Source organism: Tamandua tetradactyla, chromosome 5 (assembly GCF_023851605.1).
Source record: "Tamandua tetradactyla isolate mTamTet1 chromosome 5, mTamTet1.pri, whole genome shotgun sequence".
NCBI classification, from domain to species: domain Eukaryota; kingdom Metazoa; phylum Chordata; class Mammalia; order Pilosa; family Myrmecophagidae; genus Tamandua; species Tamandua tetradactyla.
The window spans coordinates 1,116,970-1,257,445 of record NC_135331.1 but is presented as its reverse complement, the minus strand read 5'-3'; the positions used below and the strand labels follow the sequence as shown (position 1 = coordinate 1,257,445).

The 140,476-nt window shown below is 52.0% G+C and overlaps 5 protein-coding genes across 8 annotated transcripts in view; 3 read left to right on the top strand and 2 right to left on the bottom strand.

The window, feature by feature from the left end:
* Positions 1-17,470, top strand: part of FBRSL1 (fibrosin like 1) — a 74,789-nt gene extending 57,319 nt beyond the window's left edge. The window contains 14 exon segments of the mRNA XM_077159518.1: positions 2,162-2,492; positions 2,690-2,862; positions 3,365-3,433; positions 3,603-3,829; positions 4,457-4,507; positions 6,155-6,223; positions 6,419-6,448; positions 6,616-6,687; positions 8,212-8,341; positions 11,951-12,028; positions 12,212-12,295; positions 12,673-12,877; positions 15,245-15,299; positions 15,301-17,470. Of these exon segments, the coding sequence (XP_077015633.1) occupies positions 2,162-2,492; positions 2,690-2,862; positions 3,365-3,433; positions 3,603-3,829; positions 4,457-4,507; positions 6,155-6,223; positions 6,419-6,448; positions 6,616-6,687; positions 8,212-8,341; positions 11,951-12,028; positions 12,212-12,295; positions 12,673-12,877; positions 15,245-15,299; positions 15,301-16,173 (2,447 nt within the window). The 3' untranslated portion in view covers positions 16,174-17,470.
* Positions 17,471-28,085: 10,615 nt separating this feature from the next.
* On the bottom strand, positions 28,086-41,920 carry PXMP2 (peroxisomal membrane protein 2). Its single transcript, XM_077159517.1, has 5 exons — positions 41,581-41,920; positions 39,720-39,836; positions 38,064-38,226; positions 36,355-36,474; positions 28,086-28,829 (listed from the first exon to the last, which is right to left on the bottom strand). Exons 1-5 carry the CDS (start codon positions 41,700-41,702, stop codon positions 28,761-28,763), a joined length of 591 nt encoding a protein of 196 aa, XP_077015632.1. The 5' UTR covers positions 41,703-41,920; the 3' UTR covers positions 28,086-28,760.
* Positions 41,921-42,135: 215 nt separating this feature from the next.
* Positions 42,136-112,856, top strand: POLE (DNA polymerase epsilon, catalytic subunit). The gene is made up of 49 exons (XM_077159512.1): positions 42,136-42,177; positions 53,016-53,157; positions 53,535-53,615; positions 54,963-55,007; positions 55,172-55,264; positions 55,586-55,740; positions 56,544-56,685; positions 56,813-56,893; positions 57,930-58,037; positions 58,387-58,497; positions 58,778-58,863; positions 59,059-59,178; positions 60,045-60,177; positions 60,814-60,927; positions 61,253-61,465; positions 61,747-61,854; positions 64,981-65,109; positions 65,190-65,292; positions 65,405-65,551; positions 65,944-66,089; positions 71,859-72,007; positions 73,277-73,369; positions 73,576-73,720; positions 76,085-76,242; positions 77,335-77,530; positions 78,543-78,757; positions 81,512-81,614; positions 82,056-82,136; positions 82,258-82,380; positions 87,909-88,121; positions 88,376-88,585; positions 88,799-88,942; positions 93,029-93,169; positions 93,354-93,507; positions 93,584-93,690; positions 94,000-94,176; positions 94,263-94,486; positions 94,671-94,891; positions 95,284-95,488; positions 96,984-97,157; positions 97,952-98,077; positions 102,060-102,192; positions 103,535-103,718; positions 104,663-104,785; positions 104,897-105,090; positions 109,977-110,177; positions 110,555-110,680; positions 112,236-112,325; positions 112,427-112,856. The coding sequence occupies exons 2-49, from the start codon at positions 53,083-53,085 to the stop codon at positions 112,538-112,540; spliced, it is 6,714 nt and encodes a 2,237-aa protein (XP_077015627.1). The 5' UTR covers positions 42,136-42,177; positions 53,016-53,082; the 3' UTR covers positions 112,541-112,856.
* A 2,994-nt stretch (positions 112,857-115,850) lies between these two features.
* Positions 115,851-118,333, bottom strand: P2RX2 (purinergic receptor P2X 2). 4 transcript variants are annotated; one of them, XM_077159513.1, is made up of 11 exons: positions 118,164-118,333; positions 117,850-117,985; positions 117,679-117,750; positions 117,507-117,582; positions 117,336-117,432; positions 117,125-117,205; positions 116,900-117,038; positions 116,599-116,729; positions 116,412-116,521; positions 116,260-116,321; positions 115,851-116,184 (listed from the first exon to the last, which is right to left on the bottom strand). In XM_077159513.1, exons 1-11 carry the CDS (start codon positions 118,331-118,333, stop codon positions 115,957-115,959), a joined length of 1,302 nt encoding a protein of 433 aa, XP_077015628.1. In that variant the 3' UTR covers positions 115,851-115,956. The 4 variants fall into 4 exon arrangements, with proteins under 4 accessions (XP_077015628.1, XP_077015629.1, XP_077015630.1 ...); XM_077159514.1 differs by having other exon boundaries at positions 116,260-116,325; positions 116,412-116,502; XM_077159515.1 differs by having other exon boundaries at positions 116,065-116,184; positions 116,260-116,325.
* A 13,979-nt stretch (positions 118,334-132,312) lies between these two features.
* Positions 132,313-132,762, top strand: LRCOL1 (leucine rich colipase like 1; the record flags this gene model as incomplete). The annotated part of the gene is made up of 2 exons (XM_077159233.1): positions 132,313-132,438; positions 132,585-132,762. Coding segments are annotated over 2 exons (288 nt in total), but the record flags the coding sequence as incomplete, so codon positions are not given.
* Between the last annotated feature and the right edge of the window lie 7,714 nt (positions 132,763-140,476).

Here is a 140,476-nt window from a genome sequence, read left to right as displayed (position 1 = left end):
TCTTGGTGACAGAGACCCGCTGCTGGTCCCCAAGGGGAGGGGGAGGCAGGGCGAGTGGGCAGGGGTGAGGGTGGGTGGGCATGCATGGGGAACGTGTGCCCAGGCAAGCATGGCTGGGTGTGGGTGGGCGTGGGCAGCCGTGCATGGCTGGGTGAGCCTCCCGCTGCACACGGTGTCGGGCAGTGGCAACGATCCATGTCCCCGGCCCCTCCTGGCTCAGAGCACCCAGGGTCTTGCCATGCTGGGCTGAGCGCAGAGCTCATGTGGCCCCTGCATTCAGATGGAGCTGGTTGGAGGGGGCTCCAGAGGGGCAGGTATGGCCTTGATTCTCCCAAGGAACAAGTAAGTCAGTGTTGCACTGCAGGCCTCTGTGTGTCCGGCTCTCGGGGCTCCTGCCCCGAGGTCCAGCGAGGAGAGCCCAGCTCCATAGGGAAGCCTTGGGCTTCCTACTTTCTGACCTTCGGCTGAAACGGGCCTCCATGGGGCAGGTTCAGGCCTGAATGGGACAGTGTGTCAGGCATGCACTGAGAGCTGGGGCCACAGCTGCCTTTGTGTGCCTTTGAGGCAGGAAGCCCGAGTTCCATGTGAGAGCATCAGAGTAGCCCTAATCCCCACAGCTGAGCTGGGCTGGTCACTGCGGGCAGGTGGGAGCTGCTGGCAGCCCTGGGGCAGGGTCCAGGGAAAGGGAGTTGAGTTGCCCTGATGCCAGCAGGGTTGGGGTGAACCCCACTGGGGAGATATCCCTCCTCTCCCTCCTTCCATTCTGCCAGAGCCCTGGGGTGTCCTCACGCCTCCAGTCCGCCTTGGTTCTCTCAGGAGGGGTCAGGGGCGGGGGGCAGATGAGCCGTGTCCTCAGATGTTCCCCTCTGCAGGCAGCGGAGGCATGAGGCCCTTTTCCTCCTCTGTGGTCCTACACTGCCCTTCACTTTGGAAGCCCCTGGCGTTGCTGGCCCACCACCCCCTGGACCCCTGGCTTCTCACGGGCCTGCCTACCATGGCCCTCAGATGCTGGAGACTCACCTCTTGCTAGAGAGCATGAAGCTGGGGCTTGTGCCCAGCCGGGAGACTGTCAGCTGCTGCTTGGGGAGGAGGGCGGTGGGTGATTCCTTGGGGCAGGGGCAGACCTGCCATTGCAAGTGGGGCTCAGCCCAGCTCCCAGCCTCCTCTATTAGGGTCATTCATTGCTTTTTTGGACGAGGGCTGGTGGGTGCACGCAGGAGGGGCACCTGGTCAGAGAAGCTGACGCAGAAAGAGGAGACAGATCCATTCTCTAAGTGGGGAGGAGTGGTGACTACAGAGGAGGGGGTGGAGAGCACAGAGGAGGAGTGAGGAACACAGAGGAGGGGTGGGGAGCACAGGAGGGCGTGGAGGAGCACAGAAGAGGAAAGGAGGGCAGGGGAGGGGTTGGGGAACGGCAGGGGGTCAGCATTCCTGAACCATGGAGATGGGGGTGGTCAGCCAGCCAAGGCGGGTGGAGCCTGCCCCAGGATAAGAGTTGGAGCTGGAATAGATGTTGGTGGGGACAGGGCACAACTCCCTGGACAAAGAGGACAGATGGGGCCTGGGGTGCACCCAGGGGTGCGGTCACCATTGCCCAGCCCCCGTTGTTAGCCTTCTGTTACTTTGTTCTGGCCTGCAGATAGATGGGACGTCCGGGCTGCATGGGTGCTCCTTCGCGCCCACTGGGGCAGACAGGCACCTGGGGGCATGAGGAGGGGATGGGGCAGGGCAGGGCCAGGGGCAGCTGGACAGCCAGGCTGGGATGAGAAGATGTGTCAGCTGGACAGTTTACAAGGTTCCCAGCACGCGCGCAGGCTGGAGCATTTTTACAGTAAATGCAGGTGGGGGGTGGTTGTCAGCTGCCCTTGCCACCTGTCCAGGACCGCGTGAGGCGTTAGTGGGCCAGAAGGACGTGGGCAGGCTGGGCGGCACGGGGGCACTGTGGAAGCTTTCCGTCAGGAGGGCCGCGGGTGCTGGTGAGGCCCTTGGGGGGCTCACACCTCTGAGCCCCAGCTGAGCCGCCGTGCCCCAGCAAACATGGGTGGGAGTGGGTGACGTGGGCTGAGAGGACAGGGGCAGGGGCCCAGGATGGGGGACGCCTAAGGGTGCAGCGTGGGGTGCACCGTCCCCATGCCCGCCCTGCCACGCCCTCTCTCCACAGGCCCCACGCAGGGCGACGGGTGGGAGGCCGCGGCCCCGGCTGTGCCCAGGGTCTCGGGGCTGGAGCGGAGCAGCGAGCTGAGCACTGAGCCGCCCTTCCTGCTGGCCACCCCCGCCGCTGCTGGTGCGCCCTCCTCGGGGCCCCTGCCAGGTGCCCGGGCCAGCACCCTGGTGAAGAAGGAAGTCCCTGCCCTGCCCCGCCTCACCCCGCAGCCTCTGCTGCTGCCCACGCCCCCCCAGCCCCGCGCCCCGCTCCCGACCCACGGGCCGCTCTCCCTGGGCGCCTTTCCGGGCCACAGCCAGGCCACCCCCAACGGCCTGCACAGCCTCAGGTAGGACACGGGGGGCCGGGGGGGGCAGTGGGGGTCCTCAGGAGCCAGGGGCCCCTGCGGGGGACCACGGGAGCTGGGGAGGGGGGTCACGGGAGCCTGGGGCACCCGCGGGGCAGGCTGCGTGCACCCGGCCCCCCGCATGTGTAGCAGTGGCGCCGGCCAGGCCCCTTGAAGCACGTGTCCTTGTCGCCCCACAGGTCGTGCCCCACCCTGGCCCTGCCCGGCCCCAGCCTCTCTACCTCGCACCTGGCGCTCCGGTCACAGGCGCAGCACCAGCACCACGCGGCGGCCATGTTCGCCACGCCCCCGGCACTGCCCCCACCCCCCGCGCTCTCTGCTAACGGCCTGGTCCTCCCAGGACACCCAGCGGGTAGGTCCCCGGGCTCCACGGTCACCCCGAGCCACACCCATGCGGGCCCTGCCCCGGGCATCGCTCCCGGTGCCCAGGTCCTGCCGTCAGCCGCTCTTCTCCAGAACAGGCGGGCAGTGAGGGGGGACCCGGGCAGCTCCCCGGAGACTGGCCGGCAGGCCCAGCCACCCGCTAGCTGCTCGGGAGCCTGGCCTTGGGCTCCCCACGCATGTTCATGCAGTGGGCCCGGCCTGCCGAAGGGTGTGGGGCGCATCCGTCCCGGCCCCCGGGTTCTCTGCACCTTCCCGTGCCCCCATTTCACAACCCCAGGGTCGTGCCCCAGCTCTGTGGCTGGGGGTGCAGGGCCCCTCTTTCCCCTCGGCTCCGCTGGCACAGCCTTAGGCTCGGCGGGCCCCCAGTCTGGGTGACAGGGCGGGCCCCCTGCTGCAGCCACCCCTTCCCCAGACCCCCGGTGGTCAGGCGGGGCGGGCAGGGCGGCTCACCATGTTCTCTCTTCCTTTAGATGCCAGCCTGTTGGTCTCATTCCACCAACCAATCATGTATTGCCAGCCTCATGCGGGGATTCTGATTGGTACTTGGCCACAGGCCCCCCTCTTACCTGCACCCCCGAGTCCTCCCGTGGCCAGCGGCCCCCACGGCTTGGCCTGCCGAAACCGGGAGTGCCAGGTGACTATCCGCCTCGCCCCGCCAGGAGCCCGCGGCCGACGTGCCTCTCCGTCTCTCTCTCTTTTCTCTCGTAGATCACCAGCTGCTCAGGCAAGAGCTGAACACGCGTTTTCTGGTCCAGAGCGCAGAGCGGCCCGCGGCCTCCCCGGGCCCAGGGGCTCGGCTGCGGGCGGAGTTCCATCAGCACCAACACACACACCAGCACACACACCAGCACACGCACCAGCACACACACACATTCGCCCCCTTCCCCGCGGGGCTGCCCCCAACGCCGCTCGTGCCGCCCGCCGCACCCCCGCCGGTGCGTAGGCCCCGGGCCTCGCGGGGGGCAGGGGCGGGGGGCGCAGGCTGCAGCGGGCCCAGGCGGGCAGGCAGGCACACGCACACGCTCGCACGCACGCATCAGGCCGGCCGCAGGGTGCAGTGGGCGGGGCTTCCCTGTAGCATGGGCAGGCGCCTCAGTGTCTCTCTGCAGGGGGACGCCAGGGCCGAGGCCAGGCCCAGGTGGGTCCGAGGGGTCCAGAGGGACCCTGGACCGCCCCCCAGGTCCCCGGGCCTCCGAGGCCACGTCCTACAAGCCCAGTGGCCTTGTTGGGTGGAGTCGCCTCCACTCCTGCCTGGACTTGGCTGCCCGCTGGCAGCCCCTGGGCTCTGCGCCCACCTCTTACCGTGTCCACGGCCTCCGCCCTCCCTCAGCCACTGCCGAGCTCCCTCTTGGCAAGACAGGCCCCTTCCCCGCTCCACAGTGGCACTGTGCGGGAACCTGTGTGTCAGGGTCAGGGCTCAGGGCCGTGGGGACGGCGGGCTGCGGCCACGGCGGCGTCCCGAGCTCGGCTTGGCCTGGCTGGCAGGGGCAGCCCAGCCTGGGCCCAGCGGAGCGCAGCGGCTGAGCTTGGGGAGGCCTCACTCGCCGTCTCTTCTCTTCCAGTTTGACAAGTATGCCCCCAAGCTGGACAGCCCCTACTTCCGCCATTCCAGCGTGAGTGTGAGCCGTGGCCACGTGCTCGGCCTGCAGCAAGGGCCTGGCCGCCCTGAGCACAGGGTGTGGATGGGAGGAACCGGGCCTCCCCAGCCCTGCCCATGGCTGCGTGCAGCCCTCTGGCAGGGAGTGCCGTGGAGGGGAGAGTGATGCAGCCCCCTACCCGGCAGGGGTGCCTGGGCCTGGGACCCCATGGGCAGGGACAGCCAGTCCTCTCGGAAGGGGCGCAGCCTCCTCATCCCACACTCCTGAGACGCACATCTCCCCTTCTCTTGCAGTTCTTCCCATCCTACCCTCCTGCCGTGCCCGGCATGCCCACCCTGCTCCCACACCCAGGCCCCTTCGGGTCCCTGCAGGGTGCATTCCAGCCCAAGGTACCAGCTGCCCCCAGCAGGGGCGGGCTCGGCTCTGGGGGGCCTGCGCAGACCTGGGGTTAGCGTGTCCTGGGGTGGGGGACAGGTGGGCTGGAAGCACCCCACCGAGAGCAGCAGCAAAGTGGTCCCAATGGAGTGCCCCTGGCTGGGACCCCTGCCTCGGCGCCGGCCTCCCAGCAGCAGGTGGGCCCGGGTCCGTCCCTCCATGTCCATGGGCCGTGGAGCAGCCTGAGGACCGTCCTCTGAGCGACTTTAAACCTCGTGTCGTCTCGTCCCTCCTTGGTCAGGGACACTGCTGGGGATGGGGACGGGGCCCAGGCGGGAGCCTCCATCCATCCTGCAGGACACCCAGGGCGTGCCCCTCGGTGAGCCGCCACTCAACCCTGGGCCTGTGCTCTGACCCACTCAAGGGTGGCTGCGTGGAGTGGCCAGCAATGACCTGGCCCTGGATACAGGACTCTGGCCGCCACAGTGGCCCAGGGTCTCTGGAGCTTCAGCTCAGGCTGGGAAGCCGGCGAGAGCCGGGAAGACGCCCCATCCCGCAGGCAGGCAGTCAGGTCCCTGAGGCACCAGGCACTGTGCCCTGGGCTCACTGGACCAGCGACACTGGGCGCCGAGGGCACAGAGCTCCCTGGCAGTGGGTGGGCTTAAACGTGTGGCTCCCACGCTCCCGGGTAGGGCCTCAGCGCCCACTGTCCTCACGTACCCTGGCTCTCCCGGCGGTCTCAGGATGGAGGCCCCTCCTGAGGCATTTCACCATAAAGAACTTCTCGCAGGGTCCTGTTTTCATTGGGCTCACGGCACAGGAAAGGACCGAGGCCCTCAGAAGAAGCAAGACATGCAGCTGGGGCAACAGGGGTGGGCCCCGGGGGCCTGATCTCCAGGTGTGGCCCCCATGGCTTTTCCCTGGAGAGAAGGAGCCCGAAGAGCTGGGTTGCCGTGGTGGGGAAGCCCAGTGTGTCCACCTTTGCTGCCGCCAGAATCCTCTTTTCCACTGGGCCCCTTTGTGTGCTCAGCCTCAGGCCCTGGCTCTCCCTGTTCCCCTCGGCTGCTCGCCACCATGGCACAGAGGCCTCCTGGCGAGGGCAGGCCCTGCTTGGCACCCGCACCTGCTGGGGAGTCGGCACTGAGTCCCTTCCCCTGCAGTGGGGCGTGGTGGTCCCGGTGAGAGGGGCCGGGCTGCCCCTGGCGGCACGTGGGCCCTGCGGGAGGGTGGAGCTGGGCTCTCTGTGTTGTGGGTTCTGCACACTCACCCCCCTTGCCCACCCCCTAGACGTCAAACCCAATCGAGGTGACGGGCCGGACCAGCGCCGTGCACACCTTTCTCCAGAAAGCTGCCAGGGTAGGTGTGCATGGCCCACCTGTGCCTCCAGCAGCCTGTCCTGTCCTTTCCCGGGAGGTGGAGACATTGGCCTTGTGGGCCTGTGGGGGCAGCAGAAGGGGCCTTGGCAGTGTCCACCTCCCACCCTCATCCCCTCCCCTGCGCTCGGCCACCTGCAGGTAGCCGTGACACCTCCTCTCCCATGTGTGCCCACAGGTGTCAGACCCGTTCCGAACAGCAGCCAGGGTAAGTGTGTCTGTTGTCTGAGCATGTCTCGTTGGGAAGGAGAAAATGCACAGGTGGGGCGGGGCTGGGGTCCCTGGGTGTGTCCCCTCTCCCCTGGGGCACCTGACAGTGGGGTCGGGAAGGGCAGAGGCTGAGGGCACTCCCTGAGCACGGTTTCCTCGTGGCAGAAACCAGGGAGGTGGTGTGCGGTGCACGTGCAGATAGCGTGGCAGATCCACCGCCACCAGCAGAAGACCCAGGTGAGGCGGCCACCCTCACGCGCAGGGGCTGGGGGCTCCGCAGGCTAAGGGGCAGCTGGGCGTGCAGGGTGCGGTGGGCAGAGGCAGCGGGGGCCGGGCAAGGGGCTTGCGCACTGGGCTTCTTCAGCCCACTGGAAGCCATGGGGGCTGAAGTGGGGAGAGCACGAAGCAGGGGCCGGGGAGAGGACCCCTGTTGGGTGTGTGCGTGTGCAGGTGGGCCCTGGAGGGCACAGGGGTGGGTCGGGCCCCTCGGCTCAGAGCAGCGCGGGGCTGCGCACACAGGGCAAGGGCGGGGTGACCAGGCTGCAGTGACACAGGGACGTGTCCACAGTGGGACTCCCGCCCAGTGCGGCCGCCAGGGCTGCCCGTGGAGTCCCTGCCCACTCCAGGGCAGCCCTGGGTTCTAGTTTGCTAGCTGTCAATGCAGTATACCAGAAATGGAAGGTTTTGAAATAGGGGAATGTAGTAAGTTGCAAGTTTGCAGTTCTAAGGCCGAGAAAATGTTCCAGTTACAACAAGTCTATAGAAATGTCTAATCTAAGGCATCCAGGGAAAGATACCTCGGTTCAGGAAGGCCAGTGAAGTTCAGGGTTTCTCTCTCAAGTGAGAAGGCACATGGTGAACACAGTCAGGGCTTCTCTCTTATCTGGAAGGGCACATGGCGAACACGGCGTCATCTGCTAGCTTTCTCTCCTGGCTTCCTGTTTCATGAAGCTCCCCGAGAGGTGTTTTCCTTCTTCATCTCCAAAGGTCACTGGCTGGTGGACTCTGCTTCTTGTGGCTGTTGTTCCGCTCTGCTCTCTCAGAATCTTCTGCTTTCTCCAAAATGTTTCCTCTCTTATAGGATTCCAGTAAAGTAATCAAGACCCACCTGGAACGGGTGGAGACATATTGTCACCTAATCTAATGTAACAACCACCCTTGATTAAATCACATCTCCAGGGAGATGATCTAATTAGTTTCAAGCATTCAATACTAAATAGGGATTAGAAGAAATGGCCCCCTTTACAAAGTGGAATTAGGATTAAAACATGGCTTTTCTAGGGACCATACATTCTTTCAAACAGTACACCCTGGGTCCCAGGAGTGAGACGCTGGGGCTGGCTGTACATGTACTCCTCAGCATATACCCCTCCCCTGGGCACACCCGCTCCCCCGGGCACACCCACTGTCCACGCAGACACCTGCTCCCCCGGGCACACCCACTGTCCACGCAGACACCTGCTCCCCATGGCACACACACTGTCCACGCACACACCCGCTCCCCAAGGCACACCTCCCCAAGGCACACTTGCTCTCCAGGGCACACCCACTGTCCACGCACACACCCGCTCCCCAGGGCACACCTCCCCAAGGCACACTTGCTCCCCAGGGCACACCTGCTCCCCCATGCGCATCTATCCCCAGGGCACAGGTGCTTTTGGCTCTCACCCTCCTGGCACTGTGGCATGGCACCCCACCATGCCTGTACCTCCCCTGTAGGGGGTGTCCCAGGGTTGTGACCCGCCTTGTCCCTTTCAGCAGATGCAGCTGGACCCCCACAAGCTCGAGGTGGGCACCAAGTTGGACCTGTTTGGCCGGCCCCCTGCACCGGGCGTGTTGGCCGGATTCCACTGCCCACAGGAGCTCGCCCGGCCCCTCTTCTCTAGCACTGGTAAGCTGGGTCAGCCCCAGTGGTCCCTGCTGGGGGCTCTGGAGCATGGGTGTTCTAGTTTGCTAGCTGCCGGAATGCAGTATACCAGAAACAGGATAGCTTTTAAAGAAGGGAATTCATTAAGTTGCTAGTTACAGTTCTAAGGCCATGAAAGTGTCCCAATTACAAGTCTATAGAAATGTCCAACCTCAGGCATCCATGGAAAGATACCTTGGTTCAAGAAGACCAGCGACGTTCAGGGTTCCTCTCTCCACTATAAGGGCACATGGCGAACATGGCGTCATCTGCTGGCTTCTCTCCAGGCCTCTTATTTCATGAAGCTCCCCCACCGGGGCTGCTGGACACTTAGGAAGCCACATTCGGTGTCCTCGCCTGAGCCTCAGGCCTTGGAGCTTTGAAGAATGCTGGTTGCTGCCCCTGGCCCCATCCTGGAGATTCTCTCTGGGGAAGTGTGCTGAGCCAAGGCCGGCTTCTTCTCCCTTTCTCGCTCCCCTCCTCCAGGAGAGGTGGAGATTTTCTCTGAGCGGCAAGAAACTGCCTGAGAGCCCCAGCCACACGCCATCAGCCCCCCAACCCCCCCAGGCTCAGGGATTTACTCAGAGAACACCCCGGATACACAGCTATGACGCCCTCAAGCCAAAGGACCCAAAGTGAAAATCACAGAGTGGGTGGACATGAGGGCCAGTGCAGGGCAGGGGAGGCCCGTGTAGGCAGCGCCCCCAGCACGCGCTTGGACCCCGGCACCCAGGGCTGTAGCGGGCGTTCAGGCAGGTGCGTCCAGTGCAACCCACAGCTCCTGGCCCCAGGATGGCAAGGGGGCAGCACAGACCCAGCGATTTGCTTGGGCAGTCGAGGGGTGGGGGTGGGGACCTAGCCTGGGGCCAGGGACCTAGCCTGGGGTCAGGTAAGTGCCTGTCCACCCCCTGCACCCTGTCCTGTCCCCCTGCCCCAATCTGCTCCCCACACCTGTCCACTTCTTGCTCCCTGCAGTTGGCATCCACTGCCCACTGTGCTCTGGCTGGAGCCCTGTACCCCCGCAGCCTGGTCTCCAATGGCTGCCCTCCATGGCCACCATGTCTTGATGTCCATGCTGAGTGCTGGATGCTGGGGACTGGCCTCACAGGCATCGTGGCTTTTCCAGCCCCAGCCCATTGCCCTGACCACCGGCCCGCCCCCAGCCTGCGCAGCAGGTCATTGGCCAGCTGAGCCCCTTAGAAATCAGGGGTCCTGCCCCTGGCCAGAACGCCACCATGGCACCTGGCATGAGGTCACCTGACGCCTGCCCGGTTGGACCCTTTGGGGACCGAGCTGAGCCTGAGCCACCCCCACCCCCACTCTAGAGTCCTGCCTCCTCCCCCAACCCCTGCAGCCCCTCCCAGCCAGGCAGGGCCCTGGAGCTCAGCCCACCCTCTCCTGCTCGGACCTCTTCTGCTTGGTCCTGTCCTGCTCAGTCGGGCTGCCTTGCATGCTCTGGCCCCTGCCCAGCTTCACAGTCCCAACAGCTGCTGCGCTTTTTGCTCTTCCCCGTGAATTTTAAATGTACGTGTCGGTCCCACCCAGCACACTGCCGGGGCTTACTGGGATTGGCGGCATCCACGCCTTTGGGTGTCTCCCTGGGAACATGGTGCTTCCCTTCTTTTCTTTGGGTCCCTGTGTTATAAGTGTCCCCGCAAGCGGGCTGTTTTGTGTTGGTTCTGGGTTTGGCGCTTTCAGTTTTCACTTCCTGATGGGCTGTTGCTAGGAAACAGACATGCACACCGGTTTTGAGTGTTCATTTCTCTGTTCCATGTCGACTCTCTGCCTTCGTGATCTGGCTGCATCATTACTTATTAGCACAAGTGATTTGCCTGTAAATTGGTGTGTGTTTCTGTGGCTTTTGCACAGCATTGTCTGCATGCAGGTGCAGAGGACTCCGCTTCTTTATTTCCAGCCACGGCACTGTCCTTCCTTCTCCGCTTCGCCGGCCGGGGCCTGCGTCGGTGGCGGGATCTGAGAGCCCCTTCCGGCTCCTTCTGCTCCTGCTGTGATCCCGAGTTCAGCCCTCGGTGCTGCACTCTAAATGCTTCTTCTGCATCTCTTGAGTTGACCGTACTGCTCTTCTCCGTTAACCTCTTAATGTATTTGTCTTCACAAACTGACATTCTAATGTTAAAAACCAATCTGGAAAAAAAAATCATGCATTCCTGGGAGAAAAGCGACTTGGTCTTGATGCGTAGGCTGTACTTCTGGAGTCCCTTTGCCAGTGTTTTGTCCCCGACCCCCTCCCCGAGGGAGCCAGGCCTGTCGCTGCGCAGTCTGTGTGCAGCTGGGTCAGGAGGGGTATGTTTGCCTCCGTAAACTGGTTGGGGAATTTTCTAAGGATTTTCCTAACACTGAAATCATAAAGTCAGAACCCACATTTTAATTTTCCTGGCCCATGTTAAACAATGCTCTTTTTTCTTTTTTGGTATGAGGCTGTTTGCATTTTCTGTTTCTTCCTAGGCCCACTTGATTACTTGAATGTTTTTATTTGGAGGTGGGAGCCACAGGGCCCCTGCCCATACTGGAATGTTTTTGGTAATTACTTGATTTCATGCAGCGCTCCAATTTTATTAACACCAGTCCGGGCATGTCTCCGCTCACAGGCGACACGTCTAGGCCCCCAGGAACTCCGAGTCATGTCAGCAGCGTCTTCTCTCTTTTTCTCCCCCTCCACTCTTGTCAGAGATTTGTCTGATTCTATTACCATTCCAGAAGAAACAGCTTCTGACCTGGTGGTCCCCTCGCGCCTTCTCCTTTGTCTCTGCTCTGCTGTCCATGCGGGCTGAGCTCTTTAACCCCCACCTGCTGGCTTGCCCCTTGTCTGGCCGGAGCACTGTTCTCCTCAGCCCACAGCTCAAACTGTTTTCTAATTTCCATTTTGATTTCTCTGCCATGTGAGTTGTTTAAAAGTATGGTTTTAAATTTCCAGTTGGGAGCTTCAAGAAGATTGGAAGTTGAGAGTGTCTGCCCAGCCAGCTGCAGCAGGGCACTTGTGCACAGCGGATGTGGCACCGTGGGGAGGGGCTCCCCTGCGGGGAGTAACTGACAGGAGCCCCTGCTGGCCCATACAGACCCTGCCATCGGGAGGGAAGGGGGGTGTGCCCCGAGGGACACAGCTCCCTGCATTCCGCCTGTGCCCACGGTCGGGGGTGGGAGGTAATCTGCGTCAGCACACGTGGTCAGCAGTGCAGAGCTACCAGCCCATTTACAGCTTCAGGAACAGCTTGACCCAGGCCTTGTGCCGTGGCCTCTGCTGCAGCTCTCCCTGCGGCTTGGCTCTCTGCTCCCGGCGGCTCTGTTGTGACCAGCACCTCCCTCCCTGTTCCCACCTGAGTTTCTGAGACAGCACCATACCTGGGGAAAGGGGCTCCCTTCCCAGCACTCTTAAGTTCTGCTTCTTACTTGGATGAATAAGCCTAGCCACATGCTTCCCCCAGCATCAGGGCAAAGACCCAGGAGGAAAGTGGATACCCTCTCCCCTCCCCAAAGAAGGCACTGCAGGCTGCCCAGATCCAAGGCTGCAGTCATGGGGGAGCACAAGAAACCTCCCCTCTTGGGCCCCCTGTCATCTGTACCCCACCCCACCAGGTGCCGCCCATCCTGCCACCCACCCATTCGGACCCTCAGCCCATCACAGCAGCTTCCTGCCCACCAGTCACCTGGCAGGTAGGTGCCTGCCCCCAAGGTCACTGCAGTCCTGCCACCTTCCTGGGCAGACCTCGTGCTGGGAGGAAAGCAGTGGGTGGGGAGAAGACCCCTGTGTCAGCAGCTGGCAGGGGGTTGGGGCATGGTGAGGGATAAGAGGGGGCCGGCCACCCTTGGGCCCTGAGACCCCAGATGCCCTTGCAGACTCTTTCAGCAGATCGAGCACCTTTGGGGCCCTTGGGAACCTGGGGAGCAACGCCTTCGGGGGCCTGGGCAGCCATGCGCTGAGTAAGTGATTTTTTTACCCCCCCCACCGTGTGCACAGCTCCTCTCCCCTCCACACATGTGCACAGCCCCCCCGTGTGCACAGCTCCTCTCCCCTCCACACATGTGCACAGCCCCCCCATGTGCACAGCTCCTCTCCCCTCCACACACATGTGCACAACCCTCCCCAAACTGCCTGTGCATGTCACCCACCCCCCTCACCCCCCCGCCAAAGACCACCCCAGCCTGTTGTGCTGCAGTTCTGGGAGCTCCAGGCCTGTGTCCCAGGTGCCCAGACCTTCACAGTGTGTGCCTGAGTTCCGGCCAGTGAACCAGGGGACCCTGGGGGGCCAACCAAAGAGCGCGGGCTGGCCTCATGCCCCCCACCTCTGCCTCTGCAGCTCCAGCTGGCAGCATCTTCACCCCCAAGGAGGCTGCCGCGCTGCACGGCCTGCCCAGCCCCCACGAGACCTGGGCGCGGCTCCACAGGGCTCCGCCCTCGTTCCCTACGCCACCACCATGGCCCAAGCCTGTGGACGTGGAGCGCATCTCTGCCCTCACCAACCACGACCTGGAGCCGGACAAGGGCAAGGAGGAGCAAGAGTGGTGAGTGGGGCCGGCCTAGGATCTGGACCTGTGCCCCAGGGCTGTGCTGAGCCCTGGGGCAGGAGGAAGGGGGCCCGACTGCACCAGCAGGGCTGGGGAAGGCCGGGAGAAAAAGTAGGACCCCCATTCCCCAGCACCTCCCCCCACCCCCACCCCAGCACAGGAGCCACAGGCCGAGCAGCACGCGCCAAAGCACCGTGGCAGGGGCCAGCAGGGGTGGGTGGGTTAGACCCACGGGCAGGGCCGGCCATGCGGAGGGTCTGGATGGGTTCCCACACGCCGTGGCTCAGGGCTGTCTGAGCAGGGGAGGGAGGCTGTCTGATGCACAGTGCCTTCCCTGGCTGCTGGGGGGAGGCTGGACCCCAGGGGGGCAAAAGAGGCATCTGAGCCCAGGGGAAACGGTGAGGCCTTGAGGCAGTGCAGCCCCTGAATCAGGCAGTGCTCCCTTAATAAGCTTGTTGGGGGCACCTCCTTGGACCTGGCCATGCACTGAGCCCCACACACCTCTGGGCTGGACGCTCGGGCCTGCATCTGCCAGTCCCCGGGGCCTGCAGGTCCTCCAGGGAGTCCTGGCGCGTTGTGTGGGTAGGAGGGCGGGCAGCCAAGAGCAGGGGTCCCCCCACCCGCTACCTCCCAGGGGGCTGTTCTGCTTAGGGATGGGTGCAGGGGCCCCACTTGTCTATTTTGGGGGAGTGCTGGCATTTGCATGTCTGTATGAAACTGGACACATTTAAAACGACAAAAACAGGGCCCCAAAATAAATGAAGCAGACAATGACAATTGAAGGGCGAAACAGTTGTGCCTTGACAGTTGGTGATGTAGTGCCCCCGCTGCGGTGATGGATGGAGCATCTACACAAGAGCAGTGAGGAAGCGGGGGGCCCTCTCTGGCCACCAGACCTCACAGCCACCTCCACACCCTGTGTCAGGAGCAGGGCTCACCCCACTCAGGCGTGCGGGACTGCACCACAGGACACACCTGTGAGAGCACAGGAGAAGCTTGGCACACTTACAAATACTGAATTCACGCAAAGTCACTCCGACTTCAGTGAAATCAATACTAGAAACAAAACTTGAACATTTACAAATCTGTGGAAAATAAACAGTGTATTTTAACCAGTGGATTAAAGAAAAAAGTACAAGGGAAATCAGAAAGTACTTAAAGACGAATAAAAATGAACACAGCATTCCAAAACTTAGAGGATGCAGTGAACACAGCCCTCAGAGGGAAATTTACAGCTGTGAATGCCTGTACTCAAAAGCAGAAAATATCAAATTAACAACCTAGCGTCACATCTTGAACTAGGAAAAGAAGAGCAAAAGAATTCCACAGTTCTCAGAAGGAAGGAAATGAGATTAGAGCAGAGATAAATAAAATAAAGAATAGAAACACAGTTGAGAATAAAACAGAAAGTTGGTCTTTGAAAAAAATCAATAAAAATAATAAACCAGGGCAGGCCACGGTGGCTCAGCAGGCAGAGTTGTCACCTGCCATACCGGAGACCTGGGTTCGATTCCTGGTGCCTGCCCATGCAAACAAACAAACAAAAAACTAGCTGAACTGGCAAAGGAAAAACGACAGATAACTAAAATCAGATAAAAATTGTGATGCCACTTCTGCTGTTTCCAAAGCGGGCTGTAAGAGAGCACTGCACGCAGCTGTGTCGGCAGATTAGATGAGCCGGATGAAGTGGGGAAGATTCTAATGAAGCACGTGGATTACCTGAACTGTTCCAAGGAGAAGTAAGAATACTGAGCACGTTCATAGCAGTACAGAGACTGACTCGATACTCAGAAACTTCCCACCAAAGAGAGGTCCCGGCGAGGGCCCTGCCGAACGTAGGCAGGGCGAAAGGAGCGAGCACCCGCCATGTCCTGCGGGCGCAGAGAATGCAAGAGGAGGGACGCCTCCTCAACCCGCGAGTCCCCCCTGCACCCAGGGGGGCCTTCTGGGTCACATGTCCTGAGACCATCCTGTCTGGGAGGGAAAAGGCCAGAGCAGAGCCTGTGAGGCTGGACACCCAGGACAGCCCAGGGGGAGCACAGCTGTGTCTGTGAGATCTCCCCCCCCACACCAGCAGAGTGGGGTCCAGGAGGAGACACCCCCCACCCCACAAAGTTCCTGCAGGTGGGGTCTCCAGGGACCCCTGCGCGCCCACCATGGCACTGCTCCGAAGTTTGTTTCTCAGTTTTTAAGGGGGCAGGCGGGGGCGGGCCTTCACCCGTGTTGACCGCAACTCTGCTAGCAACTCCGCAGGACAGGGGGGTGCTAAAGGGACCCCTGCCCGCAGCACATGCCAGCAGCTTCTTGGGGACCTCCGGAGGGACCTGGCACCCGGTGACGTGTCCGTGTCTTGTCCACCCCCAGGGACGTCCTGGAGAAGACGCGCCTGCTGAGCCGGGCCTCGCCGGCGTCCGACCCCCCCGGGGCCCCCCCCCAGCAGCAGCCTCCTGCCCCGCGGTGGCCACAGCGAGCCGCCCCCTGCCGAGCCCAGGGTCAAGGAGAGCCCCTCGCCGGCCAGGGACCCTGGCGGGGAGCGGCGGCCGCAGGAGAACGGCGCCAAGGCAGCCCTGGGAGACAGCCTGCGCCTGGCCGGTCTGCTGGGCCGCGAACCCGCGCGGCCGCCGCTCCAGGGCGACTTGAAGGTCAAGGAGGAGCGCGGGGAGGACGGCGAGCCCCCGCTGCCCGCGGCCGTCGAGCCCCCGGGGTGCGGCCCGGATCGGCCCCGCGCACTCCCGCTCGGCCTGGGGCCCTCTGCGGGTCGCGAGCACCTGGGCGCGCCGCCGGGCTTCGTGTGGGACCCCGTGCATGACACCTACTGCGGCCTGGAGCTGCCCCGGCGCGCCAGCCCCGCAGCCCCGCCGCCCGCTGCGCCCCCCGCCGCCCGCCGCCAGCCCCCCGAGCGCGTCTACCGCGACCGCGAGCCGCACGACCACAGCCCCGAGCGCCTGCGGGGGCCGCGCCGCGACGAACTGGAGCGCGCCCGCGCCCCGCACCTGGGCGCCGCGTCGCACCTGCCCCCCGCGGGGCCCGCGCCCGATGGCCCCGCGCTCCTTCCCGCGCTCGGCGCCCCGCACTGCCCGCGCCTCGGGCCTGCGGCCGCCGCGCCACACCCGGGACTGCTGGTCAGGACCCCACCCGGCCCCGCCGCAATGGGCGCGCCACCCCCCCTGGTGGCCGCGGGCGGGTCCCCCACGCCCCCCCGGCCGCCGCCGCACAGGACTCCGCCTCTCGGGCCCAGCGACGCGCGCGACTTCTCCCCCTCGCGCAAGCCCCCTGAGGTGGAGGCGCGGTAGCGGGCAAGCCCACTGCCCCTGCCAGGTGCACGGCTGGAGACGGCGGTGCGCGCAGCTTACAGAGCTCACATGCGGCCCGTAAATCCTGGGGCCCCGGGAAGGTAACAGTCACTTCTCTGGAGGCCATCTCTTGTTTTCTGAGCCTGAGAAGAGGTTATTGGAGAAAAATTTCAAGTTTGTACATTGTTTTCCCAAAGGCGATAGGCATTTTTAATGGATTTGTATTTTTTTTATTTTATTTTGTGCTCTTTATATCTTTCAAAGAAACAACCAAAAAAAAAAAAAAAAAGCTTTTGCTTTTTGGTCTTTAGTTGAATTCGGAGTTGAAGGCCTCTGCTCCCACAGCCCCAGGGTTTCTCTGTCTTATTTATGGACGAAAAAAAAACGGTCATTTTGTCCAACTGCACTGTGAGGCCCCTCAGGCCCTCCCCCGGCCGCCCTCGGTACTTGGAACCCAAGTTATAGAAATCTATTGAAATGGCTAATAATAATGTACATAGCTTTGTGTTTTTGCCTTATTCTATTATGCAGACGTGTAAGAGGATTTTTTTTCAGTCCATTTTAAAAACAAGAAGAACTACAGAGGAGACAAGTGTAAATAACCTATTAATATAAACACAGTGTTAAATTCCTAACATAGTAGACTTTATAAAAACGGTTTCTAGAAACCTCTCTGGTTATTTGTTTAACATGGTCACAGAAAACCCACTCGCTGCCAGTTGGAAAAACTCAAAAGTTTAACTGCAGCAGCTATACTTCAACTATGCAAGCCCCAAGGCCTCAGGTCCCGGGCCTGCGGGCACAGCCCCCTTCGCCGGGGACAGAGCGCCTGGACAGGCTCGTGGCCACCCCCGCCCAGTGCAGCAAGAGCGGCTTCGTTGCCCCTTGTGCTTGCTGTGCAGTGTTCTCCTTGGGCTCTGTGCACCGGGCAGGTAGGATTTTACAAGTACAGGAGTCCAACGGGTGACGACAGAAAGTCGCCTTTTGTATATTTTCTCCCCCACGTGAAGCCACCGGCAGATGTTTGCTCAGTGTCCACCCACCCTTGAGCTCCTCAGCCCGTTTCCTTTCGGTATCCGGTTGTGCGTGCACGGCCCGGGCCCCCCCCGCCTGCGCCGTTCTCTGGCGTCCATGGGCCTGTCTCTGCGGGGCATGGAGCCGGGTTCGCCACTGGCAGCTGCTTGCCCTGTTCCTCTGTCTCTTAACCCCGTTCTGCACTGTGGACTTGGGTTTCTTTAAACCTCCTGTTCCCATGTCAATCAGTGAAGACAAATACAGCCTTGATGTTGGTGGAAAAGGTGGTTGAGTGTTCTGTGTGGCGGGGAGGGTGGGCGAGGTGCCACCCCTGCAGGGCCTGCCCCGCCCCATCCCACCCCACCCCTCCCGCTGTACCCCATCCCGCCCTGGCCCCCCTGCCCCCCTGGCCACCCTACCCTTGCCCCTCACGGCCCAGCCTCTGGGCAGTGCTCCCTGCGGAACATGCTCCTCCAGCCTTTGTGCAGTGGCCTTTCTGGTCCTAGGTCCTAGGCTCACGTCACCCAGGACCCTTTCCTCGGTCTCGACGCTTAAGCAGTGGCCGCCTGGGCCGTGTCCCCCTCCCTGCTTGGTTTTCTTGTGGCGCTGTCACCACCTGCACACTCGAGGGCAGTAGCCAGAGAGCCAAGCTGCCTGCCCATTAGGGCCAAGCCCAAGGGGCCCACTGCCCTCGCTGCGCCCAACCCCATCCACCACGCTGAGGCTGGACTGCCCTGGGAGTCCTGGGAGAGGGCAGCCATGGGAGCGAGGCCAGTAGGCGTTTAGGCCTGACCACGGCCCTAGAGTTCCTGTGACGGGGTGTGTCGGGGGACGCACCGCCCCATGCCCACAGGTCACGGTCCAGGCACCTGTAGCCACCGGCTTCTCCGCAAGAGTTTCTTGTGACTCACCTCAGCCAGGTCTCTGCCCGAGCTGCAGGGCAGGTGTCGGAATGCCTCCGTGCCTTCCCGTCGCACTGTCGCGGCCACAGTCCCAGTGGAACTTCAGGAGCGGCCCTGTCGCCACCGTGTTCCTGTGGAGTGGGTGCCGCAGCGCCTGTGACGGGGAGGGTGCCTGATCCTGCTGTGGTGGAGAGCCTGCCCAGCCCCCTGCCCCTGGCCTCCTTGCCCTGGGAGACCCCTACCCCAGGCCACCCCCCCCCCCGCCCCAGCTCCCACCTTCCCTGAGGCCCCTCTGCCCCCTGCCCTGCCTCTCTGCCCTGGACCTCCCTCTGTCCCAGACACTCCTAAAAGCCCCCAACATAGCCGGGACCTTTGCAGAGCAGTGTGGGGCGATGAAGAGAAGCAGAGGGCAGCACAGGCCCCACCAGCCATCCAGGGCTCTGGGAACCACCTAGGAGATAAATCTGGGGAGGGTGGCGGGCAATTTGGGGTCCACCATTGACCAAGACCACTCAGGAGCCCAGGGTACTGTGTGGAGTCAGAAACCAGAGGGCGTGGTTGGCTGCACCTCAGGGGAGGGCCCATGTCCTGTCGGGCAGTGCCCCCAGAGGGACTCCCAGCACCCATGCTGTGGAGTCATCCCCAAGGCCAGCAAGTGCCCTGAGCAGCCTCCCGAAGGCACCATTCCTGTAGTGGGGGCTCTGCCTGCCATCCACGTGGGCACAGCCCGTGGGGAGCACCGTGCAGTGGAGCACAGCATGTCCACGTGGGCACAGCCCGCAGAAGCACTGTGCAGTGGAGCATGGCACGTCCACATGGACACAGCCTGCAGGGAGCACCATGCAGTGGAGCACGGCTCGTCCACGTGGACACAGCCTTCAGGGAGCACCATGCAGTGGAGCACGGCTCATCCACGTGGACATTGCCTACGGGGAACACCGTGCAGTGGAGCATGGCTCATCCACATGAACACAGCCCGCGGGGAGCACAGCTCTGTGGGCACCGCAGAGTCAGTGGTAGGAGGCCGTCCTGCCCCTGGTACCAGGCACCAGTTGGAAAGGGGCAGAGAGCAGTCAGGTGTGTGTACCTGGACAGCCTGGAGGCAGTGCCGAGCCTTGCAGGGCCACTCTCTGACCCAGGGAGGCAGAAGCCAGGTCCCACCACACCTGTTTCCCTCCCCACAGGCAGCAGGTCCCAGTGCCCACCTAGTTTCAACAAGTTCAAAGCAGAAAATGGAAGGAACAACTAGACTGTTGTTTTTTTCCCCATTTTACATTTTTATTAGATTAAAAAGTAAAATAAATCACCAGAGTGAGACATGCTGTTTGTAGCAAGCAAACAGCACAGGGGTGAATAAGGAGAAAGTCCACTCCGCACCCCCTCCGGACCCAGCCCCGGGGAGAGCGGCCGGGAAGCTTCCCTCCCTCCTGGGCGCTGCTTGACTGGCAGGGTGGGGGTGCGCCCTGTGCCCGTGGGGCCGCCCCCCGCCCTCCCCTGTGCACTGGCAGCTCCTTCCCAGCAGAGCAGCAAAGGCTGCGGGTCCCTGGTCTGCGGTCGCCCCGGGATGTCCGTGCTCCACTGCCAAATAGGCTGTGCTGTAAAGAAACCTTTTTAGGGCATAGATTTCTTGCAGTAGGCCTTCCATGTTGGATTGTTGCCTCAAAGAGGGGGCTCATCTTTATTTTTTTTAAGACGTTTCAACTTAAAGAGAAGTTGTAGTTATAGTTCAAACAACTTTTTTCCTGAACCATCTGAGTAACTTGCTGACCGGAGGTCCCTCCACTCTCAGAGACTCTGCTGCCTTCCTTGGGGAGGGGGGGCCTTTCCCAGGACCACAGGCTCCACGCAGCCAGGGCCGGCATAGGCAGGGTGCGCTGCTGCCCTCAGGCGCCTGTGCTGGCACAGCCCCATGGGGTGCAGGGCCCGGGCCTCATGCGGCTGCCGTGCGCATAGCCTCCTCCCACCGGGAAGGGCTCCAGCCTCCCTTTGGGCTTCTCTGGAGGTTCCTGTCGGGCTCGGTACCCCTCCTGACATGGCCACAGTGGCCACCGGCCAGCCCTGCCGATGCCCTGGGCGCCCCAGGCATCGCTCCTGTCAGACGTTCACTTGTCTTCCTCTTCGGAAGTGATGAGTGTATCGGGAGCAGGGAGATGCTTTGAAACTATGTAAAAATCTCACCGTGCATCAGAGTCTCAATTCATGCATTTATTTATTTAGCATGCACTCAAGCTGTCCCCTTTTATGGCGAAATGGTCTCAGATTTCATCAGTGGTTTGTGAATACTTGTGACATGTCCCCGCCCTTTGCACACTTCCTGGCTTCCTGGCACAGGGGCTCCAGGCTCATCTGGACTCTCCCTGCCCTGCACAGAAAGCAGTCGTTTTCCCAGGAGCCTGGTCCTCTTCTTGAGGAGCAGGACTAGAGACCAGGACCTGGGGCTGGACGTGCCTGCTGCTTTTGGAAATTCACACCTGTATTTATTTACACTGTATCTTTTTTATTTCTAAACTATGTGTATTGAAAACTGTAAGTTCACTCTGGTCCCTCCAGTTCTGATTCCATCCCAGGGTCACTTTGAGTACCCCCATTCCACTCCCCCCACCCCCCAGCAGCTCCCTTCTCAACCATGGAAAGCCTGGCCCCGTCACCCTCATCCGGAGGTAGGAATCCTTTCCCCACCTTCCTTACCCAGGGTTGGGAAGCTGGCGCTCCTGGCTGTCTGCATGCAGCACGCTGCCTCCGTCCCATGCAGGGGCCCGCTTCAGCTCGCCGGGCTCATGCTCCCACCCCACAGGGCTGCCCTCCTCCCTGCTCAGGCACTGGCTCCGCAGTGCCTCTCCCCTGCTCAGGCTCTGACAACCTGCTGAGCCGCTGCGGCTCCTGCAGCCCCTCCCTGGTGACGATGTCAGCCTTGCTTTGCTCCACCTAAACATTCTGGGACTAAATTGTTCAGGAGGGGAATTTAAGGGAGAGAGAGACAGATGGTGAGCCAGTTGTTTAATTTCTGCTTGGGAGCTGCCAGCCAGGGTGTGCTGTCTACACATTGTCACAGTGGCCTCCGGGGGTGGGGGCCCAACCAGAAACAGCCAGACTCCCGCCTGCTCCCAGCGCTGCTGTGAGTGGGAAGAACTTGTCGGCACTGTGTGTGTCAGCTCCACACCAAGTATTCACCCTCTCCTTGCCACGAGTCCAAGATACTCGAGAAATGAAAGAAGAAATTAAATGAATGGGCTCACCATCTGTGCAGCTATAGTCTTTTCTCTTTCCCCCACCTCTGGGGAAGATTTGTACCCAAGTAGACAGGGTTTCAATAGGTGCCAGCTAGCATATCAATGGGCCCTGTGCTGACAGGAGACAGATGTGGGCTTGCCAGGGACACATGTCCTGCCCCATTCCAAGCAGCAGTGCCCTGAGGGAAGCTGGGGGACACCAAGGGGCTCCCTGTTGGCCTGCCCTCTGCTGCAGCAGCCACCTGAGGGGACGCATCACGTGCTCTCAAGACAGAGCTGCACTGAGATGGGCCAATGCGGGCAGAAGCAGCCTGCAGGGTCAGATCAGGACTGGGTTTCTGATGCATTAAACCTATCCCGTGGGGAGGCTGGGTCGAAGCTGGATATCTGAGTCTGAGAAGGCTCAGCCTAGAGGTGTGGAGGGCCTTGGAGATGGATTCTAGAGACAGACTTGACCTGAGGCCTCAGCCCTGAGATATTGGGTGTTTATAGGTTGGCAGCAAGAAGAGGAGCCAACAAAGGAGACAGAGAAAGGCCAGTCAGGGAGAATAACAAGGAGGTGGGATCAACTGAGTCAGAAGTTGCTGAGAGATTAGGGAGGATCATGTGCATGAGGTGCAGGCAAAATAGTTGTGTTCGGGCATACAAAAGCTGAAATAATTAATCACCAGCAGACCCACACTACAAGAAATGTTTGAGGAAATCCTTCAAGCGAAAGGAATCTCACACCAGATGGAAGCATGGATGTACCCGGAGTGAAAAGCGTGGGAAATGGAGGCTGGGTGAGTAAATATGTGCATCTTTCCTTAAAAGATAACTGACTGTTTAAACCAAAATAATGTCAATATAGTATGATGTCTGTAGCAATTGTACCACTAAAATAAATCACACAATAGCATAGGGGCCAGGAAAAGAGGATGGGAAGGCCCTCATAATGCTCTTACTAGGAGGTAGACTGCAGACTAGCATGAGTGAAATTTAATGACAATAAACCCTAAGGCAGCACTAAGATAAAACAGAATTATAGTTAAGAGGACATAGCATGGGACTTAAAAAAAAAAATGAAGGCAGAAGAAGAGGAAAAGAGGAAGAAAATGCAAATGGGATAAATAGAGACAAACAAAGATGGTAGACTTAATCATATCAGTAATCACATTAAATGTAAATGGTCTAAACACTCCAATTAAGAAGCAGAGATTGTCATATTGGATAAAATAGCAAAACCATCTATAAGCTTTATAAAAAAATGCACTTTAAGTATAAAGACAGAAATAGATTAAAAGAGGACAGAAAAAGATAAACCGTGCAAACAATTTTTTAAAAGCTGAAGTGGCATGTTAATCTCAGATGAAGGAGACTTCAGAACAAGCAACATTACCTACGATAAAGAGAGACATTACCTAATGAGGCCACTCACCAAGAAAACAATTATTCTAAATGTATATGCACCTAACAAGAGGGCTTAAAAATACATGAGGCAAAGACTGATAGAGAGGGCGACAGAGTAGGAGACATCAGCAATCCTTCCTCAGCAACCAAAAGTTCAAGAATTCAGAAAATCAGGAAGGATACAGAAGCCCCACACAGTTATACCAGGCAGTCTGACCTAACTGACATTTACAGGAGTGTCCACTTGGCAGTAGTGGGCAGCAGTCTTCACAAAGACACAGGAAGCAGTCACCAATACAGATCCTGCTGTAGCCCATGAAACAATCCTCAACAAGATTAAATATTGGGGATCATATGAAACATGTTCTCTGATGCCCATGAAATTAAACTAGAAATTAATAAGAAAGATCTCTGGAAAATCCCTAAATATTTGGAAATTAACAAAATTCTGAACACCCACGGATCAAAGAGGGTCAGATGGTAAATAAGAAAATATGTTGAACTTAATGTAAATGGAATCCCAATATACCAAGATGTGTAGGAAGCAACTTAAGCAGTGCCTAGAGGGAAATTTATAGCAATATATATATATATATATATTTTTTTTTTTTAAATATATATATATTTAAAAAGAAGAGAAGTTCCTAATCAATGATTGAAACTTCTATCTTAAAAACCTAGAAAATAATAGGAAAGTAAACCCAAAGCAAGCAGAAGGAAAGAAATAATATAGAAAGAGTAGAAGTGAATTATTTTGGTAACAGAAAAACAACAGGAAAAAATTAATAAAACCCAAAGCTGGTTCTTTGTAAAGATCAAAGAACTTGGTAAACCTCTAGCCAGAATGACCAAGAAAAAGAGAGAATATATAAATATCCAATACCAGAAGGGAATAGGGCCCATCACTACAGATCTTTCAGACATTAGAAAGTTAATAAGATAATATTATTAACAACTTTTGCCCATAGATTAAACAACTTAGAGGAAATGAATGAATTCCATGAAAGAAACAAGGTATCAAAGCTCACTCAAGAACAAATAAGCTTAATAGTCCCATATCTGTTGAAGAAACTAAATTTGTAGTTAAATCTTCTCACAAGGCCTCGGGAGGAGTAGTTTTGGAGGAATCGGGAAGTGACGCTCAGGTTTGGGTGGCATGTACGGAAAGGCACAGCCGTGAGAAGAGCCCCTGCAGGCACAGCTGCAGGTGTGGTTGCATCATTGTTATTGGGGTGCATGGTTGTCCTTTCAGCTTTCAGCTACTAGGCTCTGTAGCATGGTTTCCATCCAGGAGGTCAAGTCCCACCTGGTGAATTCTCTTGGATGTTCTTGCATCTTGTTTTTTTCTTCATATGAACTTGAGAATAGCTTGCCAAATTCTGTCAACCTTTTTGCTGTGACCTTTATATTGGGATGGCACTGGATTTATAAATTAATCTGGGGAGAACTGATGTCTTTACAATATTGAATCTTCCCAACCCACCATATAACTCTCACTAATTTCTCGTTTCCTTTTCTGTCATTTAGTAAAGGTTTTCATTTTCTTCCTCTAAGTCTTGCAGCTTCTTGCTAGGTTACTCCTGTGCATCGTGTGGCTTTACTCGTGCACAGAGCGGCTGCCAACGTTTGTGCATTTGCCTTATATCTCACTCCCTCACTCTGGCTGTCCTTGTGCTGTTGGCCAAGGAATTCCAGCTCTCCAACTGTCCAGGCACCTGGAGGCTGGTCCTTCCCAGTCCTTTATGGTGGGGTGGGTTGTGCGAGTCTGGCACATGTTATTTCCTGGCTGAGCATCTAATGGCTGCTGGGACATCCTCCAGAGCCTCCAGTTTTCTCTGCCAAAGCAACCAGGGATAGTTCCCAGAGCGGCTGCTGTGCCAGGCTGGTTTTGGCGAGGGGCGCCCCGAGCAGAGCTGGGCATGCAGTGTGCCTGAGAGATGAGCCTTGGCTGTGCGAGCCGCTGAGACAGCTGTGGACGGAGGCAGGACAACCTCATCTGTCCCGCTGACCACTGACGGAGCCCCTCGCTGCTTCCCATGTGTGGCTCACTCACTTTCTTCAAGCAGGAGCAGGGCAACTGTTGAGTGTGTTTATCTCGGTGTGTTTCCCTGGAGTGTTGCTGACCCACCCTGACTGTGGGACGATTCTGAGCATTTTCAGGCCAGTGTGACCTTGGCTGCAGGTTATCTGGGGAACAGCTTGAGACTTATATTATTAGGTTGAAGGCATTTTCTTCTCTTTTCTTTACTTTAAAATGAGACGTGGGTGTTCAGTGTTAGGGCGCTTACACTATCAGTTGACTGGATCATATTTTTTCTCCTAGTCTGCTGGTATTACAAATTGCATAGGTGAATCTCCTGAAGCTGACACATCGTGCATTTGAGTTTCTTCTTAGCAGTCACAGCTGCCCGCAGTGGAGCTGAGCCACTTGGACGTGACGAGGCAGAGCCTCGGGTGGGCACGTTACTGGTTTGAAGCGCCGTTTCCTCCCCGTGCACCACCACCTTCCCCACAGAGGTCTTCAGGCACCGAATCTCAGGCCCCACCTTCACACCCCGGACAAGAGGAGTGTGCCGAGCCCCCCGGTGGCACCTTTCCAAGGACTGCGTGTGCATGTTAGGTCTGCACGCTGGGCTCTCCCTGCTGGCCCCCGCCGGGCGCCTGCAGGGACGGGACCTCAGAGGCGCGGTGGAGGCCCCCGCACTTCCCATCCCGGCACAGGAGGGTGTCAGGGCTGATCTTGGACCGTTTTTTAATTTCAAAAGGTTTCCTGTGTCTTCCGCTTTACTCTCCAGTTTTAGAGACCATTTGAGCAATCTGCACTTTCCTGCAAACCCCTGCTTTCTGCAGGTCTAGAGAGTGCTAACCTAGCTGTGTGCAGCATCCACAGGCCCGGGACCGCCAGCCCGCAGGCGTCTGTGGCTGTCCCTGCCACGCTTCTCCTGCTCCCCGGTATTTCCTCTCCTTTGTCAGTCGGACTTTCAGAGGCTTGTCTGCTTTTTCACAGGGCAAACAGTTGGGACTTTGTCCATTCTCTGTGCTAATGCCCACCGAGGCCCACAGTGCCTCTCCTGCCCCAGTTGGGGGCCCTGCTGCCATCTCAGTGTCACCTTGGCAGCAAGGTAGCTTTGCTGTCCTCCTGTCAGGAACCAGAGCTCAGCGGCTACCTCGCTGCCTGGGCCCAGGCCCTATAGAGACCCTGCAGGGACAGCTAGGGCCAGCACGACTGAAGTGGTTATTTTGTGTTCTAGTTGTGCTCATCTCTCCATGCATGAATGAGGCCTGCCCACAGCTCCCCATGGCTCCCCACAACTCCCCGCAGCTCCCCGCAGTTCTCTGAGCTCCCCGCGTCTGCCCACAGCTCCCCACGGCTCCCCATAGCTCCCTCAGCTCCCGCTGCTCCTCATTAAAGCAGAAGGCCCCCTCAGGGGACCATCCTCCAGGGGACCAGCACTGCTCAATCTTTAAAACAAAGACAAAAACCCAGGAGTCCCGCCCCTCTTGTGCTCTCTTTTTTCCTTCTGGACATTTGGACTGAAGTTTCTCCTGTGATGCTCCACTAACCGCCATGTCCTCATGTTCCGAGAGGAAGTGGGGTTGCTATTCTGAACCCCGAAGTCCGGGAGCGGCCCCTCGCCCCAGCGTAGGGGCCTCGGGCCCAGCCTTCCCCTCCTCCACAGGCTCCCTCTGCTCGCTTCACACCCTGCAGGATCACGCTGGGCCGGCCATCCACTCAGCCTCCAACAGAGCCCTCTAGCCCAGAGAAAACCACAACCCAGCGTCATCACAGGCCTTCGGTTAAGATGCGCACAGAGGGTATCTGGCTTTCGGCTTCGTCTCCGGTTTGGTTTTGTTCTGGATACAGCTGCCTAGTTGTGGGGGGAACCCCTCTGGCAGCACAGCAGGAGGTGCCCCTGGCTGGCGCTGGGGTATTGGTTCTTAGTCCCTCTGGACCCTGAATCCTTCACACCATCAGGAACCACCACTGACCCCAAAGAGGAACACAGACACGTACGACATTCTGCCCGTGATTTTAGAGGCTTCCTAGGCACTCAGGGGCTCTCAGACCCCACTTCAGGCCTAGGAAGCGTCGTCAGCCATCTCTGGGAAGAGCCACCATTGTAGATTGCTGTCCTCAATGAATGACGCTGCCTGGGACATTACGAATAGTTAAGTGAATTGCTTTGACAAAAAAAAAAAACATGGGCAGAATCAATGTATGCCTCTTTGGTAGAAGGCACCAAACTTTAGAAGCAGAAGATTTAAAAGTCAGTTTGATGCACCATCTTTTCTTTTCCCCCAAGTGTCAGTGTACACTGGAGCTGCCCCTTCAGCCTGGCCCGTGTAAAGAGAACATGGGCCGAGCTAGAGCCGGTCCGCAAAGGACTGCGCCACATGAGAAAGCACCGGGGCCATTTGTCACTGCAGCCCAGCTTAACCGATGCTGAGTGCTAAACCTCCCGTGCATGTGTGTAAAGGAGCGGGAAGGAACACGGAGCCACACCACAAGCTCTTCAGTCATCCACATATACATTCCACCCTCCAGCAGCTACTTCCTCACCACCTGGGCCGGGTCCTGGAGGCATGAGCTGGGTCAGTTGTGGTGGGGCCTCCTCAGGCGCTCTCAGTCTGCAAACAAACTGGTGAGAGGCTGGCGTGGGGCCCGTAGGGGCCCAGGGCAGGCTTCCTCTGGGAAGTGGGCTCCGAGGTGCCCTGAACAGGCACTGCCTCCCAGCCAGGCCCGTACCCCACTGTCCCACATGCTTCTAGAACGACTTGGGAGATGGATGATCCCCACCGCCCCTGTGCACAGGGGCCGATATGTCCACCCAGTTTCACTCTGTCCCGGTCCCTGGTCCAGGGAGGAATGGCCGCCCGAGCCCCCGGGACCCCGCAGTGGAGGACAAGAATGGGACATGGACAGGGCTCTTTGGTGGGGGCCCTCCCCTGGCTGCCTGCATCGCCTCGAGCAGCTGTCAAAGCCGCCAATGCTGGGACACCCCTGAGGCTCCAGCGACATTGGTATGGGGCGCAGCCCGGGCAGCAGAGACCCTTGCAGTGGCCGGGGTGGTTTTACGCATCACCAGAGCTGAGAACCAGTTTGGAGCTGCCACTGCCTGCTGTGGCCACCATGTACCACACCTGCTCTGAGGCCAAAGAAGCCAAAGGTTTTATTTTATTTGCTTCTATTTAATTTTAATTTTAACAGTGGCAGTTCAGTTACTGGAAATATTTATGTATGTTTGGAACAGCTTGGATGTGTGAATCTGCTTTTGCAACTGTCCACGTCATGAAATCTAAATATAGATAAAATATTTCTGATAAAATTAATCTACCCTAGGGCTTGGCAATCCCAGTCCTAGGTATATACCCAAAGGGGCTGAGAGCAGGGACTCAGGTACTCACTTGTACACTGAGTCCATGTTCACAGCAGTGTCACTCACTCCCAGTGAGTCCACCAAGAGACAAACAGATCAACAAAACGTGGTCTGTCCATACAGTGGGATGTTCTTCAGCCAGGAAAAGGAATGAGGTTCTGATACAAGAACAGTCCCAGCATCTGTCCGTCCACAGCAACCGCAGGAGGCACTTGCTCTTTTCCGTCTGCCCTAAACCTCTTCCTCTGGGAACTACCTCACCCCGTCCCCAGAGCTTCTGAAATTTAAAAGTAGTTTTCTCAAAGTCTGAGGTCAGCCCTCTGACCACACATTTCTTCCAGGGCAACAAGAGTCATTCTGAGAAATTAAAATCACCAGAGAAGCTACATTATAGTTTATTGTGACCCTGATTCAGCCCAACATGATTATTGAAATTGTCTCCACTGTAAGTTTTAGGGGCAGCACCCTGTGGAGTCAGCTACTGCCTTTTAAAGCGTGGGATCCCAACATTAGGAGATTTCTCTTTCTCGAGCCATCATTTAGGGCATCTTGAATCACATGATTTAAAGCCAAAATGAACTCCTGACTTGCCGAATCTGTTCTCAAACACCAGGCGCCTAAGGATTCTTCCCAGCCCTGTGTCTGGTGCATCCGATGTTCTCCCTAGCACACTGTCACCTCCTCAGAGAGGCAAGGTAGGCGTACCAGAACAGAGACACCAGGTTGGCAAAGAGCACCCGGAACTGCAAAGAGAACATGCCAGAGAGTCAGGCCGCTGGGAAGGAGGAGACTGTACCACGCTGTTTAAGCATCATTCACCCAGGACAGAAGTTCATTCATTTGCTCCTCCATTCATTTATTCACCCATCTTCCCATCACCCATCCACGCATCCATTCTTCTGTTTATCCATCCATCTACCCATCTCCCCACCTCCCCATCCATTCTCTTACCCATGCATTCTCCTGTCCGTCCATCCTCCCACCAACTCATCTGCCCTCCCACTCACTCATCCTACCATCCATTCTCTCATCCATCCACCCATTCATCCATCCATCTACCCACCCACTCCCTAATCCACCTATCCATCCACCCACACATCTACCCATCCATCCACCCACACATCTACCCATCCATCCACCCACACATTTACCCATCCGTCCATCCACCCATCCAACCACACATCTACCCATCCGTCCACCCACACATCTACCCATCCATCCACCCACACATCTACCCATCCGTCCATCCACCCATCCAACCACACATCTACCCATCCGTCCACCCACCCATCCACCCACACATCTACCCATCCATCCACCCACACATCTACCCATCCATCCACCCGCACATCTACCCATCCATCCACCCACACATCTACCCATCCATCCACCCACACATCTACCCATCCATCCATCCACCCACTCCCTAATCCACCTATCCATCCATCCATCCATCCACACATCTACCCATCCGTCCATCCCCCCATCCAACCACACATCTACCCATCCGTCCACCCACCCATCCACCCACACATCTACCCATCCATCCACCCACACATCTACCCATCCATCCACCCGCACATCTACCCATCCATCCACCCACACATCTACCCATCCATCCACCCACACATCTACCCATCCATCCACCCACACATCTACCCATCCATCCACCCACACATCTACCCATCCATCCACCCACACATCTACCCATCCATCCACCCACACATCTACCCATCCGTCCATCCACCCATCCAACCACACATCTACCCATCCGTCCACCCACACATCTACCCATCCATCCACCCACACATCTACCCATCCGTCCATCCACCCATCCAACCACACATCTACCCATCCATCCACCCACCCATCCACCCACACATCTACCCATCCGTCCATCCACCCATCCAACCACACATCTACCCATCCGTCCACCCACACATCTACCCATCCATCCACCCACACATCTACCCATCCGTCCATCCACCCATCCAACCACACATCTACCCATCCGTCCACCCACACATCTACCCATCCATCCACCCACACATCTACCCATCCATCCACCCACACATCTACCCATCCGTCCACCCACCCATCCACCCACACATCTACCCATCCATCCACCCACACATCTACCCATCCATCCATCCACCCACTCCCTAATCCACCTATCCATCCATCCATCCATCCATCCACACATCTACCCATCCGTCCATCCACCCATCCAACCACACATCTACCCATCCGTCCACCCACCCATCCAACCACACATCTACCCATCCATCCACCCACACATCTACCCATCCATCCATCCACCCACTCCCTAATCCACCTATCCATCCATCCATCCATCCATCCACACATCTACCCATCCGTCCATCCACCCATCCAACCACACATCTACCCATCCGTCCATCCACCCATCCAACCACACATCTACCCATCCGTCCATCCACCCATCCAACCACACATCTACCCATCCATCCACCCACCCATCCACCCACACATCTACCCATCCGTCCATCCACCCATCCAACCACACATCTACCCATCCATCCACCCACCCATCCACCCACACATCTACCCATCCATCCACCCACACATCTACCCACACATCTACCCATCCATCCACCCACACATCCACCCACACATCTACCCATCCATCCACCCACCCATCCACCCACACATCTACCCATCCATCCACCCACACATCTACCCATCCATCCACCCACACATCTACCCATCCATCCACGCACACATCTACCCATCCATCCATCCACCCACTCCCTAATCCACCTATCCATCCATCCATCCATCCACACATCTACCCATCCGTCCATCCACCCATCCAACCACACATCTACCCATCCGTCCACCCATCCGTCCACCCACACATCTACCCATCCATCCACCCACACATCTACCCATCCGTCCATCCACCCATCCAACCACACATCTACCCATCCATCCACCCACCCATCCACCCACACATCTACCCATCCATCCATCCACCCACTCCCTAATCCACCTATCCATCCATCCATCCATCCACACATCTACCCATCCGTCCATCCACCCATCCAACCACACATCTACCCATCCGTCCACCCATCCGTCCACCCACACATCTACCCATCCATCCACCCACACATCTACCCATCCGTCCATCCACCCATCCAACCACACATCTACCCATCCATCCACCCACCCATCCACCCACACATCTACCCATCCATCCACCCACACATCTACCCATCCATCCACCCACACATCTACCCATCCATCCACCCACACATCTACCCATCCATCCACGCACACATCTACCCATCCATCCATCCACCCACTCCCTAATCCACCTATCCATCCATCCATCCATCCACACATCTACCCATCCGTCCATCCACCCATCCAACCACACATCTACCCATCCGTCCACCCATCCGTCCACCCACACATCTACCCATCCATCCACCCACACATCTACCCATCCGTCCATCCACCCATCCAACCACACATCTACCCATCCATCCACCCACCCATCCAACCACACATCTACCCATCCATCCACCCACACATCTACCCATCCATCCACCCACACATCTACCCATCCATCCATCCACCCACTCCCTAATCCACCTATCCATCCATCCATCCATCCACACATCTACCCATCCGTCCATCCACCCATCCAACCACACATCTACCCATCCGTCCACCCACCCATCCACCCACACATCTACCCATCCATCCACCCACACATCTACCCATCCATCCACCCACTCCCTAATCCACCTATCCATCCATCCATCCATCCACACATCTACCCATCCGTCCACCCACCCATCCAACCACACATCTACCCATCCGTCCACCCACCCATCCACCCATCCACCCACACATCTACCCATCCATCCACCCACACATCTACCCATCCATCCACCCACACATCTACCCATCCATCCACCCACACATCTACCCATCCATCCACCCACACATCCACCCACACATCTACCCATCCATCCACCCACACATCTACCCATCCATCCACCCACACATCCACCCACACATCTACCCATCCATCCACCCACACATCTACCCATCCATCCACCCACACATCTACCCATCCGTCCATCCACCCATCCAACCACACATCTACCCATCCGTCCACCCACCCATCCACCCACACATCTACCCATCCATCCACCCACACATCTACCCATCCATCCATCCACCCACTCCCTAATCCACCTATCCATCCATCCATCCATCCATCCACACATCTACCCATCCGTCCATCCACCCATCCAACCACACATCTACCCATCCGTCCATCCACCCATCCAACCACACATCTACCCATCCGTCCATCCACCCATCCAACCACACATCTACCCATCCGTCCATCCACCCATCCAACCACAAATCTACCCATCCATCCACCCACCCATCCACCCACACATCTACCCATCCATCCACCCACACATCTACCCATCCATCCACCCACACATCTACCCACACATCTACCCATCCATCCACCCACACATCCACCCACACATCTACCCATCCATCCACCCACCCATCCACCCACACATCTACCCATCCATCCACCCACACATCTACCCTTCCATCCACCCACACATCTACCCATCCATCCACCCACACATCTACCCATCCATCCACCCACACATCTACCCATCCATCCACGCACACATCTACCCATCCATCCATCCACCCACTCCCTAATCCACCTATCCATCCATCCATCCATCCACACATCTACCCATCCGTCCATCCACCCATCCAACCACACATCTACCCATCCGTCCACCCACCCATCCACCCACACATCTACCCATCCATCCACCCACACATCTACCCATCCATCCACCCACACATCTACCCATCCATCCACCCACACATCCACCCACACATCTACCCATCCATCCATCCACCCACTCCCTAATCCACCTATCCATCCATCCATCCATCCATCCATCCACACATCTACCCATCCGTCCATCCACCCATCCAACCACACATCTACCCATCCGTCCATCCACCCATCCAACCACACATCTACCCATCCATCCACCCACACATCTACCCATCCATCCACCCACACATCTACCCATCCGTCCACCCACCCATCCAACCACACATCTACCCATCCATCCACCCACACATCTACCCATCCATCCACCCACACATCTACCCATCCATCCACCCACACATCTACCCATCCATCCACCCACACATCTACCCATCCGTCCATCCACCCATCCAACCACACATCTACCCATCCGTCCACCCACCCATCCACCCACACATCTACCCATCCATCCACCCACACATCTACCCATCCATCCACCCACACATCTACCCATCCATCCACCCACACATCTACCCATCCATCCATCCACCCACTCCCTAATCCACCTATCCATCCATCCATCCATCCACACATCTACCCATCCGTCCATCCACCCATCCAACCACACATCTACCCATCCGTCCACCCACCCATCCACCCACACATCTACCCATCCATCCACCCACACATCTACCCATCCATCCATCCACCCACTCCCTAATCCACCTATCCATCCATCCATCCATCCACACATCTACCCATCCGTCCATCCCCCCATCCAACCACACATCTACCCATCCGTCCACCCACCCATCCACCCACACATCTACCCATCCATCCACCCACACATCTACCCATCCATCCACCCGCACATCTACCCATCCATCCACCCACACATCTACCCATCCATCCACCCACACATCCACCCACACATCTACCCATCCATCCACCCACCCATCCACCCACACATCTACCCATCCATCCACCCACACATCTACCCATCCATCCACCCACACATCTACCCATCCATCCACCCACACATCTACCTATCCATCCATCCACCCACTCCCTAATCCACCTATCCATCCATCCATCCATCCACACATCTACCCATCCGTCCACCCACCCATCCACCCACACATCTACCCATCCATCCACCCACACATCTACCCATCCATCCATCCACCCACTCCCTAATCCACCTATCCATCCATCCATCCATCCACACATCTACCCATCCGTCCATCCACCCATCCAACCACACATCTACCCATCTGTCCATCCACTCATCCAACCACACATCTACCCATCCGTCCATCCACCCATCCAACCACACATCTACCCATCCATCCACCCACCCATCCACCCACACATCTACCCATCCATCCACCCACACATCTACCCATCCATCCACCCACACATCTACCCATCCGTCCATCCACCCATCCAACCACACATCTACCCATCCACCCACCCACCCATCCACCCACACATCTACCCATCCATCCACCCACACATCTACCCATCTATCCACCCACACATCTACCCATCCATCCATCCACCCACTCCCTAATCCACCTATCCATCCATCCATCCATCCACACATCTACCCATCCGTCCATCCACCCATCCAACCAAACATCTATCCATCCGTCCATCCACACATCCAACCACACATCTACCCATCCATCCACCCACCCATCCAACCACACATCTACCCATCCATCCACCCACACATCCAACCACACATCTACCCATCCATCCACCCACACATCTACCCATCCATCCATCCACACATCTACCCATCCATCCATCCACCCACTCCCTAATCCACCTATCCATCCATCCATTCATCCATCCTTCCATCCCCACATCTATCCATCTATCCATCCACCCACACATCTACCCATCCATCCTTCCCCACATCTACCCACCCACTCACTAATCCACCTGTTCATCTATCCACACATCTACCCATCCATCCGTCCATCCACACATCTACCCATCCGTCCATCCACCCACACATCTAGCCATTCATCCATCCATCCCCATATCTACCCATCCATCCACCTACCCACTCACTAATCCATCCATCCATTCATCCATTATCGTATTTACTGAGTCTTCATTTTGCAACAAGTGGTACTTCTGGGCAGAGAAAGGTGAGGAGCACAAACAGTTCCTGCCTAGTAGTGCTTACAGGCCATCAGGGAAAACAGACAGTAACACAAAGGAACTGCATAGGCAGAAAACTGTCACTTACCCTCCTTCACTGAACACTTATGCTCACCTGAGACTGGCCATCATGCTAGAGGCTTCACCATCCAGGAGAGTATTGCATGCACTCCTCAGCCTTTCCCTGCCCTCCTACCCTCTTCTGTCCACTTGCCTTTGCTCTGACCTGCTGCTGCCCTGTCACCCTGACAGCTGGGCCATGCTCACCTGTCGCCCTGACATGTGCTCTTCTCTGGAGCAGGGTTGGAAACCAGCCTTTATAAGCAAGTAGGTTACTTAGAGGGTCCATGAAAGTAGGCTAACAAGCAGGCCCGAGGCTGTTCCCTTAGAAGGGCCTGCTGGCGGGGCTGGCAGCTGCGAGAGTGGCTGGCAAACAGTTCCCAACACCAGTGTAAAACTCACCCTGCAGAAAAGGGTAGTTCGCTGAGCCTCAACAGTCTGTGCAAACTATGTGGCTTGCACAAAACATCTGCTGTCCTCCTGGGAGCCTGGAATTTACTTTTCCAAAGAGCCTACATGGCCACCTGGGCAGAGCACGTGGAGGGTTGCATTTCTGCTGCCCAGGCAGCCTGCATGCTATGTGCCCCTGCGGGGAGGGAGCACGGGAGCAGGGGGCCAGGGCCCTCCAGACTCTGCAGGTGCCTCTCCCAAAGGACCCAGCCGTGCAGCCTTCCTCACTCACAATAATAAGTCTTAGCCTCGAGCACATGTGCTGAGGCCCCCGAGGCTCTCCGCCCAAACTTGACTGCCGTCTTGGGGCCTCTGGCACCGGGGGCCTTCACTCTGCATGTAAAGAGCCGGAGGCGGTGGGGCAGTGTCCGCCTAGCCCACCGGCCCCCACCCACGAGGGCTGCTCGCGCCGCGGCACTTCCTCCATCCCGCAGCCCGAGGCCACCCGCTGTCCCCGGCTCAGCATCCAGCCCCTCACCCGCCGCACCCAGCCCTCGCGGAGGGCTCCCTGCTGGAGGCTGGGGCTGGGGAGTGGCTTCACCCCGGAGACCTGGCCCCGCCAGCACCCAGGCTCTGCCCCGCCGCGAGCACGCTCAGCTCCTCAGGGTCCATCTGCCAGAGTCTGGAACCAAGGCCCGGGCAACACCACGCCGTGCCCACAGCAGGCAGACAGCAGAGCTGCGAGGGCTGCCGCCACTGGGGCCGCTTACCTGCAGTGGGACGTAGGTGAGGTTCAGGAACTGCGCAGGGGTCCACACCTGCCAGTTAACGCGCAGCGCCGGCCAGAAGCCCTCCCGCACCCGGGCAGCCGCCACGGCCGCGCTTCTTCCCTGCGGCGGGGGAGGCGGTGGTGAGCAGCACCCAGGCCGGCGCCCCCACGGCCGCCCCCGCATGCACAGCCCCGTCCCCGCGGCCCCCGGCCCTGAGGCTGTCCCCAGAGCTGACACCCGGCTAAGGCGATTCTCAAGTCAACAGAAGAAACTTACAGGAATAGCCTTTCTGAGAAAGAACAATGAAGGAAGGCCTACCCACCTGAGATGTTTTCAGTAGCCTGTGAAAGCGTGGTGATTATATCTTGTACCAACAGCAGACAAGCAAACAAAACACATTAGTGGAAATGAGTAGGACTGAGCAAAGGAGCAACTAATCCGGATACTGGCTTGTGCTTATGGAAATAAAATATGGACAGCTCCACGAAGCCTGACTCCACAACCAGCCAGCTCTGTGGTCTCAAGGCAGCTGCTGGCTAGCTCAGGGTGCAGGTGAGGAGAGGGAAGAGTGACCAGCTCATGCAGGTGAGGAGAGGACAGGTGATGGCTCGTGCAGGTGAGCAGAGGGCGGGTGATGGCTCGTGCAGGCAAGCAGGGGCGGGTGATGGCTCGTGCAGGCGAGCAGGGGCGGGTGATGGCTCGTGCAGGCGAGCAGGTGTGGGTGATGGCTCGTGCAGGCCTCTGTGGGGTTGACCCCACAGGACTCCTTGCACAGGTGGCTCAGGCCCTGGATGGAACTTCCTGCGGCCGGGGGTGGAACGTCCACAGTCAACACCTGCATGTGTATGTCCAGGTGACATGTGCTGGCAGAGGATGAGCCCACACACAGTGTACTCTTTACAGGTGGAGTTGCTTTGGTAACACTCAGCAGAAGTATTTCTTTATTGGAAGTATTTTGTCTTCATACCTGAAACTCCCCATGCTTTCCCTAAGGTGTGTCCCCCTTGACTTCCTCTTGCCTCGGTCCCCTAAGGACCTGGAAACATGACGGCTCCCTAGCAGGCACTCGACTGCCACCGCCATTCAAATGCCCCCGATTCCCCCAGGGCTGCTTTAGACAGCTGCAGGACCTTGGGTGCCCTCACAATGCTGGTGCTGTGAGGGACACATTCCTTTGAGGGCAGAACATGGCCCGTCTCAGATCAGTGCCGCCCCCAGCACCTCTGCCCTGGGGCATGCGCTCGCAGGCCCTGGTGGAGCAAGACATGGGGTTCAGACTGGACGCGGGAAGGGGGCCAGCGCGCAGGTCGGCATGGGGATGTCAGGGGCTCTGCAGCCTCCTCCCTCGCCAAGCCAGAGAGCCCTTCTCAGAGTGGTATGTGTAGTATATGAAATAAGGTATACCGGACCCATGGAGGAAACGGATTAGACTGAACCAGTTATTGAAATAGTGAGAAAATGGCTCTGTGATTCTCTGTTCACACATAACACAAGGTCCAGGCTAGGCCCAGTGCCTTGGCCACCGCGGCGTGGGGAGCGGCTGGGACCTGGGGTGCAGTGTGGCCTGGGGATGTCCGTGCCTGCGGGAACTGGTGGCCCTGTGCCCCCTGCTGTGCCCTGCTCTCTGCATGCAGCTCCTGGACAGGAGCCCCTGGGGCGACAGGCAGGACACCCAGCGGAGGGGCTGGGCAGTGCGGGGCGACACCCACCTCCAGGAGGCTCATGCTCAGGAAGAACAGCAGCAAGTAGGCCGGGGCAAAGAGGATGCGCTCCAGGAGCAGCCGCCGGACACCTGCCCAGGGGGTCTCAGGAGGGATCCAGCGCTCCAGAAAGAGGTAGAAGAAGTGGCTCAGCGGCCCTGTGCAGAAGAACCTGGAGCCCCCAGTGGGGTGAACTGGTGACCCGCGCCCCCAAACCCTAGGTCCTGCCCCTGCCCCCCTGGGCACCTCAGCACTGACCACTGGGCCTGCATGGGCCTTCTGGACGATGCTTTCCAATACTGCTCCAGGCGTTCTTCCCTGTCCTGAGGAGGCCACACTTGTCCCTGCTTGGCAGCCTTCTCCCTTGCCCTCTCCTTTGCTGGTTCCGTACCCTCCAACTGGCAAGGCCTGGCTGCTCCCCACCCTTATCAGCTCCTCTCCCCTCTAAGGGAGCCCTTCCCTGAGGGTCCCAGGCTTCCCGGGTCCTGGGCTGTGGCCACCTTTGACCGTCACATCTGTCAGGAACAGAGGCGTCTCCTCTGTAGAAGGAAAACTCCGCATAGGCAGGACCGCGTCTTGTCTAGCACACTGCTCCTGGCCGCCGTAGCCATGGCGCCTAGACGGGCCCTGGCTCACAGAAGGCGCTCACACTAAAGCCCTAAGCGGAGCTCTTAGACTCTTCAGGTAACTAGCAAGGGCAACACCTGGAGCTGCACAGGCACCACTGCTACCTTTCATTCCACAGGACGAAGGGCACTGGGAAGGGAATGAGTCCAGTGCCTGGCCTTGTGGGGTGAGGGGCCTGCAACTCCAAAACATTCAGCAATAAAAAGGGGAGCAGGGATCCAGGACTCTTTCAACTTCTGACACTGAAATGATCTTTAAACAAGTGATTCACAGTTGTTTTTTCCCCACTATAAGACATTAAATGCCCAATAGCAGTGATTCTCAGCAGGGAAGAGAAATAAAATGTTGGGGATGAGAAGACTATGTAATTGGATAATTCCTTTGGGGTGCTTCTGATACATTTGCCCTCCCTGGAGAGTTTCTGCATTAAATACATGAGGGGAGAGACACGAGGACTGACATTAGTGTGCTGACAGGCACACAATGGTACTATGAACTTTGAATTTTAAAGAATCCCTCCAGATGCAGAAGACTTCGTAACAACCACTGAGCACACTCTTCTCAGACAGAAGCTCACGGTGGGTGTGGCTGGGTAAGACTCCCGAATCTCTGCTTTTGCAATTCAGAAAGTGGCTCACAAACTGCAGAATTTCAGAGGGATACCCAATTCTTTTCTGGTGTTTACACCATGAAAATATCGGCCCTATCTGAGTTGGTTTCACTCTCCCACGAGCCTAGGATGTTTTCAGGGTCTCTCAGTCTTGGAGTCTGATTTTAGGTTCTGGAGAGCTATGTTGTCCGTCTCTCAGTCCATTTTAAAATGCCCCCCACCCCTAGCCACCCATACAATTCAAAATAAAAAAGCATACTAAATTACAAAGTAAGTGAAGATAACTCCAACACCATTCTGATTTTTCCCATCATGATTACTTCAATGCTTTTTAAAAAAAGATTGCTTTTTCAAATTAGATGATTCAAAAAAACTGCTTTGTTGATTCTTAGTCTGCTTTGGTATAAACCAGCTTTATTGACACTCACCCATAAATGGCATATCTGAGAGGCCCAATGACATCTACATTTTGGGAACGTTTTTCTTTTTTCTGGTTCTTCTCAATTAGCTGAGCCAGGAAGTTCCCAAGTGCTGACAAAATGCCGCTGCAGACAGAGCAATCAGAAACCAGGGCAGTCAGTCTGAGCGCCCCTTCTCTGCGGGCATATTCACAGGTGCTCGGGGACCCTGCACGGGTGGACCGAGACAAGTCTTTAAACAGGCTGTCAGGTGGGCCACGGGGGCTCAGCAGGCAGGAATGCTTGCCTGCTAGGCCAGAGGACCCGGGTTCGATTCCCGGTGCCTGCCCATGTAAAAAATAATAAACAGGCTGCCGTCAAAGTTCCCTAAATGGAGCACAGGACTTAGCAAACGCACATGCACACACACACATACATGCATGCAATGTTCACGCACACACATGCCTACGGGGAAAACTGGAGAAATCTGAGTAAGGCTGGTGCCTGTACCCATGTGTGTTTCCTGGTTGTGACTACACTATATGACAGTACACTACAGCTCAGCAAGAGTATCCTGTGGTGGCGGGAGGGGAGGAAGGCGAATGTGGCTCCCCAAGGACAGCAGGAGAGTCCTTGAGATGATGGAGCACTTTCACCCTGCCTGTGGCACAGGCCGGAGCTGCTGGGCCCGCCTCCTCCATGCAGTAACGGGGCGCTCTGTGGGCAGCACTGTGCCAGGATGCAGCGGTGACCCTTACCTCTGACCTGGGCCTTGCCCCCCAGGCCCCTTCCCCGTGCCCCATCCCCTCCCCAGGCCTCACCCCTCAGTCCCCTGCCCTATGCCCCCCAGCCCCTCCCTGGACCTCAGCTCCCAGGCCCCCTGCCCGGCGCCCCCCAGGCCCCCTGCCCTGTGCCCCCCAGCCCCTCCCTGGGCCTGGCCCCCCCAGGCCCCTGCCCTGCACCCCCAGCCCCTCCCCGGGCCTCAGCTCCCAGGCCCCTGCCCTAGCCCCCCAGCCCCTCCCCAGGACCTCAGCTCCCAGGCCCCTGCCCTATACCCCCCAGCCAGGCCCCTGCCCTATACCCCCCAGCCCCTCCCCGGGCCTCAGCTCCCAGGCCCCCTGCCCTGCACCCCCAACCCCTCCCCAGGCCACAGCTCCCAGGCCCCTGCCCTATGCCCCCCAGCCCCTCCCCAGGACCTCAGCTCCCAGGCCCCTGCCCTATACCCCCCAGCCCCTCCCCGGGCCTCAGCTCCCAGGCCCCCTGCCCTGCACCCCCAACCCCTCCCCAGGACCTCAGCTCCCAGGCCCCATACCCCCCAGCCCCTCCCCAGGACCTCAGCTCCCAGGCCCCTGCCCTATACCCCCCAGCCCCAACCCGGGCCTCAGCTCCCAGGCCCCCTGCCCTGCACCCCCAACCCCTCCCCAGGCCACAGCTCCCAGGCCCCATACCCCCAGCCCCTCTCCGGACCTCAGCTCCCAGGCCCCTGCCCTATGCCCCCCAGCCCCTCTCTAGACCTCAGCTCCCAGGCCCACTGCCTTGCGCCCCCCAGCCCCTTCCCGGACCTCAGCTCCCAGGCCCCTGCCCTATGCCCCCCAGTCCCTCCCTGGACCTCAGCTCCAAGGCCCCCTGCCCTGTGCCCCCCAGCCCCTTCCGGGACCTCAGCTCCCAGGCCCCTGCCCTATGCCCCCCAGTCCCTCCCTGGACTTCAGCTCCCAGGCCCCCTGCCCTGCACCCCCAAGCCCCTTCCCAGGCCTGGCCCCCCAGGCGCCTGCCCTGCGACCCCCAGCCTCTCCCGGGACCTTAGCTCCAAGGCCCCCTGCCCCGGGTCCCCCAGCCCTTCCCCAGGTCTGGCCCCCCCGAGACACCCGCCCCCGGCACTCGGCCCGCGCACCTCGTGGTCGCCTTGGTAAGCACGGGGTAGAGCCGCAGGAGACGAAGGTACCCGGCCAGTGCCCGCCGCGGGAGCGTCCCGAACCCGGCCTCGCCCCGCAGCCTTGAGGCTACCGGCGCCATCGCCTTCCCCGAGTTCCCTGCCACAGACCCGTGGGGTCAGGGTCCGGGATCCGGGTGACAGACGGAGGACGGAGGGGGGGAGGTCAGGGTCCGAGGGGAGGAGCGGGGGTCATGGTCCTGGGGTCAGGGCCGGGGGTGGTCAATGCCGGGGGCGGCGGGGAGGGGCCAGGGCCGGGGACCGGGCGGTAAAAGGGCCTGGAAGGGGCCCGAGGCGGGCGCGCGCCTGCGCACACGCCACTCCGAGACCCGCGCGACCCCGCCCCCGGGCGCGGGGGGCAATGGGAGCGCCAGGGGGCAGGGCGCGCCGCGGCTCCTTGACTGGATGGTTCCGGCGTTGCCGGGCTCTCGCGAGAGCTGACGGGAGCGCGCCAACTTTTCCCCGGGAAAGTCTGAGGCGCGGGCGGAGCGGCGCGATGGTTCTGCCGCACGGCGGGCGTCGGCGCGTGGAGCCGGGCGCGGACGGCGAGGCCAGCCGGTGAGGGTCGACCCCTACCGGGGCGCGGCGCGAGGAGCGGCGGGGCGGCGGGGCCGGGGCTGCGCGGAGAGACGGGGCTCGGCCCTGGTCTTGGACCCGTCCTCGCCCGAGGCAGCCGCCCCGCCGGGGAAGTGGACAGAGTGCGGGGCCCGGGCGGCGCGGGGCGGGAGGCCTCCACGCTTCCGGGGCGACCCCGGGGCTGCCCCCGACGAGCCCGGGTTTCTGCCCTGCGGTCGCTGCTGGAGCGTCGGGGCCGCACCCGGTTCCCGCGCCTCGTCTCCGCGCCCCGGTCCCGGCAGCCCGCACTCCTTGCCGCCCCGGGATCTTCTCGGCATCGTCTCGCCTTGTCCCGTTGTTTTCTTCTTTAGATACTTGTCCTTGGGACCCCCTTTTTCCACAGCTGTGTCGGGATCTTCCCCAGAACCTGTAAAACGAGAATGAAGTCGGGTGGGAGGGCGGAGGTGGACGAGAATGGCGGGACAAGGCCGGGGGCCGGAGGGCGCCCCGAAGCCCAGCCCTGCGCGGACAGATGGGCCAGCAGCTGGGCTCCGTGCTTTATTCTCGTTGGTCGAGTCCTCGTGAAGCCCCAGGAGACAGATGCCGTGATTGTCAGCGTTTTGTACTTGAACCTGGGGTTTGGAGATGTGAGGTTCATACCTGCAGGCTGTGGAGAAACCTGTGCCCTTAGCGCGGCCACCCGGCTCGCGGCTGCTGTCCTTTCAGCAGATGCAAGGCTCTCCTAGGAATGAAACTGCTCTTGGGTGCTGCAGCTGGGGTCTAGACGCTCACTTAACCCTGACACAGCCGAGGAGCTACGAGAGCCCCGTGGGCAGTGGGCAGTGGGCAGTACCCTGGGCTCAGGCTGGTCAGGGGAGAAGAACGCAGCACAGACCACGCTGTCACGGGAAGAGTAGTCAGTAAACGGGAGACATTATTTTGTTACTATTATCCTGATTTCTTAGCTTTTGTAGGAGTCAGAGTTAGCAGTTTTTGAATCCACTTAATTCGACTCACTTGATGTGAGGAGAAGACATGGGTGATTCGGAGGAATGTAGTGTGGGAGGCTTATTTCAATCATGACCTAGGCCTCAGAATGAGCCTGAGTGCTCAGCAACGTTTGGAATACACTTTTTCTGGGTTTACAGGTGAATCTCGATATTTTAGAGATTGAACAGTCATATAGTATGCTGAAGGTTTTGTTCCCCATTGCTGCTGTGACAGATTACCACAGGGTTAGCTGCCGACGTAATACTGCCTCTCCTTGTAAGGCTGTGAGGTCACAGGTCCTGCTGCCAGGGTGCAGTGGGCGCATGCCCTCTGGGGCCGCCCCTCACCTCCTCCAGCTTCCACAGGCCACTGCGTTGTCGCCTTGTGGCAGACTCCATCCTCAGAGCCAGCGGCGTAGCACCTTCCAGTCTTGTCCTCTGGCTCTGGCCCTTCTGCGGACCACTGTGGTCACATTTAGGACCCACCCAGATAATCCGGGTTATTGCCCCATCTCAGGATCCTTAACTTGATCCCATCTCCAAAGCGCCCTAGCCGTGCAGGGGCACGTATTCACAGGTGCCAGGGATTGGGAGGGGGCACCGTTTTATTTCCCACAGGCGGTTGTACTCTCGTGATGTAAGGGCCCTAATCTTGGAATATGGTCATTCTGCTCTTCAGTGGAGGGGACCCAGGTTTTCTTAAGCAGTTCTGTGTCTGTTTCTGTTTATAAATCAATAACAGGTGAGATATGTTATGGTAACTAAGGGCCTGAATTCTGATCAGATTTGGTTTTTATATATGTCCATAAATTTTCCTTTCCTGGCCCCTGTTTTGGATATTTAGCTTGTTTAGATTGCTTCGTCTCTCCCCGTTATAAATAAAGCTATGATGAACATCTGTATATTAAAAACAAAGCTTTTCTGTACATCAGTTTCCCTGGCTTTGGAAGTAGCATTGCTGGGTTAAGTGGCATCAATATCTTAGAAACACTCTCACCTTGCAGAGAAATCTAATAGTGCTCAGATGGACTGGTCACATAGCTTCATCAAAAGAATTGTGGTATCCTAGGAGCGTTGAAACACACAGCAAGAGGCTAGAGTCTGATCCTGGGAGATGTGGGGTGGCAGAAGGGAAGGAATAAATATCCATGGAGAGTTGGGGAAGAACTGTTCTTTGGAACAATGTACTGCCCTTTGGAAGAGCTCTTAGGGAAACCGTCAGGAAAGCAGGCTGGCACAAGTGGGAGCGGGTGTATCTACTTGTGCCTGTGAGGCCGAGGCCACGAGCAAGTAGAGTGCACGCACCACCTCTCACCCCCCGGCCGGCACTAATTCAAGACCCGTACATGTTCCCTCTGCCGACTGCTTTATAGAGTAGCTCATGTATTTGTATTCAGACAGAAAAGCCTGGGGTATGGATTCTTAGCCATACGTTTTTGAGGAGTGGAGAATGTAAGTAGGAAATAAATAGGGCTTCTGCCCAAAATGTATACGCTTTAGAATCTGTAATCTTGTCCATTAGATGGGATCACACTGTAGAGTTAGAGTATGAGCAGTTTGGTGAGATTCTAAGGTCTGAAATCAGAGCAGATTTGAATAGTTCTGGGATCAAAAGTCTTCATCCAGGTACTTTATTTAAAGTTTGTGCTAAAAACTGTAAGAAGAGCTATTAGAAGAGCCTAACCAGAGAGAAGCTTGAGAAGTTTGAGACGGGTATATTGATATTATAGAACTGAGAAAGGTAAATTTCCTTGAGAAATAGTTCTTCTCTCAGAACAATTCTGTATCTCTATTTTTTAATCCATGTTCAGTTTGATATCTAGACCCTAGCATCCCAGAAGGACATACTGCATTTTTCATGTTTAGTTCTGCTGCAACCAATGTTTCTGTAACTCCAGTTAGCATGCAGTTGTAAATAGGAGAATGATGTCAGTAAAACCTGGAGACTGTACTGGTTCATTTGTGATTTTTCCTAGGCAAGGGGAGGCAGGGAGGGACCAAAAGAGAGGGAATAGATTATAATCTTCAGTAGAAAAGGAGAAGTCCAACAGTATATATAGTTGTGCATATATACTCCTTCACTCTTATTTTTTTTTTCAAGAAATTCTTACCTTTATTAGCTTTTTACTAAGAAACACTACATAAAGCACTATAATGGTTTAGACATTAATGTTTTGTTTCATACACATAATTCCTATAGCTGTTTTTTTTTAATTAATTGAAAAAAGAATTAACAAAACAATTAGAAATCATTCCACTCTACATGTACAATCAGTAATTCTTAATAACATCACATAGTTGCATATTCATCATTTCTTAGTACATTTGCACCGATTTAGAAAAAGAAATAAAAAGACAACAGAATAAGAATTAAAACAATAATAGAAAGAAAAACAAAAACAAAAACAAAAAACCTATACCTCACATGCAGCTTCATTCAGTGTTTTAACATAATTGCATTACAATTGGGTAGTATTGTGCTGTCCATTTCTGAGTTTTTATATCCAGTCCCGTTGTACAGTCTGTATCCCTTCAGCTCCAATTATCCCTTCTCTTTTTTTTTTTTTTAATTAACGGAAAAAAAGAAATTAACCCAACATTTAGAGATCATACCATTCTGCATATGCAATCATTAATTCTTAACATCATCACATAGATGCATGATCATCATTTCTTAGTACATTTGCATTGGTTTAGAAGAACTAGCAACATAACCGAAAAAGATATAGAATGTTAATATAGAGAAAAAAATAAAAGTAATAATAGTAAAATCAAAACAAAACAAAACAAAAAAAACCTATAGCTCAGATGCAGCTTCATTCAGTGTTTTACCATGATTACTTTACAATTAGGTATTATTGTGCTGTCCATTTTTGAGTTTTTGTATCTAGTCCTGTTACACGGTCTGTATCCCTTCAACTCCCACTGGGCATTATCTTACCCTGTTTCTACCTCCTGCTGGACTCTGTTATCAAGGACATATTCCAAATTTATTCTCGAATGTCTGTTCACATCAGTGGGACCATACAGTATTTGTCCTTTAGTTTTTGGCTAGACTCACTCAGCATAATGTTCTCTAGGTCCATCCATGTTATTACATGCTTCATAAGTTTATCCTGTCTTAAAGCTGCATAGTATTCCATCGTATGTATATACCACAGTTTGTTTAGCCACTCTTCTGTTGATGGAGATTTCGGCTGTTTCCATCTCTTTGCAATTGTAAATAACGCTGCTGTAAACATTGGTGTGCAAATGTCCATTTGTGTCTTTGCCCTTAAGTCCTTTGAGTATATTCCCAGCAATGGTATTGCTGGGTCGTATGGCAATTCTATATTCAGCTTTTTGAGGAACCGCCAAACTGCCTTCCACAGTGGTTGCACCATTTGACGTTCCCACCAACAGTGGATAAGTGTGCCTCTTTCTCCGCATCCTCTCCAGCACTTGTCATTTTCTGTTTTGTTGATAATGGCCATTCTGGTGGGTGTGAGATGATATCTCATTGTGGTTTTGATTTGCATTTCTCTAATGGCCAGGGACATTGAGCATCTCTTCATGTGCCTTTTGGCCATTTGTATTTCCTCTTCTGAGAGGTGTCTGTTCAAGTCTTTTTCCCATTTTGTAATTGGGTTGGCTGTCTTTTTGTTGTTGAGATGAACAATCTCTTTATAAATTCTGGATACTAGACCTTTATCTGATATATCATTTCCAAATATTGTCTCCCATTGTGAAGGCTGTCTTTCTACTTTCTTGATGAAGTTCTTTGATGCACAAAAGTGTTTAATTTTGAGGAGTTCCCATTTATTTATTTCCTTCTTCAGTGCTCTTGCTTTAGGTTTAAGGTCCATAAAACCGCCTCCAGTTGTAAGATCCATAAGATATCTCCCAACATTTTCCTCTAACTGTTTTATGGTCTTAGACCTAATGTTTAGATCTTTGATCCATTTTGAGTTAACTTTTGTATAGGGTGTGAGAGATGGGTCTTCTTTCATTCTTTTGCATATGGATATCCAGTTCTCTAGGCACCATTTATTGAAGAGACTGTTCTGTCCCAGGTGAGTTGGCTTGACTGCCTTATCAAAGATCAAATGTCCATAGATGAGAGGGTCTATATCTGAGCACTCTATTCGATTCCATTGGTCGATATATCTATCTTTATGCCAATACCATGCTGTTTTGACCACTGTGGCTTCATAATATGCCTTAAAGTCAGGCAGCGCGAGACCTCCAGCTTCGTTTTTTTTCCTCAAGATGTTTTTAGCAATTCGGGGCACCCTGTCCTTCCAGATAAATTTGCTTATTGGTTTTTCTATTTCTGAAAAATAAGTTGTTGGGATTTTGATTGGTATTGCATTGAATCTGTAAATCAATTTAGGTAGGATTGACATCTTAACTATATTTAGTCTTCGAATCCATGAACACGGTATGCCCTTCCATCTATTTAGGTCTTCTGTGATTTAACAGCTTTTTGTAGTTTTCTTTATATAGGTTTTTTGTCTCTTTAGTTAAATTTATTCCTAGGTATTTTATTCTTTTAGTTGCAATTGTAAATGGGATTCGTTTCTTGATTTCCCCCTCAGCTTGTTCATTACTAGTGTATAGAAATGCTACAGATTTTTGAATGTTGATCTTGTAACCTGCTACTTTGCTGTACTCATTTATTAGCTCTAGTAGTTTTGTTGTGGATTTTTCCGGGTTTTCGACGTATAGTATCATATCGTCTGCAAACAGTGATAGTTTTACTTCTTCCTTTCCAATTTTGATGCCTTGTATTTCTTTTTCTTGTCTAATTGCTCTGGCTAGAACCTCCAACACAATGTTGAATAATAGTGGTGATAGTGGACATCCTTGTCTTGTTCCTGATCTTAGGGGGAAAGTTTTCAATTTTTCCCCATTGAGGATGATATTAGCTGTGGGTTTTTCATATATTCCCTCTATCATTTTAAGGAAGTTCCCTTGTATTCCTATCTTTTGAAGTGTTTTCAACAGGAAAGGATGTTGAATCTTGTCAAATGCCTTCTCTGCATCAATTGAGATGATCATGTGATTTTTCTGCTTTGATTTGTTGATATGGTGTATTACATTAATTGATTTTCTTATGTTGAACCATCCTTGCATACCTGGGATGAATCCTACTTGGTCATGATGTATAATTCTTTTAATGTGTTGTTGGATACGATTTGCTAGAATTTTATTGAGGATTTTTGCATCTATATTCATTAGAGAGATTGGTCTGTAGTTTTCTTTTTTTGTAATATCTTTGCCTGGTTTTGGCATGAGGGTGATGTTGGCTTCTTAGAATGAATTAGGCAGTTTTCCCTCCACTTCGATTTTTTTGAAGAGTTTGAGGAGAATTGGTACTAATTCTTTCTGGAACGTTTGGTAGAATTCACATGTGAAGCCATCTGGTCCTGGACTTTTCTTTTTAGGAAGCTTTTGAATGACTAATTCAATTTCTTTACTTGTGATTGGTTTGTTGAGGTCATCTATGTCTTCTTGAGTCAAAGTTGGTTGTTCATGTCTTTCCAGGAACCCGTCCATTTCATCTAAATTGTTGTATTTATTAGCGTAAAGTTGTTCATAGTATCCTGTTATTACCTCCTTTATTTCTGTGAGGTCAGTAGTTATATCTCCTCTTTCATTTCTGATCTTATTTATTTGCGTCCTCTCTCTTCTTCTTTTTGTCAATCTTGCTAAGGGCCCATCAATCTTATTGATTTTCTCATAGAACCAACTTCTGGTCTTATTGATTTTCTCTACTGTTTTCATATTTTCAATTTCATTTATTTCTGCTCTGATCTTTGTTATTTCTTTCCTTTTGCTTGCTTTGGGATTAGTTTGCTGTTCTTTCTCCAGTTCTTCCAAGTGAACAGTTAATTCCTGCATTTTTGCCTTTTCTTCTTTTCTGATATAGGCATTTAGGGCAATAAATTTCCCTCTTAGCACTGCCTTTGCTGCATCCCATAAGTTTTGATATGTTGTGTTTTCATTTTCATTTGCCTCGAGGTATTTACTAATTTCTCTTGCAATTTCTTCTTTGACCCACTCGTTGTTTAAGAGTGTGTTGTTGAGCCTCCAGGTATTTGTGAATTTTCTGGCATTCCGCCTATTATTGATTTCCAACTTCATTCCTTTATGATCCGAGAAAGTGTTGTGTATGATTTCAATCTTTTTAAATTTGTTGAGACTTGCTTTGTGACCCAGCATATGGTCTATCCTTGAGAATGATCCATGAGCACTTGAGAAAAAGGTGTATCCTGCTGTTGTGGGATGTAATGTCCTATAAATGCCTGTTAAGTCTAGCTCATTTATAGTAATATTCAGATTCTCTATTTCTTTATTGATCCTCTGTCTAGATGTTCTGTCCATTGATGAGAGTGGGGAATTGAAGTCTCCAACTATTATGGTATTTGTGTCTATTTCCCTTTTCAGTGTTTGCAGTGTATTCCTCACGTATTTTGGGGCATTCTGGTTCGGTGCATAAATATTTATGATTGTTATGTCTTCTTGTTTAATTGTTCCTTTTATTAGTATATAGTGTCCTTCTTTGTCTCTTTTAACTGTTTTACATTTGAAGTCTAACTTGTTGGATATTAGTATAGCCACTCCTGCTATTTTCTGGTTGTTATTTGCATGAAATATCTTTTCCCAACCTTTCACTTTCAACCTATATTTATCTTTGGGTCTAAGATGTGTTTCCTGTAGACAGCATATAGAAGGATCCTGTTTTTTAATCCATTCTGCCAATCTATGTCTTTTGATTGGGGAATTCAGTCCATTAACATTTAGTGTTATTACTGTTTGGATAATATTTTCCTCTGCCATTTTGCCTTTTGTATTATATATATCATATCTGACTTTCCTTCTTTCTACACTCTTCTCCATACCTCTCTCTTCTGTCTTTTCGGTTCTGACTCTAGTGCTCCCTTTAGTATTTCTTGCAGAGCTGGTCTCTTGGTCACAAATTCTCTCAGTGATTTTTGTCTGAGAATGTTTTAATTTCTCCCTCATTTTTGAAGGACAATTTTGCTGGATATAGGAGTCTTGGTTGGCAGTTTTTCTCTTTTAGTAATGTAAATATATCATCCCACTGTCTTCTAGCTTCCATGGTTTCTGCTGAGAAATCTACACATAGTCTTATTGGGTTTCCCTTGTATGTGATGGATTGTTTTTCTCTTGCTGCTTTCAGGATCCTCTCTTTCTCTTTGACCTCTGACATTCTAACTAGTAAGTGTCTTGGAGAATGCCTATTTGGGTCTAATCTCTTTGGGGTGCGCTGCACTTCTTGGATCTGTAATTTTAGGTCTTTCATAAGAGTTGGGAAATTTTCAGTGAAAATTTCTTCCATTAGTTTTTCTCCTCCTTTTCCCTTCTCTTCTCCTTCTGGGACACCCACAACACGTATATTTGTGCGGTTCATATTGTCCTTGAGTTCCCTGATACCCTGTTCAAATTTTTCCATTCTTTTCCCGATAGTTTCTGTTTGTTTTTGGAATTCAGATGTTCCATCCTCCAAATCACTAATTCTATCTTCTGTCTCTTTGAATCTATCATTGTAGGTATCCATTGTTTTTTCTATCTTTTCTACTTTGTCCTTCACTCCCATAAGTTCTGTGATTTGTTTTTTCAGTTTTTCTATTTCTTCTTTATGTTCAGCCCATGTCTTCTTCATGTCCTCCCTCAATTTATCGATTTCGTTTTTGAAGAGGTTTTCCATTTCTGTTCGTATATTCAGCATTAGTTGTCTCAGCTCCTGTATCTCATTTGAACTATTGGTTTGTTCCTTTGACTGGGCCATATTTTCAATTATTTGAACGTGATCCGTTATCTTCTGTTGGCGTCTGCGCATTTAGACAGATTTCCCTGGGTATTGGATCAAAAAGTTTGGAAGATTTTTCTGTGAAATCTCTAGGTTCTGTTTTTCTTATCCTGCCCAGTAGGTGGCGCTCGTGGCACATGTTTGTCTGCGGGTCCCACCAGTAAAAGGTGCTGTGGGACCTTAAACTTTGGAAAACTCTCGCCGTCCGGGAGGTTCGCTAGCCGAAGCGGCTTGAGCCAGCCCGGGGTCCGAACGCAGGGAGGGTTGCTGGCCGCTGCAGCCCGGGATAGAGCCCATCCGAATTTCCTAGTCGGCCCTGGGCGACAAGCGTGGCGGGAGGGCGCTAGCGGCAGCGGCCCGCCCGAGAGAGTGCACGTTCCCCGGGAGTCACGGGTTTGGAAGGGGCCTCCCCCACCCGTCACCGTTCTCCGTGGCCTGGGGATTTCCGATCCAATTCTCTCTGTTGGTCCGGGGGGCCGCGCGTGGTGTGGGCACCAGCCGCCTTGGTTTCAGGGGACCACCTCTCCAATTCTCCCAGCCGGCCCGGGAAGGGGGAAGGGAGTGACTCCGGCCGCTTGCCGCCCCACCCGGTGAGGCCCGCGCGCCTCGGTGATCTCACCCGAGCTGCTTCTCTCAGCCAGCTAGCCGTTCCAGGATGGGGTACACTGTCTTTTTTATCTCTGTTGTGGCTTTGGGCGCTTTCTGTATCGTTTCTACTCCCCTAGTATCTGTCCTGGAGAAGAAACTAAGATCCGCGTGTCTTACTAAGCCGCCATCTTCTAGCCCTTCACTCTTATTTTATCAGCATTTAATCTCAGCACCTGCCCTGGGCCTCTCTTTCCAGAGGAAGCAGTCTAAATAAGCTAAAGTAGCAGCTGGCACTTTACCTGGTGCTCCAGGGGCGACTTACATATTCTTTGTCTCAGGATTCACAAGCCTGGATTTCCACTTTCTTGTTTTTATACATTAATAAAATGGCTTTGTATTTTGAGATAATTGTAGATTCTCAAGTGGTTGTATGAAATAATAGAGATATCCCATATATCCTTTGCCCAGTTTTCCCCAGCGATAACATTTGACATAATTATAGGATGAGATCATGAACAGGATATTGACATTGATAAAATCCATAAACCTTGTTCAGATTTTACCTGTTTCACATGTACGTGTACCTGTATACGTGTACTTAGTTCTCTGCAATTTCACACGGACTTGTGCGTGTGTGCATTCAGTTCTCCGCAGTTTCACGTGGACACGTGTGTGTGTGCACTTAGTTCTGTGCTTTTTTCCACATATGTAGGTGTGTGTGGCCCCGTGTCCTAGGTGCAGAGCAGCTCCATCTCCGGCAGGTGCCTCCTGCTGCCTTTTTGTAGCTACTGTTGCTTCTGTTCCTTCCCCCCCCCAGTCCCTGGCGACCACTGATGTTCCCCATCTCTATTAGTGTTATTCTTTAAGAATGCTTCATAAATGGCATCGTGCAGAGTGTCACTTTCAGGGGTTGGCTTTTTCATTTAGCATGATTCCCTTGAGTTCAACTCCTTTTTATTGTGGAATAGGATTCTGTGGTATGACTCTACGGCAGGTTTTTTTTTTTTTTTTAGCCTATTTACCTATTGGAGATATTCTGTTTCTCCCCCCAATTTTTCACTATTACAAATAAAACTGCTATGAGGATTTATATATAGGTTTTTTGTGTGTGAACATCAGTTTCATTTCAGGATATAAATGCCCAAGAGTGCAGTTGGCTGCACTGGTTATTGTGCATTTTTAATATCCCGTAAGACGGCGTCCAGCCATAGCCCTTGTTTTTATGAGTGTTCTGGTCACAAAGTTGACTAGGTTTTGAGTGTTCTGCCTCAATCATTTTCTCCCTAGAAGCCCTGTTATCTTCATGAGCTGTTTTGCTGAACGCGAAGTGTTTCAGCAATGTGTTTGCTGTTGTTATAGCTACGATATTTAGATGAGGGGGATTAAGGGTTGTGTGAGTAGCTGCAGCATGGCAGTGAGCCTTGGACTGTCCATTCCCCACCCTGCAGGGATGGCGGCCCCTCTTCCTCCGTCTCGGTGCTCAAGCGCTTGGAGCGCAGTCAGTGGACAGATAAGATGGACTTGTGCTTTGGTTTTGAGAGGCCGAAGGAGCCCATTGAGAAGACAGGCTGGCTCATCAACATGCACCCCGTAAGCACAGTGCCCTTCTTTCATCCTTCTGCTCGGGAGACAGCTGCACCCCTTCTTGTGGTGATCTTTTCCTTGCCTTGAGAATGGGTGCTGCTCGGTGGTTCTTTGTCTGATGGTGTGGATGGGGTGCTCAGTAGATCGAGGGTCTCCAGCTTAGCCTCTGAGTGTCCTTCAGGGCAATAAAGAGAGCAGACAGTGTGGGAGCGTCAGGAGGGGACGGGGTCAGGGCAGTGAGGGAGAGCACCCTGCTAGCAGACTGACCGCTCCGATGCCTGTCCACCAGGCTGGGGTTAAGAGCTAGAGGACAAGGATTTCGTCTTTCAAGTGCTCTGAAAGGATAATTTTGTGCCTGTGTTGACTGCTGTATTCTCTTTCAGACTGAGGTTTTAGATGAAGATAAACGTTTAGTCAGTGCAGTAGATTACTACTTTATTCAAGAAGATGGAAGCAGATTTAAGGTAAGCCCCTGAATGCCACAGAAGCTAAATACCATTTAGATCCCAGGAGTAGCCGAGTCCAAAATAAAATGTATTCACTGGGCTCTGAGGTGGCTCAGAAGAAGTGCTAATAGCTTTAAATATGCACCTGCCCTGAGGCTGTCAAGAACATGTGCCATTTATGGAAAAGGTAGAGTTGAAACGTAAGCACGCTCATGATTGTGAAAGATTTTGCTAAAATGGCTTTTTTAAAGCCTGTACAGTGCTTTCTTTGTGTTTTTCCCAAATTTCCACAATATCAGTATTGTTTTGTTTTGTTTTTTGGGAGGTGCATGGTCCAGGAAACAAATGTTAAATTTTTTATTAGTAGTAAATCTTTTAGATTTAATTTGTATTTCCCTGGTAAGTGAGGTTCAGTTTGGTTTTTTTTTTGTTTTTGTTTTTGTTTTTGTTTTTGTCATTATGGTTTGTTTGGTTTTTGTATTTGTTTTAAAAATTTGAATATATAATTTTTATTACAGAAGTTACAGGTTTGTAGAAAATATAGAATTTCCATATGCCCCCTTATTAGTAACACCTTGCGTTAGTCATTATGGTTTTGACAACTTGAATTGTGTTCTTTCCTATTTTCTGTTGTTGATTGTCATAGATGTAAAAGAGCAATTTTTTGCTTTTGTTTTTAATGCTCATGTCATGTTAAAAATAATGTTTTGGCAAGCCATTGTTTTATTTAACTTTTTAAAAATAGCTGGTCAGGAAAAATTGTAAGACTTTGAAATGAGTTGATTGAGATGACTGAGTGTTCTTTCAGTGGAAAGTTGGCCGTAGTCTAACAGGCCCTTCATGAATTATCTGCGTCTTTGACCAGGCCATTCTAAAACTCTGTAGAGATCAAAGTTGACTTGTAGAAAACTGATAATAAAGCAAATGTTTCCTGCCCACGATAAGGCAAATAAAGTCTGTTACTTAGAGGCTATAAATCTCTGTAAAACAAATCCTTAATTGAACCACTTTAACTTCTTACTGGTTCTCTCACTAATTAATGTGTTAAATGAAATCTTTGATATGTGCTTAAACAAACAAAAGAACATGCAAGTCCTTGGCCCCCAGTGGCTCTCACTCACAAGCTCCTAAAAGAAGTTGGATTGTGAAGACTGAAAGGCCAGCAGTATTGCTTTGCCTAGACTCTCACCCTGGAGATGTGTGCTAACTATTTTCCTGTCATGCTCTTACCTACGAGACAGCAAAGTCAGGGATGATTGGATCTCAGGCTGCTTGTGGGCTATGACAAGAGACAGCTTATCTTCATTTTTTTCTCACTTTTTTCTTTGCCATCACCCTGGATGGGTTGGTGACCCTTTTTTGCAGGTGGCGTTGACCTATAAGCCATATTTCTACATTGCAACCAGAAAGGTAAGTCTTACATTGCATAGGCTCAGGTCATGTGAACTGTGCCATATTCTGTGGGAATTAAAGTGGGTTTTGGAACTGGGAATTCAAAAGGCTTTTAGAGAATTAGGAAGGGAAATGTATAAATTTTACAAATGGAAAGTGTTTTAATCCTGATCCTCATTTAGGGTTGTGAACGAGAAGTTTCATCTTTTCTCTCCAAGAAGTTTCAGGGTAAAATTGCTAAAGTGGAAACTGTTCCCAAAGAAGATCTAGACTTAGTGAGTATTACCTCTGCCTTCCGGGGTCAAAAAAGCCATTGCTTGCTCTTTCTGTGGCAAGTGGGATTGTTCATGGCCCAAGGAGAAATTCAAGTTGTGGTGGGAGGTATGGATGATGGGTCTTGGTGGCTGTATTTAAGTCCTCTTCAGAGAACTCTTAGCAGCAATTCTTGGTGCCATGTGCAAAGTTGGACAAGATGCTTTGTAGTTAGCATCCCTTTGACTTGTGTGTATTTACTTTTTTGTATTATCCCCTTGTTTTCTTCACCAATGAAGTCCTTTTTCTCTTGAACTCATAAGCCTGTCCTCATTACTTTATAGCCAAATCACTTGGTGGGTTTGAAGCGAAATTACATTAAACTGTCCTTTAACACCGTGGAAGATCTTGTCAAAGTCAGGAAGGAGATCTCCCCTGCTGTGAGGAAGAACCGAGAGCAGGACCAAGCCAGCGATGCTTACACGTCCATGCTCTCGAGGTAAGCACTGTTTTCTCAGGCATAGCAGCTAATTGGTCCAGAATTGCTGTCTTCCTGTTTTTTTCTTAAGTTAGCAAGATGGGTATAGGAGGTGGTAAGGGGCAGGGAAAACTTAGCAATAAAGCTACCATAATTATTGGCTTTGTTTGATGTGGAAATAGTTTTGAGTAATCAGGTCTTCAGTGCTTGGGTGTGCTAAATAAAGGGTGGCTGTGGTCTCCCACCTCCCCAGTGCTGTTACTCTTTACTTTTCAGAGTATTGCAAGCTCCACATCCCCCGTGGCCTGCACCTTCTGAGGCTTAGTTGTCTTTTTTCCCCTTAGTACTCCATTCAGTATTGGAAAACTTAGTGGGCTGTACTGTGCTGTGCATCTCGTGACAGGATTTCCCCAGGGCATGATCGGACCAGCTGTGGTCTCACCCTGGGCCAGGCACCTTATGGCTGTCACCTGGGGGAATCCTCGTGGTGCTCCTGAAGGACAGGCCACTGTCATTCCCTCGCTTTCTTGAGGAAGAAACGGATGCTTAGAGTTGTGACCCACCCCTGGGCTGCCTGAAGCCAGGGGATTCTGGTGGGATGATCCCCATGCCACACGCAGGTCCTCTTTTCTGGGCAGCTGCACTGGGGTCTTTCTTCTTGCCTCAGGGGAGCAGTCGTCTGTGTCACTCCTCCAGGAAGAACTGCTCTGGGGACCACAGCCCCCCACACTCACCGATCCTATTGACGCAGCCTTGGCCTGGTCTTCACAGCCTCTAGCTGCCAGTCGAGGGAAGTTGAGTTCACTGTTCTTTTTACTTTGTAGTGTTCTGCAAGGGGGCAGTGTAATCACAGATAAAGAGGAAGCCTCTAGGAAGGTGTCTGACCAAATGGATAACATAGTGGACATGCGAGAGTATGATGTCCCATACCACATCCGCCTCTCCATTGACCTGAAGATCCATGTGGTAAGTGCACTGGGGGTCAGGGCCTGTTGCTTGCATGGAGCTTTTACAGGGAAAAGGTGGGTAAGTCCGCAGGAAGTAGGTGTGCCCGGATGTGGGGCTGTTGGTGAGCGCACTGCCCTTTCTGCAGGCTCACTGGTACAACGTCAGATACCGGGGAGACACCTTTCCAGTAGAAATCGTCCGCCGAGATGACCTTGTCGAGCGACCTGTGAGTGCTGTGGCATTTCTCCATCCTGAAAGCTTGCTTGTTTTCTGAAATTTGGCACTGAAAGGTGGAATTTTTTTTTTTTAAAGGTAGATTTGATGCAAAGATTTGATTCGTTTTTCACAAATAACTTTCTTAAAAGAATAATGGAGTTAAAATTTTTTCATCCACCTGGGAGTATAATTTCATTTTGCACCTATAAAGTAGCATGTGACTTCAGTATTTGAGCTGGGCTGGATTTAAACATTTGAGGGAAAGTGTGACTTCCATTTGGGGAGTTGATAGGCAGTGTGGCAGGTGGAAAACATTGGATTTATAATTGGAAGACCTTGGTTCAAGTGCAAGCATATCATCTCGTAGAAGTCATTGTGCACAGCTTTCTCATTTCTAAAATGAAGATGTCAGGGTTGTTAATAAAGGTCAAAATGAGATAATACATTTTAAAGGGCTTTGAAACTAAAGTATTTTGAAATTCTAGGCATTTGCTCTTATCAGCTGTTCTAATCTTTGTCTCTTAGGTATTTAAGTTGAGTTTTCATACCATCAATGAGTTATGGCATTCTTGGCGTAGGTCAGTTAATCCCTAGTATCTGCTCCAGATTTTTCCCAGCTGGTGATTTGACTCCTGTTTTTAGAGACTGGGGGTTAGCACTGAGCCGCCCGTGGGTAGATGTGGACCTTTTCAGGGCGATCTGACTCCTGTTTTTAGAGACTGGGGGTTAGCACTGAGCCGCCCGTGGGTAGATGTGGACCTTTTCGGGGCGATCTGACTCCTGTTTTTAGAGACTGGGGGTTAGCGCTGAGCCGCCCGTGGGTAGATGTGGACCTTTTCGGGGCGATCTGACTCCTGTTTTTAGAGACTGGGGGTTAGCGCTGAGCCGCCCGTGGGTAGATGTGGACCTTTTCGGGGCGATCTGACTCCTGTTTTTAGAGACTGGGGGTTAGCGCTGAGCCGCCCGTGGGTAGATGTGGACCTGTTTGGGTCTGTAGAATGGAGAGGGGTGTGTCACTGACTCACACACACATTTTGCACCTTCAGGATCCTGTGGTTTTGGCCTTTGACATTGAAACAACCAAATTACCTCTCAAGTTCCCTGATGCTGAGACTGACCAGATTATGATGATTTCTTACATGATTGACGGTCAGGTGAGTGCCTGGACTTCTCTGGAGGAAGCACCGGGAGAACAGGACCTTTCTGGTCCCAGAGCTAGAGCTGCACCTGACCCTGTAGCTCATAGTCGCTGGATGAATAAATGAGGGAATGGGGTTCAGGAAGCTGAGTCAGCCGGCATCTGGCCTTCCCCGCTCTCCCATCCTCTGAGAATATTAGAGTGTTCGGGTAGCATTTCTCCTCTTTGGGAACTTCAGATGCTTCCGGTTGCTGCTGAGAGTTTTGTAGTGAGGATCTGCACCCGGTTTCTGGGTGGAGTGTTAAGAGGTTGTATCTTTGTTTCCTGCCTTTAACTGATGTTGACTGCTAAGTGATCTTCACCAGGGTTACCTGATCACCAACAGAGAGATTGTTTCAGAAGATATTGAAGATTTTGAGTTCACTCCCAAGCCAGAATATGAAGGGCCATTTTGTGTCTTCAATGAACCTGATGAGGTAAGTAAGGGAAGTTGCCACTTGGGAGATTGCCCACATGTTTTGATGTGAAATGAAAAGAAGAGACATTTGGACCTTTTTAAGGCCTCACTGCGTTTACTTGACCGGAGCTGGAGCCTGCTGGACTCATCCCCAGCAGTCTGTTCTTTATGGGGAGGCTGCAGGGGAGGTGGATGGAAGGTGCTGCCACGGGCCTCTTCCTCTGAACTTCAGAGGGGTATCTGGAAGTAGCACGGTGCAGAGAAAAAGGGGATCCCATGCTGCAATTTGTTGGCTTCAGGTTCATCTGATTCAGAGATGGTTTGAGCATGTCCAGGAGACCAAGCCCACCATCATGGTGACCTACAATGGAGACTTTTTTGACTGGTAAGTTTCATTTGTAGCTGAAAAGTATTGGGGGTGAGGGAGGTGAACAGGAGGAGGGCTGCTAGCAGGAATGTTTCCTTACCCTGTTGGAGGAGAGGATTGGTATGAGGTGCTCCTAGAGTTTCCTCTGGGAACCTCCCAGGAAGAAATTGGAGATTGGTCTTTCCCAGCGCTTCTCCATCCTCTTTGCCATAGGCCATTTGTGGAGGCCAGAGCAGCGGTTCACGGACTGAGTATGTATCAGGAGATAGGGTTCCAGAAGGATAGCCAAGGCGAGTACAAGGCCCCCCAGTGTATCCACATGGACTGCCTCAGGTAAAGGGGAGTGCGGCCTGGTCGGTTCTCTGGTGACTCGTTACCAAGGTCTCACTGGGGAGTTAATGAATGGGGCCACAGAGGTCAGGGACGGTTTTGTGGCTGCAGTCTCACTTCTAGAACAGATTCGTCCATGTTGACAAACCTCTTGGGGAATGTGGCCTCAGAAAAGCCTCTCCAGGGGACCTAATTCCACAGCAATCACCGGCTATCTTTAATCTTATACGCGTTTAGTTAGCAAACATTTATTGTATGTCCACCCTTGGGTTCAGCAGGGAAGGCAAACAAGAGGAAAGCTCTGGTGGAGTGAAGTTCCAGTCTATGGGAGCTCATGGCAGGGTCTCACTTCACCTGGGAGAGGGCAGGGAAGGGTCGGGAAGGAAGTAGAGGCGGCAAGACGGAACAGGGTGATGAAGGTCTGTTTGTGAGAAGGGACAGACACGAGCCTGTGTGTGCTGGAGGAGCAGGGCTTGATGGCAGGTCCTAGAACCAGGCGGAGGGTGCTCCTGAGCAGGTCCTGCCAGCAGTGCCCTCGGCCCAGGAAAGGCCTGGGCGGGAGAGGCGGGAAGGTGAGTGGGTTCCTTCCTGCCAGGGCTCCCATTTGCTTTTCCTCTGTGAAGCAGGAGTCTGTGTGTTTGCTGAGGGTGAGTTAAGGCGAGGGCCGCGGAACTGGCCCCAGCATTTCCCTGTGTCTTGTGTGGAAACGTGTGGGTTTGGGGTGCGCAGAGGAAGCGCACTGTGGGGGTCCTGCTGTCCACGCCTGGGCTGTCAGGACTGTGTGTCTCCGTTCGGTGTCCAGGGTGGCTTCTCCCACTACTCTTGGGCTTCAGGTCAGACCCACTACTGGGTCCCGCTTTCTTTCGCAGGTGGGTCAAGAGAGACAGTTACCTTCCTGTGGGCAGCCATAACCTCAAGGCGGCTGCCAAGGCCAAGCTGGGCTACGACCCCGTGGAGCTGGACCCCGAGGACATGTGCCGCATGGCCAGCGAGCGGCCCCAGGTGCCCAGCTGCCTTGCCCCGGCACTGCCCCCACCTCCGTAGCCCCCCTGCCCACGTGTCCCTGCACCTCCTGGCTTCCAGGGGTCCTATTGACATGTCTCTCTTGAGGGAGGGGAGCGGGAGTTCATACTCCTGATTGCACTGATGTGCATGATCCTGGTCTTACCGTGAACGTTTTCAAAGGCACAGAGGTGGAGGGAAGTTTATGCGCCTGGACGCCCACCGCTTGGGTTTCCGCAGTAACTTTCTTCGTGATGGTGGCAGCGTCTGTAACGCAGTTTCCCATTCTAACCATCTGTAAGCGAACAGCTCGGTGTGTTGGCTGCGTTTTCAGTGTTGTGCAATGAGCAGTAGCACCCATCACCAGGCCCCTCGTCGCCTTGAGCAGGCACTGTCCCCATAAAGCAGCCCCAGCCCCTGGCCTCATATCTGCTTGGGTTGCCTCTGCTCCTTCTGGACCTGTCCCGCCACGGGGCTCAGGTGCCACGGCTCCTTTTGTGTCTGGCCTCCTGCACTCAACTGGATGTCCTTGCGGGCCCCTGTGGGGACAGACCCCATCTGTCAAAGGGCCCTGGGCTGTGTCCACACGTTGGCGTGACGTGACTCTGAGGGAGCTTCCTGGTGCTCTCCCCTCAGACCCTGGCGACGTACTCGGTGTCAGATGCTGTGGCCACTTACTACCTGTACATGAAGTACGTTCACCCCTTCATCTTTGCTCTGTGCACCATCATCCCCATGGAGCCTGACGAGGTCAGTGCACGTGTCCTGCTCATTTTAGGTCCTGACCCCCGTGCCCTCTGTCCTCTGACTGCCCCCCACCCTCTCCCCTGCACCGACACCAACAGAGCTGGCCAAGTTTGGGCTGATCGAGGCTGAGGTGTGTGTGCAGGTTGACCACCGTCCTTTGGGGATGTGGGGCCCCGGAGTGAGAGTAACTGCTGGAGGCAGAGTTCATAGTGCTTTATCAATAGGTTTTCTTTCCTTTTATGCCCTAGGCAGCTTTAGGTGCCTTTTTGGTTGTTGACTTCGGTGTGGTTTTGGGACTTGGTGGAAGCTTTCTGTTTTTTCCTGCCAGGTGCTGCGAAAAGGTTCCGGAACGCTCTGTGAAGCCTTGCTGATGGTCCAGGCTTTCCATGCCAATATAGTCTTCCCGAACAAGCAGGAGCAGGAGTTCAACAAACTGACCGATGACGGCCACGTGCTGGACGCAGAGACCTACGTCGGGGGCCACGTGGAGGCTCTTGAGTCTGGCGTCTTCCGCAGCGACATCCCCTGCCGGTTTAAAATGGTGTGCTTCCTTTCTGGTTTCTTTCCTTAGGGTTCGAGCTCCTTCCCCCTTGTCCCTGTGGTAAGATCTAGAAGCCACAGGGGACTGGAGTAAATATAAAGTCTTTTTTATCTGGCTGCTCCGAGTACTGTCCCGCCCTCACCTCTGGGCTCGTGGAAAGGGCTCTGGTACGCTCGCCTCACAGGGTGCCAGTGGCATTGCTGCAGCAGCTGCTGACGGGCAGCGCGATGGCAGGCACCACGTCCTGTCTCATCCGTGCCCTCTTGTGGCGTTTGTGCTAGAATCCCGCCGCCTTCAACCTCCTGCTGCAGCGCGTTGAGAAGACCATGCGCCACGCCATCGAAGAGGAGGAGAAGGTGCCCGTGGAGCACGTCACCAACTTTGAGGAGGTAACGGTCCAAGGGCCAGTTTGGTTTTAGGTGAGGCGGGTGCAGGCGGGAGTCTGGAAAAGTACTGTTCTTCCTGGTGCTCTACTGCGTTGACTGACTTCTTCCCGGAAACGCTGGGTGAGCCCCGAACGCCCTGCTGGCAGCGTGGGCGCTGGGACCAGGGGCAGGAGCTCTTCCTCCAGGGCTTCCCTTTCAGAAGGCCAGGCCGGCACGTGGCCGGGTGAGGTGGCCCAGTGCAGTGGGGAGCAGGAGACAGGCTGGCGTTCGAAATGAGAACCGGGCAGCGTGGAAGGGACAATTCTTTAACACATTTGGGCTTTGTCTTGTGGACAGTGAGAAGCCAATGAAGAATTTTAATTTCATTTACTGTTTTGTATTGGGACTTTTAAAATGATGACAAATAGTAAATTCATATGAATCTCAAAGTAGAAAATAGTGAGTGTAAAAGCCATGGAAATAATGGTTAGAAAGCACTATTTAGATGCCATTTGCATTGAGTGACAAAGAACCCAGGCCCCGAGGCCTGCCCTAGGTGCGTTTGGCTTGCCCTATTCATGTGAATACTGCCCATCGAGGCACTGTTCAGCACTTCAGCACATCCAGGCCACTCCCGCGGTTTGGGGTTCTTAACACTTTCAGAATTGGTGTCAAGAAACATCTTGCAACTGATTCATTCGACACAAGTCAAACAAGAATATGTGAACATTCTTTGCAAACTGTAAAGTGCTGCCTGGAGGTTGTGGGTCACAGCTGTTATTATACTTCAGGAAACTGTCACTGAGCCAGCCAATGTGGGAGAAGAAAAGCTATTCTAAACTAATGAACACGATTTAAAGAACATCTTAGAGGAGCAAAGACATTGCTTGGCCAATAAGCAACTAAAGATGCAAGGAAGTGAGGTCAGGGGTGTGCTACATAGAGGGACTGCAGATGGCGGGCAAGTAGGGCCGTTACTTACAGGTCACATGCTTTGTCTCACCAGCCATTGCCAAAGTCCTTGAAAACATTCCCGAAAGGTAACCCCAGGAGCCTAAGGAAAAAGGAAACATGCCACGTTTGCTTCGTTGCGTGCTCTCCCTGCGTGTGCGTGCTCCCCCCGCGTGTGCGTGCTCCCCCCGCGTGTGGGGGGCGGCTGGGGTGGGGCATCAGCTGGGGGCTTGCAGTAGGCGTCCCAGGGGTGTCCAGTATTTTTCCTCCTGCCCCAGGATTCTCAGCCTTTCAAGTATCTCAGTATTTATTCTTAAACCTTTAGGGGTTTTTTGTTTGTTTATTTTTTATTGAATACTTTAGAGGATTTTAATGATTTTTTTACTAAGGACAGTTTTGCATTCAGATCATTTTCTAAGATGACTTTGCCAAATTTAATGTATTTCATATAAATGATGGGTGCTCTTCTGGTTAACTCTTTCCTCATTAATTTGTACTCTGTTTAGATTTTCCTGCTTCTCCTACTTTTCAGTACCTAAAATAGGGGGATGACTTGAAGCCCGTGAGCAAATAATAGTTTTACATATTTAAAGGGTTGCAAAAAAAATCAGAGACGCATATGCAGTGGACCATATGTGACCACGAAACCTAAAAGACTGATCACCTGGTTATTTACAGAAATTTGTCGACCCTGATCTAAAGGATTTTTTAAGCAATTTGTCTGAAGAATGCCAGTGTATGAAACTAAATTTCTTACGAATATTAAACTCGTGAAAGAATGTTTCTCAAGTTGTGGTGCTAAGTTTCTTGGAGTTGTATATGTCTTGTACAAAATGAATCTGTCACATAAGCACACGTCTGATATTGCCCTTTGAAAGTGGGATTCTGGTTTGGGAGTGAACAGAAATGTATGAATATTAGAAGCCTGTTATCTTTGGTTTATATAGTTTCCGTCATTATTTTTGTTTTCTAGTGTCTGTTTATATTTCTGAAGCTTATATTGGTTTCTCTCTCTGGTTTTGAGTGTAATGTTCTGGATTTTTGTCTCTCGTATGTTTAAGTGTGCTCATTTCAGGGGTTTTAGTCCAGGCCGTGAATCTGATGTTCCCGCAGTGTCTGCTCTCGGTCCCAGTCCTGGTGGGCTTCCTCGTGTCTTCTGTGATGGCTGGGGCCACCTCAGGGGTCCTGTGTAGCCTGGGGGGCGTTGTCGCTGGTTTTGCCTTTGTCTCTGTCTGGTTCTGCAGGAGCCTCACAGGGTGGGGTTGCTTCTTGTCTTGGTTTCTTTTGGCTTCCCTGATCAGTTGAGAATACATAGCTGAACCTCCAGCCTGTCAGGTGCTGGCCCGTTGGTGACGGACACTCAGGGAAGGCTCTTTGCTTCAAGCCTTAGATAGGTGAGGTTTGAGCAGACCTTGTCGTTGGCCGTTTTACAGAGGGGTGGCTTGGCCCGCTCTGCATTCCTTCTCCTTGCTGTGTGTCAGTCCCGGCATGGACCTGAGGACCTGCTCCTGCCGGGGCACCTGCCGAGGCTGCACTGCTGCTGCTCAGGCTTCAGGCTCTCTTGTTTTTGCACTCTGGGATTCATAGGGCTTTTCTTACAAGCTCAATTGTGCATTTATAAGGCTAGTTTTCATATTAGCACAGAGTTTCTAGGTTGGTAGTGACAGGAGGGTTTTTAGGCTAACAGTTTAACCTGTGGCTGGAAGTGGAAGTCTGGCTCATTTGGTTTATAGAAGAATGCTGGAGACAGCAGTGTTCAGAGCCTGGGGTTTGGGTAAAGAGCGCAGAGTTCTCCATGTATGCGAGAGGCCCACAGTGACCTCTTGGGAAAGGTGTTGGCATGGTGGACTGCACATCACACACCTGTGCCAGCTGCCGCTCTGTGTCCACTCTGGCCAGGGGATACCACCTTACAGGCAGACAGACCTGCACAGCAACTTTTACCATTGTAGTCTGCATTTGGGCTCCCCCCACGTGTAGGCTGACCCAGCATTTTCTCCTGACCTTGATCCCCTCGGTGGAGGCTGCTGCGTCCCACCCAGGCTGTGCTGTTTCGTCCTGGCACCATTGTGTGTCCAGTGCCTGGGCGCTTCCTGGAGCCCTGGGTGCATGAGACGCTCGTCCCTCTGCTGGGTCCAGGTATCCTCTCTGTGCAGCTCCTCCTCATTCGGTGTTTTGTCCACTTCCCTTTCTCTATAGGTGTGTGAGCAGATTAAGACCAAGCTCACCTCCCTGAGGGACGTCCCTAACCGGATTGAGTGTCCCCTGATCTACCACCTGGACGTGGGAGCCATGTACCCCAACATTATCCTCACTAACCGGCTGCAGGTGAGCATGGCCTCCCACAGCCAACTGGGAAACCTCCTTCTCGCAAACCCTGAATCCCCTTTCCCTCTCTCCCGTTCCAGCCCTCTGCCATGGTAGATGAAGCAACCTGTGCTGCCTGCGACTTTAACAGACCAGGAGCAAACTGCCAGAGGAAGATGGCCTGGCAGTGGAGGGGCGAGTTCAGTGAGTACAGACCCCAGGACGAGCCCCTGGGTGGGCACCAGAAAGTGTGTCTTCAGTACAGGCTGCCCCTTCTCTCTGAACTCACTCCCTCCTTCCCCCACCCCCACCCCAGTGCCAGCCAGTCGCAGTGAGTTCCATCGCATCCAGCACCAGCTAGAGTCAGAGAAGTTCCCTCCTTTGTTCCCGGAGGGGCCAGCCCGGGCATTTCACGAGCTATCTCGGGAAGAGCAGGCCAAGTATGAGAAGAGGAGGTTGGCAGGTGAGCAACTTGGGGGTTCACAGTGTCTTTTCAAATACTGCCTTCCCTTCTCCAGTCACAGCCTGAGCTCAGCAAAGCTCTGTTAAATCATGTCGAAATCTGATTTAGATCACTGTGTTTGTTCTGCAGAGTTTCATTCTTTGCACTTCTTCCTTTCTTCTTCAGAAGTATTTGGACACAGCCACTTTTCCTGTGTTCCTGGTGTATTCGGCCTGTTATCCCAGGGGCTTTCCTTGCCTCACTCTGATAAACTAGCAGCATATCTTTTTGGTTTCTGCTCCTTTGTGTTAATTTGGAAACCCCATGTTCATCAGTCTCTGTTGTGTCCCAGTGATTTCCTTGGCTGTTTCGTGGGCAAGGTTTCATGTGCCACCTCTGCTGTCCCACCCCAGATTACTGCCGGAAAGCATACAAGAAGGCCCACGTCACCAAGGTGGAAGAGCGCCTCACCACCATCTGCCAGCGGGAGAACTCCTTCTACGTGGACACGGTGCGCGCCTTCCGGGACCGGCGCTACGAGTTCAAGGGGCTCCACAAGGTGAGGCTGGACAAGCAGGGCGGCCTCAGCGTGCTGGGGGCGGCTGTGAATCTAACTCGAGCGGGCTGGGCTTGCATGGCGTGTTAGTTTGCTAACTCCTGGAATGCGATGTGCCAGAAACTGAATGGCTTTTTTTTTTCATTTATGTATTAATTTAAAAAATTAACAAACCAAATAAAATATTAACATATATAATCAGTAATTCATAATATCATCACTTAGTTGCAAATTCATCATTTTATAACATTTGCATTAATTCAGAAAAAGAAATAAAAAGACAATAGAAAAAGAAATAAAATGAAAACAAAAGAAAAAAAAAGATTATACCTACCATACCTCTTACCCCTCGCTTTCATTGATCACTAGCATTTCAAACTAAACTTATTTTAGCATTTGTTCCACTTATTATTTATTTTTATTCCATATGTTCTACGCGTTTGTTGACAAGGTAGATAAAAGGAGCATCAGACACAAGATTTTCACAATCGCACAGTCACATTGTGAAAGCTATATCATTGTTCAGTCATCATCAAGAAACATGGCTACTGGGACACAGCTCTACATTTTCAGGCAGTTCCCTCCAGCCTCTCCACTACATCTTGAATAACAAGGTGATATCTACTTAATGCATAAGAATAACCTCCAGAATAACCTCTCAACTCTGTTTGGAATCTCTCAGCCATTGACACTTTGTCTCATTTCACTCTTCCCCCTTTTGGTGGGAAAGGTTTTCTCAATCCCTTGATGCTAAGTCTCAGCTCATTCTAGGGTTTTTCTCAATTCCTTGATGCTGAGTCTCAGCTCATTCTAGGATCTCTGTCCCACATTGCCAGGAAGGTCCACACCCCTGGGAGTCATGTCCCACGTAGACGGGGGAGGGTGGTGAGATTGCTTGTTGTGTTGGTTGGAGAGAGAGGCCACATCTGAGCAACAAAAGAGGCTCTCTTGGGGGTGACTCTTAGTTCTAAATTTTAAGTAAACTTGACCTATCCTTTGTGGGGTTAAGTTTCATATGAACAAACCCCAAGACTGGGGGCTCAGCCTATAGCTTTGATTGTCCACATTGCTTGTGAGAATATCAAGAATTCAACTTGGGGAAGTTGAATTTCTCCCCACTGTCACCATTCCCCAAAAGGGACTTTGCAAATACTTTTCCACTCACTAATCAAATCACTCTGGGATTCATCAGGGCATCACTCTGGACAAACTAACAAAATCTCATGCCCTACCTGAGATTCCAAGTACTTACGGTGTTTAATCAAGCTGTCTACATAAGTTATATTAGGAAATGCACTAGTCAAAATATAAATTTTGTACCAAATAATCATTTTTTGCTTTAGTCTCACACATAAGGTGACATTTTAAAATATTAATTACCATCTATTTTCAGCACCCTGCAATAATGACATTCCTTGTTCTTCCTCATGCAAAAACATTTTTAAGTTTTGTACATTTAGTCACTATTATTACACACTCTAGGCATTCCTAGATTATACCATCTCAATATTTAACATCTTTCTTTCCTTCTGATTTCATTTGTGCCCCCAGCCCTTCTCCCTCTATCATTCTCACATGCTGCTTCATTCAGTGTTTTAACATAATTGTATTACAGTTAGGTAGTATTGTACTGTCCATTTCTGAGTTTTTGCATTCAGTCCTGTTGCACAGTCTGTATCCCTTCAGCTCCAATTACTCAATATCTTACCGTATTTCTATCTCCTGATGGTCTCTGTTACCAGCGACATATTCCAAGTTTTGAATGGCTTTTTTTTATTTTTCCTAATGCTGTATGGTAGGGTCACATTTCATTCTTTTTCCATGTGAGTATCCCGTTATTGCAGCACCATTTGTTGAATTGTTTGTTTGGGAAAGTGCATGGGCCCAGAATCAAACCTGGGTCTCCCACATGGCAGACAAGAATTATATCACTGTATTACCCTAGCACCCCCTGGAATGGCTTTTTAAAAAGGGAAATTTATTAAGTTGCAAGTTTACAGTTCTAAGCCTATGAAAATGTCCCAACTAAAGCAAGACTATAGAAATGTCCAATCTTAGGCATCCAGGGAAAGATACCTTGGTTCATGAAGACCAATGATGTTCAGGGTTCCTCTCTCCAGTGGAAGGGCACATGGCAAAGTGGCGTCGTCTGCTAGGTTTCTCTGCAGGCCTCTTGTTTCATGAAGTTCCCCCAAGGGCATTTTCCTTCGTCTCCAAAGTTCTCTGGCTGTGTGGACTCAGAAGCTTTTTCCGCAATGGTTCCCTCTAAATGGGCTCCAGGAAGCACCCCCACCTTGAATGGGTGGAGGCACACCTCCATGGAAACCACCTAATCAGAGTCACCGCCCGCAGCTGGGTGGCTCACCTCTCCATGGACCCAAACAGAAAGCCCTGGCCAGCAGTAGTGAATGAGGATGAAAGGATGCGGTTTCTCTGGGCCAGCACAGACTTAACCGGCACTGGGGTTTACGTGCCCTTGGCTCCTTGGCTATCTGACCTCAAGTGTGTGCATCTGAGCCTCTGAGCTTGCACATACATCTAGACACAAAGATTGGTACAGATTTCGCCAACTTCGAAGAATTAAGGTCCAGAAAGGGATAGGCCATGGTCATCCTGAGGCACCTGAATCGTTTTTGAATAGTGGTTTTAGAAGTAATTATTTACACTAGTCATTGGCGAACTACAGCTAAGCCTGCGTCCGTTTCTGTAAATAGAGTTTTATCAGAGAGTAGTCACATTTCTGGAGTGTCCATGACTGCTTTTGTGTGTCAGGGCGGCATTGGATGGTTGCTACCGAGACCACAAGGGCCACACACCTAAGGTTTCACCTCTTGGCCCTTAAGTAGTCTGCTGACCTTGGGTTCAGAGTGCTGAGGGGGCTTTTACTGACTTGTGTCCTGCGGGGGACAGAGAGGAGCACCTCCTTCATCCGATGTCACCAGGCAGCAGGACTGATTGGAGCACACCAGACTGTCTGGGGCCCTCCGGGGCCTTGTGCCACCCAGCTGGGACTGAGGGACAGCACCTGTTGGGTCTCTGGTTAGACACATGCCAACAGTACAGCAGCTGTGTCCGTCTCAACGTTAGCTCTTGAGGTGGCACCTGGAAGATAGTAGGCACTCAGCAAATAATTTTTTTATATTTTTTATTAATAAAACAACATACAAACAAAAACATTCTTAACATACGAACATTCCAGACATGGTACACAATCATTGGCTCACAATATCATCACGTAGTTGTGTATTCGTCACCATGACCATTTTTAGAACTTTGCATCACTCCAGAAAAAGAAGTAAAAAAGAAAAAACTCATACATACCATAACCCTCACTCCTCCCTCTCATTGATCACCAGTATTTCCATCTACCTAATTTATTTTAAGCAAGTATTTTAATTCATTCTTTGCTCTTTAAAAATCAAATGTTTAAAAAAAATCTCATTGGACAGGAAATTTGCTGAAATAACCTATGGACTTCCCTGCCTTTCTTTATAGAGTGCCTTTAACTGAAACTTTGTTGGTAGCTACTGAGCCCCTAATTCCTGAGTTAAGTACAGAAACAGACAAACCTGTCTCCTCTCGTCCTAGGATACTGACCTCATCAGGTGCAGCAGCGCAGTGGCAGCCGGTGGTGCAGTCTCAAGCTGCTCCATGGTACATGCTAGCTGAGACTGATGTGAGTCGGTAACTGCCTCCTGGCATAAGCAGGTGCAGTGTTTATCTCAGCACAGCTGTTTCCTTTTCCTCAAACAGTCCGTGCTCATTGCCATGTGGTGGGAGAGGTGGGTGGAGCTTTTCACCACCACTTAGGGCCACTATGCCTTAAAGTGGCCTCTTCTTGGAGGCTCGCAGCATCCGCTGACATGCCTGAGTGCTGTGGGCTCCCCGGCACCTGGGCACCCTGCGGCTCGTACACCTACCCCCGGCCCGGCCTTCATGGTTGCTGGTCTGATGTAGATTCTCACGTCCTTTCACTCTCCTGGCACATATTTATCGAGTGCCTGTGACTTGATACTGGAAATTCATCGCCTGGGGATCACTGAAGGTGAAATGTTTTGAGAGAAAAAGGGAATGTGAACTGTTGACCAGGTAACATTATCTAAGTTGGAGAGCAACATGGAAAGACATTCTAGCTCAGGCAGGTATGCTTTCAGCTCCCCACTTGAACCCTCACATTCGGTCTGCTCTTTTTTTAAAGTAAGATTTACACACGGCGAATTTCAGCCTTTTTAGGTGTGCAGTGCCATGAATTTTCACACACCCCTGCGGTCGCTAAACGAGCGCCACAGTCAAGGGGCAGAAGCACAGGCACGTAAGACGCTGCAGTCGGCAGGCGGGTCTTAGCTGGTCGTTATCCACATGAAGCATGAGGTTGGCAGATGGCTCTGAATTAGCGTGGCCATCTGTCTTTCAGTGCTGAGCACAGAGTCTGATAAACAGTGGATAGTTTGTAGATATTTGCTAAATGAACGAGTTTTTACCACAGTATGTCTTGCCATCTTGCTTACTTCTAGTGATATCCCCTTTCCTCTCTCCTTCTTAGCAGATTCAGAGTTCTGTTGTTAGAGAAGCTCGCAAGGCAGGTGCGTTAAGTAGGAGCAGCTTGGATGGCAGGCCTTGGACTGGGAGCCCCCAGCCTCCTGGGAGGAGCAAAGGCCTGACTGTATCACTGTCCTTAGGCTTTGGTTTCACAGCTCGCTTTCATCTCTGTAGGTTCTGGGTCCTGTCCCGGAGGCAGAGGCTGCCCAGTTTGAGGCACATGCGTGGGTGGTTACTCTAATTGAATATTTTCTCCTCATACCTGGTTTGCAAGAAATAAATTATACCATGTATAGAAGGATCAAAGGTGATGATGGGATTGTATGTAGAAGATAGGACTCAAATGAATATGAATGCTGAATGATTAAATTGATGTCTCTTTTAGTCTCCAGTATTTTAGAGCAGCTAGAAGTAAGAACCTAAAATTGTGAAATCGTAGCCCATGTCAAAGTCTGAAATATGTTCTATAACTAATTGTAGTGCTGTGCTTTGAAATTTTTATCTTTTTTGTATATATGTTATTGTTCACCAAAAAAAGAAGGAAAAAAAATCAATTGTGAAGTATTTAAGCCCGCTAGCCTCCTAGATTCTGGAGCAGCTAGAAGGAAAAATATGAGAGGATCATATGGTAGCCCATGACAAACTCTGGGATCTATCCTGTAACGATTTTTTGAAGAGTGCTTTGAAAACTATTGCTTTTTTATTTCTTTGCTTTGTAAATATGTTATACTATACACTAAACAAGTTAAAATATATGCACACACACACACATATATATATATATATTCCATGACTTTGTCTTTGTTCAGAATACCTGTCTCAGTGACACAGATCTGTCCTAAAGGCAGCTTGAGGCCTGGGCCAACGAATGTGTGGTGGGCTTCCATGAAGGACGGTCCTGCCGGCAGCTGGGGAAGTCAGACTCTGAGCTTTGGCAGGGCTGGGGGTGGGCAGGAGGGGGAGGCAGGGGCCTTCTCTGGGCTGTGTGCTGGCGCAGGCAGGAGTCCAGCCATGCTGTCCACGAGCTCTCAATGCCTGAACCCACTGAGTCGGCGAGATAAAGGAAATGTGACACTGTGTTAGCAGTGGCAATTATAGGAAAAGAGTACTTCATTGTACTGTTTTTTCAAATTTCACATTGATTTGAAATTCCTCAAGATAAAGTTTAGCCATTGATGATGTAGAATGAGACATAAGAGTCTGTCTGATGGTCAGTCTTCCTGTGGCCCTCAGGTGTGGAAGAAGAAGCTGTCTGCAGCCCTGGAGCGGGGCGACGCGGCGGAAGTGAAGCGTTGCAGGAACATGGAGGTCCTCTACGACTCCTTGCAGCTGGCCCACAAGTGCATCCTCAACTCCTTCTACGGCTATGTCATGCGGAAAGGGTATGTGGGAGCGGTGAGGGGTCACCGCCCTTCCCAGCTTCTGGGGCAGTCGACACAAGGCAGGCGCTTGTAGGTGGGCACTTGGGGTAGAAAGGAATGAGTGCTCCATGTGGAGGAGCCCCAGGTGGTTGGGGGACAGTATGAGAGAAAGGAGAGTCACGTAGCACTGCAGGCATCTGCTGTGGTTCAGGGAACATTCAAGGTTACAGGGCTGGGGAGGGTGACGGGGGTGGGGTGCAGGGAGGTGAGAGGAGGAGGCCCTGGGACTCCAGCTTTGGGCTCCAAAGAGAGCGGTACCAGTTGGTTCTGTTTGTCAGAGCATTGGGGCTGGAGAGGCCACAGCTGTTGTGACTTAGTGTTTGTCACTGCTGGGGGAGAAGGATGGCTAAGAAACACTGGTGTGTATGTACAGTTTGGCAGAGGAGTAACTAAGGAAAGAGTCTGAAAGCCAAAGGGAAGTCAGGAAGAGGAGGTGGGAGGGTCTTCCATCCCAGGAGGTGGGAGCAGTGGCCGCCACTGGGTGCCCTGCTGTGGTCGGGGAGGAAAGGGCTGAGTGTGTTCATGGATTTAACAACCAGCAAGTTTGTCCGTGGCCTTGGAGAGCAGTGGGGGGGATGTGGGGCAGCTGACCTGGGTGGCTGATGAAGGGAAGGTTGTTCTGACTCTAGGGTTGGACATGAGGGAGGGTTGCTTTGTTTTTGTTGTTTTATAATGATAGAAACCTAATCTCATTAAATGCTGCTGGGGAGAGCTATAAGAAAAGAAGGTGAAGAGAGCAGGCCTAGAACCCAAGCAGGGGTCCCGGAGCAGAGGGCTGGGGAGCCAGAGTATGAGAAGCGGGGTCAGCCCCAGGTGGGGGTGCAAGACACTTGAGTGAGACCAGTGGTCGGGAAGGACAGGCGAGATAACAATCAAAGTTTTAGGTGCGTGGAAGTTGAGGGGCTCCTCTAGCTCTTGTTTTCTTTGCTGGGTGGAGGTTGGAAGACTAGAGCAGGCCCGGCACGGGCCCCAGGGCAGTGGGCACGTGCTCACCATGGAAGTAGGAGTGTCTGGGGATGTGGGGTGGCAGCCGCGCACCTGCTGAGTGTACTCTGTACCCGCCAGGACTTCTGAGCAGAGCTGGGTCCTCCGGGCAGAGCAGAATTCCTCCCTGGTCTCCTCCAGGTCCTACCTCTCTGCCTGCCCCCCACCCCCTTCTCTCCTCTCTGATGGTTTCCTGGAGGCGTCAGCCTCCCTGCCTGCCCCTCATGGGCTGCCCTCACTCCTCAGGGCCCGCTGGTACTCCATGGAAATGGCTGGCATCGTCTGCTTCACAGGGGCCAACATCATCACCCAGGCCCGGGAGCTGGTTGAGCAGATCGGGTGAGTGCCAGGGGCTCTTCAGGGGCCGCACACGGGAAGGCAAGGGGGCTGGGCAACTCTCAGGCTGGTGACCATGGCCCTGGAGACTGATGGCCCTTTAGTGGTTGTGCTTGTGTTGGAGAGATGGGCCTTGTTGCACTCTGGGGGCTGCTGCTTCAGGTGTGGCCCAGCCTCCATTTCGCTTTTGGCCTCCATTTCTTCTCAAGGAGACCCTTGGAACTGGACACGGACGGAATATGGTGTGTCCTGCCTAACAGTTTTCCAGAAAATTTTGTCATCAAGACAACCGATGTGAAAAAACCCAAGGTGACCATCTCCTACCCCGGGGCCATGCTAAACCTCATGGTCAAGGTGAGTCTAGGGAGTCGGGCAACGGCTCTGGCCGTTGGATTGGATGCTTTCCTGGAGTGAGCACTTCCCCAGGGGTGCTTGGAAAGAGGATGTACTGGCTCATGTTCCTAATCCTAGACCTTTGCACCTCATCAGGCAGATTGGTTTTCTTCAGCCTGAGGATCTATAGCCAAAGTCCTATGTTAAATGTTGCTTGAATTAGTTCTACTTTTTCTCTTTCAGTCAATTTTGCAGAAAGACTGTTTTGCTCTTAACTTTTCTTAATTGTAAACCTTTATCACATAATAGCACTCTCAAAGCCAATGGAATTGTTTTTAAATTTTTAAAATAGATTTTATTTTAGAACAGTTTTGGGTTTATAGATACCATGCACAGAAAGTACAAAGTTCCCATATACTCATCTCTTCCTGGACCTACTTTTAAGCTTTTTTACTTTGTAATAATTTTAGATCTGCAGAAGTTGTAAAAACAGAAAACCCCTGTGCACCCTCTAGCTGTCTTCTGATGTCCTCCTCTCACATGACCATGGTCCATGTAGCAAAACCAGACCTCACGTTGGCACAGACTGCCTGACTCCAGACTTCGTGGTGGCTTCTCTGTTTCCAGCTAATGTTCTGTCTCACAGGACCCTTGTTGTCCTTAGCCTTCAGGTCTCCTGGTCCCCTCCTGTCTGTGATGTTCCGCAGTCTTTCCTTGTCCTTTGTAATGTGGGTACTTTGGGAGAACGCCGGTCGGGGGTTTGGGGAATGCCCCTCAGTGTGTATCTGCTGCTTCTTGTTGGGCTGTGATTGTGTTTTGGGATGACACCGATGCTGTGCCTTCTTGCCACCTTCTATCAGGGGTACAGGAGTGCTGACTGCCCAGCAGGTGTGCTCGTTCTGGCTGCTGGGTGGAGGCCCCCCCGGGCATCGCTGCTTTGTGCCCTCCACGTCCTGTTCTTCAGGAGCCAGTCCATGTGCGAGGGGAGAGGAATTCCACTTCCTCTCCTGGTGGAGGCGCAGCAGGGCAGATATCAAAGCTACCACCATAATTGTTAGAGAACAGACACATTGAGACAGCGCAGATATCCAGCGTCTCCTTAACCCTTCGTCCTCTAGTTTGGTATTTATTGGTGGCTCTCATCTGTCTAACTGGCACTGTGGTTTCTCATTCCTTCATTCGCTAACTGGGGTTCGGTAAGGCGTTGTCCTGCCCCCCGATCGGTTACATTGATACGTATTCCAACACCTTTCTTTACTTTCCGGGACACAGATTTGGCCTCTGGCTGTGTCTTCTGTTACTTGTGTTCCCCTTTGGCCCTCAGGACTCCTGTGTTTTGTGATGTTCCCCCATCCTGTTTTATAACTTCTGCTTTTTGAGCACTTCCTTACTTCCTGGTACTACAGGCTGCTCTAGACTCACCTTGTATTTTCCCTCGTCCAGCCCTGGAATCTGCCACTTCTCAAGGAGCCCTGGTCCCTCATGTTGAAGAGTGGAATTCAGAACCCAGATCTGGGTCGGGGGTCCTTGCTCCTTGTTGCTCTCAGGATCTCCAGTCAGGAGGCGTGTGGGTGTGGGTGACCTGTGCTCACGTGTGTGTTTATTTCTCTGCCTATGTGCACAACTCTTAGAAGAGATGACTGTGTTGGCATTCACGCCGTTCTTCCTTTTTCCTTGTTAGTGACTTTTTCTCACACAGTGAAAACATGACTCTGATGGTTTACATGTGTAATCGCACTGTAATCCTGTGAGAAACTAACACACCAGCTGGGGTACAGTACTTATGTACGATTCTTTTTGTTACCTGCCTTACACTGACCAGTCAAAATGCAATTTTCCAAAGTGACTTAGGTCAGCTCCCCCCCACCCCCCCGCCTTTGACGTGGTTGTGAATGATGCAATTAGATTAATTCATCCCAGTCTGCATTCCATGTTAGGCTCCCCCGACATTCTGGTTGACTTCTTTAAAATTTCATAGAATAAATCCACTCCTCATTGTATGTGGTTCTTGGGGTCTTGAGAGATGCAGAGTCACCTGCCTGCCATCACGGAGAACACAGCCCTGTCCCACATTCCAGAACTTCTCTCATGCTGCCTCTTGGTCATCAACCACTAGCCCTACCCCAAACTCTGGCAACTGCCAATGTTTTTTGTCCCTATAATTTTGCCTTTTCCAGAATATCATATAAATGGAAACATATAATATGTAACCTTTGGGTCTGCTTCTTGGCAGAATGCATCTGAAGTCTGTTCAGGTTGTAGCTGAGTAGTATTCTATGGTGTGAGAGGCACAGTTGTTCGTCCAGTCACGGGGGGAGGACATCTGGGTGCCTCCATTTTGACCATGGAGGCTGGAGCGGCTGTACGCGCCCACCTGCCTTGCAGGAAGGCTTCACCAATGACCAGTACCAGGAACTTGCGGGGCCTGCCTCCCTCACCTATGTCACCCGCTCCGAGAACAGCATCTTCTTTGAAGTGGATGGACCCTACCTTGCCATGATCCTTCCAGCCTCCAAGGAAGAAGGCAAGAAACTGAAGAAGAGGTAGGCCCTACCCAGCCTTCGTGCTGCTGGCAAGGAAGAGGATTGAGTGGGGTGGATTAGATTTAACAGTCCAGTCAGAGTAGCAGACTGGGAGCGGGGGTGGCAACAGATCTTGGCTCTTTTGTATATTCATTTTATTTCTCAGTGATTCAGATTTGGAAAGTTGCCAGCCACTGGTACCACCAGCTTTATTCACGGCCTGTTAGATTTTGTTGTGTAAAGCTTTGGGCCTTTAAATCATGCTTATGTTTTTGAGAAGCATAAACTTGGAAGCAGAGAGGCAGCTGCTGCATGATGGATGATAGAAGGGGTCAGAAAGGAAAGGGAAAAGGCCAGGGGACGGGGGACGTTTCAGTTTGCTAACGCTGTCAGAATGTAATATGCCAGAAATGGATTGGCTTTTATAAAGAGGATTTATTAAGTTATACGTTTCCAGTTGTAAGGCCTTAAAAATGTCCAAACTAAAGCATCCAGAAAAAGATACCTTGACTCCAAAGGAAGGCCAATGTCTGTCACGTGGGAAGGCACATGGCTGGCGTCTACAGGTCCTTTTTTCCCGGTTCCATTGCTTCCAGCTTCTGATGTCAGTGGTTTCCTCTCTAAGCGTCTGTGGGTCTCAGCTGCTCCAGGACAAAACTCTGGGTTTTAGCTCTTAGTGTAGCATCTCTTAGAAAAAAGAGATTTCTTCTCTTTCAGGTCATGGTATTTCCCTGTGTGCTTGCTTAGCGTTCAGGCCACGTCTGTCTTGATTTGGGGTTGTCTGTGTCAGTTCTGAATTCTTTCCCTCTCCCTATGATCTCTTACAGACTCCATATACTGATTAAGACCCACCTTGAATGGGTGGAATCACAGCTCCATCTAATCAAGAGCCCACTGCCCGCAACTGGCTGTCACCTCTCCATAGAAATAATAGAGAGATCCCACCCTACAGCATTGGCTTGGGATTAAAAGAACATGGTTGCCCCACCAAGATTGGATTACGATGAAAAGAATTTGGCTTTTCTGGGGCACATAAAGTTCCAGCCAGTACAGGGTTTGAAAAGCAGTTACTATCCCAGGGCTTTCTCACTGCCCTGCCTGTCTCTTTCCTAGATATGCCGTATTCAATGAAGATGGTTCCCTAGCCGAGCTGAAGGGCTTTGAGGTCAAGCGACGAGGGGAGCTGCAGCTGATTAAAATATTCCAGTCTTCAGTGTTCGAGGCTTTTCTCAAGGGCAGCACGCTGGAAGAAGTATACGGCTCAGTTGCTAAAGTGGCTGACTACTGGCTAGATGTGCTGTACAGCAAGGCAAGCACTTCCCTTCCCTCCTGGCAGCCTCTCGGGGTACAGGGCCCCACAGGCAGGGGACCAGAGCCAGTCGCCACAAGGGCCGGTTGTCCTCCTCAGCTTCTGAACCCCGTGCCAGCATGCTGTGGAGATATTCCTAGAAACGGCATCACGAGCAACAGCTACATCTGTGTCTTTGATTTTTACAGCTCTTGAGCTTTTACGGTTCTGTGACACTGCTGGTTTATCTTTAAGTGTACCTTCATAGAATGTGTAATGGTTTCTGTGTTGCATTGTCATCTTTGCATTTTTAGACGTTTAGTAACATTTCATCAAGTTCACAAGCCACAGTTTGCCCAAATGGCCCACAGTTGTTGAATATCAGATTTCATAAATGTTTCATTGTCATGTTGTGGGGAACAACTTTGTCCAAATGCCTTCCCTCACTCTTTTGTGTTGTTTTCTAGGAATAGGCTTTCTGGGTGAAAGAAATACTCGAATATGCCAGTATTCTGGAACATTTTTCTGATTTCCTTTCTTTCCCAACCTGCCATTTCTTGGCGTGTTGTGAGTTGACTCATACCTGAAAGTGAGCCGAAGGGGGAGAAATCACTACTCCAACAAAGCAGGAGTAGCCCCAGGGTTGCTTAGATGCCATCAGGACAGTCCTTGGCCCCCACTATTCCAGCAGCTCCCTAGCTGGCTCTTTTTCTTACTTTCCTCCCTTCTGATTCCTCTTTTGAGAAAAATCACTTCTTCCTCTCTTTCTGCAGTCTTGGTACTCATAACTCAATAATGTTTCTTGATATTTTGGGCACAGTTTTACTAAAATAAAAGCTAAGTGTTTTTTGTTTGTTTTGTTTTTTCTATGTGTTGCTATACATGTGTGTGAGACAGCCTTCTGAAATTAGAGGAATCTCCTTTAGGTTGTTAGTTTAGTGAAATGCACGTTCAGTGGGAGGAAAGCGCTAGGTGAGCCGTAGATTGGTCCTTCCCATCTGCAGTGTTGATTTAACTGTCGCCTCCTCTCTAGGCAGCCAACATGCCAGATTCCGAGCTGTTTGAACTGGTCTCTGAGAACCGTTCCATGTCTCGGAAGCTGGAAGATTACGGGGAACAGAAGTCCACCTCCATCAGCACAGCTAAGCGCCTGGCCGAGTTCCTGGGCGACCAGATGGTGAAGGATGCGGGGCTGAGCTGCCGCTACATCATCTCCCGCAAGCCTGAGGGGGCCCCTGTCACTGAGAGGTAAAGGCTCCCAGGTTCCTGGGTTCCTTAAAGGCTGGAGTCTAGAGCTGAGGAATCTTGGTCTGTTGTAGAGCCTTTGGCTTACCTCTGTAGAGGGATGAGCCTGTGTAGAAAGCACATGGAACAGTTTGGTGTTGAAAGGAGTAGGAATTGGGTCTTTGATACCCAGCAGATCACATGATGGAAAGACCTCGCTGGTCTCAGTTTCTCTCAAGGAAACCCCAAGAGGGACTCCTGTGAGAGCCTGGGAAGCCAGTCCCCGAAGTCCCAGAGAATCCGGGTTCTTGGGGTTCAACCTGCAAGAGCGCTTCTGTCACAGGCGTCTGAAGTGAGGGGGCTGTCCTTGAGAGTCAGGTCGAGAGTCCTATGACATGCTCAAACTCAGGGTTGGGGCAGGGCTCCTGCCACTCACACCCTCAGGCAGACAGTGCCACCCTGCTAGGTGCTTCCTGTGCATGCCTCTCAGAGCTGTGGGGGAGCTACAGGGCACCCATGTAAAGAGACTCCTTGCTCTCAGTGCTTGCTTCCCTAAACCACTTTTACTGATTAGGGAGAAATGTCCTCCCACTCCTGGAACACGTCAGGTCAGCAGTGAAGGCTTCCACTGGACTAGCAGAAGCTTCTCAGGTGATAGAGGCCCTTCTCCAGGCACCCGGTGTGCCCTGGGCCGTTGGACCTCTGCAAGGACTTTGGGAGCAAGGCAGGAAAATGCAGAGTTGGTAAAGGCTGGCATACCCTGTTGCTGGTGCACAGAAGAGAAAATTCCCCTGCTTACCCATTCCTGATAGGGAGTGCTTGCTGCCAAGAACTTGCTGGCTGAAAGTGGATCCGTTGGGAAGGTCTAGGGCCCACGTGGCAGAGCGCCCGCAGAGCTGAGCACTATGGAGAGGAGCTTGAGGCTGTGGGAGGCCCCGCACAGGCCTGCATCGTCCTAACTGAGGCAGCAGTGTCGTTGGGGGCTCTTCAGTCCATCACATGGGTCCTCACAGGACAATTCTCGCCCTCCACCCAGGGGCTGGGGAGCCTGGGGTCACCGGTAGGGGCTGAGAGGTCAGGTGGGGAGGGGCTCAGGAGCACCCCTGCCCGCCGCAGAAGCAAGGCCACCTTGGCTTTTTCCCACCCTGCCAGATGCCTGCTGCTGCAGTAGTGACTCCAGGTGAGACCAGCCCAAATTACAGAATTGGGAGCAGAAAAATACGGCGGTGGTTTGACCCCACTGTTTGGGAGTGTTTTGCTCTGCAGCAGTAGATAACAGTGTAGACTAGTCACTTTGAAAATCATACTCACCTACCCTAGACAGGCCTGCACAAAAGAGGAAATGTACAAAATGCAGCAAATATTTTGGTACAGAGAAAACCCTGGAGTTAAAAGGAAAGGAGAAAAGGCGAAAAGATTGGAATAAAGAGTAAAATAAAGAATTCCTGCATCCAGTAAGAAAGAGGCAAACCAATAGAAAAACAGGCAACAAAATTGAATGGGCAGTTCACAAATGAAGACAGCTAATTCATGAGATGTTCAGACTCGGGAATCTTGGAAACGCAGGTTTTCGTTTTTGTTTCTGTTTTTGTTTCGCATGGGCAAGCGCCAGGAATCAAACCCGAATCTCCGGCATGGCAAGGCTAGAACTCTGCCTGCTGAGGCACCATGGCCTGCCGAGAAGCGCAGGTTTTAAAAGCAGCTATTGGATTGCTGTTGGTGGTTGTTGGTGAAAATGTGCAGTGACTCATGCGATGTTGAGGGGCCATGAATGAGAGTCCTCTGGAGAAGAAGCTGCCTGGCTTACAGTGTGTGCCCTGTGTGCGTGTACACATGCAGGAACACTTCTCGCCTTGTTTTTTTGTCTGTTTGTTTTTAATATTTTTATTATAAACAATGAACCAACATACCACCATTCTTGATACACAATTATTCTTGACATAGTTAAAATCAGTGGCTCACGATATCATCACATAGTTGTGTATTCATCGACATGATCATGTTTTTTAACATTTCTCATAAGCGTATTTTTTGTACAGTGAAATACTATGCAGGAATTTCAGTGAGTGAGCTACAACTCCAACACAGAGAGCTCAAAAGCAGTGTTAGGCAGAAAGCTGCAGGGTGGTACATGGGTATCTTGCATTTATGTAAAATCTAAAGACAGAAAAATAACCTTAAACAGACACAAACAAACAGGAGTTTCTGTTTGTATGCAAAAACACATAGGATTGATAACACCGAAGTAAGGATTGGGTCGACTCTGTCCCAGGAGGGAGTAGATTGGGAAGCCTACACAAGGCTTTATATTTATGTTTATATTATACAACAACAAACATTTCCTCCAATAGAAGAGAGAGAGGTGTCGGCAGTTGCTATCTTGCCTTGCCTAGTACTGCAAGCTGGCTTATTCTTTCCAGGAAACAGCCCGACTCTTCCTGTTTTGCCCCACAAGTAACATTTTAGAAGAAATGTGTTCTAAGAGGGTGGGGTTGTGGTTTACTTATGGACACGCACTAGCAGCTCTGACTAGGCACTGAGAAGGGCCGAGAGCTGACATTGGAGGGATTGTGCCTTAAGCCTTGGTTTCGTAACACAAGGATAAATCCTAGATACTAGGTGTGGTTTGTACAAAATAACAAGTGAAAACATGGAGTACAAGCTAGGTTATAAACCCTTCTTATTTCATATAACCTGCATGTCCATTTGCTAAGAATTAGAGATTTTAGCAAATGACTTCAGTTTTGTGTGGATTTCATGCCTTTCGTCCTCATCCAGGGCAATCCCACTTGCCATTTTCCAAGCGGAACCCACTGTGAGGAAGCACTTTCTCCGGAAATGGCTTAAAAGCTCTTCCCTACAAGACTTCGATATTCGGACAGTGAGTGCCTGAGTATTTTGTCCGCTCTCAAACATTTATTAGGAAAGCTGGGCAGAGCAGAGTATGTCTGACCTGGCTTGGTTTTTTGTCTGGTGTCTTGACTCTTGACATCCTTTCTGGTGCTTGATGAATGACTGAGGAAACTAGCACTTCAGGGCAAGATCAGACAGCGAATGCGGGAGGCCCTTCACTTGCCTTCCTGGGCAGCACATGCTCAGGGCTCCAATGCTGGCTGTGTGACCCTGGGTAGGTCTTAGGCTCCGTGCCTCAGTTTCCTCCTCTACTAAATGTCTGCCTTTCCCTGTAGAATTTCTGAGTATTGAATAAGCTGTGTGAAGCATTTAGCACAGTGCTGGCGGAGTGAAACCCACAGTGGCTGCTGCTGCTACTGTCTGTCTTTTACACACGCCTGCGAGCTGTCACCCCCTGTTCCCTGCCTAGATTCTGGACTGGGACTACTACCTTGAGCGGCTGGGCAGCGCCATACAGAAGATCATCACAATTCCTGCAGCTCTGCAACAGGTGATGTCGAGAGCCAACACAGCCGAGCCCGCGGTAGCCATGATACCCATGGAGACCTGGGTCTGAGCCGACCTCGGTAGGGCCAGCCAGGGCTCCCCTGAGCAGTGTGGTCTCCCTACAGGTGAAGAACCCAGTGCCTCGGGTCAAACACCCTGACTGGCTCTACAAAAAACTGCTGGAGAAGAATGACATCTACAAGCAGAAAAAGATCAGCGAGTTATTTGTCCTTGAGGGCAAGAGACAGGTGAGGGCTGTCAGGGCAGAGTGCTGGTCGGGTTCCCATGGGCACACGGCCACCCCAGCCCCTAAGGTCTGTCTACAGTCTTTCATGATTTCGTCCCAGGCTCTGTGCTGGGGGGGGGTGGAGAGGGTTGTGCGTTTGTTTAATTTACTTCTTGGTACTTTCCCCGTTTCCTTCTAATTCCCTCCAGTTACCCTTTCGTGGTATGTACTCCCCTGTGAATCATCAGCTAGGTGAAGATTGTTAGGACATGGAATGGGTCACTGTACCTCAGTTCTCTTTTTCTAACCTGTGAAATGAAAACCTTTCTGGAGAAGCACTTAGAAATTATGGATAAAATGTAATTGCAGACAGCTGAAATCAGAAGAACAGAAAGAAAATTCTCAGGTGCTAAAATGAGAAAGGAGTATAGGTCTGAACCCACACAAGCTCACCTGATAAAAACAGGTCTTCAGATTGGATTTTAAATTCTAGCTATATCTTATTTATAAGAGAGATCTTGACGCATTGCACCATGGAAAGATTTAAAGTAAAAGGCTAAAAAAAAGATGTATACTAGGTAAAGCTCACTGAAAGAAAGCTGATAGAGCCGCATTAATGCCAGATAAAATAAGGAGAGTTGTTAAATAAGACTAAAGGTCACAGTTCACCAGGTATATCTACTAACTATAAGATTATAGCCTAAATTAAATCATGTAAAAATTTACCTAATTAGAGAAGAAATTGATATCTACGTAGTGTGGACATTTCAATACCCTTCCCCCAGTAATTGATAAATTGAACAGACTAAAAATAAGTAAAATTGTGTAAGATTGGAATGAGACAATTAAGTAGATTTAGTAGACAAATATACAAACCTGTAATTAGAGAATACATCATGTTTTTAAGAACACATAAAATATTGACAAAGTTGCAGCATATTCTGAATCATTTTATATACAGCCCATGTTATTGAGGAATTAAAAACCACATTTATAAATTGTTTTAGTTTGTAAGCTGCCAGAATGTGATATACCAGAACGAATGGCTTTATTTATTTTTTCTTTGTATGCTGTATGGCGGGAGTCACATTTCATTCTTTTTCCATGTGAGTATTCCCTTACTGCAGCCCCATTTCTTGACTTTTTTTTGTCTATTTCCTTGTTTGTTTGTTTTGGGGCCTATGCATGGGCCAGGAAATGAACCTGGGTCTCCCACATGGCAGGTGGGAATTCTACCTCTGAACTACCCTCTAGAACACTGAACACACCCTAGAATGGCTTTTTTTTTTGCTTGGGCAGGTACCGGAAATTGAACCTGGGCCTCCAGCATGGCAGTGGAATCACTTTTTAAAGAGGGGAATTTAATATGCTACAAGTTTACGTTACTAAACCTCTAAAAATATCCAAACTAAGGTATCCAGGGAAAGATATGTTAATTCAAAGAAGGCTGATGGGTGAGGAACACCAGTGTCCGCTGGGAAGTCACGTGGCTGGCATCTGCTGGTCCCTTGCTCCTGGGCTCCTTTGTGGGTTTCTCACTTGGCTTCTCCAGGCCTGGCTTTCATTTCTTGGCTTCCTTTGCCTCTCTCCAGGTTCTGTCTTACCTAACATCTCATGGTGATATCTGCTGGGCTCCAAGCATTTCTAAACATTCGTGTCTGTTTTCCACATGTTTGCGTCTGTGTCAGCTCTGCTCTGTAGTTTCTGTCAGCTCTTTCCTTTCTGACTCTTTCCAAAATGTTTCCTCTTTTAAAAGATTCCAGTGAACTGATCAAGACCCACCTGGAATGGGTGGTGGCACGTCTCCCCCTAATCAAAGGCTATACTTGCAATTGGTCGTGCCACCTCTGTGGAGAGAATCTAATCAAAAGTTTCTGCCCTACAATTGTGAATTAGGATTAAAAGAAATAGTTGCACCCACAAAATCGGATCAGGATTAAAACATGACTTTTCTGGGCTACATAATGCTTTTAAACTGGCACGTTAACAATTCATGGATCAAAGAAGACATAATTGAAAAAAGGAATTACTTAGAAATAAATGAAAATGCAAACTCTAAATTCCAAAATTTAGTGTATGAAGCAAAAAAAAAAATATGTGGGATTTCTATATTTAAATGTATATATTAGAAAAGAAAAATAATTTTCCAGCTGAAACAATCAGAGAACAACAGAAAAATTCAAAGTAAGTACAAAAGTTTTAGAGGCAAGAGCAAGAGAAAATGAAATAGTATCAATGAAATCAAAACTTTGTTCTTTAAAAGTCTTTTAAAAACACTTATGAAACAGACAAATCTTTGTCAAGGTATATTTTTGTTTTATATTTCTAATAAGAGCCATAATTAAAAACTCAGAAGAGACTTTAAAAATTTGAAAAATACCAATTTCTACATAAAAGTTAGAAAACAGGTGGAGTGGACAGTATCCTAGAAGAATTAGGAAAATTGACCTAAGAAATAGAAAACTTAAATTGAACTTTAACGTTTCAAGAAACTGAATCATTCTTTTCAAAGAAATAACAAACCCCAGATGTTTTTTTTCCCAGGAATTTTACCAAACCATTTTATACAAACAATTAAAAAAAAAAGTGCCACAGCTCAATTGGGAACAGTTGTGACACTTGTTAACATTGGTGACAAATGACATGGGCATGTAAGGATCATTTTCAATGATGAGCACTTGATGCGTAAATACTAGTAACTAGATTCTGCAATGTGTAAAAAGAAACCCAGTGACCAAGTAGGGTTTATACCAGGAATGGCAGACATTGTCTAACCTCAGAAACCTGTTAATTTAACTCATCATTGAAGAGGGAGACTCATAGGAACATCTCAAGAATGCAAGAAAGAACATTTGACAAACTTCCATATCTGTTCTTGGTGAAAACTTTGAGCAGCTGAAATCAAAATAGATGAGATGTTTCTTTTCTGATAAGGTATGACTGTCAAACCCACAGCAAACCTGACACTGAAAGTGAAGCGTGAGATACCTAAGCGGAAGGAGCCAGCAGTGGGTGCCTGTCCTCTCTGCTTCCATGCAGAGGTGTTGGGAGGCCCAGATCTACGTGAATAGGGATTTTGAGGATTGAAAGTAAGACATCAAGTTACTGTTTGCATATAATGTGATTAGCACAGAAAACAAGGAAAACCAGAAATTGTTTGAATTAGTAAGACATTTCGGTGTGATTGTAAGATACAAGGTCAATATATAAAAATCTATAGCTTTCTTGCACACTAGAGAGAATCAGAAAATGTTTTATCAAAGATACTGTTTACAGTAGTCGAAAATAATATAGCCAGGAATAGATTCATGTTCACAAGATGGATGGTAGACTTTTATGGGAAAATTATGCAACTTTATTGAGACATTTTAAAAATCAGCTAAATAAGCAGGTATATATATCATGTTTGTAAATGGCAAGACTCAATATTGGAATAGGTTAATTTGCACCAAAATTACTCATAATATTCAGTGTCATTCCAAAAAACATACTTAGCAGGTTTTTAAATGAAGCTTGGCAGATGAAGCCTAAAATTCGTGTGAAGAGTAAAGATAAGATCAAAATAAAGACTAGGGCGGCCAATTCACCATATCAGACACCCTATCAGATAACACAGCTCAGGGTGAGTTTTTTAGAATGAATGGGCCTAGAAGCCCATCCACATGTAAATGGGAACTTGGCAAATCATGAGGCAGTGTTAGAAAGTATCAGGGAGAGAGGAGACTGCTTATTCAGTGACACTAGGGAAAAGTATTATTCATTTTTCAAAAGTAAGTCCCAAACTCAAGACTGCATAAAAACAAGTGCCTAGGAGAACAAAGACCGAAGTTGAGGAAGACTAACAACTTCAGGAGCAACCCTGGGAGATTGTATTCCTGATGTCAGGGCAGAAGAGATCAATGCATTCCATTAGCTGAAACCTAAAACCTATACAGGATGAAACCGGAGTGGCAGAATGCTTGTAACTGTTGAAGCTGGATGATGAGAACTGGGAATTCATTGATGTGCTTTTGCATATGTTTGAAAAATTTTGTAATAGGAAGTAAAAAAACAAGCATAAACTCTTTGTAGCACGTAAGGTCCCATAAAATGAAGACAAGCCATAATTTGAAGAAGATATTTGGGAACCACAAAAAGTTAGAAATGGCCCACAAGTATGTGTATTATTTTCTATTGCTGCAAAGCAAATGACCCCAAAGCGATATGCGTTTGGGATCTCACACTTTGAGGGCCTGGGAGCTGGGCACAGCCTTGCTGGGTCCTCCAGCATTCTCAGCATTCTTAGACAGGGTGTCAGTGTCCTGACATGGCAAGGCATGGTCTTGTCAGAGCCCACGGGAAGGGTCTGCCTCCACGCATTCTCTTGAGATTGTCGGAAGGATTCAGCTCTTCAGCTCTCAGGCTGCCCTCAGCCCCTGCTCCCTGGATGGGACAGCTGGCTTCAAAGTAAGAGGAAAGACAGCAGACCACAGCCTTTGTTAGCCTCGTCCCTCTACTTTAGTTTTTTGGTTTTTTGTATGTTTGTTTTAACATGGTCAGGCACTGGGAATCGAACCTGGGTCTCCAGCATGGCAGGTGAGAACTCTGCCACTGTGCCACTGTTGCACCTCCGCTTCTCTTTTGTTCTAATCTGTCTGGCTCAGGTAGTGGCTGGGTCCAGCTAGAGGAGCTCCCGTGGGGGCCTGAATGCCGGGGTGGAGGGAAAGTCTCAGCCTCGCTGTGAATGAGGGGAATGCAAAATGAAGTCTTAGAGACCATGTCACACCAAAAAGAGTAAGTATGGTTAGTAGTCCTGGTGTGCTTGCTCTCCTACTGAGAGCAGTGGCTTTTGGCTAGTCAGGGATGAAGAGGGTAGTTCTCTAGAACCCAGCCATACCATGTCCACCCTAGAGACAGGCACGCAAGTGCTTCAGGCAGGATGGACGGTCACAGTTTGTAGTTTTGAAAAAATGGAAACCACTTCCCATTTGGCATGTGATGAATCAGTCAGCTGCTTTGTTTGATTGGGAGACTCTTCTACAGCAGTCCAGATGGATGAACTATATCTACGTGTACCATTAGGGATAAATCTCTAAATTGCTGAGTGAAAAGAGTAAGTTACAAAAGGATATATATTCTGTGTTGCTGTTTATATGAACTTAAAACTCAAAGCAATGTCCTTTTGTTTTTGGAAACAGGAACAGAATGAAACTGGGGAGCCATAGCACTGCTCTTGGGGTTATGGTTACCTCTCAGGAGGGAGGGCCTTTAGCCATTACTTGAAATAGTTTATTTATTTTAGAAAGAATTCTGGAGCAGATGGCAAAATGTAAAAACATGTGCCTTGTACTGGTGGCAGGTACTTGGGTGGACATTGTTTTCTTCACCTTACCTTACTGTTTGACCTTTTCACTATTATAAATTACACGTTAATAGTCTATGAATGGACGCACTTGTATATGTGCATATTTGGTCCCATTCCGTATCATGTGCTAATGTTTAATTTCTTGAAGTAGAATTCCCGGAGACGGGAGTGATCGGCGTTTTTGAGGTCTGGTTGGTTCTTTGTAGGTCACGATGAACCAGGCTCCAGAAAGCAGTCAGAGTGGTGGCACTCCTGACATGGAGGACCTGGGCTGCGCAAAGCCTCTGCGCCCAGCTGTGCCTGTGGCGACGAAAAGGAAACGTGTTCTTTGGGAGGGCCAGGAGGAGCCCCAGGACCTGGAGCTGACCGTGCCCTGGCAGGACGTCTTGGGGCAGCCTCCTGCTCTCGGCACCACCAAGGTGAGAGGTGTCCAGAGACTGGGAAGGGAGCAGAGGCCAGGTGAGGCTAGGGCTGCTCTGCCCAGAAGGATCCACTGCCTGTATGAGTCTTGGTGCTTAGAGGAGCCCTTGAGAGCCTGAGCGGCCCAGGAGAAGTGTGTGTGTGAGAAGGTGCCTGGCTTTGGGTGCACTGGAGCTGGGCTCGCAGGGTTTCTGCAGGTTCACCTGTGTGTTCATTATCTCCCCTCCGCGGCTGATTCCATGGCCATTCCCAGGAAGAATGGCTGGTCTGGCTCCGTTTCCATAAGAAGAAGTGGCAGCTGCAAGCCCGACAGCGGCTTGAGCGCAGAAAGAGACGGTGTCTGCAGAACGCAGAGAGCAGACTACGGGCCGGCGTCATCCGGGATGGGCCCACTGCTGGACTGGGGAGCTTCCTGCGCAGAACGGCCCGCAGCGTCCTGGACCTTCCCTGGCAGATCGTGCAGGTGCACCAAGGCCCTGCCTGCAGCAGCACATGTGCACGGGCTGGGGGACAGGCCACCTCATGGTCCCGGGGATTGTCCTCGGCCCAGACTCCGAAGCCCCTCCAGGGCCTGGGATGGAGGAGACAGGGCAAAACCGGGGCTGTGTGCTGGGGCTCACCTGGGAGGGGCTCTCTCTGCCACCATTCAGAGCCACATGCATCCCTCTTCCTGCAGATCAGTGAGACCTGCCAGGCTGGCTGGTTCCGGCTGTGGGCCGTCATCGGCAGCGACTTGCACTGCCTCAGGCTGCACATCCCACGCGTGTTCTACGTCAACCAGCGGGTGGCAAAGGCAGAAGAAGGACCTTCGTATCGCAAGGTGCGGATGCAGTGCTGGCTGAGTCCAGCGTGGGGTCCACAGGAAGACGGTTAAGGGCAGGGGCTCGGGCTAGAGAGTGCCCGGGAGCTGTGTGGCCTTGTCTTGTGCAAGGTGTCCTCATGCCTCTGTTTCTGAGGATCTGGAATGTTGTAAGAATTAATTGAAATATGTGTAGCACCTGGACACGTGGTCACTGCTCAGGGCACAGGAGCCGTGGGGCTGCTGTCCTCGCAGCCTTGTGACCTGGGTTGGCTTGGCACACTGTCCTCTCCAATGCCTTCTGCAATGCCGACGTGGCAGGGCGTGGGCTGGTAGGTGTGTTTCAAAGGGCACAAACTCTGCTTCCAGAGGCTAGTTTGTCTTAATGGTTTCGTTGGGATTTAATTCACATACTGCAAGTTCACACATTTCAACAGAACAAGCCAGTTGTTTTTGGTTTATTCAGAGTCGTGTAACCGCCGCCATTGTCTACTTCCAGAATATTTTCATGACGCCAAAAAGAAATCCTGTAGTTGTCACACCCCTCAGACCCTCATCCATTCCCTGGTAACCACTGATCCACTCTCTGTAGATTTGCTTATTCTGGACATTTCACATAATGGAATCATTTGCTCCGTGGTCTTTTGTGAGAGCATCTCCAGTTGTATGGTGTCCAAGGTCTTCCGTGGCAGCATGGCCTGTGCTCTCCCAGCCTCTATGAGCTCTCCTGGCACATTTCTCCACTGGTCGCTCTGAGTGGCATCAGCAGGCTGGCAATCTAGTTGAGGACACAACATTCATGTTTGTAACTCAGAGAAGACTGAGAAGGTTTTCTGGAGAAGGCAAAACTTGATTTCCACCAGAAGGTTCAGCAGAATGTGGGTACCACGGAGGACAGGGCAGGGCCTGCGGAGAGAAAACACAGACAATCGCAAGCAGTGAGCAGGTCTGGTTGGGAGAGTGATGGAGGCAGGGTGCAGGGTAGGTGGGCTTGGGACCAGGAGGAGAATGTGAGCTGTCACCTGCTGCAGATTTCTCAGTGGGGTGGGGCAGGAACATCTTGACTTGGGGGTTCAGAGAAAGGGCATCAGGGGCTGAGCATTTCCAGAGGTGGTGATCGTGGGACTTCACAGGAGTCTGGGGGAGGACTGATGCAGAACTAGCCAGGCTTGTATGAAATATCTATTAAGTTTTTGTTGTTCTTAAGTATCTTTTGTTTTTTTTTTCATGAATGTAGTGAAATTTGTTGTTTAAAACAAAATATTTCTTAAAAGAACACCTGCAAGTATCCCCTCACCTTCAAGAGATAAAGGCTAACAACTTGCCGTCTGTCCTTCCAATTCCTCCTTCTGTGCATCTGCCACACACTTATACTGAAACTTGCTTTTGTCACGGGACAATAAGGGTCAGTGCATCGGGAGTTACCTCTTTTCCGCTTTTATATCTTAATGATTACCTAACATCTTGGTACGTGCATATGCTGTAATTTATTTTACCTGTTGGTGGACATTTTCACTTGTGATCAGTGTTGCCAAATTGTCTCCGGAGCATGTCTTACCATTCCGCCCTCCACCAACAGTGAGAGTACCTATTCTCACCTGCTCAGCACCGATTATCAAAGGTTGAGCAATCTGTAAATCTTGACAGGCACACAAAATCTCAGTAATGTCAAAAATTGCACTTATTTGTGAGGTTGACCATTTCTTAATTTCCCAGCTGGTAAATAAACACCACCCAGTGGATTGGGTTAAACAGTGGGAATTCATTGGCTCGCAGTTTTGAGGCTAGGAGAGGTCCAAAATTGAGTCGTCAGCAGGCAGTGGTTTATCCTCAGAGGTTGTGGCGTCCATCACATGGCCATTCACATGGTGGTGCCCTGCCCTTCTCCGTGCTGCAGACTTCTCCCTCTTGGCTGCTCCCCAGGCCTTCTCTCACTGTAATTGGATTTCTTCAGTGAAGAAGGACTCCAGCAGTCTGCACAAAACCCATCCTGTTTGCATTGATGATGCCTCAGCTAAAATGACCTCTCCCAAAGGTCCTCTTTACAGCAGCGGCACACCCCCAAGAACAGGTGTTTCTGGTAAAGAAATCTACCCCAAGTACCTTTTCAAATATTTGTTGGATTTATCTTTCTCCTTCGAATCACCTGTTTGTGTCTGCTGTCTGATTTTTCTATTGTGCTGTCCTTTCTCAGTAATTTGTGGATGCTGTTGGTATATTATGAAAATTAATCCTTTGCTGTGCACTTATTTTGAAAATATTTTTCCCACTTGGCTCTGTGTAGGATGTCTTTTGCCATGATGACATGCAAATGATGGTGTAGGCACATTTGTAGATTTTTCCTTGAATGCTCTGGCGTTGTGCTGGGTTTAGGCACAGGCCTTCACCACTCCAAAATAAGTACTTGAATAGTTTTATAGGCTTATTTTTTATATTTAGTTCCTGAATCCACCTGGGATTTAGGTTTAGGAATGATTTGAGACAGAGAATCTACCTTTCTTTTGTTCTAGAATAAATAAGACTGCTCCTTCTCTTGTAGACTATGTCCATTTTTCCATTGACTTAAAATTTCATCTTTAGTCTAAATACCTAGTATATAAAACAAATTTTCAAAATAAATATTTAAAGAAAATAAATGTGTAAACCAAAATGTAAGAGATTGTTCTGGATTAAATGAGATTAAAGAGACAAAGTGGAAAAGATGAACCTAAACTGAATTGCAATTTTTTGAAAAAAGAAGTCATTTAGAAGACAGTTTGAATGGTGTTGTGATTATCTAGGAAAACCCTCTTAGGGTCTCTTATTTCCTTTGTGGTGATCGAGTCTCCTCTGGAAGGACAGGCGGCTTAGGTCACTGCGGCTGCAGGGTTCAACCAGCGGTGTCAGTGCCCACTGGCGAGCCTCCCGGCTCGGTTGTTTCTTGGCGTGCCCCCGTGCTGTAGTTCTCTAGCACTATCCTACTGTCTGCATTTATAAGCTTAGCGGCTGGAGGTAGACTGTAGTTTCTTTAAAAGGCAAGGTAATTGCTTAATTTTTTCCCTGAAAGTTCTTAAAATGCTCAAGGTAAGGAGTGGCAAATGAATTTTTCCCTTTACTTTTTGTTCTTTTCTTTAAGCATTACTGTGTACGCCCGAATTTTTGTTTAATATTTTATGATCAGTTGTAGTCATATCTTTTTTCCCCGCATGTTGAGTATGTTTATCAATTTTTGACTCTTATGGATGTTGCTTTTGGTATCATATCTAATGCTCCATTTATTAGGTTGTCTTTTTTTTTTTCACTAGCATTTTCAAGTTCTCAGCGTACAGATTTTGTACATGTTTTGTTAGATTTGTTCCTAAGTATTCCATTTTTGGTGCTATTGTAAATATATATTTTTTAATTTCACTTTCCATTTGTTCATTGCTATTAGGTAGACATATGATTGCTAGTCGATAGACCTTGTGTCCTGAGATCTTGCTAAACTCACTAATTCTCAAAGGACTTTTGTGGATTTCTTGGACGCCTCTTAGGGTTGGCTGAGCTGTGCCTTTGTTGCTTTCCCTGAGCCGTTAGCTGAGAGCATTTTTCCTCCTCTCGTTAGCCCAGGGCACGAGGAAGAAGTGCACTCAGCAGATCTTGGAAATCTCACTCACTTGATTTGGAAATGGGGTCAGCAGCGCAGTGGCCACCGGACTGTGGATGTCCACAGTCTGCCCTTGTTCCAAGCCCTGTTACATCGCATTTGGAGCATTTCTGTGGATCTGTTTTTAGAAACCTGGCCATTCAGCTTCGTTGGGAGATGGGAGCAGGGTGGGCCTGTGGGCGCTCCTTTTTATGGAGCAGACCACTTTCTCCACCAGTATGATCCCATCTACAAATTTCTCAAAGTTTCTACTCCCAGTTGGTACCCTTCCTGCTTTCATTCCCCAATCCCTTGTCCCTCTTTTTCGTTTGTTTTTTTTAAATGAATTCTTGCCGTATATCAGTGGGATTTCTGGAGAGAAAAGAGGCAAATGTTTGAATTCCATTTGCAGTTTTTAAACCTTAATATGGGTGGGGAGTGTGAGCTCCTCTCTCTCCCCAAACTGTCACGTCCCCATGTCTTGGATGATCATACCTCACCAGGTGAATCGTGTCCTCCCTCGTTCCAACGTGGTCCACAATCTCTATGAGTATTCAGTGCCAGAGGACATGTACCAGGAACACGTCAACGAGATCAACGCTGAGCTGTCAGCGCCAGACATCGAGGGCGTGTACGAGACTCAGGTAATCATCTTCCAGTCCACCCCACTGAGCCGTGTGGGCTGTGGCCAGCAGGGCAGCCTGACCAGGGACACCCTCTCTGGTGAGGGGCTCAGCTGATACGCTGAGATCTGTGAGGAGGAGGGGGTGTCCCGAAGGCATGGCCAGGGCCAGAGCTCTCTCGAGCCAGCCCCCACTCTCTTCCAAGGTGCCATTGCTGTTCCGGGCCCTCGTGCACCTCGGCTGTGTGTGCGTGGTCAGTAAACAGCTGGTGAGACACCTCTCAGGCCGTGAAGCAGAAACCTTTGCTTTGGAACACCTGGAAATGCGGTCCCTGGCCCAGTTCAGCTACCTGGAACCAGGTACGCCTGTGTTGGCTGCCCCTCCCAGGCCCATCTCTCTGCAAATCGCAGGGTCACAGCTTGTTTCTTCCTGCAGGGAGTATCCGCCACATCTACCTTTACCATCACTCCCAGGGCCACAAAGCATTGTTTGGTGTCTTCATTCCATCTCAGCGGAGAGCGTCTGTGTTTGTGCTGGATACGGTGAGTTTCTGGGCCCTGAGAGGCTGGTAGAAGCAGCTTTTGGGGCAGATACAGGGGAAGGAGGAAGTGTTTCAGGCTGCCCTCCCTGTCCTCGTTCCCCAGCCTTTGTCCATGAGACTGCAGTGGGTTGGGAGGGCACCCCAGGCAGGGTACTGCAGTAGGTTAGGAGGGCGCCCCAGGCAGGGTACTGTAGTAGGTTAGGAGGGTGCCCCAGGCAGGGTACTGTAGTAGGTTAGGAGGGCGCCCCAGGCAGGGTGGATCTGCTCGCTCCATGTGGGTAGAGGGGCTAAACATCTGTTGTGTGTCTAGGTGCGAAGCAACCAGATGCCCAACCTCAGCAGCATGTACTCCTTGGAGCACAGTCTTCTGCTGGAGAAAGTGGGTCCTGAGCTCCTCCCTCCCCCTAAACACACTTTTGAAGTTCGAGCTGAAACCGATTTGAAGACCATCTGCAGAGCCGTTCAGCGCTTCCTTCTCTCCTACAAGGTGAGGGATGAGCGGGCAGCGCCATGCATGCCACCCCCCTAAGAGGCTGTGCTCACCTAGGGCCTTCCCCTCCACTCTGAACCCAGGAAGAGCGCCGTGGCCCCACGCTCATCGCTGTGCAATCCACCTGGGAGATGAAGAGGCTGGCCGGAGAGATCCCCGTCCTAGAGGAGTTCCCCCTGGTGCCTCTCCGTGTAGCTGACAAGGTCAGCTATGGCATCCTGGACTGGCAACGCCACGGGGCCCGCCGTATGATCCAGCACTACCTCCACCTGGACACCTGCCTGTCCCAGGCCTTCGAGATGAGCAGGTGACTAGGACAGAAAGGGGTTGGGTACAAAGCTAGGGGCCTGAGCATTGTTCCTGAACCAGATCAAGCATCCTTTTGCAGTTCAGTCCTCTGGTATTGCTGGGTGCACTAGGCTCTAGGGGGTAAGTCTGCCTCATCTGATTGCCACTTCCTCTTGGGGCTTGACTCCGTGCCCTCCATACAGGTATTTCCACATTCCTGTTGGAAATCTGCCAGAAGACATCTCCATCTTTGGCTCTGACCTCTTCTTTGCCCGCCACCTGCGGCGCCACAACCACCTACTCTGGCTCTCTCCCACGCCCCGCCCCGACTTGGGTGGGAAGGAGGCCGATGACAATCGCCTGATCATGGAGTTCGATGACCAGGCCACCGTGGAAATCAACAGCCCAGGCTGTTACTCCACAGGTAAGTGGGGCACCGCGAGTGGGCCCGTGTTTTAACAGCCACACAGAGACCCAGTGGTGTCTGCCACGCAGGAAACTTTCTGCAGTGGCAAGAGCAGAAGCCAAAGGCAGGGGGTCTCTTGGATTCACGCGCCAGAAGGTCTCCACTGTGAGTCTCTGATGGGTGGAGGGGAAGGACAGTGGTTTTGTGAGGGTGAGTGCCCAGCCTCACAAGGGATCAGGCTCCAAGTTCACCCCAGTGTCAGGTGCATGCTTGGTAGTGCTGTGACGCAAGGGCCACTTGGCAGGGGGCTCCCAGTGGTGGTGGTTTCAGGGGGTGCTGTGGGTGGGAGTTGAACTTCGTGAGACGAAGGTAGGACAGTGGGTAGTGAGGGCCGTGCTGTTGACATGCAGTGTGTGTGGAGCTGGACCTGCAAAACCTGGCCGTCAGCACCATCATGCAGTCCCACCACGTCAACGACATGGAAGGGGCAGACAGCATCGGTGTCAGCTTTGACGTCATCCAGCAGGCGTCCCTGGAGGACATGATCACGGGCAACCAGGCCTCCTGCGTCCCCGCCAGCTATGACGAGACGGCCCTCTGCTCTCACACCTTCAGGTACCAGCTGCAGCCGGGAGCACGGGGTCACATCAGACCTTCATCCCTGTTGACCTGGTATTTTCTTCTCCCTTGTCCCTCTCCCTCCCCAAAGGTAGCATGATTGAATTTTAGATGCGGAAGCAACACAGAAATAATTCTGTCCTTCTCTCTTACTGTGGAAAATTCAAGCCAAGACTTGATGTCACTTGGGCTTTCCTCAGTGCTGCCTGGCAGAGCGAGAGCCTGGAGTGGAACGGGCCTCCCTTTGTTGCGTTAGCACACACACCCGTGCTGCGCTTCGTCCTGGCCTCGTGGATGATCGTCCCAATGCTGCCTCCTTTCTGAGCTCTGCCTTCCCATGGCCTGGTTTCTGACGTGAGGCAGAAGCCGAGAGCCTCATGAGAAGTGCGTGCAGCTTGTCGGACTTAGATGTCAGGGGAGAGGGTTACTGTAGGCTGCAGCGGTTGAGGAGAGCTAGCTGCTTGTGATCATTGCTCATGGCAGATTCATCGAACATTTGCTGTTCCCCTTCTCTCAGTCCTTGCGCCGCCTCCAGGGTTGAGCCTGGTCATCGCCCCTTTTAGGGTGAGGAGATGAGGCCGAGAGGTTAGCTTGGTGCTTGTGGTCAGGCTGCTAACAAGTGGGAGAGTTAGGACCGAAAGACACATCTCTGTGGTCCCCAAGCCCGTGTGTAACCATTACACTTCAGCTTTCACGTGGAAGAAAGGGGATGGAGCTGGAACTTGGGCCGGGGAGGGTGTCACAGGCTGGGGCTGTGGACAGAAGGACACAGAGGACGGGGTATGCACTGTATGTTCTGAGGCCAGGGCAGGTCCTTCTTTGGCACGGGCAGGCACCGGGAATTGAACCCAGGTCTCTGGCATGGCAGGCAAGAGCTCTGCCACTGAGCCACTGTGGCCCGCCCGCAGGGCGGGTTCCTGACACACAGGTGGACAGTTTAGGGCCTGGGACAGTTAAGGTCAGGTTGTGGGGACCAAACCACCACCCTTACAGGCTTTGTCACAGGAGCCCTCAAGGGGCCCCCAGAGAGGACTTCACGGGAGGGTAGTGAGGAAGGGGAGCCTATAGGAAGTCGACACTGGAGACCAGAAGGCTCCTGCGCTCTCGGTCACAGCAGAAGCTTTCCTGCTTCTCACAACCAGACCAGGTGCTCGCCTGCCCTGGGTTCCTCAGCGCAGCGTCCTCGGCTCTGACCACCCATTGCCTGCGCTGCAGTTCTCCCTAAGGCGAGTGCCCTGCTGTGGTCGCCTCTGTCCTGGCACTGAGTGTCCAGTGCGGGCCTAGTAAGGCAGGCCACAAGGTTTCAGACCCGGTCAGAGGGGTGAAGGAGAGAGAAATGGATGCGCTGATGTGCTGCGTCCGGCGCGTGACTGAAAGGGAAGGTGCAGAGGGTGGGGGCAGGGACGGGGGCAGGGGCGGCGGGGACGTGGGGGCAGACGCGGCATGGCTGAGGGACCGGGCCAGGGGCACTGCCGACTGCTCTGCCTTTCAGGATCCTGAAGAGCATGGTGCTTGGCTGGGTGCGGGAGGTCACCCAGTACCACAACGCCTACGCCGACCACCAGCTCGTGCACCTGTACCGCTGGCTCCGTGCACCGGCCTCGCTGCTGCACGACCCCGCGCTGCACCGCACGCTGCACAGCATGATGAAGAAGCTCTTCCTGCAGTGAGTCCAGGTCACGTGCTGCCCGCCCAGGGCCCAGACCCTGAGGGACAGCCGTGTGCACTTCGGGGATAAGGGCCCCTTTCTGGGTGGATGCTACATAACGAACAGGGCCCCAATAAAGCTTAGCTGGCCTGTCGCTTTGAGTTTCTGGGCTCTTCCAGAGAAGTATTAGGTGAACACACCGTCTTCCAGCCCCCTTTCCTGCACAATCACGAACTTCATGGAATGGTTTGCGCCTGGCTTACCTGTCCCTCCCAGCACTGATCAAGGCCATCGTCTCCCCCGCCCCCACCGCACTGGTGTTAGTGCCAGCCTGGCGGTGAGAGGCCAGCCCGGTGTGCTCTTGATCTGCGTTTCCTATTACGAATGAAGTCGTTTCTCCTCATATCCTTTGCCCAGTTTTCTGTAGTTCTGCTAGTTTTTCTCTTATTAGTTTGTAGGAGTTCTTTCCATATAAAGATTTTTCTGTGCTTTATGGTACAAAAATGTTTCCGTCCATCTTTGATTATCTTTTGGCTTTATGCCATGCAGGAATTTGGAGCATTTATATTGTCAGCTCTATCACTTGTCTTTTATCCCATTTATGGTTCATTTTTTGTTTTTTTGCAGAACCCGTTTAGTCAGTTTTTTGTTGGCTTGTTTTTTGTTTTTGCACCGCATGTGCATTTTAAGTACATTTAAAATGGCTCTTCTGTTGGGGATTACAAAATATTCCTTTCATCATGATTTCCTCTAGCATTCTGTCTCATTGTTCGTTGTTGCTTCTGACCATTGTCTCTGAACATGCTACCCAGGCTCATCGCAGAGTTCAAACGCCTGGGGTCTTCCGTCGTTTATGCCAATTTCAACCGCATCATCCTCTGCACGAAGAAGCGCCGGGTCGAAGATGCCGTCGCCTATGTGGAGTACATCACCAGCAGGTGGGCGCGCTGCGGGAGGCGCCTCCGAGCTGCAGCCTGGTGCTTCCATGGCCCAACTCCCTGATGGCCCTGCTCAGGCCTGAGGCACACGTGCTGGAAGGACCCTCTTTCGGGCTGAGTGTTCCAGCACACAGCACACTCACAGATAGTGAAAGCAGTGACGGAAAGGAAAGGGTAGTTATTAACAATCATCCAACAGTTGTCGCAAAACATAGATCACACTCAGATTTTGAGATATGTTGTTTTGAGTGTAGTGTGGCCAGGGCATGTCCACCTCTGGTAAGAGGATTCCAAGAATGTTTTGAAGCATAAACTCTTTGTGGATATTGGTGTCATCAGCAAAGAGTGTGTGCGTCTAGAGTGATAAATTCACGTTAAAAGATTTCAGTTATCAGTGCTGGGTATTACAACGTTTACCTTTAGAGATCCCCTGCCTGCGTGTCAGTCATGCCCATGTAACTTCTCTGCACATCTGTCTGGGCACACCATGTTCTGGGTGTTCTCTAAATGTAAATAGAAGGAAAAGCATCAGTAAAATGACCACGGTGATGTTCCTCCTTTTGGTTGAATTATAATGGGAAGCTCGTGCTGCTAGGGTGAGTTTATATCGAACTCATGAATAAAGCACTTTTCTGAGCATAGAGAAATTGCTAGTGGATGCACAAAGCAGGTATGTTGGGATAAAGCTGGTCTGCCTGAGTATGCATGCAGGAGCAGCCTTGAGGGCACAGCAGAAAACACTGTTGCTCAGTAAATGATAAACTTGTTACTCAGCAGTAAGCGGGAGTGAAGTAAAATGCAGAGCCTTTGTGGTGGTCTTCCATAGACAGCACCAGCGGTGCTGTGGTGCCCAGAGTGGCCCGTCCTTTGTGTGTCTGCATGTCTGCCCATGGCCACGCTGTGTGCTCAGTGCCCTCAGGGCTGGCTTTTCTGCTCTCTCTGGGCCTGGTGAGCCCGGTGCACACAGGTGTGCCTGAGATGCTGACCAGCAGTAGGGTGTGGACACAGCTCCAGGAGTACAGTGGTGTCCTTCAGTGGCCGTGGCAGGGGCACGCTGAGAGACAGGTTACCTTTCTCCACCCCCTTGAGTTGGGAACATTTTAAAAACAATTTTAAAATAACCCCTTCTAGAAGAGTTGTGACTTGATTAATACTATTCAGGATTTCCTCCTTTCTCTCACTCTCCCTCCCTCCCACCCACCACCTACCTGCCTTTAGCTTTTCTTTTTCTTTTTGTTCATGGACCTCCTGTGCAGACGATTGAGTTACTCTTGACTTAGGAGTGATGATAATGAAGATAACTCGTGTACTTTATACTAGGAAGCAATGTTATTGGTTGTTTGTAATTAGTTGCAGATTGTCCAGGGTCATAAGGCGGAAGCAGTGACCCTCTGGGCCTGCCCGTGAGGCCATGACTTTATCTGATTTTCCTACTTGCAGCCCTCACTCATTTGGGCAATAGGCCAATCTAAGTAGCTTATTTAAGATTTTAGCAACTTTGAATTCTTTAAAATCACATTTCTTTTCTTCAGGTTTTCCTGTATTTTGAATGTGATGAGTACAGTGCAGGTACTATTTGTCTTTAAAACTTACTGATTTGTTTCCTCTCTGACCACTGAGGTGACTCCTTCTCTCATGAACCATGGAGACAGGCAATATTTCATGAGGAATTAAGCCATTCACAGGTTTTATTCTAACTAATTGAATTCAGTATACTCTAAAGGAAGATTTCTACCTTTTTGTGTCTTTACATTTAAAGTGGATTTCTTGAAGGCAACATATAGTTGGGTCTTGCTTTATTTTCCAATCTTGGCAATCTCTTGCTGGTTAATTGGGATGCTTAGACCATTTACATTTAATAGGGTTTTTTTATGTGATTGGGTTTAAATCTAACATCTTGTAGTTTGTTTTAATCCCACTTGTACTTTGTTTTCTTTTTTCTTTTTTTTTTTTTTTTTAATTCTTTCTGATTCTTTTATTGGCTTATTGGCTATTTGTATTTTGTTATTTTCGTGGTTGCTTTGTGGTTTATAAGGTACCTCTTTAATGTACTACAGCCAACCTGCAAGGAGTATTATACCACTTCACATATAGTATAAGAACTTTACAGTAGTTTACTTCATTTTTACCCTCTTGGCCTTTAACCTGTTACCATACTTTTTTTTTACATGGATTATGAACCCCACATTACATTGTTTTTGTTTTTGTTTTAACAGCTTGTATTTTTTTAAGAGATTTAAATAGTGAGAAAAAAGAATAGTATGTATTCATTACATAGCTATTTCTAATGCTCTTCATTCCTTTTGTAGATCCTCACTTGTATCTGACATCATTTTCCTTCTGCTTGAATGACTTTCTTTAGTATTTCTTAGCATGTGGATCTGAGGGCAATAAATTCGCTTATCAGTATCTTTCACATTTGTTTTTTTAAAGATATTTTCACTGGATATAGAATTCTAGGTTGACAGTGTTTTCTCTGTTACTTGTAAGATGTTTCTCCGCTGTTTTGTTTTGTTTTGGTGTTTTTTTGGCATGGGCAGGCTCTGGGAAGTGAACCTAGGTCTCCAGCATGACAGGCGAGAGAACTCTGCCACTAGCCACTGTTGCCCCGCCCTCTCCACTGTTGCCCCACCCTCCCCACTGTTGCCCCGCCCTCCCCACTGTTTTGCCCCGCCCTCTCCACTGTTTTGCCCCGCCCTCTCCACTGTTGCCCCACCCTCTCCACTGTTTTGCTTGCATCGCTTTCCCAAATCTGCTGTCAGCCGTGTCTTTGTTTCTCTGTGGTGTCCCTTTTCTGTCCCCTCTAGCTACTTTTAAATGTTTTTCTTTACAGGCTGATAGGTTGTGGGTTTATAATTTTAGTGAAGTTTGGAAAATTTTCAGCCATTATCTCCTCAAATATTTTTCTCCTTCCCCCTCACCAGTTTGGAGGCTCCAAGCCTTGAGAAGATTCAAGGCCACTTGAAGTTGTCCTACAGCTCACTAACTCTCTGTCCATCTTTTGAAAGCCTTTTTCCTTCTCTGTTTCATTTGGATAGTTTTATTATGTCATGTCATTAAATTCACTAATCTTTTCTTCTGCAGTGTCTAATCTGCAGTGTATTTTTTATTTACTGTTCAGCTCTGCTAATTCCAACGTCTGTGTCAACTCTGGTTGTTTTCTCTTGATTTTTTTTTCTCCTCAGTATGTGTGTTTTTTCCCTGCTCCTTTGCTTGCCTGATACTTTTTTATTGGATGCCAGATATTGTGAATTTTACCCTATTGTATGTTGCATGGTTGTTTGGTTTTTTTTTTGCATCCCTATAAATATGATTGAGTTATATTCTGTGCACATCATGTTTATTTGGAAACAGGTTGGTCCTTTTCAGTCTTTTATTTTTAAGATTTGTTAGGAGGACTAGAGTATATTCTCCACTGTTGAAGCTAGTCTCTCCTGAGTAGTGTGCCCAGTGCCTTGTGAATTGTGAGGATTTCTGCACTGGGTGGTGAGATCAGGCACGTCTCTTGTTCTGAGTGAGAGCCGAACACAGTTCCCCTCTCCTTCCGGTGGTTCCTTCCCTGGCCAGGCATGGTTTTTCTCACACACATGTGCCAGCAGTGCACTGCTGAATACTTGAGGGCAGCCCTCTGAAGGTCTCTGAAGTTCTCCTCCTGTGTCTCCTCTCTGCTCCTTTTCCCTGCAAACTCCTCCAGATTCTCAGCTCCTTCTGCTCCCCGGAGACTCTGCCTGGCTCTGCCCTCTGTGGGGGGCGGGGGGTAAATTTGGTCCCTGTTTATCATCTTGGCCAGAAGAGGAAGTCTCTTTAGAGTTATGTTTATCATTGTTCCCTAGAAAGTTTAAGGGTTGATATATTCTGAATCTACTTTAAATTCAGTTTTAAGTAAGTGGAGAGTAAATAGATATGTAGGGAAAGAAGAGAGAGCTTGGAGAATATGGGAAACGATCAATTTTACCCAATTTCTGTTTTGCTTATTTTGCAGCATTCATTCTAAGGAGCTGTTCCATTCCTTAACAATTTCTTTCTCTCGATGCTGGGAATTTCTTCTCTGGATGGATCCATCTAACTATGGGGGAATCAAAGGAAAAGTTTCATCTAGTATTTATTGTGGACAGGTAAGCGATCTGGAGAGTAAGGGTCTGGAGTCTAAAAGGATTTCAGAGGCAAACATTCACTCCTTCAGCAGTGACCTAGTAGTCACCTATTGTGCCAGACCTGCTTCTAGATCTTAGTGGCCCAGCAGTGAACACAGGAGACCACATCTCTGCTCTCCTAGAGTTGTTGGGGAAAGGTAGTACACAAACAAGCACATGTAGAATACAGCATCGACTGGGAATAAATGCCAAGAAAGGCAGTAGAAAGAGGGCAGAAAGAGGGGTGAGGCGAGGGGAAAGCAGCATGGAGTGAGCAGTGGGAGGGGCTCACACATGAGGCAGCCCTGAGTTCAGCTCTGTGGGGCAGGCATGTCTGCTGTGTCGGGGGAGCACCAAGGAGGCAGGGCCAGAGTCAGAGTGGGCAGAGAGCTGGCTAGGGCCGGCCACACAAACTCATGGCCATGGCAGGACTCTGGATTTCAGTGGTGAGGGGGAGAGTGAGTGGGTGAGTGTCAGGACCTGACTTCCCCTTGGCCCCTCTGTGGATAACAACTGCAGGAGGACAAAGGCACCACAGATACCTACTAGACGCACACGAGGTCAAGAGGCAAAGTGGCTGAGCTTGCCCGACCATCCGGTAGTGTTTAGGCAGGGATGTGGACTCGAGAACCAGGATCCTCAGGCTAGGAGGCGGTGCCGGGGCATTCTGGAGCTCACAGGGGCAGAGGCCAGTGGCCCAAGTCCTGTGTGCCCACCAGGGCCTCTGGCAAGGGGACAGAGGAAGCTGCCGGCAGGTGCTGAGTATCCCGGGAATCCAGAGAGGGAGGATTGACCCGCTGGGTCAGGTACTGCACAGGCAGACAGCGCACAGCCCAGGCCTGCCTCTTCGCAGCAAGGCTCAGGTCACCGGAACCTCGATGGGAACGGTTCTGGTGGAATGGCGATGGGAGGGGTTCAGAAGAACATGGGAGCAAAGAGCAGGTGTGTGAATGGACAGCTCGGGTTGGGGGGGAGTGGGGGTGGCTGTTGGAAAGGTGGGGTACACGACAGTATTTATATAGTGGGATGTGTAATCCCAAAGCGCGGGGACGGGGGCTTACTCCAGGGGAGGCACATCTGGAATAGGCTGCACAGGGTCTGTACCGTATGGGCACTGTGTCCTTTTGTGGTGAGCTGTCCCTCATGGGACGCATTCTGTAAGTCTCCTGCTGGTGCCAGGCACGTCCTCACAACTGCGGCACAGAAGTTACTCAGGCTCTGATGATAAACCCTGGATGAAAGTCCCACCTTAGAGCGGAGAGTTCTTTCTTCTGGAGATGCTGCCGCATGAAAAGGCAGCTGGGGGTCTCTCCTGTTACTGCAGGACTCCCCCAGACGGGAGCGAGCAGAGAGCGAGCAGGAGGAGGACGAGGAGGAGGAGCAGGAGCAGGCAGAGGAAAGCCTGGAGGAATCCCATGTGGAGGATTTACTGGAAAACAACTGGAATATTTTGCAGTTTTTGCCACAGGCAGCTTCCTGCCAAAGCTACTTTCTCATGATTGTGTCAGGTAAGCCTCTAAGCTGTGCTGCCCACAACCCTCTGCACAGGTGTTACCTCAGGCCAGGGCCTGCTACAAGGTCAGCAGCTGGAAAAGCACGTCCAGTAGGAGTGTGCCTGGCAGTCCGAGAGAGACTGAGCCGTTGCCCAGGGCAGCTCCTGTGCCTCCTCTGCTGCAGTCCAGTGGGAGGTGGGCACAGCGCACCCTTCCCTCTAGGGCTGGGCTCTTCCCTAGGCACGCATGGAGAATGTGGATAGTTCTCCCAAGATCTGTTTCCAACCCTTTCGTGTACGTTCTCCAGGAGCATCTGCTCATTTGCACTTACAATACATATGGGGAGACTGGGAACTTTCTGAACCGACTGGCCGCTGGCCGCCCTTGAGGCCTGACCTGGTGTATGGTATGCTGTGGTTTAGAGTTGAGCGTTTAGTGACAGCTAACTAGGTTATCTAGGTTCATGTGCAAATGAAGGATGCACATTACACCCTTTATCGTTAAAACAGAAGAATTAATGGTGAGCATTATAAACTCAGCTGTCAACAGATGGACACATATGTACCACACAGAGGTGGTGACAAGGGTGGTCTGATTTGTAATTGTCTTTGGTCTACCTGGACTTGGGTCTTGAACTTTCTAAGTTCTCCTTTGAAATGTTCTGGGCGTGTGGACCTGGTGGAATCTTGAAGACTTAAGCCAGCCCTGGGAGAATTGCCTTTGTTTCTGTTCTCACTTTCCAAAATGAAGACTTTCGTGCCTTTTTCCTTCTAAAACTCTCCTCTCTCAGTAAGCTTGGGCATCACTTACTGACTCCCATTTCTCAGGTTGACTTGGCTCGTTTAAAGGTAATGATGAACTCATAGTAATGATGACGTTTCCAGGGGGGCATCTGGCTCTCTGGCCATCCCAGGGGTCCTCTCAGGGGCCTGTGGCCTGCCCTGCCCTTCCCTCTGCAGCCTACATCGTGGCCGTGTACCACAGCATGCAGGAGGAGCTGCGGCGCAGTGGCCCGGGGGGCACCCCCGTGAGGAGGAGAGGGCCCAGCCAGGAGGCCGAGGGAGCAGTGGGTGCCCTTCCCGGTAAGTGTCTCTGGAGCCCGTGGCAGTGGGCAGCAGCATCCCCCGTGCGGGTCTCTCCCCGGCGTCCAGACACCGCGCATGTGGCAGCTCCGCTATCCCCTCTCCCCCCAGGAATGATCACCTTCTCTCAGGAGTACGTGGCAAATGAACTCACCCAAAACTTCTTCACTATCACTCAGAAGATTCAAAAGAAGGTCACGGGCTCTCGGAACTCCACTGAGCTCTCAGAGCTGTTCCCTCACCTCCCGGGCTCTCACCTGCTGCTCAGTAACCCTGCTCTGGAGTTCATAAAGTCCGTATGCAAGGTGAGGGTGCAAGGAGGAGCCATCAGCCTATTGCACAAGGGTGGCCGAGCCCCAAATGTGGGCCAGCACTGCAGTGTGATGTTCCACAGCCTGTGGGTCTGTCCTTGGGTTGAAGGACTCCGGGTCATCTTCAGTTTTGGGTGATCATGAATCAGGCAGGTTTTTGTGACCCTGAGTTTTTGTTCGACTTGTATAAAAACCTTGGAGTCGGCTCCCTGGGCCACATGGTGAGTGTTAACATGGCAGTTGTAGGGAGCAGCTGGCTGTGTTCAGAGGGGGCTGTGTGCCCCTCAGCAGTGGGTGAGGAGCTCCTCGCCAGAACTTGGTGTCATTCATTTTTTTTATTTCAGCTGTTCAAATGTGTGTGTGATGGCATCTCGATTTGTTTTCAAGTTTCATTTCTCTAGTGGCAAATAATGTTGAGCCTCTTTTCACGTGTTAATTCACTATCCATGTAGCTTCTTTGATAAAATGACTGTTCAAGTCCTTGGCCCATTTTTTTTTAATTGGGTTTTTTGTTATTGTTGAGTTTTAAGAATTCTTTATATATATTCTGAGTATAAATCCTGTATCACATATATTATTTGCAAATATTTCTTCCTGATTTTTTGCTTGTCTTTTTATTCTCTTAACAGTATTTTTCAATGAGCAGATCTTGATTTTGATCTAATTTATCAACTTGTTTCTTTAATGGATTATGCTTTTGGAGTTGTAGCTCAAAAAATCTTTGTTGTAAACAGGTTCACAAAGATTTTCTTCTGTGATATAAAAGTATTATAGTTTTAGGTTTTAGAGTTAGGTCTAAGATCCATTTGGAATTTTTGTATTGTGCATATGTTATAAATTGATTCATATATTTATATTAGGCTATTCAATTATCTTCACTTTCCTTCATCAGCACTGGTTCTCAGCATATAAACCCTGAATGTATTTACACCCAAGGCATTCATGGTTTTAGATGCTGTTATAAATGGTACAGAATCTACCTTGGAGATACAGTGGGTTCGGTCCCGGCTGCTGCGGTAAAGTGAACATTTTATTAAAATGGGTTGCTAGAATTTTTTGGTTTCCTAGTGCATGCAAAAGTTATGTTCATACTGTTCTCTGGTCTCTTAAGTGTACAATAACATTATATCTAAAACATATGTGCAGACCTGTTTTAATTTGCTAGGCTGCTCAAGCAAATGCCAGTGCAATGGTTCGGCTTAAACAGCGGGAATTTATTAGTTCATGGTTTTCTGGTTAAAACAAAATCCAAGTCAAGGCATCATCAAGCAGTCCTTTCTCCCCTGAAACTTTGGCATCCTAGGGCTGGCTGCTGGCGGTCCTTGGTCCTTTGCTTGCCATATAGCCCTGTCTTCTGGCCTCTTCCTTCTCTGGCAGGTTCTGTTGATATTCAGCTTTTTTTTTTTTTTTTTTTTTTTTTGATGTATGGCTTTTTTCTCTGTGTCTCAATTTCATTCCACTTATAAAATCCTCCAGCGATAGGACTAAGACCCATCCCAATTGAGGTGAGCCACATCTTAACTGAAGTCACCTCCTCAGAAGGCCCTACAATAGTGGGTTCATACCCCTTTGGGAATGGACTCCATTTAATCCATTTTCAGGGGAACATAACAGCTTCAAACTACTACACTACCTTAATTTAAAAGTACCTTATTTTTGAAAAATGCTCACCATCATTTGAGCCTTCAGCAAATCGTCATCTTTTTGCTGGTGGAAGATCTTGCCTTGATGTTGTTGGCTGCCGACTGGTCAGGGTTGTGGTTGCTGAAGATTGGGGTGGCTGTGGCATGTATTGGCTCTTCCTTCCACGAAATACTTCTGTAGCATGTGGTGCTGTGTGATAGCATTTTACCACCGTAGAGCGTCTTTAAAATTGGTGTAATCCTCTCAAACCCTGCCACTCGCTGCTTTATCAACTAAGTTTGTTTAATATCCTAATTCCTTTGTGGCCGTTTTAGCAACATTCACAGCATCTTCTTTGCTCATTCTTGAAGCAACTCCTCATTTGTTTAAGTCTAATCCTGAGATTGCAGCAGTTCAATCACGTCTTCAGACTCCATTTCTAGTTCTGGTTCTCTTCCTATTTCTACACATCTGCGGTTGCTTCCTCTACTGAAGTCTTCAACTCCTCAAGGTCGTCCGTGAGATGAGACTGAAGTCACCTTTTTAAACTCCTCTTAATGCTGGTATTTTGACCTCCTCCTATGACTCACAAATGTCCTTAACATTATCTAGAACGGTAAATCTTTTCCAGGTGTTTCATTTCCTTTGCCAAGATCTGCCAAAGAAATCATTATCTGTGGCAGCTATGGACTTACCAAATGTATTTCTTCAATAGCAAGGCTTGAAAGTTGGAATTACCCCTCGATGCCTGGGCTGCAGCATGGATGCTGTGTCAGTCATGGAAACAGCAGTCATCTCGGATATCCCCATCAGAGCGCTTGGGTGAACAGGTGCATTGTTGATGAGCAGAGGTTTCAACCTTTGGTTCAATCTTCAGTAAACCATGTTGTAAACAGATGTGCTATCATCCAGGCTATTTTGTTCCATTTAGAGAGCAAAGGCAGAATAGATGTAGCATAATTCTTAAGAGCCCTAGGATTTTTAGAATGGTAAGTGAACGCTGGCTTCAACTTAAAGTCACCAGCTGCGTTACCCCTAACAGGCGAATCAGCCTGTCCTTTGAAACTTTGAAGCCAAGCATTGACTTCTCCTCTCCTGCTGGGAAAGTCCTAGATGGCATCTGCTTCCAACAGAAGACTGTTTTGTCTGCATTGAAAATCTATCGTTTATTGTAGCCACCTTTTCCATTATCTTAGCTGTATCTCTGGATAACTTGCTGCAGCTTCTACGTCAGCACTTGTTGCTTCACCTTGCACTTTTATGTTATAGAAATGACTTCTTTCCTCAAACCTCATGAGCCAACCTCTGCTAGCTTCATACTTGCCTTCTGCAGCTTCCTCATCTCTGTCCGTCTGGTGGGGGGGCGGGGTGCCTCGCCTCTGAAGAGACACTTGCTGGTGGGGATGTGGGCAGAGCAGACCTCAGTGGAGAGCCTCAAGCCCCGGGGCATGGCCCACCTGGCTGTTCCTTTGTACCTCTCAACAGGTGATTCCACCGTGCTTTTTTTAAAACCCAGCTAAGGGATCTGTCTGCTTCTCCCTAGATTTGGGAGAAAATTATTAAATGAAAAGTTCAATTTGGACCATAAACAACAGTGGACTTAGGATCAGGCAGGAGCCATCATAAAATTAGACCAATAATAGGTTTGTCTGTTTCTCTGATCTCATGTAGCCAAAAGCTTATATAGATAGGGCCAGCATGGTGGGTGCAGAGGTACAGGCCCTCCCCGTCCCTGGATCTGCCTTCCTGGGCTGCCCCAATCTTACTACATCAAGTGGGGATGAGAGAAGGACAGGGAAGAGAAGTAGGAAGCATCTCTCTTCAGGTCTCACCTCCCTCCCTTGCCTGCCTCACCTCCACTCTGCTGAGGTCCACTTGGGGCAACTGTGAGTGCTTTGGACCTCGGAGAGGCCACGGCAACCTTGGCTCACTGCCCGGGATGGGCTTCAAATCAGATCATTGACACATCTGCAGAAGCCACCTCCCCGCGTTTAGGTTGCAGTGTTGTTTGCCCTTGCCAGGCAGTGGGGGCACCACTTGCAGGTGGCCGGTCCTCTTCCCACATTGTCCCAGCAGGAGGGTCCCCTCGCACACCTGGGTTGAGCACCCAGCCTCCTGACACTTTGTTTATTTGTTTATTATTGAGAACTCTTCATACACATACAGTCAGTACATGGTGGACAATCAGTGGCTGACAATATCATCACATAGTTGCGTATTCATCATCACCATGATCATTTTTAGAACATTTGCATCATTCCAGAAAAAGAAATAAAAATTTAAAAATCATACATCCCACACATCTTATTCTCCCTTTCATTGACCACTAGTATTTCCATCTACCCAAAATTTCACCCTTTATTCCCCCCTATTATTTATTTATTTTTGTCCTTATATTTCTACTCATCTGTCCATACCCTGTATAAAAGGAACATCAGGCACAAGGTTTTCACAATCACATGGTCACATTGTAAATGCTGTATAGTTATAAGATTGTCTTCAAGAATCAAGGCTACTGGGTCACAGCTCAACAGTTTCAGGTACTTCCCTCCAGCCACTCCACTATACCATACTCTAGAAAGGGATATCTATATAATGTGTAAGAAGAATCTCCAGAAAATTTTGACATAAGCATACACCGTGAAACCATCACCACAGTACAGATAATGAAAATGAATATTACCTCCAAAAAAAAAAAAAAAAAGAATAACCTCCAGAGTAACCTCTCAACTCTGTCTAAAATCACTCAGCCACTGACACTTTTTTGTCTCATTTCTCTCTTCCCCCTTTTGGTCAAGAAGGTGTTCTCAATGCCATGATGCTGAGTCCCAGCTCATCCCAGGAGTCAGGTCCCATGTTGTCACATGCTGGTATTTTTTTAGACTGTTTAGGCTGACCTAGGAGTCCTGCCTCATAGAGGAGTTAAAATCTGCCCCTGTACAGAGGAAATTAGAAAGCTCTGGTAAACTTAGGGCCACCTACGATTAAGGTCTAGAGCGGACAGGTGTGTCTCAGGATAGCAGGCGTCGATGCAGCCTCTGAGGCCGAGCCAGAGCACCACGCCCATGATGGTTCTTGGCTCACTGTGGCTCAAGATCCACCAACCTGGAGAAGTCAGCTCTTCCCTCTCTGCTCCTAACGGGGCTGAGAAAGGGATGAGACGGTGCCAAGAGAGAGTCGTTTGTGGGTTTCCCATTCCAGAAGGGGTGCAGCCTGGACGCCCCAGGACCCCTTCATGTGAGCTGTGGCCCCTGCAGGTGTTGTCTCTGGACACGAATGTCACAAACCAGGTGAACAAGCTGCACCGAGACCTGCTTCGCCTGGTTGATGTGGGCGAGTTCTCGGAGGAGGCCCAGTTCCGAGACCCCTGCCGCTCCTACGTGCTCCCTGAAGTGATCTGCCACAGTTGTAACTTCTGCCGGGATCTGGACTTGTGCAGAGACTCTGCCTTCTCCCAGGTGTGTGCCTCTTACTGGGCATCCGAGCTTTCCTGTTTCCTTTGGGTTGTTCCTGTTTGGTCCCTACCAGCTCTTCGGGTTAGAAAAAGGCACCCTTGCTAAAGCTGCCACGTGCCTGCTAATTGGTTAATATGTGCACAAGGGTGGGGCCGTGACATGATTGGAGCTGTGCTGTATACAGCTGGCGCAGTGACATGCAGTACCCCATGAACTTGCCCTTCTCAGCTCTGTCCTCTGTCCATCACACCATTCTCAAGACTGGCACACCCATGCCACTGGTGTCCAGCGTGGGGTGGAGGCTGCAGACGTGTGCCCGCCAGTGTGGAGGACAGGCAGATGACTGAGCAGGGAGCTACTCCACATCTCTCTCTGCCTAGGATGGGGCTGCCCTGCCTCGGTGGCTCTGCTCCAACTGTGGGGTTGCCTACGACTCCAGCGTCATCGAGATGGCCCTGGTGGAGGCTCTGCAGAGGAAGCTGATGGCCTTCACGCTGCAGGACTTGGTGAGGCGCTGGGCCGAGGACCACTGGTGATGGGCACGGCAGTAGCTCGGGTCTCCTGCGAGCACCAGTGCAGTATATCCCAGTCCCTGAACTTGGCTGACCCGCTCTTTCCACAAGCATGTACCAGGCACCTATAGCAGCGGGCTTTTCTAGTGGAGGGCAGAGAGCAAACAGGGTGAATAATATGCGTGCATGGCAGGAAGTCCGAAGAGAGCAGGCAGGGAAGCACCACACGCACGTGTGTATGTGTGCACAGATGTGTGTGTGATGAGGGAGTGTGCGTGAGGCAGTGCAGGTGTAGCTGGGGTGGTGCAGAGAGGTCTTTGAGAGGGGACACCTGAGCAGAAGCCAAAGGGAGCTGTGCAGCCATCAGTGGGGGGCGTTCCAGGCAGAGACCAGCTGGCGCCAGGGGCACTGTGCCTGATGTGGTGGCACCACAGAGGACCGAACGAGGGAGACACAGGAAGTCCCCCAGGACAGAGGCTGTCGAGGGAACCCGAGGGGAGGAGGGGAAGGGGTGGGGGCGCTGCCTGGTGAAGACAAAACCAGTTCATAAATTCTCTGAAGACCACACAGGTGTTTGCTGAGATGTGATGTGTGCATAGCAGGGACACAAGAGTGGGGTGAGGCCGCATGCTTGTAGGGCCGCTGCCTGGGGTGAGCCTGGGTGTTCTCACCCAGATGGCACCTGGGCTCTCGGGAGCGAGAGGCTCCGCCCTAACCGCACTCCCCACGCTGCCATGGCCCATTCTTGAGCTTCCTACTGGTCGAGTCTCAGGATGGGTGGGGGTCAGCAAATTACGGCCTTGTGTGCACCCACTATCTGCACACAAAGCATGGCTTTTAATTTTTAATTTGTCTGAGGGAAAATATCAAAAGAAGAATAATTCTGTAACCATGAAAATTATATGAATTGCAAATTTGACCGCCTGTAAGTACAGTTTTTACTTGAGCACAGCCACACTCGTTCATTTGCATGTTGACTGACGGCTCTCACACCCCAGCACAGAGCTGAGTCTTGGGAGAGATGCCATCAAGTCTAAAGCATTGGCTCTCTGACCCTTGAGAGATTTTGCTGGCCCTGTGTACTGTCCTGTGTTTCCCTCCTCCTGCTCAGCGTAGCATGGGATTCATCCGTGTTACTGGGTGTATTGGAAGTTTGTTCTTTTTCATCGCTGGTTCACATTCCAGCATGTGAGTAGACCCAGTTTACGGGCCCGTCCCCTGTGGTAGGCACTGGGCTTATTTCCAGTTTTGGAGTACACCAGATAAGCCAGTGAAAGAAACGGCCTTGATGTAGTGACTTAGAGGCCTGGTCAGGGGCCCTGGGCGTCCCTCAGGTGGCCTGGTTGTGCAGTCTGTGTCCGACCGTACTGCCCGTGTGTGCCCTGGGACGGCCCGAGTGTCCCTCGGCTCTCCGAGGCGCTGCAGTGCAGCCGTGAAGGTGAGGGCGTGGCCCAAGGGCCCGTGCTGCAGGCCGTGCAGGGCCTGGGCAGCAGGCGGCTTCCTTAGCACTGTGCAGGGCCGGCCTCCCATCAGCACCTCCTCGTTTCAGGTCTGCCTCAAGTGCAAGGGCGTGAAGGAGGCCCACATGCCTGTCTTCTGCGGCTGTGCAGGCGACTTTGCGCTCACCATCCCTGCCCAGGTGGGTCTCCTCTCCCCCTCTGCCTGTCTCCTTCCCCTGGCCACTGTGTTTGTGTCCCCTGGATAGGACTTGGGTCTGATTGCATCTGCTTGTTTCTGCAGGTCTTCATGGAGCAAGTCGGAATCTTCCGGAACATTGCCCATCACTATGGCATGTCTTACCTCTTGGAGACTCTGGAGTGGCTGCTGCAGAAGAACCCTCAGTTTGGCTGCTAGCTTGCCTCTGGCATGGGGCTGGCAGCGGACATTCTCCCTGCCTAGCCACATCAGTCTGGTCCAGGAGGAACCTGTCCTGGCTCCTCTGGTGGACGGGACCACTGGCTGTCCAGTTTTCCAAATAGTGTCCCAGGTCTGGAGAAGAGAAGGCCAGCTAAGGAAAACAGGTTCTCAGGGAGCTTTCAGATGACAGCGTGTGGAAGTGTGAGCAAGTGAGGGGCAGGAGAGGACCCCTCTCCAGGGCCTTCTGCCGAGTCTGAGGGTTTCGGGGGCCCTGGGTGCCTTGTCCTGGAATAAACATGCTGTGCTGCCCTCAGCCCTCTGCTCCCTGTGCTCCACGGTGGGCAGGGGGCTGGTTGGACATGGACATGCCCACATGAAGAGGAGTTGACTGAGCTGGGGGGGGGGAGGTGGTCAGGCCCTGGGGGGGCCGCAGTGGTGGGCTGCCAACTCAGTGCATTCTCGTGGACAAGGCCTTCCCCAGCCTGGGTTCTGTCTCCTGACCGTGCAGGGATCTCCACTCCTACTGGCAGGAGAGGCCCAAGGAGAAAGATTTTGGGCTGTATTGTTTACCACAATATTAGCATCATATGCTAAGACCTGAATTTTGTAAGGATTTTACGTTATTTCAGCTCTGAAAAAGTGGGGGGTGCTGAGAAGGAGGAAAACAGAACAGAAGCCACTTGCTCAGGGGGACATGGGTGCCAACTGTCCCTGCCAGCCCCAGAGGTGCAGAGTCTAAGGCCTGCTCTTTTGGTGGCCACACAGGGCCACCCCAAGATCCTGTCTTCCAGGACCAGCCAGGACACTTTTTTTAAACGTGTGTTAATTTTTAAGTGGTAAAATATACATAACATAAAAGTCACCTAAGCATTTTAGGCAGACTGTTGTGTGACATTAAAGTGCAGTGACAATGCTATGTAACTTTTAGTATGACCTTTTTCCAGACTGTTCTCATCATCCTAAAGCAAAACTCATACTTGTTTGGCAGGAACCCCCCAGCCCTCCCTCTCTGCACTCCTGGTGCCTGACTGCTTTTTGCAATGGAAAACATGCCACCAAATTTCTAAAGAGCCTGGTGTCGCTGAACAGAACCCATGGCTGGGTGCAGAGCTGGGAAGCACGTTTGCCTGTGTCACTCGTAAGGGGAAGAGAGTTTCAGGTGGCAGAAAGTGACCATAATCTCTTGCTCTGCCAGCCTAGAGTCCACATGCAGAAAGGGCCTGAGACTCTGCTCTCCAAGGGGGTGAAACTTCCACTCAAGGGTCTTAGGAAAAGGAGAGCCAGCATCATCCACTTCACTGTCAGTGAAATGGAGGCCTTCTCCTTCTCTTCTTCTTGAAGAGACCTCTTGTAAGGCCGACAGGAAGCAGAGAAACAAACAAATGGGCAGTTTAGGGAGGCAGCTGGCCTGCCGGAAGCCCTTCTGGGAGGTCCCTCATTCCTGGGGTCTGCCTGTCGGTTTTGCTTGCCCTGGCTGCCTGGTCTCTGACTGTCACTCTGTCTTACTGTGGGTATGCTTGTCCTCTGGAAGCAGCGGACACATGAATGAGGCGAGGGGGCACCTGCTGCGGGGGGAGGCTTAGTGTGTTGTGCCGCTGCTGCCAGGCAGCACGGACCCGATACAGGAAACCCGAAGCTCCTGGTGTGGCCGGAGCCAGAATCAGAAGAGACCAAATCAAATTAGGCCGGAGAGGGAGGAGACCAGGCAGGCTAACTAGGTTTCCTGGAAGGGATGGCATGAGGGCTGTGGGTGGAGCAGCAGGGGGAGCCAGGAAGAAAGCGATCGGACCCCAGGGACTCACCGGGTCACTGCCTGTTCCCAGCGGGGCCGTGCAGTGGGATGGCCATGCAGCTGGCTGGACCTGAGGTTAGGGGCAGGGCAGCGTGTTCCAGCAGCTCCAGGTAGACAGGGCTCAGCTGGTTCACCCAGAAACCAACTTCAGGGTGAGGGCTCTGGAGGCAAGGGTGGGCACCATTTTGCTGAGAGACCTGAGCGGTCAGGCTCTTGAGCTGCGTCCAGGAGCCCGACAGGAAAAGCCAGTTTCTCCAGACTCCATTGGGTATCTTGTGAACTAAGTGCTCAGGTTGTCAGGCACTCAGATGGTCTGAAAACTGATGCCCCGAGGATGGCCAGAGCCAGCGTAGGTGCTAAACCCATTAAGGCCCGAGAGGGTAAATGAAAAGAAATGCAGAGCTCAGGCAGGCCTTGGAGTCCCAGGCCTGAACCTTGCTCCCCTCTAGCCTCGTGACCTGGAAGGTGACTTCCTTTCCCTGGGACTCCCATTTCCTCATCTGAACCGGGAGTGTTGTCCACCTGCAACCCGCAGCATCCAGGATGTGTCCAGCCCCTAGCACTGGGCCTCACTTCAAAGTGCTTGCTGAGGGTGGCTGGTGACTGGCCGAGTTCTGGCTGGCCTTTGGGGAAACCAGTCTGAGTTGCCCTTAGGGGGTGGTCTCTCCAAGCGTTCAGGGGGCTGCAGGCCCTGACCCAGTGAGTGCCAGCCCCACATACCTGTTCAGCCCTCCCTGTTTTGAGTAAAGGTGGGGAGCTGGGCGAGCATTCTGATTTAGAAACCTGTGGGTTCTAGGCTCTCACTTTCCTGCTGTCCAATTCTCCCCTCTCCTAGCACCACTCTCCTCAGTGAGCCCTTACTGGAGGGGAGAGAGGGCCACGGGTCCAGGCTGTGCGGGAAACACTGTGCAGGAAACTGGCCAGTGTCCACTAAGGGGTCTGAGTTTGGCAGTGACCTGTGACCCCGCTCCCCCAAGTCTTCTCCACATGTGACTGGCAGTGGGACATTACCCAGACCAGGGCCCCCTGAGCTCTCAGTCAGTGCAAATGCAAAATCAAAATGCCCTACCCTGACCCCCAGCCCTCCCAAAAAAATGTGGGGCCAGAAGTTTCTGGTTACAGGCTTTATTGGAATCAGCATGTGGCTTCTTGGCTATAGGGTGGCGTTCTCATGCAAGGGGCAGGGGTGGCCATAGCACCCAGCACTGGGGAGCTAGGAGGGGGCCATGGCCTGGTGAGAGGAAGGGGCAGGCAGGAGCTTGCCCCCCTGACTGGAGACCCAGTTAGGGGGTTGCGATGGTAAGTGGGCATGAGGCAGGAGTGCAGCCCCCTTCCTCCAGCTGTTCGGCCCTCTCCCAGGGCAGGCCCTTCGGGCTCCTGGTTCTTACAGAGATGTGAGTCCGTGAAGGTGTGGGCAGGACCTGGGCCTTCACAGACAGGTGGTGCAAGCAGCTGGCCCCCTCAGGCCCAGGTCTACACCTCAGTGTGTGCAGGGCTCAGAGCTGGGCCAGACCTTTGGGGTCCCTGGGTGTGGAGACCTGCTGGGTTGGCTTGGGGGCAGCAGGCCCTTGCCCTGGACTTGACCTGGGGCCAGCAGCCATCTGCTCAGACCAGGATAGGGTTAGCTCTGCCCCTCACCCCGTGAGCAGCCTGCCTGTCCCATGGGAGGGCTGGGTGACTGGTCCGCAGTGCAGGGCGGGGGTGGGGCCTGGCCCAGCACCATAGCCAGGGTCACGGGCCAGCTGGCCGAGGAGCGCACTGGTGTACACACCTTGTCAAACTTCTTGTGGCTGTAGACCTTGTTTTTGTTCATGAATGTGAGCAAGATCCAGTCACACAGGAAGGAGCCCTGGGGCCAGCAGAGGGCAGAGCTCAGAGGGTGGCAGGCCCCTTACACCCGCCCAGACCCCGTCTGGCTCCTTACCACCCCGATGGAGGTCAGCGCCGTGGCCAGGTTGATGACGGTGGGGATCAGGCTGAACTTGCCTGCCTGGGAGAAGGGCAAGCCTCAGGCACTGGGCGCCAGCTGTGCAGGTGCATCCCCAGCCCCCAGCCGCCACGTGTGCGGGTGCTCACCTGCCCATGCACGATGACGTCGATGCGGACCCCGTAGGCTTTGATGAGCGTGCGTGTGGTGCTGCCGTTCGCCTTGTAGTACTTGGCGAACCTGCAACGGGAGCAACAGGCTGCCTCTGCCCACTCAGGCCTCTGGGGACCGGGGGCTCAAGCACCACCTGTCCCTGGGGCCCCAGGCCAAGGGTACCTGAAGTTGTAGCCGGACGAGGCTGGGATGTGCTTGGGGTCGAGCCTCCGGAAGGAGTACTTGGGGTTGCACTCAGACGCCGGCAGGTCCAGGTCACAGTTCCAGTTGATGATCACCCCAATGACTCCTCCCTGCAGGGGTGGGCGTGACAACGGGGGGGGCGGGGCTGCCCCCGCAGCCGTCCAGAGCTTGGGGGGGAGAGGTGTGTCCCGTGGGGCCCACTGGCCGGCCCGGCGTCAATAATTCGCCAGGTGCCATCCCGCCCAGCTGGCCACCATCCCTGGCTGTCTCCTGCACTCACCGTGTGGGCGAGCTCCGTGAAGTTCTCCCCTGCACGCTCCACCACGAAGCCCAGCTTGAAGATGGGGCAGTAGGGGTCTGCGCGCTCGTCGAAGGTGCAGCGCTTCAGGTAACCGTCGCGCCTGTCCGCGATGTTGCCCCTAGGGGACCCAGTGGCCGGTGGGGTCCGAGGGTGGGGGCCTCGCACCCACACCCACTGCCCTGTGACCCGCCCCTGCTGGCTTACTTGGAGAACTGGAATTTGGGGTAGTGGATGCTGTTCTTGATGAGGATGGTGAAGTTCGGGGCCATCCCACCCAGGAAGTGGCTGAGGAGCGCACAAGAGGTTTGTCCGGCCGCTACCGCCGCGGGAAACACAGCCCGCCGCCTGGGGCCCAGGACCGCCCCCCAGGCGCCCCCGCAGGAGAAGGGCAGGGGGACTGGGTGGGGGTGCGCACCTGACCGAGGCGCCGTCCTCCACCGGGCACCAGCCAGCCACCTCGCACGTCCTGGCAGCACCGTGGTAGTAGGGGACGCAGCGGCCGGTCCGTGGCCCTGCCGGACAGACACCCAGGCTGTCGGGCCGGAGGGGACTCCGGGCCACCCCCGCCGCCGCGGCACCCACTGACCATTTCCCAGCATGTCCAGTGCCCCGGCCTCGCAGTCGGAGTCCGAGTGGCAGGTGGCATTGCTGACCCTCATGCTCTAGGGTGGAAATGGGCGCTCGGGGGTCTCCAGGCCGCGGTGCTCCGGCTCTCGGCAAGGGGAGCGCCCCGCCCCGCCCAGCTGTGCGCCCCTCACCTCAGGGCAGGTGCCGAGGGCCTGGGAGGGCGTGATCTCGACTCGGGTGATGATGCTGAACACACTGCCCCCCTGCGTCGGAAAGCAGCGGTCGGCGGGCGCTCCCCTGGCCCAGGGCGCCTACCCTCGCCCGCTCGAGGCTGTGGGGGGCGCGTGGGCGTCAGGTCGCACCTCGGGGGGCTTCACGTACTCCTCCACGTCCCACACCTTGTGCTCCGACGTGGTGATGCCTTTGACCTTGGTGATGACCGAGCTCTCCGGGCCGGTCTCGCTGTCCTGGTAGCTCTTCTGCACGATGAACACGTACCTGGGGGCAGGGCCGGGGCCGCGCTGGAGGCGACCCCGGGCGGCGGCGTCTCCCCTCCCGGGAGCCGGGCGGCCGGCCCCGCACTGGCCCCGCGCCCCTGCGCCCCCCAGCCCGGGAGGCCCCGCGCCCCCTCTCCCGCCCCCCCCCAGCCCGGGAGGCCCCGCGCCCGCTGCCGCACCACACGAAGTAGAGCAAGATGAGCAGCTGCACCGCGCGGTACACGACGCCCAGGCGCCGGTTCCTCACCACCACCACCTTGGGGGTCTCGTAGTCCCACAGCGCGGACCAGCAGCCCCGGGCCAGGCGCCGCGCCCCGGCCGCTGTCGGGGGAGGCGAGGGCTCCGCCATGGCCCGGGGCGGCCCGCCGGCCCCGCGCTCCCGCCCCGCTCGGCGCCCGGAACTCCCGGAGCCGCGGGATCCTGCCCGGCGCCTGCAGGACCCCGCGGCGGGGGGGGGGGGGGGGGGGCTCTGGGCGGGGCCGGCCTGTCGGAGGTTCCACCCCCTGTGCCGGCCCCGCCCCGCCCCGGCGTGAGGAGAAGGGGGGCGACGTGGAGAGGGGCCTGCGGAGGTCGCCACGGCCGCAGTGCTGCTGGGGGCCGGGGAGGTGCCCCGGGGGCTGGTTCTCAGTTCATCACCCCCGTCCCCCCCCTAGGGGGGCAAGTCGCAGTCACGGGGGCCTCGCGCTGCTCCCCGAGACGCGGACGCCAGGGCCGAGACCCCGTGCCGGACTCCTCTCTGCGTCTCCGCGGGGCGTGGCCGTCCTGGGCGCTCGGAGCAGCGCTGCGCCCTCCACTCTCCTTCCTGCCCCCACCCTGGGCTTCCTGCTGGTTTTCCAGCGCCTGCTGATGGACATTTGAGTGGTCTCCAGCGTTTAGGGCGACGACACGTGGTTTTGGTTTGTTAAAACTGCCATAACGCAATGTAGCAGAAATAGGCAGGCCCTTCCCACCCGCTTTCGTGGGTTGCAGAGTTACAGTTCTAAGGCCGTGAAAATGTCCGAGTTAAGGCACCAAGAGGAGGAGAGCTTCCATGAGGACAGGCCGCTGGCCCGACGCTGCTGCTGGCCCTTCCCAGCCGGGTCTGGCCTTAGTGGCTCTGTCCTCTAGGGGGTTGCCTTCCTTTTAACCTCACACACGACAGCAGTGAAGGACAGAGACCCACTGGAATGGGCGGGGTCCCCTCTCAACCGTCCCACCCACATCGGGTGTGCCCGGCAGGGGTGGGTTAGAGGGACACGGCCTTTTCCCGGACACAGAGCTGCTGCTGTGTGTGTGGCCGCTCCCCCTGGCCCTCTGGGCTAAGCACCCGGGAGAGAAGGCCGGCCCAGGGTAGGGAGCTGCGCTCTCTAAGGTGCGACCTTCTGCTTCCCGCAGCACGACAGACCCGGGGCAGCCGTGCCTCCTCCCACGGCCCGGGGAAGCAGCCTTAGGGCGGGTTTGCTTTGCCTTTTCCTACTGACTTACACATGGACCACGTGCATGTCTTTGTGAAGTCCGTGCCTCACTTCTTTTGCCCATTTTTTAAATAGCTTGTTTGTTTTCTTATTATTGAGTTTTTTTCCAGAAACCAGTTGAACAAAAATGTGCGTAAAGACTGCAGAATTCCCCCGTTTACATGGGTCTGAACCTCTGACATCACATTTTATGCGTTTGCCTTTTAGGTCCTGTAGGAAGTAAGAAGTAGTTACAAACTAAAATGGCATGGTGCTGGCAAAGATGTCTCCGCGGTGGCTTCCCCCGCTGCTATTTTTCCTTCTCCAGCAGCTTCCTCTAGCGTCCCTTCCAGTGCACGGCTCTCTTTAGCCTCCCCAGGAAGGCCAGCCTCGCTTTTGTTTCTCCGGAAAAGTCTTCGCTCCCTCATTTCTTTTTAAAGCAGACAGAGCATTTGTTGAGAGCACGTGGGAGAGGCCACGCGGGCGCGCTCGCTCCTACGCTTCACTTCCCCCACGCCCACCCCCGCCCCCACGCCCACGCCCTGCTAGTTCGCGGCTCCTCCTGTTGCCCCCTCCTCTCCGGGCTGGTAGATGGCGCCCCTGGGCAGGGCTCTGCGCGGACTCACCTGGGTGGGGGCGTTGGCTCCAGGTGGGTCGGCCGCCGCCAGGTGTTTCCCGGGAGTGGGCAGCGCCCGAGCAGCTGGTCTGCCCAGGACACGGCCCCCGGGGCCTCGGTTCACCGTCCTTGCGCCAGGCCCCTTCCTGGGCTCCCTCTTACCTAAAGGGTGAGAGGGGCGAGGGGCTGCCTTTGTAGCTGCTTCTTGCTTAGGGGCTGCACGCCCTGCGGATGCAGCGTAGAACTTTCTGGCGCTTTCATTTGCGTCTCCTTCATGGTTTTTGTTTTGTTTTGCTTTACTTTTTCATTTAAACAGGAGTTTATTATCTCACAGTTTTGGAGGCTAGAACTCCGGTGTTGGAAAATTGCTTGCTCCAAAATCTGTAGTGTTCTTTTTTGTTTATTGTGAAGAATAGCATATATACACACAAAAAAGCAATACATTTCAAAGCACCACACAACGATTAGTTATAGACCAGATTTCAGAGTTTGGTGTGGGTTACAGTTCCTCAGTTTTAGGTTTTTACTTTTAGCTGCTCCAAGACACTGGAGAGTAAAAAAAAAAAAATCAATATAATGATTCTAGAATCCTACTCATTTGTTAAACCCTCCCTTCTCTGTATAACTCCACCATCCCCTTTGATCTTCCTATGCCACTCTTTAGGGGTGTTTGGGCTTTGCCCATTCTAACTTTTCCACGTTGGAAGGGGCTGTCACTAATGTGGGGTAGGGGGATGGAGTCGCTGATGTTCTGGAGAGGCTGGGCCCTCTGGGTTTCAGGGCTTATCTGGACCAGGGACCCATCTGGAGGTCACCATCACTCGCCTTTGACGGCGCCAAGGCGACAGGGGCAGGGAAGTGCCGGGCAGGGGCAAGAGGGCGGGGCAGGGGCGTTGGGAGGGGGCGGGGGGGGAGGGTCCGGGGAGGGGGGCGGTGAGGCTCTGGGAGCTGCTTCGTCCCCCGCGGGCGACCTGCGGGCCGCGTCTGGTGAAAGCGGGTTACCGGCTGTCATGCGAGCGGCCCAGGCCCGTGGGGCCCAGGGGGGACGTAGGCCCACCGCGCCCTCGGCGTCCCCGCTGCCGCAGGCGCTTCCGGGGGCGCACGAGGGCCCGGGAGGCGCACGAGGGCCCGGGAGGCGCGCGGGCACTGGCCGGGATGGGCGCGCGCTGCGGGGCGCGAGCGGAGCCCCGGGACGGGCGGGGCGGCGGGAACGCGGCTCACGGGGAAGGCGAGGCTGCAGCGGACTTGCGGGTCCGAAGTACAGAAAGGGTTCTGCAGGCCTGAGTCCGGAATGACTCGTGCCCCCTCCGCAGACGCGTGTGCGGCAGACAGAAGTGGGGGGTCCTCCCGTCCTTTTCGTCCTGGTGCCCGGGAGGGGACGCGACTGCGGGCTGCGGGGCCGAGCCCAGGGAGCGGAACAGAAGGGGCGGCGCCGCGTGCTCAGGCCCGGGTTTGGGGGGGACTTCGGGGGGTCACCCGGGGGAGGGGCTCCCGGGGGTGGAGGGGCTCCCGGGGTGGAGGGAGCTCCCGGTTGGGGGGCTTCTGGGGAGGAGGGGCTCCCGGATGGGGGAGGGGCTCCCGGATGGGGGTGTTCCCGGGGGAGGGGCTCCCGGGTCGGGAGGAGTGGAGGCTGGGCGGGCGCGGAGGGGGCCCGGGAGGGCGCAGTGGCCTCTCGGGTTGATCCTGAGTTGGAAGCTGGCGGTTGCTGATGAGTCAGCCGACGTAGCCTTAGGGGCGGTGGACTGGCCCCCTGGACCGGCTGCCCCACGGCCGGGTCACAGCTGTTTTCACACGAGCTCCGGCCATTTGCCCAAACTCGGGATTATCCGTCTTGAGCTGTTCCACCAATGTGCGTTAGTGTTGACGGGATTTTCATTTGCATGTCACTGGTGACTAGAGAATTTGAGTATCTTTTCATATGCCTGTTGTCATCCACGTTTCCTTGCTTATCCGTGCCGTTTTCGTGCTGTGCGCTGGGCTTTCGGCATTTCTCTTGCAACTTTGCGGTAATTCCTTGCCAGTCGCACATGTTAGATGCTGCAGATACGTATTTTGGTTTTGAATATGGCATCCTTCCTTGGCCAGGAACCCTCCTTCCTGCTTGATCGAGCCCTTCAGGTTTTCAGCTTGCGGCTCATGTTTTCAGAGGTTGCTTTACAAATCCTCAAAGTCTAAAATCCTAGGAGAATGAAACAAGATGTGTGGCTGGCACACACACACACACACACACACACACACACACACACACACACCGGTACCAAAGCAATAAAACCTCAGTGTCTAGGACAGTAAAATGATAGATCCTTGGGACAGATTAGGAAACTGTATGGCAACTTCCTGGGGCTAAGTGGGCCTTTGTGTTGGCTCAGGGGCCCGCGGGGGAGGTGAAGGGCGCCCGGACACTGTCCAGTCCCCCAGGACAGCGATTCCAGCATCCTAAGTGAAGCCACAGACACCCAAAAGAAAACGCAGATGGGTTCTTTTGTACCTTGGGGTGGGAAGGACTGTCTAAGATAAACCATGACTATGAAAAAAGGAAAATAAGTTTGACCATATAAGAAAATTAACAGGGAAAAAATATAATAAGCAAAGTGAAAAGGAAATTTCAAAATAAGAAAAGTTATTTGAACTCATATTGTGGACAAAAGGCTCCTCGGTTGGTGGGACAGGACAGCTCGGGGGCTCGGGGGGCTGGAATCGGCCCAGCAGTCCTCCTTACGGGACCCTGTGGAGATGCCTGGCCAGGCCATTCCTGCAGGTCAGCGGTGGGGACAGCGGTGGGGACAGTGGTGGGACAGCGGTGGGGACAGCAGTGGGGACAGTCCCCACGCCCTGAGGTGGACGCTCACCAGGATGCGTGGTTCTGCGAGAAACACAACCTATAAAACACTTAGATCAGTCTTGCTGCTATTATTATTATTCAGATTTTATTATTGAGGTCGTCGTTACCCTTACTATTTGGATTTTGATTTCTGCCTTTTGGGTAGGGAGGCATGAATGTGCGGGTATGTGTGTAATAAACACGAGACAAATGAGCAAGAAGTGAATTAATTTTATTAAACTATAAAAAACTTATTTTTATTAAACTGGTTAAGAGGGGAAGGAGTGGAGAGGTAGGAGCGAGACTGCTTCATGTACATCTTTCTCTAATATTTTGATTCATGGACCATGTGTTTGATGAAATGTGAGAGAGGGAGGGGAGGGGAAGAGGGAGGGAGGTCTAGTTCTTATTTTGTCTATATAACGAATTGGCTTTTTCCAAATCTTCTATGATAAAAAAAAAATACCCTTTTCTCATTTATTTGTGCTATCACCTTGATACTCATGCAGAGTGAAGCAAATGCGGGCGTGCCTTTCCCTCCTTCTCACACACGTGGGAACTCTCAGCGCTCTGAGCCTGGCCTCCACCTGCTGGGCCCGTGCTGGGGAAGCGCCCGGCAGCCCCGCAAGGCCCCTGCCGCCCCGTGCCATGTGCTGTGCCATCATATCTATGCCTAGCGTAGAGAGACACTTCTGAGTTTTAAGTTGATCTTGATTTGGCAAATTTCTGAATTCTTTCATTCATTCTAATAATTGGCAACGTCTGTTGGATTTATTGCTGTAACTGATCATGCCGTCTGCAAACATTGAGTGTTTTATATTTTTCCTTCTGATACCATTATATACTTTTCTCTTATAATACAGTTTTGACCAGCCACATAACCCCCACCTTGTTAATATGTATTATAAATATTACAACTAATTCTATATATTTTAAGCCAATAAAGGACTTATTATATGTTATTGGGTAGTTCACAGAAATTTCCAGAGAAGTGGCTCAGAGGTTGCACGGTTAGCATTATCCCAAATCCCTCCTGTGTGGCGCCGGCTGCCTCGGGAAGGCGTCTCAAGTGTCAGAGCCTGGCCGCAAGCTCTTCCCCCTCGCCGGGATGGGTATTTGGGCCGCATGTCTCTCCTCTGAAGGGAAGCCTCTGGGGCTACATCTGCTGAAGGAATGTGTCAAGGGCAAGGACACCATTACAAGAAGGTATGTTCTGTCTTACACTTGGGAGGAAGATTCTGAAATATCGGGTAGGTATTCACAAGGTGGCGGCAGTTCAAAGGCTGCACCACTGGCTGCGGCCCACCCCTCGCGGCCCCACATAGAACATACTCTCCACTTGCCCTTCAGCTTCGCCACGGCAGCATGTTCCCGCCTGACATGACACCACTCAGCCCAGACAACAACCTCAAATGCTCGCTCCCTGGAAAGGTTAACTCTGAGCTCCAAATGGCCATTCTATCCCTGGTCTAAATGAGTGTATTTCTCTATTCTGTAACCCTGGAAATAAATTTAAAACTAATCACCTATAACGCAGTCTATATAGAATGCTTGGGTGATGGAAGAGAAAAACATGGGCAATTAGCAGGGGGTTTGGAGCTGTGTGCCGGTGTTCCTAAACCCGGCCTCCTCCTGTGGGTGAGAATCCAGGTAAGTGGCACCTTCTGGAGAGACTACCTCGGGTGAGGGGTGGGGAGCCACCGTGGATGGGTCTTAATCCTATACTGCAGTCCTTTACAGGAAGAATGAAGAGAGAGCCACGGGCAGCTGTCAGCTGGAAGGCAGTGGGAGAGACGGGAGGGCTGCGAGCACAGGGCCCTGCAGGAAAGCCGAGCACCCAGGAACCCCAGCAGCCAGCCCCAGAGTGCCACAGACTTCAGGAAGAAAGCGTCACCTTGACCTGACTCCTCCCAGCCTCAAGACTGTGAGCCAACACATTCCCATTGTTTCAGCAGCCCAGCCAGGGAACTGAAACAATCAGCTATGAGATACAACGAACAGCAGGGAAGAAATGGGGGTGCTACCCCAGCCTCCCTTTGGGATGAGAGTCGCCACTGGTGTTTTGGCTTTCTCTCTCCACCAGCTCTCCTGTGGACACTGCCCTCGGCCCAGCCCTTAGCTGGTTGGGGTTGTTCTTTATCCTGTGAGGTAACAGATATTTATACTTGAAGGATCTGAGGCCCTGATTTCTGTTGGAACAGATTGCTATAGTCTCCTTTTAAATATTAAGAGCTGCTATAGGAATTAGCTCACGCAGCCACGGAGATTGGCTGAATTCTGCAGGGCAGGCCACAAGTTGGAAACCTGACGAAGGTGACGTTGAATTCTTCAGAAGACGCCAGCTGGGAGCTCTGATGAAGGCAATCCTGAATCCCCAGGAGAAGTGCTGGCTGTGGTAGAGATGGAGCTTCTTCCTGACTGCCGAAACCCCAGTTCCCCCTCTAAGCTCTCCAGCGGACCAGAGGAGGAAGCTCCTCTCACTGCCGGAGGCAGTCTCCTCAGTTGCTTATAGATGCAGTCAGTTGTAGATGCACCAAGCTGCCTGGTGATTTAAAGCCACAAGGTATCCTCACAGGAGAGTCAGGCCAGAACATGCTTGAGCAGACAGCTGGACACTGTGACCAGCAGGTGCACACATGAGCCTGATGCACGTGTGGCAGTGCCAGGACGCACCTCGGAAGACCCACAGGCTCAGCTGTCACCTGCCCTCGAGTCCTGTACGAGCAGCCATATTTTCCCTGACAAGTACAATGAATCAATCAAGCCAACACCATAGGCTCTTTCTGCCTTTTGGTCTGGTGGCATAAAGTCCAAAAAGAGTGAAGTGGAAGACTCAGCTGCCAATCGATTGGAGTTATTGAATTATCACCTGATAAAGAATTCCCCTCTTTGACCTCAGTGACTGTAAACCCACAGAATCTAGAGCTGCTGGGATGGGAAACGAAAAGAAATTATGAGTGCTCTGTTAGGTAGAACAATTAGGTATGATGTTGGCAGGTGTTGCGGTTTTGGGAGAAACAGAGTCACTGTTGGCCATGCCAGACGGCTGCACCCCAGCCTCACAGCTGGTCCCAGGCTGAGTATTTTTATTCATTCATTTTGTTGTGGTGAAATATACATTCTGAAGAGTTTATAAAATACGTATGTATATTTTGAGGGATAGTAGGAGAATAAACAATCACATGGAAATATGGAGCACAGACTGGGCCTCTGCAGCTCCCTGTGCACCCTCCCTACCCCCAGAACAAGGTTTGTTACAGCTAAAATTTGTGATAATTCTTCTCTTGCACTTCTCTGTGGTTCTCCCAGCTCTGTTTGTGCCTGTTGTTGGGTTTTGCCTGGCTGTGTGCCTCCCGTAGAGGAAGGATGCTGGACACTGATGGCTTGCTGCCCGCGCTGCTGTGTCTCTGCCATGCGGCGTCTCACCGTAGGCAGCAGTTCATTCATTTTCACAGTGGTACAAAGACGCCACGGCATGTGTACTCGTTACACTGTCAGTGGAAACTCCCTGCTGCCTACCTCCTGGTGCACAAGTGCAAGAGTTTTCCTGTGATTTGTAACCTGTGGCGGACCTGCTCGGGCATAGGTATGCGTGCATTCAGCTTTACTGGATAATGAAATTAATTTCCAAAGTGCATGCACCCGTCCACACTCTTGCCAGCGGCTTGCCCACATCTTTGCCAGCATTTGCTACCACCAGATTACATAATTTTTGCTAACCTGGCCTATATTAAATGTCATTGTTACTTTTTTTTGGAATCCACATTTCCCATCATTAATGAAGTTTGCTATGTTTTCATATATTTATACACCATTTGTGAAATGCCCATTCATGAATTTTTCCATTTTTCTTAGGAATTTTTTTTCTTCTTGTTAAGCATTGTTTACAGTGAAATATAACACTTTAACAAGAAAGTAATACATTTCACAGTGCATTGTAATAGGTAGTTATTGAACAGATTTCAGAGTTTGGTATGGGTCATCGTTCTACAATTTTAGATTTTTCCTTCTGGCTCTCCTGTATCTTTTCCAGGACAGTGGCGATCAAAAGAAACATCAATTCAGCAGTCACAGTCATTGGTTAAATCCTACCTTCTGTGTTCTAACTCCTCCTTCTCCTTTGATCTTTCTCCCACTCTTTAGGGGTATTTGGGCTCTGCCCATTCTAACCTTCTCCTGTTAGAAGGGGCTATCAATAATATGGGATGGGGGTTGGAACTAGCTGATGTTCTGGAGAGGCTGGGCCTTCTGGGTTTCAGGACTTATCTGGTCCAGGGACACATCTGGAGGTTGTAGGTTTCTGGAAAATAATCTCAATGTGTGAAACTTTTGTACAATCTCAGATAGAGCCTGTGCTGGTTTGAAAGTATGCAGCCTAGAAAAGCTATGTTCTAATCCTGATTCAATATTCTAGGCTGGAAACTTTTTTTTTTAATTAATTAAAAAAAATTAACAAACAAACAAAACAATAAGATATCATTCCATTCTACATGTATAATCAGTAATTCTTAATATCATCACATAGTTGCATTTCATCATTTCTTAGAACATTTGCATTGATTTAGAAAAAGAAATAAAAAGACAACAGAAAAAGAAATAAAACAATAATAGAGAAAAAAAAAGTTATACCTACCATACCCCTTACCCCTCCCTTTCATTGACCACTAGCATTTCAAACTAAATTTATTTTAACATTTGTTCCCCCTATTATTTATTTTTATTCCATATGTTCTACTCCTCTATTGACAAGGTAGATAAAAGGAGCATCAGACACAAGGTTTTCACAATCACACAGTCACATTGCGAAAGCTATATTACACAATCATCTTCATGAAACATGGTTACTGGAGCACAACTCTACATTTTCAGGCAGTTCTCTCCATAGACTGGAAACTTTTGATCAGATTTGACACGCCCAACTTTGGGTGTGAACTTTGGTTACATGGAGATGTGACTCCACCCATTCCAGGTGGGTCTTGATTAGCATACTGGCCTCCTTTAAAAGAGGAAATATTTTGGAGAGTCAGAAACGAGAGACAGACTAAACTTATGAAGCATGTAATAACATGGATGGACCTAGAGAACATTATGCTGAGTGAGACTAGCCAAAAACTAAAGGACAAATACTGTAAGGTCCCACTGATGTGAACCGACATTCGAGAATAAACTTGGAATATGTCATTGGTAACAGAGTCCAGCAGGAGTTAGAAACAGGGTAAGATAATGGGTAATTGGAGCTGAAGGGATACAGACTGTGCAACAGGACTGGATACAAAAACTCAAAAATGGACAGCACAATACTACCTAATTGTAATTATGTTAAAACACTGAATGAAGCTGCATCTGAGCTATAGTTTTTTGTTTGTTTGTTTGTTTTTTATATATATTTTTTGTATTTTTTATTTTTATTTTTTTCTCTATATTATCATTTTATTTCTTTTTCTGTTGTCTTGCTATTTCTTTTTCTAAATCGATGCAAATATACTAAGAAATGATGATCATACATCCATGTGATGATATTAAGAATTACTGATTGCATATGTAGAATGGAATGATTTCTAAATGTTGTGTTAGTTAATTTTTTTTTAATTAATAAAAAAAATGAAAAAAAAAAAGAAACGAGAGAAATGACAGAAGCCTCAGATCTGACAGAAGCTTCAGAGCAGAGCTGACACGTGGACACGTGGAGAACAGAACCATGAATTGTTTGGAGATGCTTGGAGCCCAGCGAACGTCACCGTGAGACGCTAAGCAAGCCGGAAACTGGAGAGAGCCAAGGGAAGCCAAGAGAGGAAAGCCAGGCCTGGAGAAGCCAAGTGAGGAACCCCCACAGGGACAGAGGCTGAGAGCACCAGAGCCCAGGAGCAAGGGACCAGCAGATGCCGGCCACGGGGCTGCCCAGCGGACAGAGCTGTCCCTGACCCATCAGCCTTCCTTGAGTGAAGGTGACCTGTTGCTGGTGCCTTAATTTGGACACTCTCATTTCCTCAGAACTGTGAACATGTAATTGATTAAATTCCTTTTTTAAAAGCTGTTCCAGTTCTGGCATATTGCATTCCGGCAGCCGGCAAACTAACACCCTAGGTGTTCTTTAGGGTTAACGGGAATGGTTTTGGTTGGGGTTTGGCAAACTGTGATGATCAGCAATATCTAGCTGGTACTTGTGTAAGAGTGACCTCGCGACTATAACTGAACTCTCTCAGCCACTGGCACCTTATTTGTTATACTTCTTTTCCCCCATTTGGTCAGGATGGCATTGTTGATCCCCTGGTGCCAGCTCTGGATTCATCCCTGGGAGTCCTCTCCCACGGTGCCAGGGAGACTTTCACCCCTGGATGTCATGTCCCACGTAGGGGGGAGGGCAGTGATTTCACTTGCAGAGTTGGGCTTGGAGAGACTGAGGCCACGTCTGCGCGACAACAGAGGTCCTCCAGAAGTAACTCTTAGGTATGCTTATAGGTAGGCTAAGCTTCTCTGCTACCTGCATAAGCTTCACCAGAGCAAGGGCTTGGCCTACTGACTCAGAAGTCCCTAAGGTCTGAGACAGTATCATGGGGTTCCCCTGTGATCAAGTTTAATAGTTCCATATTTTTCTTCCATCCCTCAGGGGACTTTGCCAATACTTTTTAATTATCTGCCCAGCATACTCTGTGATGTGTCCCAGCATTACATTAATCCATACAGAATTACAGGCCTGTTCCCATTCTAACCTCCCTATTGAGGTTGTTTAAGTGATCTATCCAAACAGATTGAATTAGATTATGTGCCACAGAAAATTTAGGTTTTGGACAAAATTAACCTTTCTTCCTCTGGTCTCTCTACAGAGTAGGTGAAGTTCTAAAATACAGACATTGTCCTTACCCTGTGTTCTGATTCCCCTCAGTCTGCTCTGCCTTCATTTTGATGTACATGCCTGGATCCTGGCTTTTTGTTTTGCAAATGTCTTCTCACAGTTTGCGAGTGAATTGCTTTTCTTTCTCAATCTATTGTGTTTTAGTGAATAGGAATTTGTCATTTTAATGGCCTGAATTTATCCATCTTTTCATAGTCTGGGCTTTTAAAAATGTCTTATTTAGGCGACCCTTTCCTACCCCAACCTCGCCCTGGGTGCAGCCTCGCCTCCGAGGACCTGCCTGGGGCTCCCCTTGGCTGGTCTCTGCAGCCCCCAGGCCCGGTGGTGGCCACCACCTGCTCCTCCTGTCGGGGCTGTTTCGCGGGTGCTTCCTGGAGCCTGTCCCTTCGGACTCGGCCGCTGGCTACATGCCGCACCCCTGCTGGGATCGCGTGGTGGTGCGGGAGGACCGGGCAGGAGCGCCGCGGAGTCGGCTGTGCGTCCACAGGGCACTCGGGACCCTTAGGAGTGACCCGGCGACCCTGGACGGAGGACGTTCAGGGAGCGGCCGGGGCGGGCCGCGGGGGGCGGGGCCGCTGCATCCCAGAGTTCAAGGCAGAGACCCCCGCGGGGTGCTGGGCCCAGCGCCCGCCTTGCAGCGCAGGGGTCCCCGCGAGTGGGCGCCGCTCTGGGGGCGCTGTCGGTCACCCGGTCGTGCGCGTGCAGCGCGGGAGGGGCCGAGTGGAATGAGCCGCCCCTGGCCGTCTGTCCTCCCCGCAGCCCGGCTTGCAGGGCCCGCCGTCGGGAATCCCAGCCCCGGCGCCTTTGCTTCTCAGCGTCATCCGGAGAAAGCGGGACTCTTCCCCAGGGGTCCCTCCCGGCCGTGGAGCCCGAGCGCCCGGACGTGTTCTGGACACTCCACTGCGAGGGACGCGGTCGCCCTGACCGGCTGGGGACGCGGTGCCCGGGGGGGCCGCCGGGTCGGCGGGCGGGGCCGTGGGGACGCGAGACACCCTAGGGCAGGGCCACGGCCGCTCTCTCACCGCGCGTCGGAGTTGGTGCCGAGTGAGACAGGAGAGCTCCCCCAAGCGCTCTCCGTCGCCGGCAGAAGCTCCTGCGGAGCGAGGGCTGTAAGCGGCCAGCCTTGCGCTGCACCTTTCCTGGCCCGTCGCGTGGGCAGGCCGGCCGCTGTCTTGGGAGGGACGCTGCGCACACGCTGGTCCCCTTAGCAGGCATGGGTGCCAGCACGACTGCGGGGCGCTGGCGGACGCGCCACGGCGGTGCGGGGGGTGTGGACGGGGACAGCGTGGGCGCGGAGGGGCGTGGACGGCTGGCCTGGGACGGCCTCCCAGGAGGGCGGGCCCCGAGGCGAGGCAGGTCACGCGCAGGCCCCACCGGGTGCCGGGGCCGCAGACGCTGGTAGCGGCCCTGCCGCGGGGGAGGGCTGTTTCCGCAGTGGGGGTGAGAGCGCAGACGGCCCGAGGTGGGCACCGCTCCCGCGGCTTCCCCTGCACCAACAGGTGTGCGGAGCCCATGGCCGGCCTCAGGGGCCCCCGGCTGCTGCTGCTGCTCCTGCCCTCGGGGGCGCTGGCGTCCGTGGCTCTGAAGGGCGTCCTGCACCTGCACGCCAGGCCCAGATTCCACAAGGTGAGTCTCCAGGGGCGCCCAGGGCGCGGGGCCCAAGCCTCCCTCCAGGCGGCAGCGCCCCCAATTCAGTTCCGGGGGCCCGTGAGGTCGAGATGGCGTCTGTAAAGCTGCCCCTTCCCTCCTGCCCCCACGGGCGAGCCCGCAGCTCCCCACGCAGCGCCTCGCTTCCGTTAAACCGGGCAGAAGAGCGGCGAAAATGTCAAACAGTGCCACTCTCCTCGTTGTGTAATGGAAAGGAACTCGTCTTTCATAAAAATATGTTATCTGTGTTAATACGTAATGGATTTAATAGTTATTTTAAATACATGAATCCACAAATATTTACAGCTTTTCTCAGTGTCTAATGCATTAAGTCTGTGGATACAGCCACAGACACAGGGTCCTGGGGCTCTCACCAACGTGAGACTGCAGAGGGGCTGAGACGGGAAGGATTGCCGCCCCCCCCCCCCCCCCCGGCCTGTCACCTGCGGGCTGCCCTGGGACTTGGCTACCTCCCCCTCTCCTGCCTCTCGGGGCTCGGGGCCTTCCTCGCCTGTCAGCGGCTCACAGCGGACAGAGGTGGCCCCCGCCCGCCCTCCGGGCCGCTCCTTCCCTCTGGGCACTCGTGGTTGGAGCACTGGGAGCGGGGGCAGTCGTGGTGTGTCCAGGAGAGCCTCCCGCGGAGCGGGGCCGGGGTCTGGGCGGAGAGGCGGGGGGCGGGGCGCCGAGGGGTCCCAAACCCGGAGGCCGGCGGGCAGCGGGTGTTGGAGCTGCGCGTTGCAGGGCGTGGGCGAGGCCTGCGAGGAGCACTCCGAGTGCCAGAGCGACTGCTGCGTCACCACCAGCCTGAACCCGCAGAAGTTCTGCAGCCCCCAGACCGTCTTTCTTCAGTGTCTGTCCTGGCGGAAGGTGCGGGGCGGGGCGGGGCGGGGCGGGGTGGGTGGGAGGCGAGCTTGCGGGCAGGGCGGGACGGGCGGCGGGCACTTGTCCCTCTCTCTAGCCCAACGGGTACAGCTGCCTGGACCACTCCGAGTGCCAGAGCGGCTGCTGCGTCCGGCACCACTACAGTCCTCAGTGGTTCTGCACGCCCAAGACCATTTTCTTCCAGTGCGTGCCCTGGCGCAAGGTGGGCCGCGCTGCGTGGCTGCGCGGCGGGGTGTCGGGGAGGGTGGGGGGCAGGAGTGGGCAAGAAGGGGGTGGAGAGGGTGTAGGAGGGGTCAGGAGGGGGGTCGGGGGGTCAGGAGGGCCGAGCCTCACGGCCGCGCCCCCCAGCCGGACGGAGACTTCTGCAACAATCACGGCGAGTGCAGGAGCAAGTGCTGCCTCCGGCGCACGGAAGCCAGCAGCTCGCGCTGCACCCCCAGGAGCGGGATCCTCGCCCAGTGCCTGCCCCTGGTGAGCCCTGGCGGGGCCCGGCTCCTCAAACCCCCCTGACCCGCCCTCCCGCCGGCCTTCCCCACTTGGCGTTCGCTGCGATCACGCAGCCAGGCAGTGCGGAGGCACGGTGGGGCCCCGCCTGCCATCTGCAGACCCCCACGTGGCAGGGAGAAAAGGGGAGAGGAAGCTCGGGTGTCCCCTTCGGACGGGCCGCACCTGGATGGCAGCGCGGAAGCCGTGTCATAAGGTGCGGCCACACGGCTCAGGCGAGGATCCGCCTCCGGGGCCGGCCTTGGGAGACGCCGGGCCTTGGCCCACGCCCCACCGCCCACCAGGCCTCCCGGGGCAGTGCGCGCCGGGAAAGCGTTGCGGGGGCTGCGCGGGCCTGGGTGGGCGCTGCCCTGTGTGCGGCTCCGACCAGCCACGAAGGCTCCTCTCCTGCGGTGCTGTTCCTTCTAGCTCCAGGATCCCTCCCCATCTCAGCAGGGCGGGCGGAGCAGAACCGGGGCCCCGCCCGCGTTACCGAGGGTCCCCGCCGCCCGCAGCTGCCCTGACCGTCGCGTTCCCTCCAGTGAGCCGAGGCCGCCGCCCGCGGACTCGCTGCGGCCGCCACGACAACCTGGCTTTGGGCACAACTGCAGCTCTCTCGGGAGAGACAGCGTGGACACAGCGTGGGGACAGCGTGGACACACGTGGGCACAGTGTGGGCACAGCGTGGGGAGTGGCCGGCGCTGGGACAGGCCTCAATAAACGCTGATTGAACAGGGGCGCGCGCTTTCCCGCTGCTATTTTTGTCAGATACTGAAGACCTACACATCCGCGGGAAATGTGGAGATAAAGAAGTAGGCCTACCTACAGACGCCTACCGGTCAGGCCTAGCAGGCGAGGTCCCCGCCCGAGAAGCGGAGTTGAAGGAATGGCCAGTTACCCAAACGCGGTCAGCCGCTGTGCCTTGGACTCGCGGCTCCACTGCCCCCCTGTAGGGCCGCTCCGCAGCTCCAAGGGGCTTCTGTCATCACAGGTGGGTCGTTCCCAGCCGAAAAGGCCCCGGAGCATCGGAGTATCGCTGAGCCCACTGGCAGGCGCCCCTCAGCGCCCCCTTAGCATCCCCTTAGCGCCCCCTGAGCACCCCCTTAGCGCCCTCTTAGCGCCGCGCCCCACCCCACCCCCGCGTTCCTTGCAGCGCTGCTCCTGCCAGCTCTTCCCACAGCACCCAAGCAATTTGTTAATACCAACTAGCATTTACTGGAAGTGTATTAAATTCTAAGCACTGCAGTTCGCATGACAGGCTTTTAGAAATACTTTTTATTGTGGTAACATATATATGACCTAACATTTCCCCCTTTAACCATTTTCAAGTATATAATTCAGTGTTCCACAATTTTGTGCTCCCATCAGTGTACTTTCACAGTGTGGTGCTACCATCACCCCCACCACTACTACAACTTTTCCATTCCCCCAAAGAGAAATGGGGTGCCAGTCAAGCCTCAACTCCCCTCCCCCACCCTGTAACCTGTATTCTAGTTTCTGACTGTCAGTGTGCTTATTCTAATTATCTTTGTCCTTGCCTGTCTGGCTTATTTCCCTTCATATGATGTCGTCAGGGTCCATCCATGTGGTCGTGCACAACACGACTGCACTCACAGCCGAGGGATTCTGCATCGTATGTCCACGCCATGCTTTCTTTATGCGATCCGCTGTTGAGGGACACGTGGGCGGCATCCATCCTTGGGCAGCTGTGGGTGGTGACACTGTGAACACCAGTGTGGCAGCATCTTTCTGAGTCCCTGCTTTCAGTTCTTTTAGGTGTATCCCTGGTAGAAGGATTGCCAGGCCAAGTGGTAATCCTACACGAACTGTCCAGGGACCTGCCAGATCGTCCTCCACAGCGGCCGCACCATTTTACAGTCCCACCCGCATTGCATGCGTCCCTATTTCTCTGCATCCTCTCCAGCACTGCTTTCTGGGTTTTCTTTTGTTTTTGTTTGTTTACATGGGCAGGCACCAGGAATCAAACCCGGGTCTCCGGCATGGCAGGCGAGAACTCTGCCTGCTGAGCCACTGTGGCCTGCCCTGTTTGTTTTTAATAGGAGCCATTCTAGTGGGTGTGAAATGGTATCTCATGGTGGTTTTGATTTACATTTCTCAGATGGCTAGTGATGTTGAGCAGTCTCTCATGTGCTTTTCACTTTCCCCAATTAATGTACCTGCCATCTTTATCTAAAATCAGTTGGCCATATTCACATGGGTTCATTTCTGAACTCTCATTTCTGTCGCATTGGTCACATGCCTGTCTTTATGCCAGCTCCTCACTGTTTAGATTATTGTGACTTTGTAGCACATTTTGAAATTGGGAAGTATGAGATGAGACCTCCAACTTTGTTCATCGGCAATACCGATTTGGCTACTTGGGGTCCCTTGCTGTTGGATATGAATTTGAAGATGGGTTTTGCCATTTCTGGAAGAAAGGCCACTGGAGTTTTGGTAGCTAGTGTGTTGAATCTGAGGTCACTTTGGGTAGTACTGACATCCTAACAATATTATTTTTCTACCCATGAATACAGGATGTCCTGCCATTTATTGAGGTCTTCTTTAATTTCTTTCAGCAATGCTTCATAGTTTTCAATGTATGAGTCCTTCACCTCCTAGGCTGAATTTATTCCTAGGCATTTCGTTCTTTTTGGAGCTATTGCGAATGGAATTTTAAAGAAAACGTCCATTTCACAATATTCTTCTCTGCTCTACAGCAACACAGCTGATAACCTCGTAGCCTGGAAACTTTGCTGAATTCAGTTATTAATTCTGGTAGTTTTCTTGAGGATTCTTTGGGATTTTCTATACAATGATACTATTTTATGGTACGCATTAATGGGCAATACACCTTATTTTTCATTTAAATTCTTGTCTTTGTAATACATTGTGAATTCATTTTATTTGAGTTTGTTTAATATTTTATATATTATGATTCATTTTCTATTTTAATGAATTTATTTTAGGTCCTAACCTCCTGTACTTGGATGGAAGGCGTTTACTCGCTTGCAGTGCAAACAAATGCGCTGATAGCTCCTGTGTGGTGCTTGCTGCAGGGTCAACTTTACAGTTCATTTTTCCCAGAACATCAAAAAGTAAATGGTAGAACAAGCTGTTACAGTTGAATGAAAATGCAAGTTCCTTTGCCAGTGTATCACAGCAATCTAATAATATCTAACCTATTCTCAAAGACACATTTCCTACTCTTTTGATGAATTAATCCCACACTCCAAAGACAAGCTGTCATCAGCATCAGCCTCTATTTTGACTTTTTAAAGAAAGGTACTTGCAGATCAGTCATTCACAAAGCCACAGCAGTACAGCCTGCTAAATTTGGAAAATCACCCCCTCTGTCTAATAGCATTCCTAGCCATGGAGGCTTAATAAAATTATTAATTTGTTAGGATAAATACATTTTCTATCCTGTAAAAAAAAATCAAACTATGCAGAACCTCCAGTTAAGTACAAACCTAAAATGAGGTTAATATTAAAATAGACATTTTTAAGAGAAGGAAATACCTACCTAAGAAAAGAACAATAACTCGCAGGTGCTTTGTGCCCCTCACACACCAAAGCAAGCTCATTCAGAGTACCGAGTGGGGATGGTGTGTCTTACTTGTGGTTAAATAGGCCTCTTTGAACTCCCCCACCAGACTCACTGTGTTCACTGCGGAGGATTTGAAAGCATGTGGTGTCTCTGTTTAATGTCTTTCAATTGCTGGAGGAAATTGTCTTCACCCCAACCTTCTGCTCTGACATTTGAGTTGTCCTGTTTTCCCAGCAAGCTTCTTTACTTTTTCCCCCACAGCTAAACAGGGTTTGACTTCTGTTCTTTTGTGGCTTTCAACAGGATATGAAATTCTTGGTTGGCAGTGTTTTGCTTTCAGCACTTTAAACGTGCTTTCCCATTATCACCTTGCCTCCCTGTCTCCTGCGAGAAGCTGGCTCTTAATGTTTGGAGGCTCCCTTGTCTGTGACGTGTCGCCTCTCCCTTGTGGCTTCCAGGATTTGCCGTTCATCTCTGGCATCGACAGCTTGATTACAGCGTGGCTCTGCCGGGGGTTATCCTGTTTGGAGTTTGTTGCGAATCATGAATGTGTATCTTCATGTCTTGCTAACTTTAGGAAGTTTTCAGCCATTATTTCTTTGAGGATTCTCTCAGCCCCTTTCTCTCTTCTCCTCTGGGGCTCCCACAGTACACTTGATGGTGTCCCACAGGCTCGTCAGGCTCTCTTCCCCTTTTCTCCGTTCTTCTTTGTGCTCCTCAGACTGGATGATTTCAGTTGTCTTATCTTCAAGTTCTTCGATTCTTTCTTCTGCCGGCAACACACTGCTGTGGATTCTCTCCAGAGAATTTTTAATTTCAGTTTCTGTGGCCTTCAGCTGTGTTTGATTCCTTTCCATAATTTCCCTGTCTCCATTGATACTCTCTTTGTGTTCATCTATCATTTTCCTGATGTCCTTCAACTCTTTGACCATGTTTAGGACCATTTTTCAAAGTCTTTGTCTGGGCCGCCTCATCAGCGGATTCTAATGCTTTAATCTCATCCTATGCCATCGCTTCCCATTTCTTTGGCATGTTTTGTAATCTGTTGTTGAAACCTGTACATTTTTACATTTTAAGGTGTTATCACTTGGCTTTAGACTCTGAGGCGTCTGTTCCTCAGGCATGGATCCAGCTAATGTTACGACACAGCTTTCCTTGAGTGTCAGGTGCTTACAAAAACCAATAAATAGAAATAAATAAGGAAGAAAGAACACACCTTCCCCAATGTACAGATTGACCTGTGCACGTGCTCTCCTTCAGGGATTATCCACACAGGGAGTTTAGAGAATGGCCCCTGGTCCTTCCTGCCGGTGCCTCTGGTCTTGTGCATGCAGTGTGGCCCTAGAAACTGCCCTGTTGGCTCAGGTATTCGTGTTCCTTTGCCCCCTAGGAAACCGCTCGCGTGGTGCAGGCACAGCATGTATGTCCTACAGCAGCAGTCCCCTGCCCCAGCAGCCTGCCTGCTGTCCCACGTGCTGAGGAGGCCTTGGCCAGCCACCGTGACCGGCAGGGCCACTTCCGGTCAGTGAAGTTCTCCGGCCACCACGGGACAGTCTGGGCCAGACCTGCAGGTTCCCAGGTTGCACAATGTTACTCGGCTCCCTCTGAGCGGGCACCACCGGGGGTTACTCAGAAGGAAGAGCCGGGGGCCCAGCTCTTTGGGAATCATGGCTAAAGAGGATAAAAGCTTGTTCTCTAGCATGCTTCTTAGAACAGGGAATACGTATAAAGTGCATTTTAAAAGTGAAACACTCAAGCGGAAAGAACAGGCCTGTACGTGCATGTACAGCAGCAAGCCTGGAGGAGGACGCGGCCGGCTGCCGCCTGGACCGGGCTGGGCAGACGGGTGGGCCCAGAGCGCAGGCCTGCCCAGGCTGTGGCTGTTTTCGGTCAGGTGCCGTGGGCATTTCTCGCGATGCAGCGGCCTCCACGCTGGGCCTGTGCTCAGGAGGGGGTGGTCGCCAAGGACCCCGGTCCAGGCAGCTGCTTCCTGCGAAGACGTGACCCAAGAGAGAAAGGGGGCGCCGGGGCTTCTCGGACTCGGCCTGGTCTTTGCCTCCTGCCTGGTGTGGGGGCCTCCGGCAGAGTGGGCGGGATCTCCAGCAGGGTGGGCGGGGCCTCCTGAGGGGGGCGGGGTCTCCTGCCTGGTGGGGGGCCTCCTGCAGCCTCAGGTCTGCTGTGCCCGCTGCCCAGCCTCAAGGGAAGTGCAGAGCTCAGGGAAGGGGTGGGAAGGGGGGCGGTGGGGGCAGGGGCCACCCACCCCCACGCTGCAGAAAGACAAAAAATGTCTTTTGCCCATTTCAAAAAATTGGGTTGTTGTCTTTGTGTTGCTAACTTGTAGGTTTTCTTTATATATTCTGAATATCAAACCCTTATCAGATACGTGGTTTCCAAATATTTTCTCCCATTGAGTCAGCTGCCTTTTCACCCTTTTGACAAAGTTCTTTGAAGCAGAGAAGGATTCAGCTCTGAGGAGATCCCATTTATCTATTTTTAATCTCATTGCTTGTTCTTTGGGTGTAAAGTCTAAGAAACTACAACCTATTCTAAATCTTGAAGATATTTCGTACATTTTCTTCGAGGAGTCTTATGATATTGGCTCTTTTAAAAACATATTTTCATTGAAGAAAACAAGCAATACACTTAGAACCACCAAAAATGGACATCTTAGTTAGCTTAATTATAGGCATATTTAAATAAAGTATCCATATAATCATTATAAAACCTGTGTTTGTGCAGTAACTTTCATAAGCCTATTTATAGTTAAGGCAACAAGGAAAAATCTACAAATTCAGATAGCAAAGTTCTTAAATTGTAAATACTAAACACTAACTTAAATACCATTGAGTCAGCAATCAAAACTGTGAATGTTCTCAAAATATCAAGTAGAAAGTTCTTACAAATATCTGCATTGCTATAGTAATGACTTATGTTACTAAGCATTTTCCTGATTTCAGGAAAATACGAAGATACAAATACTTTTATAATTAACATATGAAAATCTTAACCACCTAAAATGGATATCTTAGTTTATCCATAAGCATATTTAAATAAATATTTAAGTAATCATTATAAAGCCTGTTTGTACAATATGTTCCATAAACCAATTTACAACTAAACCAAGGAAAGAAAAAAATCTATAGATATAGATATCAGTTTCTTAGATTCTAAATATTAAACCATCTCTTAAATACCATTTGATTAACTATCAAAACTGTGTGCATTCTCAAAATATCAAGTAAAAAGTTATTACACATTTCAACTTTGCTATAGTAGTCACCCATGTTACTAAACATTTTCAGATTTCGATTTCAGAAATTTATTTTATCTAATATTACTATATTACTATAGCTGCCTATAGTTTTTTAAACCATCATTTTGTTATAAAATATAACATATATATACAAAGAAAAAAGCAATAATTTTCAAAACACATTTTGATAAGCAGCTATAGAACAGCTCCCAGAGTTTGATATGGGCTATCATGCCTTCATCTTAATTTTTCCTTCTAGCTGCTCCAAAGCACTGGCGACTCTGTCAGAGTTGTAATAACAGGATCACATGGTATCTGTCCTTTTGTGTCTGACTCATTTCACTCAGCATTATGTCCTCAGATTTCATCCACACTGTCATATGTTTTGGAACATCATTTTGTCTAAATGCTGTTTAATAGCCATCATATGTATATACCACGTTTTGTTTATCCACTTGTCTAACCACGGGCACCTGGATTGTTTCCATCTTTTGGCCATTGTGAACAGTGCCTCTATGAACATTGGTGAGCAAATGTCTGTTCGTGTCACTACTCTCAACTCTTCTGAGTATATACCGAGTATAGGTATTGCCAGGTCATAGGGCAAATCAATATTTAGTTTTCTGACGAATCGCCAAACTGACGTCCATAGCGGCTGCCCCATTACACATTCCCAGCATCAATGAATAAGTGTTCCTATTTCTCCGCATCCTCTCCAGCAGCTCTTTTTTTTTTTTTTTTGCATGGGCAGGCACCCGGAATCGAACCCGGGTCTCCAGCAGAGCAGGTGAGAACTCTACCTGCTGAGCCACTGTGGCCCACCCTCAGACAGCGCTTGATCTCGATGAGTTCCCATTTGTCTATTTTTAGCTCGGCAGCTTGTGCTTTAAGTATAAGATTAAGAAGCTACTTCCTATTACTAGATCTTGAAGATGTTTCCCTGCATTTTCTGCTTGC

Excerpts from the sequence above, each read along its gene's own strand:
- P2RX2 (XM_077159513.1), bottom strand. The coding sequence starts at position 118,333 with ATGGCGGAGCCCTCGCCTCCCCCGACAGCGGCCGGGGCGCGGCGCCTG. Across the intron at positions 117,583-117,678 it reads CCCTCGGCACCTGCCCTGAG|AGCATGAGGGTCAGCAATGC; the intron begins GTGAGGGGCGCA and ends TTTCCACCCTAG. Across the intron at positions 116,322-116,411 it reads ACGTCATCGTGCATGGGCAG|GCAAGTTCAGCCTGATCCCC; the intron begins GTGAGCACCCGC and ends TCTCCCAGGCAG.
- PXMP2 (XM_077159517.1), bottom strand. The coding sequence starts at position 41,702 with ATGGCGCCGGTAGCCTCAAGGCTGCGGGGCGAGGCCGGGTTCGGGACG. Across the intron at positions 38,227-39,719 it reads CTCAGATATGCCATTTATGG|GTTCTTCTGCACAGGGCCGC; the intron begins GTGAGTGTCAAT and ends TGGGGGCTCCAG. Across the intron at positions 36,475-38,063 it reads TGAGCATGAGCCTCCTGGAG|GGAAGAAGCGCGGCCGTGGC; the intron begins GTGGGTGTCGCC and ends CCCCCGCCGCAG.
- POLE (XM_077159512.1), top strand. The coding sequence starts at position 53,083 with ATGGACTTGTGCTTTGGTTTTGAGAGGCCGAAGGAGCCCATTGAGAAG. Across the intron at positions 81,615-82,055 it reads AAGACTTCGATATTCGGACA|ATTCTGGACTGGGACTACTA; the intron begins GTGAGTGCCTGA and ends TTCCCTGCCTAG. Across the intron at positions 82,381-87,908 it reads TCCTTGAGGGCAAGAGACAG|GTCACGATGAACCAGGCTCC; the intron begins GTGAGGGCTGTC and ends GGTTCTTTGTAG.